At 48.8% G+C, this 142,366-nt stretch overlaps 4 protein-coding genes across 6 annotated transcripts; 2 read left to right on the top strand and 2 right to left on the bottom strand.

Annotated features, from left to right (window-relative positions):
• Positions 1 to 9,764: 9,764 nt before the first annotated feature.
• Positions 9,765 to 29,502, top strand: KDELR1 (KDEL endoplasmic reticulum protein retention receptor 1). Its single transcript, XM_029585340.1, is given in 6 exon segments — positions 9,765 to 10,037; positions 19,086 to 19,217; positions 26,670 to 26,740; positions 26,742 to 26,831; positions 27,286 to 27,538; positions 28,901 to 29,502. Coding segments are annotated over 6 exon segments (672 nt in total). The 5' UTR covers positions 9,765 to 9,946; the 3' UTR covers positions 28,936 to 29,502.
• A 13,213-nt stretch (positions 29,503 to 42,715) lies between these two features.
• SYNGR4 (synaptogyrin 4) lies at positions 42,716 to 91,329 on the bottom strand. 2 transcript variants are annotated; one of them, XM_029584761.1, is made up of 5 exons: positions 91,236 to 91,329; positions 84,801 to 84,930; positions 83,879 to 84,116; positions 77,560 to 77,699; positions 42,716 to 42,970 (listed from the first exon to the last, which is right to left on the bottom strand). In XM_029584761.1, exons 2-5 carry the CDS (start codon positions 84,891 to 84,893, stop codon positions 42,779 to 42,781), a joined length of 663 nt encoding a protein of 220 aa, XP_029440621.1. In that variant the 5' UTR covers positions 84,894 to 84,930; positions 91,236 to 91,329; the 3' UTR covers positions 42,716 to 42,778. The 2 variants fall into 2 exon arrangements, with proteins under 2 accessions (XP_029440621.1, XP_029440622.1); XM_029584762.1 differs by lacking the exon at positions 91,236 to 91,329 and adding an exon at positions 90,427 to 90,513.
• A 113-nt stretch (positions 91,330 to 91,442) lies between these two features.
• Positions 91,443 to 110,357, top strand: TMEM143 (transmembrane protein 143). The gene is made up of 8 exons (XM_029584760.1): positions 91,443 to 91,608; positions 105,083 to 105,304; positions 105,731 to 105,838; positions 106,719 to 106,913; positions 107,216 to 107,352; positions 107,958 to 108,237; positions 108,980 to 109,187; positions 109,378 to 110,357. The coding sequence occupies exons 2-8, from the start codon at positions 105,104 to 105,106 to the stop codon at positions 109,536 to 109,538; spliced, it is 1,290 nt and encodes a 429-aa protein (XP_029440620.1). The 5' UTR covers positions 91,443 to 91,608; positions 105,083 to 105,103; the 3' UTR covers positions 109,539 to 110,357.
• A 372-nt stretch (positions 110,358 to 110,729) lies between these two features.
• On the bottom strand, positions 110,730 to 120,362 carry EMP3 (epithelial membrane protein 3). Of its 2 annotated transcripts, none has more exons than XM_029585410.1 (5): positions 120,242 to 120,362; positions 117,144 to 117,232; positions 116,534 to 116,636; positions 112,253 to 112,393; positions 110,730 to 111,603 (listed from the first exon to the last, which is right to left on the bottom strand). In XM_029585410.1, exons 2-5 carry the CDS (start codon positions 117,219 to 117,221, stop codon positions 111,434 to 111,436), a joined length of 492 nt encoding a protein of 163 aa, XP_029441270.1. In that variant the 5' UTR covers positions 117,222 to 117,232; positions 120,242 to 120,362; the 3' UTR covers positions 110,730 to 111,433. The 2 variants fall into 2 exon arrangements, with proteins under 2 accessions (XP_029441270.1, XP_029441271.1); XM_029585411.1 differs by lacking the exon at positions 120,242 to 120,362 and adding an exon at positions 117,610 to 119,986.
• Between the last annotated feature and the right edge of the window lie 22,004 nt (positions 120,363 to 142,366).

The following is a 142,366-nucleotide window of genomic DNA, read 5'->3' as shown; positions in this document are numbered from 1 at the left end:
ATTACGCTGGCAACTCAGGGACAAAATGTCAAGCTTTGGGAAGTTTCCTGAGGCTGAATTGCACAGAGTTTCACAACCCGGTCTATATATATATATATTTGTATATAAAAAAAAGTGTATAAGCAATCCAATACGGCCGAAGACAGAAAAACCACAACTTGTTAGGTTATTCCTTTCCTGAGGAGGGAATCTTCAGTTCTTTGAGCGAATGGAGTGAGACAAAATTAACAGAGATAGGGAGAAAGAGTCGGTTTTTTTGTTGCGTATTTAGAGTGAAATGGTCACTTGACAGAGAGAACCCACCAGAGGTACTGGGCCCCAAGACTTCATGTCCTTTAAAAAGGGAAACTATGACAGAATGAGGAAATCAGTTAGAAAGAAGCTAAAAGGAGCAGTTGCCAAGGTTAAAAGTTTGCATTGCCGGGCATACTAGCTCACATTGTTTAAAAATACCATCTTGGAAGCCCAGACAAAATGTATTCCATGCATCAAAAAAGGCTGAGGGAAGACCAAATAATTACCAGCATGGTTTAATGGTGGGGTATTACTTTTGGTGGTCCACAGAGTACCACCACGAACTGCTGCTCTTACCTCCGGGGCCAGACCAGCCATGCTGCCTCCAAAATGCAGTGAAACGCTGCCAGTATTCCATGCAGCAGGATACCACCAGCCTCAACATGCCACACCTCCGTCTAGGCGCATGCAGGCACAAAGTCTCCTCTTTTAAAGGGACAATGGTGGGAAAGTCCCTGTGGCTCCTAATGATGACATCCTCAGCACTGCCCAATATAAGGGAAGCTTCCAAAATGCAACTCACCTCAGCAACAGGTTCAGCTACTGCTAAGTAGTGCGTGTTGAGTCCCAGCCTTTCCTGCCTTTGTCTCAGTCTTCATTCCAGCCTGTTTCCAATCTTTGTTCCAGTCTTCATTGCCTACTTGCTCCAGCCCTTGCCTGTCTGCCTCAGGCCTATCTGTCCCTCTTCCTCTCCCTTGGAAGGATACCTTGATACTATGTCCGATCGTATTCAACAAGTCAATATAAACAATCATTCTTCTGAACCATATTCTATTGCATCGGGTGTTCCACAGGGTTCTTCTCTATCCCCTATTCTCTTTAATATCTATCTGTTACCTCTCTGCTGTATCTTAGCCTCACTAAACATACAATTTAAAATCTACGCCGATGACATACAGTTCATGGTACCATACAACACCTCCTGGACTCATACATTATCTTTAGTATCCTTATATCTCACAACTATTGACACATGGCTTTCTCACAACAGACTGAAACTAAATCCAAAAAAACCAGAAATAGTTCACCTCTCATCAATTACAGACTCATCCATAGGTCCCCCCTCCCAACTTGTATTTAACGGAATCACTATCCCCATCTCCAAATCTGCAAAAAACTTAGGTATAACTATCAATTCAGACCTTTCATTAAAACAACACATATCCATAATTACCAGAAACTCATTTTATAAGCTTCAACTTCTAAAACGACTTCATCCACTACTTTTCTTTCACGATTTTCGGACTATACTTCAATCACTCATCTTTTCGGGGCTTGACTACTGTAATTCTCTTTATATAGGTCTCCCAGATAAAACACTTCACTCACTTCAACTGATTCAAAATGCAGCAGCACGTATCCTAACAAACTCATCCATAAAAAATCGTATTACTCCGATACTTCAATCATTACACTGGTTACCAATTAAATACAGAATACAATACAAGATCCTGTCCATTATACACTCCCTCATTTACACCCCTAACTCAGTCACTTTATGCTCCATTCTCCGAATATACAAACCCGCTAGACATCTAAGATCACTGGACAAAAACCGTTTAGATATCCCATCACCACGACAGGCCCGTCTCGACATCACTAGGAAAAGATCATTCTCTGTCATTGGACCAATCTTGTGGAACGCATTACCAGACTCTTTAAGATCCATATCCAACTCCAAACATTTCAAAAAATCCCTATAAACGCACCTATTTCAATCTGCTTTCCACATATCACATTCTAAATAACATAACCTCTTTCTCTCATGCAGGGCATAACATTATTATTTATTGATTTATCTTATGTAAACTAATTATTGTTTTAGATACTTTTTTATTTTTATTGAATATTTTTTGTAATTTTCCCCTTTTATAATTTTATAACTTTATGTTTCTTTTAAGTTTAATTTTATTTATGTTTGTTTTTATTTAGTTATGTAAACCGTTTTGATTAAACACTGTTTGTAAAGACGGTAATCAAACACTTTTAAATACATAAAAATAAATAAATAAATACCTGGGTTGACCTCTGCCTGGACTTCAGATATGCCTGACCGCTGCCTGCCTCTGACTTCTGCCTGGACACGCCTGACCGCCACCTGCTCATGATCCTAGCACGGCTGCAGACCATCTCTGCTGACATCAGCAGAGACCCGCATCTAAGTCCTTCCGACCCCAGCACCCAAAGGCTCAACCCGAGGGGAACGTGGGCTGGTATAGGAGTAGGTCCTGACTGGTCTCTGCTTCGCCTGGGTCCGCCTGCCGATGGTGGGAACTTGCAGGGCTCCTCCCTGCAGGTAGAGTCAATCTTGCCTTGGCTGAAGACACAACATGAGGTCACAGACACAACATGAGGTGAAAGAAGCAGTTAAAATGGCATTGTTCAAAAAATGGAAAACAGACCCAAATGAGGAATGGGCAAGTTAGATGCAAAACAGTAGTGAGACAGCCCAAGAAAGAATCTGAGAAGAAGCTTGCCATAGGAGCAAAAACTAACAATACATTTTTTTTCACGTACATTCAAAGTAATAAGCCTGTGGGGGAGTCAGTTGGGCCACTAAGGAAAGAGCAAAATAACTGAATAAACTCTTTGCCTCAGACATTACTGAGGAGGATGTTGGGAACAGACCCATACCTGAAATATTCCTTAATGGGCATGATTCTGAGCAACTACAGCAAAGCCCTGTGATAATGGAAGATGTAACAGATCAAACTGACAAACTCAAGAGTAACAAATCACCAGGACCAGATGGTATCCACCCCAGAGTTCTGAAAGAACTCAAAGATTAGATTGCCGACCTGTTACTAGTAACCTGTAATTTATCATTTAAAACAGCCATAGTTCCTTTACACTGGAAGGTGGCTAATGTAAGAGATTTTAAAAAGGGCTCCATAGACCAGTAAGCCTGATATTGGTGCCATGCAAAATGGTACAAACTATTCTTAAAAACAAAATCACTAGCCATATAGATAGACGTGCTAAAATCAAGGCCTTATGGGTCGCGCTCGTTCCCCCATCGCTGAAAGTTGTCTAAGCCTTTGTTGCGTTTGTGCCTGCTTTCGCCCTCGCTCCACTCTCTCTACCTGTGTGACGACTCCCTCCCTGCCTGATGGACGGCTTGATGCAGCGGCGTCTCCATGCCTCTTCTCCCCGGCGTCCCCGGGCCGGCTCGACGCTGCGGATCCGCCATGTTCCTGATGACGTAGGCACCAAAGTATGTACCAGCAAGGGCGCGAACCTCAGGGGTGTTCCCCTATATTGACGTCATCCACTTCCAACATAAAAGGTCTTTACTTTTGCTAACAGTTGGAGTTAGCAAGGACTCCGATTGGACTAGTTTCGGCTGTCCAAGACTACTTTGCACCCAAAGGATTGCTTGCGGGATTTCCATCGGACCCGCTTCACTCTTGCAACATTGCCTCTCCGGACCTACCAGAGGTACCCGCTCCTCGGGGGCCTCATTCTCTTTCTCTATTTCAGATTACAGAAAGGAACCGGGACTCGCTCCTCGAGGGCCCATGTTCCTAAACTCTCTGAAGACTCACCATTCCCTGGAAGCGATCGCAAGAGACGGATATTGTGAGTTCTTATTTCAGACTACAGATAGGAACCGGTACTCGCTCCTCAAGGGCCCATGTTCCTAGACCCTCTGAAGACTCTCTATTGCCTGGAAGCGATCGCAAGAGACGGACATTGTGAATTATTATTTCAGACTACAGATAGGAACTGGTACTCGCTCCTCGAGGGCCTATGTTCCTGAATACTCTGAAGATTCTCTACTGCCTGGAAGCTATCGCAGATGTAGACATTTGTGAGTTACCATTGCTCTCTCAGAGCTTTCCCTGGAACCAGGTACTCGCTCCTCGAGGGCCTAACCCTTTCCAGCTACTGAGCCATCTCAAGACCTTATGTGAGTTATCATCTAGTACTGGCTATGTATATCTGCATACCCTGTCTATTCACTATCTACAGTCTCTTTGCAGCTCAGCAACCTTGGAATCGCAGTTCCAGTATCTGAGGGACATACCGGGCATACCAGCTCACTACTGCCACCTCTGGTGGTTATACTACCTATCTAATAAAAGAACTATCTGTGTCTGTCTCCATACTCCAGCCTAGCCGGTGGTCCCTCTCGAGACTCCCTTCTGGGGGCGCTGTCATCTGCCATCGGCCCAAGGATTCAGCTATCTGCTTTCTGTCCAGCTGAGCACCTTCTCTAGTACTCCGCTGGTATAGATTGCCAACTCTGCAGTCTACATCATAACATATTGCCATTCCTTAGCAGACCCCTAGGAGGCAGTACACTACAGATTGCTACTCCTCCCCTTTGGGGAGAGGATTCTATCAGACTGCTGTTCTCATCTGCTAGCTCCTCCTATCCGCATAGCAAATCCCAACAGATTGCTAACCTGCTAGCAGATCCCACAACAGCCTTTTGACAGAAGGAACCTCTCTGTCCTGAGAGACACAGATTAAAACCACGCTGAGGTCTTGACAATCGTCCAGGCCTGCGTACTTATTTCAGTTGATTATTGCAACTCCCTCTATAGAGATCTCCCCAAGAGTCAATTAAAAGCTTTGCAGTTCTTGTAGAATGCTGGTGTTTGTAGGGGGGGGGGGGTCCCCAAAATATCATGGGTCTCCATATTGGAAGGCCTACACTGGCTACCTATTGGGCAACGAGTAAAGTTCAAAGGCCATTATAGATAATGGGCTGCCGTATTTAGCCAGTTTGCTTTTGGAGTACATAACCTACTCGTAGCCCACGGCTAGCAGATGCCTGTTTGCTTACTGTGCTGCCTGTTAAGCAAGCATGTCTCCAAGACACCCATTGGCAAGTCTTTTCTGTGGTGGGACCCACTTTGTGGCATGGCTTACCAGAAGATTGCCAGCTAGTCACTAAACACGGGCCTTTTTTTTGTTTGTGTTTTGTTTTTTCAAACGAAAATGATTATTATTTCACGTAGCATGCCTTCGGGGGGGTAACAGATGTGGTTCTCTTCTGCTGAAGGTGGTGTCACTGTCACAAGGTTTGCTTTAGGCTTGCCGGGATAATCTGCTCGTGTCTGCTGCTGTTTCGTGAACAGAATCTATTGCTTTTATGCTTTTATGTCATCTGCCCGGCCCAGCTGCTCTGATAGAGGCGGAGCGGAATCATTTTAAATACAGAAAATATTACAAAATACAGTGTGTTTGCATTTTCAGATGGCCTATGATAAAAGTCCCCCCCCCCGAGAGACTCCTCAGGAAATGACAAAGCCATGGGATTGGAGGCAGCGTCCTGGTGTGCACTGGTAGCTGGCGAAAAGACAGGAATCAGGGTAGGACTAAGTGGTCAGCTCTCCAAATGGGAGAAAGGTCATTTAGTGGAGGACCACAGGGGGGGGGGCGCGATCCTGGGACCTGTGCTGTTTGACAGATTCACAAACGATCTGGAAAAGGGAGCAAGGAGTGAAGTGATCAGATTTGCAGATGACACCAAATTATTCAAAGTTGTTAAAGCAGCAGTGGATTGTGAAGTACTGCAGAGGGACCTTGGGAGACTGTTTATTTGATTTATATTCTAGCTTTCAGGCACTTCAAAGCAGATTACATTCAGGTACCGTAGGTATTTCCCTGTTCCCAGAGGGCTCACAATCCAAGGGCCTTAATATATTAAGCAGTTTTCCCATAGACACGGAATGGGAGAAAAGCCTTAGTAAATCAGACCCCGTGCTGCGTTTGGCGGTCCGCCCCCCAGTTCTTCCCCGTGAACCGCTGCACTTACCCCCCCCCCCCCCCCACCCCCCATCTCCATCGGGCTCCGACACCGCCAAGCTGCTCCGCTCTCGGACGTGGCGGAACGCTGCACCCCCATATGGCAGGACGCTGCCAATGCTCCTCGCAGCAAGGCCGCCACCTAAGGCGCACACGCCTGACGCCCCCTCCTTTAATGGGCCCATGGCCAGGAAAAGGTCAGCGGCATCCCTTGATGACCTCACACGGCTTGGCCTCTAAAAGGCCCTCTGGAGCACTTCTTTCTTGCCTCAGCAACAGGTTTCCCCCACTGTCTAAGTAGTGGGAGTTGCTTCACCGTCTTCGTTGTCTCTGGTTCCTGGGTCTTCACCTTCGGTCCAACATTCCTCGTCCTTATTTTTCAGTTCCAGGGTTCGTTGTCTCTGTTCTTCAGTTCTTGCAGTCAGTTCTTCAGTGCTCCACGTCTCCTCACCTGCTCCGCCTGTTCTGCTCCTCGCCTTCCTGCCCTGCCTCTCCGTCCCGCCTTCCCTCTGGATGGATGGATACCTGGTATTGACCACAGCCTGCTTATTGGACAATCCTCGAACGTCACCTGCCACTCACCTCAGCCTGCCGGCCCCGGCACCCGAAGGCTCAATCCAAGGGGAACGTGGGCTGATGTAGGCGAAGCTCCAGTTGGGCCTCTGCCTCACCTGGATCTGCCAGCCCACAGTGGGGACCTGCAGGGCTCCTCCCTGCAGTTTGCGTCAACTCCACCTCAGTCCAAGGGTCCACGAATCCAACACCTGAGGCAATGGAGGGTGAAGTGATTTGCCTAAGGTCACAAGGAGCAGCAGTGGGATCTGAGCCCTGTTTTGCAGCCCCTAGGAAGGTTTGGAAAAGAGACGGCTGACAGGGAACATGGTAGAAGTTTATAAAATCATGAGTGGGCTGGAATGGGTTAATAAGGAAAGGTTATTTACCCTCTCAAATAATACTAAAACTAACAACAAACAGATTTAGAACAAATCCTAGAAAGTACTTTTTTCACTCAGTGCACTATCAAGCTGTGGAGGATGTCATAATGCCTCTGTATCGCTCCTTGGTGAGACGGCACCTTGAATACTGTGTACAATTCTGGTCACCGCATCTCAAAAAAGATATAATTACGATGGAGAAGGTACAGAGAAGGGCAACCAAAATGATAAGGGGATGGAACAGCTTCCCTATGAGGAAAGACTAAAGAGGTTAGGGTTGTTCAGCTTGGAGAAGAGTCGGCTGAGGGGGGATAGGATAGAGGTCTATAAAATCATGAGAGAACTTGAATGGATAAATGTCAATCAGTTATTTACTCTTTCAGATAGTACAAGGACAAGTGATATTTCACGAAGTTAGCAAGTAGCACATTTAAAACAAATCGGAGAAAATCGGAGAAAATTCTAGTTAGTGCAGCTGGGTTTAAAGAAGGTTTGGATAAGTTCCAGAAAGAGAAGTCCATAAACTGCTATTAATCAAGTTAACTTAGGGAATAGCCACTGCTATTACTGGCATTAGTAACATGGGATCTAGTTAACGTTTGGGTCCTAGCCAAGTACTTGTAACCTGGACTGAACACTGTTGGAAACGGGATGCTAGGCTTGATGGACTCTCGATATGACCCAGTATGGTAACTTTTTATGTTCTTATGAATATGTTGCCAGAGGAAGTGGTGAAGGCAAGTAGCAAACTGGAGTTTAAAAGAGGTTTGGATAAGTTCCTGAAGAAAAAGTCCATAAACCAGGTAATGTAGGGAAAGCTGCCGCTATCCCTGGGAGTGAGCAGATCTAATTTTGGGATCCATAGACCTGCCAGTTCCAGGAAGAAGTCTTTTCGGTGACTCCTGCTTTAGAATTGACATCCTAATGCATGCTGGTATCTGAAGTCCCTGCCTCTCCCCATTTAAATCAGTGCTGTATGTCCCATGATGCACCAGGATAGGGTTGTTCGACATCTAGGAGTGGCCTAAAATCTCCCTCACCCCCCTGGAACTGAGTAACTTGACAGCTCTGCATCTGCCGGGTATTTGTTACCTCGACTGGCCACTATTGGAGACAGGATGCTGGGCTTAATGGACCTTTGCCCTGACCCAGCATGGCACTTTTTATGATTTTATGAGGTCTGCATAACCCAGGAGTGCATACAAAGAGGCCTGAAACTTGTAAAAATTCACAAAACTCAGAGAAAACCAGTGAAGTGGCTACTCATGTTCTGGAGACTGATAAAGTCTCTATTGTCTAGCACCTGCGCTCTCTGCATTTTGCTGGAGTCTCCTCTGGTATTTCCAGCCCCTGCGCTCTCTGCATTTTGCTGGAGTCTCCTCTGGTATTTCCAGCCCCTGCGCTCTCTGCATTTTGCTGGAGTCTCCCTCTGGTATTTCCAGCCCCTGCACTCTCTGCATTTTGCAGGAGTCTCCTCTGGTGTTTTCAGCTCCTGCGCTCTGTATTTTGCTGGAGTCTCCTCTGGCATTTCCAGCTCCTGCGCTCTCTGCATTTTGCAGGAGTCTCCTCTGGTGTTTTCAGCCCCTGCGCTCTGTATTTTGCTGGAGTCTCCTCTGGCATTTCCAGCTCCTGCGCTCTCTGCATTTTGCAGGAGTCTCCTCTGGTATTTTCAGCCCCTGCGCTCTCTGTATTTTGCTGGAGTCTCCCTCTGGTATTTCCAGCCCCTGCGCTCTCTGCATTTTGCTGGAGTCTCCTCTGGTATTTCCAGCCCCTGCGCTCTCTGCATTTTGCTGGAGTCTCCCTCTGGTATTTCCAGCTCCTGCGCTCTCTGCATTTTGCAGGAGTCTCCTCTGGTATTTTCAGCCCCTGCGCTCTCTGTATTTTGCTGGAGTCTCCCTCTGGTATTTCCAGTCCCTGCGCTCTCTGCATTTTGCTGGAGTCTCCCTCTGGTATTTCCAGTCCCTGCGCTCTCTGCATTTTGCTGGAGTCTCCTCTGGTATTTCCAGCCCCTGCGCTCTCTGCATTTTGCTGGAGTCTCCCTCTGGTATTTCCAGCCCCTGCACTCTCTGCATTTTGCCTGAGTCTCCCTCTGGTATTTCCAGCCCCTGCACTCTCTGTATTTTGCTGGAGTCTCCCTCTGGTATTTTCAGCCCCTGCGCTCTCTGCATTTTGCCTGAGTCTCCCTCTGGTATTTCCAGCCCCTGTACTCTCTGCATTTTGCCTGAGTCTCCCTCTGGTATTTCCAGCCCCTGCACTCTCTGCATGTTGCCTGAGTCTCCCTCTGGTATTTTCAGCCCCTGCGCTCTCTGTATTTTGCTGGAGTCTCCCTCTGGTATTTCCAGCCCCTGCGCTCTCTGCATGTTGCCTGAGTCTCCCTCTGGTATTTCCAGCCCCTGCGCTCTCTGTATTTTGCTGGAGTCTCCCTCTGGTATTTCAGCCCCTGCGCTCTCTGCATTTTGCTGGAGTCTCCCTCTGGTATTTTCAGCCCCTGCGCTCTCTGTATTTTGCTGGAGTCTCCCTCTGGTATTTCCAGCCCCTGCGCTCTCTGCATGTTGCCTGAGTCTCCCTCTGGTATTTCCAGCCCCTGCACTCTCTGCATGTTGCCTGAGTCTCCCCTGCTATTTTCAGACCCTCTGTATCATTTCACACATTAGAGGAATCTCCAGCAAAAAGAATAAAGGATAAAAGTGAATGAAGCACAGTGTCTGCTTATCCACTAATGGATTTCAGATGCGGATGCCGCTTTGGAAATGTGGTTTTATCTTCCTCCTGGAAATCGAGCCTGGATCCAGTAGGGGGAGTCGAGAGAATGTTCTCTTCTGATTTCTCGTCCTGCTTCCTGCTTAGGCCTAGCTCAGCCTTGCACACCGAGAGGCCCCTGCTCCCTTTTTGCACGTCGCACTCCACAATTATTTTCGTTTTGTAATTTTATTTATTTATTTTGCTTTGCAAGCTCCACCATGAATATCTTTCGCTTCTTGGGAGATATTTCTCACCTTCTGGCTATCATCATCCTCCTTTTGAAGATCTGGAAGTCCAGATCCTGTGCCGGTAAGAACAATTTGGAAACAAACAAAAAAAAAAAGACATATATGTTTGTGTACCACTTTGCGGGATTGCAGCAAGCCTTTTACTTTCCAAGAGTAATTTGGATCTTGCATGACAAAATGTTTGCAGACTTGCAAGGAAGCAGATGCAAGGCAGTGAACCCCTGCCTCCTGTATGTTTTATTGTTTTGCTGATCGATTTATTTAAATAAAGCATGCATTACTTTTTTTTTTTTTTTTTGTTTGCAAAGGATTGGATTTGTGCATTGTTTTGGCCTTTTATGTTTTTATTGCTTTTTGACGTTAATCCTGCTTTCAAAATATGTGCATCCTCTTTGCAAGAATAAAAAAGATATAGATATATATATATTTTTTTCTCTGTTTAAAGAAATGGAAATAGAAACCTGTTTAGCTCTGGAGGGAAGTGGTTTCCGAGGTGGAGGTGAGAGAGAGTTTCTGGACCAGGCGGGCCACAGAAAAGTGGAGGGAGGAAAGGAGAAAAGTAGTTTAACTTGCAATGGAAAGGCGGTGACTCCCCTCCCCCTTACTGGGGAGTCTGAAATGAAGAAGTTTAGGGTTTTATTGGGGGTGGCAAAAGTTTGTTTTTAAGAATAGTTAATGATATGGACCAAGGGAAGGAGGGAGGATGCATGCATGCAGATAACCCCGGGCAATGCTAAGCTTACTCCCACCCCTTATCCCAGGAAGTCACAACTGCAGTGGGCATAGGGGGTGTCTTCAGTTCCTTTTTTTCACACTTTAAAGTTCCGTTTTGAAACAAAAATAATAATAAAATTGGGGAAGAGTGTGTGTATGTACTTTTCAGGCCCTAATGTTGATTATAAAGTGTAAATTAGCCTTAATAAAAAACAATAAAATAAAGAAGTGTGAGGAGGCCTGCTGCACCCTTGGGATCTCCCCGAGCTGGAGTGGGAAGGGAATCCCAGGGAGCTGTTGCAGCCCCTTTGCTTGGAGGAGAGGCTAGGCCCAGGATGGGGAGAGATTTCGTAGGCCGCTGTGAAATGGTCCATTCTCCTTACTTCCCACCCCCCCCCCCCCCCACCCCCAAATAAAATAACATTTTGCCACCAGATAGGGAAGAGAGAATACCCCACCAGCATCTCCCAGTTATGTGCCTTGAATATATATCTATATCTATCTGTCTATCTAGATATATATTTATGGAGGTTGTAAATTTCACTGGCCCGTTTCGTGTTCCCAGTTGGATCTGCTTTCCCGCTGACCGCCCCTGGCCACTTTCCTCACCACTGCCCACTGAGAGATCACTCTACTTTCTGGTGGGAATATTTCATGTGAAGCGTTAGCAGTAGGTGCCTTAGGATAGAGGGCTATGGTCCTTCACTCCAGGCATAGGGAGGAAGCGAGGAGTGGGGGGGCAAAGAGATCCAAGCCATCCCAAAAGCTGCTTAAGCCTTCTAGAGCTGCATTCTGCTCTGCGCGCAGTTACATCCTTGGCTGTCATTGCAACTGCTTTTTTTCCCCACTCCTGGCAGGTCCGCGCTGGGCATTCCCTTTCTGATTACTCTGTCTATAATGTTAGAAAGGTTTGCGGGTAAGTCAGAGATGTCTCAGAGACCATTCCCTCCCCACCCCCCAACTCCACACAGCACCAGCCATCAATGTACCTCACTCCTGCCCTGCAGCACCTCCTGCTATTCCAATACTGAGACCCTCACACCCAGCTCTGCCAATGCACCTCACTCCTGCCCTGCAGCACCTCCTGCTATTCCAGCACTGAGACCCTCACACACAGCTCTGCCAATGCACCTCACTCCTGCCCTGCAGCACCCCCTGCTATTCCAGTACTGAGACCCTCACACACAGCTCTGCCAATGCACCTCACTCCTGCCCTGCAGCACCTCCTGCTATTCCAGTACTGAGACCCTCACACACAGCTCTGCCAATGCATCTCACTCCTGCCCTGCAGCACCTCCTGCTATTCCAGTACTGAGACCCTCACACACAGCTCTGCCAATGCACCTCACTCCTGCCCTGCAGCACCCCCTGCTATTCCAGGACTGAGACCCTCACACACAGCTCTGCCAATGCACCTCACTCCTGCCCTGCAGCACCCCCCTGCCATTCCAGTACTGAGACCCTCACACACAGCTCTGCCAATGCACCTCACTCCTGCCCTGCAGCACCCCCTGCTATGCCAGTACTGAGACCCTCACACACAGCACCGCCAATGCACCTCACTCCTGCCCTGCAGTACCCCCTGCTATTTCAGTACTGAGACCCTCACACCCAGCTTTGCCAATGCACCTCACTCCTGCCCTGCAGCACCTCCTGCTATTCCAGTCCTGAGACCCTCACACACAGCTCTGCCAATGCACCTCACTCCTGCCCTGCAGTACCCCCTGCTATTTCAGTACTGAGACCCTCACACCCAGCTTTGCCAATGCACCTCACTCCTGCCCTGCAGCACCTCCTGCTATTCCAGTACTGAGACCCTCACACACAGCTCTGCCAATGCACCTCACTCCTGCCCTGCAGCACCTCCTGCTATTCCTATACTGAGACCCTCACACACAGCTCTGCCAATGCATCTCACTCCTGCCCTACAGCACCTCCTGCTATTCCAGTACTGAGACCCTCACACACAGCTCTGCCAATGCATCTCACTCCTGCCCTGCAGCACCTCCTGCTATTCCAGTACTGAGACCCTCACACACAGCTCTGCCAATGCTCCTCACTCCTGCCCTGCAGCACCTCCTGCTATTCCAGTACTGAGACCCTCACACACAGCTCTGCCAATGCATCTCACTCCTGCCCTGCAGCACCCTCCTGCTATTCCAGTACTGAGACCCTCACACACAGCTCTGCCAATGCACCTCACTCCTGCCCTGCAGCACCCCCTGCTATTCCAGTACTGAGACCCTCACACACAGCTCTGCCAATGCACCTCACTCCTGCCCTGCAGCACCCCCCTGCCATTCCAGTACTGAGACCCTCACAAACAGCTCTGCCAATGCACCTCACTCCTGCCCTGCAGCACCCCCTGCTATTCCAGTACTGAGACCCTCACACACAGCTCTGCCAATGCACCTCACTCCTGCCCTGCAGCACCCCCTGCCATTCCAGTACTGAGACCCTCACACACAGCTCTGCCAATGCACCTCACTCCTGCCCTGCAGTACCCCCTGCTATTTCAGTACTGAGACCCCTCACACCCAGCTTTGCCAATGCACCTCACTCCTGCCCTGCAGCACCTCCTGCTATTCCAGTACTGAGACCCTCACACACACAGCTCTGCCAATGCACCTCACTCCTGCCCTGCAGCACCTCCTGCTATTCCTATACTGAGACCCTCACACACAGCTCTGCCAATGCTCCTCACTCCTGCCCTGCAGCACCTCCTGCTATTCCAGTACTGAGACCCTCACACACAGCTCTGCCAATGCACCTCACTCCTGCCCTGCAGCACCTCCTGCTATTCCAGTACTGAGACCCTCACACACAGCTCTGCCAATGCACCTCACTCCTGCCCTGCAGCACCTCCTGCTATTCCAGTACTGAGACCCCCACACACAGCTCTGCCAATGCACCTCACTCCTGCCCTGCAGCAGCCCCTGCTATTCCAGTACTGAGACCCTCACACACAGATCTGCCAATGCACCTCACTCCTGCCCTGCAGCACCTCCTGCTATTCCAGTACTGAGACCCTCACACACAGCTCTGCCAATGCATCTCACTCCTGCCCTGCAGCACCCCCTGCTATTCCAGTACTGAGACCCTCACACACAGCTCTGCCAATGCACCTCACTCCTGCCCTGCAGCACCCCCCTGCCATTCCAGTACTGAGACCCTCACACACAGCTCTGCCAATGCATCTCACTCCTGCCCTGCAGCACCCCCTGCTATTCCAGTACTGAGACCCCCACACACAGCTCTGCCAATGCTCCTCACTCCTGCCCTGCAGCACCTCCTGCTATTCCAGTACTGAGACCCTCACACACAGCTCTGCCAATGCTCCTCACTCCTGCCCTGCAGCACCTCCTGCTATTCCAGTACTGAGACCCTCACACACAGCTCTGCCAATGCTCCTCACTCCTGCCCTGCAGCACCTCCTGCTATTCCAGTACTGAGACCCTCACACACAGCTCTGCCAATGCATCTCACTCCTGCCCTGCAGCACCTCCTGCTATTCCAGTACTGAGACCCTCACACACAGCTCTGCCAATGCATCTCACTCCTGCCCTGCAGCACCTCCTGCTATTCCAGTACTGAGATCCTCACACACAGCTCTGCCAATGCATCTCACTCCTGCCCTGCAGCACCTCCTGCTATTCCAGTACTGAGACCCTCACACACAGCTCTGCCAATGCACCTCACTCCTGCCCTGCAGCACCTCCTGCTATTCCAGTACTGAGACCCTCACACACAGCTCTGCCAATGCACCTCACTCCTGCCCTGCAGCACCCCCTGCTATTCCAGTACTGAGACCCTCACACACACAGCTCTGCCAATGCACCTCACTCCTGCCCTGCAGCACCCCCTGCCATTCCAGTACTGAGACCCTCACACACAGCTCTGCCAATGCATCTCACTCCTGCCCTGCAGCACCTCCTGCTATTCCAGTACTGAGACCCTCACACACAGCTCTGCCAATGCTCCTCACTCCTGCCCTGCAGCACCTCCTGCTATTCCAGTACTGAGACCCTCACAACACAGCTCTGCCAATGCATCTCACTCCTGCCCTGCAGCACCTCCTGCTATTCCAGTACTGAGACCCTCACACACAGCTCTGCCAATGCATCTCACTCCTGCCCTGCAGCACCTCCTGCTATTCCAGTACTGAGATCCTCACACACAGCTCTGCCAATGCATCTCACTCCTGCCCTGCAGCACCTCCTGCTATTCCAGTACTGAGACCCTCACACACAGCTCTGCCAATGCACCTCACTCCTGCCCTGCAGCACCTCCTGCTATTCCAGTACTGAGACCCTCACACACAGCTCTGCCAATGCACCTCACTCCTGCCCTGCAGCACCCCCTGCTATTCCAGTACTGAGACCCTCACACACACAGCTCTGCCAATGCACCTCACCTCCTGCCCTGCAGCACCCCCTGCCATTCCAGTACTGAGACCCTCACACACAGCTCTGCCAATGCATCTCACTCCTGCCCTGCAGCACCTCCTGCTATTCCAGTACTGAGACCCTCACACACAGCTCTGCCAATGCACCTCACTCCTGCCCTGCAGCACCCCCTGCTATTCCAGTACTGAGACCCTCACACACAGCTCTGCCAATGCACCTCACTCCTGCCCTGCAGCACCTCCTGCTATTCCAGTACTGAGACCCTCACACACAGCTCTGCCAATGCACCTCACTCCTGCCCTGCAGCACCTCCTGCTATTCCAGTACTGAGACCCTCACACACAGCTCTGCCAATGCACCTCACTCCTGCCCTGCAGCACCCCCTGCTATTCCAGTACTAAGACACCCCCTCCCGCCGCCCCGTTACTAGACTTATGAATCTTGAAAGATGATGGGGGTCAGGGGAGGGAGGTGACCTGGAGTCCGAGGATGGGCTGAGGTGACAAGGTAAGCAGGGGGGGGGGGCAGGCAGGCAAGTCCCCATCTGCCGGTGTCTTCTGTGGCACCCTTTTTGGGTCTGCTGGAGTTTTAGACGGAAGCTCTCGGCCCCGCAATGCAGCCTTCACGCAGGATCCCTGCTCGAGACCAGGCAAATCAGCCCTCGTGCTCTGCACTAACCAGATCATCTCCTATGAATCATGGAAAGAGGGCACCCCCTCCCCCCCCCCCAGTATACTTTTTCCATTTCGGGGGTAATATTCAAAGAGTTACACGGCAGTTGCACGCATAAAATCGGCATACGCGCCTGCATGCTGTTTGGAAACGTCGTGCTCATGGACGTACTTGCGGTGTCGTAGATCGCTGTTTCTGGGAGCAAATGAGAGGACATATTAGGAGCGTTCCCGGATGGAGTTCGGACACCTGCAGACAGGTTGCTATTTTGTAAGCCGTTATACACGCATACCTTACCAAACTTATCTGTATGCTTTTACTCCTGTTCACGGAGTCATGGAACCGAAATTGTGTTTGTCTTTTGTCTTCAGTTTTTGAGTGGAAGGCTGGGTTAAGGGGGGGGGGGGGGCAGGAATCAGGGTAAAATGCTAGAGAGAGCGGTGTTAAAGCAGAGTGCCGCAAGGCTCGGCGTTGGGACCGGTTCTGTTCAATATCTTTGTGAGCGGCGTTGCGGACGGGATAGAAGGTAAGGTTTGTCCTTTTGCGGACGATGCTAAGATCTGCAACAAGAGTGGACACGCCGGAAGGAGTGGAGAGAATGAGACGGGATTTAAGGAAGCTGGAAGAGTGGTCGAAGATATGGCAGCTGAGATTCAATGCCAAGAAGTGCAGAGTCATGCATATGGGGAGTGGAAATCCGAATGAACTGTATTCGATGGGGGGAGAAAGGCTGATATGCATGGAGCAGGAGAGACACCTTGGGGTGATAGTGTCTAATGATCTGAAGTCGGCGAAACAATGTGATAAGGCGATAGCTAAAGCCAGAAGAATGCTGGGCTGCATAGAGAGAGGAATATAGAGTAAGAAAAGGGAAGTGATAATCCCCTTGTACAGGTCCTTGGTGAGGCCTCACCTGGAGTACTGTGTTCAGTTATGGAGACCGTATCTCCGAAGGGACAGAGACAAGATGGAGGCGGTCCAGAGAAGGGCGACCAGAAAGGTGGAGGGTCTTCATAGAATGACATATGAGGAGAGATTGAAGAATCTAAATATGTACACCCTGGAGGAAAGGAGGAGCAGGGGTGATATGATTCAAACTTTCAGATACTTGAAAGGTTTTAAGGATCCAAAGACAAACCTTTTCCGTTGGAAAAAAATCAGCAGAACCAGGGGTCATGATGTAAAACTCCAGGGAGGAAGACTCAGAACCAATGTCAGGAAGTATTTCTTCATGGAGAGGGTGGTGGATGCCTGGAATGCCCTTCCAGAGGTAGTGGTGAAGACAAAAATTGTGAAGGATTTTAAAGGGGTGTGGGATAAACACTGTGGATCCATAAAGTCTAGAGGATGTGGATGAAGAGAAGAGGCATGGGGGTGGCTTGCGGGAATGACGGCCGTTGGCTACTACCTGGAGATTAATACCCTTATTCAATAAACATACACACGGTTAATGCGATTCCAACATTGCTCTATGCTTCAACCGGCAAGAGGAAATGTGGAAAAAAGGATCTGCATTCACAAAAAAAGCGGGGGAGTAGCTTGCTTGTTATGGCAGTTACTACCCCAAACCAAACAAGCCTGATACTTCACTTTCAATGCATATCCAGTGTAGCTCTCTGCTTCAAAGGCAGGGGGGAATGAAGAAAAGAGGATTTATATTCGGACAACAACCAACAAGGACTGAATTACATAGTCTGGGTAAACAAATAAGCATGGGTGAAGCTTGCTTATTGTGGCAGTTACTACCCCTAACCAATTAAGCTAGATACTTCACTTAGAAGCAGTCAAGCACTGCTCTCTACATTAATGGCGGGGGTGGAAGGGAACTAGAACCAAAAAGTTACTAATAAAGGCCAAGAGTATCAGATAAGCACGAGAAATGCATGAGATAAATGTGCAGGCCCTGCCCCCCACTGTCTGCCAATCTGTCTCATGCGTATTCATGAAACCAGCCTGTGTGCGGCTCTTGAGGACAGGGGTTGGCCACCCCCTGGGCTGGGCGAACCGGTGGAGGCCATCGGCCAACTGGTGATCCCAAGGGAGTGTTTTCAAGGACACAGGTGACGCATGCTTTATAACGGAGCCACCCTCCCTCATATAACCGAAGGTGGTTATGCGCGCACGTTACAGTAGTTACGCGTGTGTTTTTTTTATAAAATAGGTAAAGTATGCACCTCCTTGCATTGGGGGGGGGGAAAAAAAACCGCACATACTTTTCGAGCAGAGGTTCCCAGCTCCCATCACACAGTTTTATAAAATGCTCCTGTAAATTTAGATGCACTGCCAACACGTGTGTGTGTGTGTGTGTGTGTGTGTGTGTGCGCCCACTTACGGGCACACGACTTGCAAATTACCCACTTTAAGCGAAAGTAATAAGATCCTTTCTTCTCCATGCCCCACAAGCCAGGCCCTTCATCCTTCCCCCTCCCCCCTCCTCTCCCTCCTCTGATGTTGTCGGCGCCGATGGGGGACCTCACGACCACCGCGGCCCTAAGGCGGCGAGCAGGTGTTCTCCAGACCCAGAAGCTTTCCAGGGAATGCGCAGAATAGTAACATGCATATAAATAAATAAATAAACCACTGCCCCCCCCCCCCCCCGATTCCCGGAAGGCGGGAAAACTCCGCTTCTTGGAATAAACTGCTAAGAAGACAGAGAGGGAAGAAAAAAGTCATTCATTTCAGAATTTCCTATGGGCCAGGAAGAAATGTGAAGCCCCATTTCCTTTTTTTTTTTTTATTTTTTATTAACTCCCAGCTCCTTCCTCGCCCCTGGATTATTTGCGGTGGCAGCTGGCCGCCAGCGTAATAATTCAGTCCCTGGAACATGCAGGGAATAAAAGCCGGAGGGGCGTCCTGGGAGCAGTTGCAGGGATGAAGGATGCCGGTAGGGAGGCAGGGCCCAGGAGCTCCCGGCCGCTGTAGCTGGGGAGGGGGGGGAGGCCATTCATTAACCCTGTCCCGCAGCTGGCGGGCCCTGGAGAGAGCTTTCTGGAAATTTGTGGGGCTGGCAGGGGGGGGGAGGGCGTTTTTTCTCCAGTCTACAAACAGAATAATTCTCCTTCATATCAAATGTTCTGTTTGTGTGTGTGTGTGTATATATATTTCTAGATATAATCTTATTTTGGGGCTGAGTCCTTTCCTGAGGTTTTCTGGGTGTTTGCTGTTGTCAGAACGGTTGCTAATTTATTACCGGGAGCCTGTTTCCCTCCCTGTGGTGGGAGGGCCATGGTGGCTGGACAGTCTTCGGCTCGTAGCTTGGGTGAAGGAGACTCCTGGCCTACATGTTGCTCTTGCCAAACCCCCATTGTCTGTTCTAGGCTGGTCACACGTCTTCCCTGCTTCCCTTCCCAGGTATCTCGGCAAGAGCCAAGTGCTGTTCGCAGTGGTCTTCACAACGCGATACTTGGATCTGTTTACCAACTTCATCTCATTCTACAATACCAGCATGAAGTAAGACCATATCGTCCAGCAGGCTGGGAAAAGCTTGGTGCCTGTGTGCCCATCCCCTAGAGGTGACAGGCTCTGTATCCCTGCGCCCATCCCCTGATCCCTCCAGTACTAGATGGTGACAGGCTCTGTATCCCTGCTCCCATCCCCTGATCCCTCCAGTCCTAGAGGTGACAGGCTCTGTATCCCTGCACCCATCCCCTGATCCCTCCGGTCCCTAGAGGTGACAGGCTCTGTATCCCTGCACCCATCCCCTGATCCCTCCGGTCCTAGAGGTGACAGGCTCTGTTATCCCTGCCACACCCTCCCCGATCCCTCCGGGTCCTAGAGGTGACAGGCTCTGTATCCCTGCGCCCATCCCTGATCCCTCCGGTCCTAGAGGTGACAGGCTCTGTATCCCTGCACCCATCCCTGATCCCTCCGGTCCTAGAGGACAGGCTCTGTATCCCTGCGCCCATCCCCTGAGCCCTCCGTCCTAGAGGTGACAGGCTCTGTATCCCTGCACCCATCCCCTGATCCCTCCGGTCCTAGAGGTGACAGGCTCTGTATCCCTGCACCCATCCTCTGATCCCTCCAGTCCTAGAAGTGACAGGCTCTGTATCCCTGCACCCATCCCCTGAGCCCTCCAGTCCTAGAAGTGACAGGCTCTGTATCCCTGCTCCCATCCCCTGAGCCCTCCAGTCCTAGAGGTGACAGGCTCTGTATCCCTGCACTCATCCCCTGAGCCCTCCAGTCCTAGAGGTGACAGGCTCTGTATCCCTGCTCCCATCCCCTGAGCCCTCCAGTCCTAGAGGTGACAGGCTCTGTATCCCTGCACTCATCCCCTGAGCCCTCCAGTCCTAGAGGTGACAGGCTCTGTATCCCTTGCTCCCATCCCCTAAGGTCTCCAGTCCTAGAGGTGACAGGCTCTGTATCCCTGCACCATCTCCTGATCCCTCCAGTCCTAGAGGTGACAGGCTTTGTATCCCTGCACCCATGCCCTGAGCCCTCCAGTCCTAGAGGTGACAGGCTCTGTATCCCTGCCCCCATCCCCCGATCCCCCCCAGTCCTAGAGGTGACAGGCTCTGTACCCTTGCACCGTCCCCTGATCCCTCCAGTCCTAGAGGTGACAGGCTCTGTATCCCTGCACCCGTCCCCTGATCCCTCAGTCCTAGAGGTGACAGGCTCTGTATCCCTGCACCCATCCCCTGAGCCCTCCAGTCCTAGAGGTGACAGGCTCTGTATCCCTGCTCCCATCCCCTGAGCCCTCCAGTCCTAGAGGTGACAGGCTCTGTATGACCACCCTTCCAGCGCAGCCTCTGACCTTCCATGCCAGCTTTGCATGTGATGTTCAAGGTGGGTAAAGAGACACGAAGAGGGGAGATGGAGCAAGCCATCTTGCAGCCCCTCTGCTGCTAGTCCCAAGAGCAGAGAAATGCAAGGACAGAGCCACTTCTCTGCTGCGCCATCAGAAGCCCGGCCTGGGAACATGCACTAAATAAGACAGATGCTTCCTGCCAGAGTCAGAAGCACAGCCTGGCGGTGCACTTTATCCATTTTTTTTTTCCTGTCATTCGCGGTCTGCCGGGTTACCTTCTCATCCTTTTCTGTCCTTGTATCCTCGGGGATAATAAGTATGGCTCCGTTTGGGTGCTTTATTCTCAGCTTTCTGTATTGCTCCAGAGAGCCGTGTGCTGTAGCACATTCTGTTTTCCTCCTTCCCCCTGCTCAGCTGTAAGTTATGAATCCTCCCTCTCTCCCTCTAATCCCCTTTTCCTGTACGTACCCAGATCAGTCCAGACACCTGGGTTATGCCTCCCCTCCAGTAGATGGAGACAGAGAAGTTTTTCAAACAACCCTGCCATATATTCCAAGGGTGCCACCCACAGTCCCTCAATCTTCCTCTGGTCTCCAGCAGATGGCGGAGGTGCAAAACCCACAGTCTCTTCTGATTACCTGATTGCTACAAGTTGGTAGAGTAGGATGGTAGTCAGGTTTGGAGTTGGCAAATTAGGGGGGTTCTGTGCCTTTCATTCTTAACAGTTTAAAAAGAAAAAAAAAAAAAGAGAGATAGCAAGTCCCTCTCCGACTGAGGTTCTGTGAGACTCCCAGGAGGTTGCTAGGTCCTGAGGGGACTGTCCCTGCTGGTCGAGACCGCTGCTTCTAAGGGTCGAGGACCCTGCACTTGGTTATCAGCAGCGTCGGGGCAATACCGGGGAGCCCAGCTCACTCACCCCTACAGGAGCAGGGCCTGCTACAGAACCAGGGATAGCGATTGGGCAAGTTTTTTTTATTTGTCTGTGTAAAAAAGAAAAAGGTTTCTTTTTTAACTTGGTGCGCCGTCTCTCAGGTACTTCCCTTCACTTTCCCGCCTCCCTGCGCTGCTTTTGGGTACTTGCCAGGTTCTTATGGCCTGGATTGGCCACTGTTGGAAACAAGATGCTGGGCTTGATGGACCCTTGGTCTGATCCAGTATGGCATTTTCTTATGTTCTTATGCTTTTTTCAGCTGTTTTTTATTTGCTTTTGCCGCGGCAAGGATGCCTCTGGGATCGGCTTTGCTGCCGCGTGCGGCTCGGTGCGCGCGCGTTTATCGAGGGAGGGTCCTATGTGCTGGCTGTTTACCCGGAGGGGAAGGACCCTCCGTTTTGCCCCGGGGAGGTCTGCATCGAATCCTCAGCAGGATGGGAGCAGAGGGGCCTCAGGCTATGGAAGGCGACGATCCAAAAAGTGGTTCGCCTCTTTAAGAAAGATGAGTTGAATCCGCTTATTCCGGCCATCCTGGGGGAGTTGGGCTTGGACGCTTCACCGGTGGTGTCTCGGTTGGGGGGCTATGGATCCAGTATTGCTGGGTCTCAGGGGACCTGCCGTTTCCTTCCCATTCCATTTCTCGGCAACGAATCTTCTATTTAGAGAATGGGACACTCCTGATTTGGGGTTGAAAGTCAGTAAAGCGATGGACAAGCTATATCCTCTGCCAGAGGAGGCATTAGATCTGCTGAGAGTCCCGAAGGTGGATGCAGCGGTGTCTGCTGTCACCAAGAAGTCCACTATCCCAGTTACGGAAACGACGGCCCTCAAGGACTTGCAGGACCGAAAGTTGGAGTTGCAGCTCAAGAAAGTGTTTGAGGTGTCAGCGCTGGGGGTCCGTGCAGCAATGTGCAGTAGTTTTGCGCTGCGTGCGGGTCTTCGCTGGGCCCAGCAACTCCAAGCCAGTGCCGACCTCTCAGAGGGGAAGGCTATCCAGGCGAACTGGCTGGAGGCGGTCATCCCGTATAGCGCAGATTCTCCCTACAATCTGCTGCGCACGTCGGCCAGATCCATGGTTTCCACGCGCAGGCTCCTTTGGCTCCGGAATTGGGCTGCAGATATTTCGTCCAAGGCCCACCTCGGTTCCCTTCCTTTTAAAGGGAAGTTGTTGTTCGGCAAGGAATTGGAGGACATGATACAATTTCTGGGAGAGAACAAGGTTCATAAACTACCGGGAGGACAGGCCCAGGTCCAGAGGATCGTTTACAGCTCAGGCTTCGGTTCCGGGGTAGTAGGAGAAACCAGACCGGCACGGTCGTCCGGATCGTCCTTTCGCCCAGTTTCAAATAGACATGATCTCAGGCTTTTCGAGACAGACGTTTCAGCAGACCAGGGAACCCTCAGTCGGCAGTGGGGGCTAAGGCCTCACAATGAGATACTGTCGGCCCATTCCTCGGTACCAGTCGTCCCTCCAGTACCAATCGTGGGAGCCAGACTATCGCTCTTCTTCAAGGAATGGACCAAAACTAACGTCAGACCAGTGGGTCCTCACCGTGATAAGTCAAGGTTACGCTTTACATTTTGTACAGCGCCCTTGGGACAAGTTCCTGATGTCTCCATGCGCGTACCGAGAAAAGTGAGAGGCTGTACAGGGCATGCTCCAGCGCCTACTGGACTTGGGGGCGATAACACCGGTTCTGTCCGCGGATCAACACAGAGGCCGCTATTCCATTTACTTCATAGTCCCCAAAAAGGAAGATACTTTCTGACCAATCTTAGATCTCAAGAGTCAAGAGATGTCTTTGGGTACCACGTTTCCGAATGGAGACCCTTCGGTCAGTCATCGCCTCCGTATGACAAGGAGAGTTCCTGGCTTCTCTGGATCTCACCGAAGCGTATCTTCATATCTGCATCCAGTCGTCACACCAGAAGTTCCTCAGGTTCTGCATTCTGGGAAATCACTATCAGTTCCGGGCTCTGCCTTTCGGACTCACCACTGCTCCCAGAATGTTCACCAAGGTGATGGTGGTAGTTGCAGTGCAATTCCGGAAGGAAGGCTTGCTAGTGCATCCCTACCTGGACGATTGGCTGATTCGGGCGAAGTCCGAGGCTCTGTGTCAGACACCTATCCGCCGGGTGCTACAGCTCTTATGATCGCTCGGCTGGGTGGTCAATCTTGCCAAGAGTCATCTGATCCCTTCGCAGTCTCTGGAGTTCTTGGGAGCCCTGTTTGACACGGAGCAGGGGAGAGTATTCCTCACCACAGAACGTATAGTCAAGCTCCAGGGATAGGTGAGGGACCTGGATGCCCAGGATGAGAAAGTCTCGGGATCCATGACGTCCACTCTGGAATTGGTACCCTGGGCCTTTGCTCATATGCGTCCCTTACAATCAGCATTGCTGTCCTGCTGGAATCCGGTGTTAGAACAGTTTTTCACCTACCGCTTCTGCTTACAGACTCTGCGAGAGTCAGTCTCGATTGGTGGCTTGTCTCGGAACATCTGGAGTGTGGAGTTCCCCTGGTAATACCCTACTGGACAGTAGTCACCACGGATGCCAGTCTCTCCGGCTGGGGAGCTGTCTGTCTGGGGAAGTCGGTGCAGGGGCAGTGCTCCAGAGAACAATCTCAGTGGTCAATCAACCGCTTGGAGACCAGGGCGGTGGCTCTGGCATTGCAAGCCTTCCTCCCAATCCTTTGGGGGAGGTCGGTCAGAGTCTTGTCAGACAATGCAACCACAGTGGCCTATATCAATCGCCAAGGAGGAACCAGAGTCGCCCGGTAGCGATGGAGGCACAACAGTTGATGAACTGGGCGGAACGGAATCTCGTCAGCATTGCGGCATCTCACATTGCCGGGGTAGACAACATACAGGCAGACTTCCTCAGTCGTCACCATCTTGATCCCGGGAGAGTGGGAGTTTGCTGATGAGGCATTTCAGTTCATCTGCGATCGGTGGGGCATGCCATGCATGGATCTGATGGCCACATTCAAGAATGCCAAGGCTCCACGGTTCTACAGTCGGCGCAGAGAGACAGGAGCCGAGGGGGTCGATGCCCTGGTCCTTCCCTGGCTGACGAACATCTTGCTGTACATGTTCCTCCCTGGCCGCTAATAGGCAAGGTGATCCGGCGAAACAGAGCTCCATCCGGCAGAGGTGATTCTAGTAGCTCCGGAGTGGCAGAGGCAACTATGGTTTGCGGATCTGCTCAATCTGTCCACCGCGGAACCTCTACGGTTTCGGAAGTCCGCGGCTCTTCTTCATCAAGGCCCCGTCTGTTTGGAGGGGGCGGATCGCGTCTGTCTAGCAGCATGGCTTTTGAGAGGCAGCGGCTGAAGAATAAAGGTTATTCTGACATAGTGGTGGCCATGTTGTTGAGGTCGCGAAAACGGTCTACTTCCCTAGCTTATGTCAGAGTCTGGAAAGTTTTTGAAGCCTGCTGTGCGGATCGTGCAGTGGATCCTACGCGGGCGTCAGTCTAAGACATTCTAGGTTTTCTTCAAGCCGGTCTTTCTAAGGGTCTCTCTTGTAGTTCCCTCCGAGTGCAGGTTGCAGCGCTTGGTTGTCTCCGAGGTAAAGTCCAAGGGGTAGTGTTGGCGTTGCATTCAGATGTGGCGCGTTTTCTTCGAGTGGCAAAGCACTTACGTCCTCCACTTTGCCATCCGTGTCCTTCCTGGAACCTCAATTTGGTACTTTTGTCCTTATGTGCACCGCCTTTTGAGCCTATAAAGTGGACGATGCTGAAGGTGGTATTTTTGGTTGCGATTTCTTCGGCACGTTGGGTGTCTGAATTGCAGGCGTTGTCGTGCAGGGAGCCTTTCTTGCGGATTTCAGATTCAGGTGTGTCCTTGTGGACGGTTCCCTCCTTTCTCCCAAAGGTGGTGTCGTCTTTTCACTTGAATCAGTCGATTGAGCTTCCCTCATTCTCCGAGGTGGACCGATCGGATCCTGTGGCAAAGGATTTACGGAAGCTGGATGTACGCAGGGCTCTGATACGATATCTAGAGATTATGAATCCTTTCCATGTATCAGACCATCTCTTTGTGTTGTGGAGTGGTCCGAAAAGAGGTAGTATGACCTCAAAGACTATGATAGCTTCCTTCAGCCAGCGAGCTATCAGTTCAGCATATTTTACTGCGTGGTAAGACGGTACAGGTGGGACTTCGCGCCCATTCTACGCGGTCACAAGCCGCTTCTTGGGCGGAATGTCATCAAGTCTCGCCCCAGGAAATTTGCAGGGCGGCTACTTGGAAATCTTTGCACACTTTCGCAAGACATTACAGATTGGATGTTCAGGCTTCGGATTCCGGGGGATTTGGAGAAGGAGTGCTCCGAGCGGGCCTCTCTGGCTCCCACCCTCGGTAAGTTAGCTCTGGTACATCCCAGGTGTCTGGACTGATCCGGGTACGTACAGGGAAAGGAAAATTAGTTTCTTACCTGATAATTTTCGTTCCTGTAGTACCACGGATCAGTCCAGAGCCCCGCCCGAGGCTGTGTACACTAAAGTAACGGAGAGTCCTCTCGTATGATATTTTTTCTGGATATTTGTACTACCTTATCGCTTGTTCCTTTGGTTCTGCGAGTTCTGTTCCCAGTTGGGGGTTTGACTAAGCCTTATTATAGAAGGAAAGATAGTTAGTTGTATAGTATTTGGTTTTTGTTCCATTCTGCTTTGACATTACGTAAGACTGAGGGACTGTGGGTGGCATCTTGGTATATATGGCAGGGTTGTTTGGACAAAAGTCTCCATCTACTGGAGGGGAGGCAAAACCCAGGTGTCTGGGACTGATCTGTGGTACTACAGGAACGAATTATCAGGCAAGAAACTAATTTTCCTTTATCTTCTCCGACTCCCTCCTCACTTTCTGACCCTCCCTTCTGAAGTTCTCTTACCCTTACCCTGTTTCACTCTACCTTCCTGCACCATATCCCCTTTTCCCTGCCCTTCTCTCTTCTCCCACCCCTCCATGCTTTCCTTCCTGCAGCCTAGTGCAGAGTCGGCCAGAGACCTGTCCCAAACGTGAGTTATCGAAGGTCTTCAGATCTGGTGCCTGAGGATCTTGAAAGCTCATCTTTGGATAATCTGAGTTTGAGGGGGTTTTATAATATGAAATTGTTACTGTTGTAGTATTAATGAGCTCGTTTTCTGTCCCTTACCCTTTCTGTGTCTCCTTATTTTTTTGTTATCTCATTTCTCTCCCTGGTCTCCTACATCTCGCCTTCCCCCAGGTGGTGTACATTGCGTGCTCCTACGCTACGGTCTGGATGATCTATAGCAAGTTCAAAGCCACCTACGATGGGGAACCACGACACTTTCCGGGTGGAGTTCCTTGTGGTGCCGACCGCCATCCTGGCCTTCCTGGTTAACCATGACTTTACCCCGCTGGAGGTAGGCTGGGCGCCCGCCTGGAATCGGAGCTGTGTGACATGTTAGGAGCTCCTTTTTCCTAACCGCCAAAGCCATAGGTTGCGTGTGTTGAGGGCACAGCCGGTGCAGGTTACCTCTCGGCATTTCGTTAGCTCGCTGGTAAGGGGTGCGGTAGTGCCCATGGAGACGGTCCAAGGGCAGACCTGGGAAATGATATATACAGATCAATCTGGGGATTGTCAACCATGCTGGGCGCTGTAAAGAATCTTGGAAAATATGGATACAAAAAGCAGATATTGTGTCCAGTCCTGGGCATTGTAAATAAACCCATGGAAACGTAGGTAGTGCAGGGGAAATCACATCTAAGGGAAATGGAAACCTGCAGGAAAAGTAGACGGGGATTTATAAACAGTGATGGAAAATGTAAGCAGTTTTGGTAGGATTATAAATTATCTGTTCCCCTGTCCCTGGACAGATCCTCTGGACCTTCTCAATATACCTGGAGTCCGTGGCCATCTTGCCCCAGCTGTTCATGGTCAGCAAAACAGGCGAGGCAGAGACTATCACCAGCCACTACCTCTTCGCGCTGGGTGTTTACCGCACTCTCTACCTCTTCAACTGGATCTGGCGCTACCAGTTTGAGGGTTTCTTTGATCTCATCGCTCTCGTGGCCGGGCTGGTGCAGACGATCCTCTACTGTGACTTTTTCTACTTGTACATTACCAAGGGTAAGCAGCAGTGGAAGGGGCAACCACCACCTCGTCTCTGGTGCTGGGTCCGTGGTCCACCACATAGAGGCTGGTGGCACTTCCTTGCCTGTGCGGTCTCTGCCAGTTTTTTCTTTCTCTTCATCAACAGGACTGTCATGGGGATCTGTTTTGATTTGAAGGCAGCTCTGGGTGGCGTGAATGGGGGAGTAGCCTGGTGGTTAGAGCAGAATGCTGAGGACCAGCAAAGCCAGGGTTCAGATCCCACTGCCCCTCCTTGTGACTGGTAAATCATTTCACCTTCAGTTGCCTCAGATACAATCTTACATTGTACCCCCTCTGGGGTCAGGGGAAATACCTACTGTACCTGAATTTGTAACTCATCGTGGGTTTGGAAAGGTGATTAATTAAAAAAAAAAAAAAAAAAAAAATCTCAGTGGGATGATTTCCAATGCTTGCTTTCAGCACTGGATAATCAGGTGCCACTGCAGGGCACAGCACTGGGAATCCACATTCCTCCTCTGTGACCTATGCTAATCATATTTTCAGTGACACTTCCAGCCCAAGGAATAACGACCTTAGACCAGTGGCGTTCAGCCTGTGGGCCCTACCTTGTGTGGTGGCCATAACCTTGTCAGCAAATGACCTTTTATTTTGTGGTCTTATGGATTAGTATAATAGAAGGATGAGGCTGAAGGTGATCTAAACCATCCCAGACAGGTCTTTGTCTAATCTTCTGTTGTGTTTTTTTTTTTTTGGTTTTTTTAACTTGCATAGATAAAAAAAAAAAGATAATTGCCTACACAGTCTGCCCAGTTGACCCCTGCCTACTGGGCACTACAGACTCTAGTCAACGATTGGTCTTTTATGTTACATTTTATAAATGTATTCATGTACTCTGTTCTGAACTTTGGACTAGGGGCGGGGCTATAAGTCCTTTTTAAATAAGCAAACTGGGAGATTGTAAAAAAAAAAAATAATAATAAACAGTTCTTCTTTCTCCCTACCATCACCGTCTTTATCTTCACCCAGTAGGACTGAATTATGGCTGTTGCCATGTCTGCTGGCTTTCCAGTTTCACAGCATGAGTTCTAGTCATTGAGACTGCTCCCATCTTGTACTGGATTGAAGCCTGTCAGATATCTGAAAGGTCTGTGGCAGCCCCTCCTTTTCCATGGTCTACAGAGCACGTTTATAATTTCTTAAGCCTCCCCCCCCACGTGCAGGCTTGACCCGTTTCTGCTAGCGTTCCCACTCCATCTTCCCAATGTCTTTTTTTTTTTTTTTTGTAAAAAGCCATGGCCTCCAGAATTAGCGGCCTGCTGGGGAGGAGACAGATCAACTGATATGTCTCTTCTTCTTCTTTTTTTTTATCTTCCACAGTCCTAAAGGGAAAGAAACTCAGTTTGCCAGCATAGGGGCAACACGTTGAAGACTCGAGCCTCGACAGATGGGGGCAGAAAGAGGGAGGAAGCACCTTTCGCTCGGAGAAAAAAAAACAACCTACCGCCTCCGTCCGGTTCGATTGCAGCTGGATGAGGGGGTGCTCCGTGCACACAGGGAGACAAGTTATCGCCAAGCGGTGCATTCCAACAGCTTGCAGGCCAAGCTTCGTCTCCCTCTCCCTGCCTTCCTTAATGAAGACCTGCTCTCTTCCGTTTTAGGACATCCACAGTTTGTAAATATTTATTGTCTCTTTTTTTTTTTTTTTTTTTTTTAATCCTCTCCAGTTTTTTTTTGGTTTTTACCTTTTTACTTTTGATTCTCCTTCACAATCCGCACACGTTTCTAGCTTTGTTTCTGTCAGTGGTTTGGGGTGAGGACGTCAAATGGCCAAGAGCTGGGGATAATGTAATCTCCACCACCATAACCAACTCTCTGTTCTGCTCAAAAGAAAGCCGTTCCTCTCTTGTGCGCTCGCAGCACAGAGCAAGACAAAAATCTCACCCTCCTATTGGATTAAAGAGGTCCCGATCTTACAAATCCATCCGATTGAAGACATTTCTTTTTAGTGACTGTTCCAGTGGTATTCTTTATGTACAACGCTGTTGAGCGTGGAAGTCCCCAGCAGGCATTGCATCCCACGCACACTTGTCTAACTAGTCATTTGTGTATGTATATGTGTGGGTGAACGCGCGAGCGAGGTCATTTTAGACCCCTCCAAACATGGCTCCTCCCAGGTGGTAGAATCGCAAGGCAGGCCCTTTAAAAATGAACAACCAGACACCACGTTTGATTCAACGTGGGCCCGGTTCTGCTTCTTGCTGTACTTCTTAGACACAAATTTGGCCTTACAGCAGGGGGAAGCTTTCTTTGAGGATCCCATTTTGTTTTTGTTAAAAGGTCTCGACACTCCCCTACCCCATTGCATTTAGTCACCTTATTCTCAGCTCCGCTGTGGCGGGAGAAAGGGGGGGAAACTGTTCCTGATTTTTTTTTCCCTACTCTTTGAAGGAAAGAAGGCTTATGACATCATTCCGTATGTGTCTGTACGTTCCCTGATAATATTTTTGTTTGGTGTCCTATCCACACCAAATTTTCAGGACATGTCAGGGGATACATGAGGACTCTGACAGGGGGAGGTTCGGTATATGTGGGGCCCGCACACATAGCACATGTTTTAGAAAATAGGTTCTCTCTCTTTTTTTTTTTTTCTGGGTAGAACTTTGTAAGATGAGCAAGGGGACAGAGATAAGGCCTCTACTGTGAGATATAAGATATCTCTACTGTGGGAGGTTGTTTTGTTTCGTTTTCCCTCTACCCTTTGTCATCCCATTCAATGTTCCTATCCTGCTTGGCTCACGCCAGGATGGTGGACATCCCTTGGAACCCAATTAAACGAGCCTGGATGATGCTTGCAGCTTTGCCCATTACACTGTAGCCTAAATATCACTCTCTTACTTTAATGAGTGTTTGGGCTTGGAAAATTGTGCAGATTTGAATCCTTCTGTGGCATGCCTCTCTTCAAACACTCTTGAATATTTGCCAGGGGATTTGTGTGTATGTGTGAGGTTTTTCTACGCCCTTTAAGGAGAAATTACTGCTTACCTGATAATTTCCTTTCCTCTAAGGATAGCAGGCCAATCCCCACCAGTGGGTTATGCACCTCTGCCAGGAGATGGAGTAAACGCTGATGTCACGGCTAAATACCCCTGCCCCGACAATCAGCCCGCCAACGGAAAAGCCAAACTGTGGACAAATTGATTATACTTGAAAATGATTAATAACAATCAACCCACTCATGTTTCCAACCAACAGGGAACACTGAGCTCAGAATGAACAGTTACTAAACTGAGGGGCTGGTTAAGTCACTTACCAGTCCCCCAGTGAGTAGTAGGAAGAACACCCTGCATCGTCCGCACCTAAAAGGGTGAACCAAAAGCAAAAATCAACAGCCAAAGGTGGGTTGGGAATTGGCCTGTCTTCCTTAGAGGAAACAAAATTATCAGGTAAGTAGTAATTTCTCCGTCTGCACTCAGGCCAATCCCCTTACAAGTGGGATGTATTAAAGCTAATCCCGAACAGGGTGGGAGGCTGCCCGTGGTTCTGTCAACACCGACCACGCGAACGCGGTATCCTCCCAAGTCCGAACATCCAAGCGTTAATGCTTGGAAAAGGTGTATAAGGATGACTACGTTGCTGCTCGGCAAATCTCGACAGGAGACAACAATCAAATCTCCGCCCACGATACCACCTGAGTCCTCATGGAATGCGGTCTAATCTGCTACAGGGGGCGAGTCATCCACGTGGGCAGCTGTGATGACTTCCTTAATCCAACAGGCTGTAGTTGCCCGTGGCGCCAGTTGACCTTGTTTATCTTCACCCTGGAGCGTAAACAACTGATCAGACTTAGTAACCTCAAAGTACCGCATCAGATGCTGCTTGACATTCAAGGTACGCAAAAGACGATACAATACTCTTTTATCTCTGTCCCTGTCCAACACTGGGCAGGGAAATAGACTGATTCAAATGAAAGTCCGAAACCACCTTCAGCAAATAAGAAGGCACATTCGGAAGCAGTACCGCTCTCGGAGACACACGCAGAAAAGGCTCACGGCAAGAAAGCCTGCAGCTCAGAAACCCTACAAGTAGAACAGATTGCCACTAGGAAAAAAAAGCAGCTACAAGGAGAGACCACGTAGTGGTCGAAAAGTCAGACCCACCAAGAAATTCAGGACCAGATTCAGGTTCTACAGAGGCACTGACAGTTGCAAGGGAGGACAAAGATGTTTAACTCCCTTCAAAAACGGGGCCACATCCGGATAGGAAGACAAAGGCCCCACTGTTGACTCGCCCCCTGTAACAAGCGAGAGCTGCCACTTGAACCTTCAGGATGTTAAAGGCCAAATCTTTTATGCAATCCGTCTTGTAAAAATTCCAAAGTTAATGGAATTTCCACTTTGAGAGACTGAGAACCTCGCTCCTCACACCGGGCCTCGAAAACTCTCTCCAAATTCTAATGTAAGCCAGAGACGTAGGAAACGTCCTGGCCTGAAGCAAAGTGGAAATCACTGCCACAGAATAACCAGGCTTCAACAACCGAGCTGTTATGATATCGAGGTGTTTGGTGGATTCTCAGGGGCAACAGTGATGGTATCTCCCACAGAGAGGAGCCCTGTAGGGAACTGTAGCATCGGGCTAGACTCCAATGCACAAACACAGAGAATATATCTTTTATTATACAGCTTGTCTGGTTCACCAGAGGTGGCAGTAGAGAGTGGATTAGATAACAACAGTCTGTGATCCTCTGCGTGGGAGACCCGTCCCACAATGGTGGTGTAAGGCACTGTAGGAGAGAGAGACAGACTGGGAGAAGTAGTACTCTGTTATGGCTGCTGGCCGCGGCGGTCCGCGACCGGGGCCGAAGACTTACCCGAGGTGTCGGGTCGCCTCTGAGGATCCTGCTGAAGCAGGCAGGTCCCTTTAAGGTGGTTTTCATGCCGTTCGGACTAACCAATGCTCTTAAGATGGCTTTTAACACCAGAGACGGCCATTATGAATATCTTGTCATGCCGTTCGGACTAACCAATGCTCCTGCCATCTTTCAGCACTTTTTAAATGAAATATTTAGAGACTTGCTCTACGTCTGTGTGGCAGTCTACCTAGACGACATTTTGATTTTTTCCTGTAATTTACAGATGCATCGTCAACATGTTATTCAAGTATTGCAACGTCTGAGAGAGCATCAACTCTATGCCAAATTAGAGAAATGTATTTTTGAAAAAGAATCATTACCTTTTTTGGGATATATCATCTCTAGACAAGGTTTTCAAATGGATCCCACTAAATTGAAATGCATCCAAGAATGGCCTCAGCCTAGTGGTCTACGCACAGTCCAGCGATTCCTTGGATTCGCAAACTACTATCGTAGTTTTATCCAGAACTTTTCCAAGCTGGCTGCACCTCTTACTGCACTCACTCATAAGGGGGCAAACATTAAGGCCTGGCCTTTAGAGGCTGAAGAAGCCTTTTAGGCTCTCAAAGAATCCTTTCTACTACAACCTTGCCTCCGACACCCTGATCCCAGACATCCGTTTTCAGTAGAGGTTGATGTCTCCGCTGAAGGGGCAGAAGCTGTCCTGAACCAGATTGACGCATCAGGGATGTCTCATCCGTGCTCCTACTTCTCTAGAAACTTTTCTTCAGCTGAACGCAACTATTCCATTGGCGACAAGGAACTTCTAGCTATCAAGCTCGCATTTGAGGAGTGGCGACAGTGGTTAGAAGGAGTACAACACCATATCACTGTTTTCACAGACCATAAGAACTTGGTATACCTCCAACAAGCTCAACGCTTGAATCTGCGTCAGGCTCGCTGGGCGCTTTTTTTCACACGTTTTGATTTCGAACTGCGATATCGACCAGCTAACAAGAACATCAAGGCTGATGCGTTGTCTCGATCTTTCTCCAATCAGGACATTGAGGAGCCAATTCAAAACATTATTGACCCAGCTCGCATCATCATCTCTGCAACTTTCACCGTCCCACCTGGCAAGACTGTGGTGCCCAAGAGGCTTCGTAATAAAGTATTAAAATGGGGACACGATTCCCAGTTGGCCAGACATCGGGGACGTATACGGACGCAGGCCCTTCTCCAACAACATTATTGGTGGCCTGAGATGCACAAGGATATTCGTGCTTATGTAGATTCATGTCCGATCTGTGCTCAGCACAAGAGTCGTACAGGGAAGGCTTGGGGGCAATTACAACCACTTCCAACTCCTACGAGACCATGGACTCGCATCTCCACAGATTTTATTGTGGATCTTCCATCTTCTGAAGGACATACTGTGATATGGGTAGTAGTGGACTGATTTTCGAAAATGGTCCACTTTATTCCGCTACCTTCCCTCCCGTCTGCTCCCCGTCTGGCTCATCTATTCATGTTACATATCTTCCGCCTTCACGGAATACCTCAGCACATCACATCTGATCGTGGTTCACAATTCACGGCCTGATATTGGCGGAGCCTCTGTACCAAGTTTCGCATTACTCTGGACTTCACCACAGCGTTCCATCCTCAAGCCAATGGTCAGGCGGAACGTACTAATCGTACTTTGAAACAATTTTTACGCATGTATGTTAATACTCGTCAGGACGACTGGGCAGCATTGCTTTCCTGGGCAGAGTTTTCCCATAATTCTCATGCGTGTACCTCGACCGGGGCGTCACCATTTCAAATTGTTTTCGGGCGACAACCCAGGCCGCCTTTACATTACCTCTGCCTGTTTCGTCCCCGGCTGCCCAGCTTACAGCCCTGCAACTGAAGAAACTTTGGGTTCACACCCAGCAAATGCTACACAAAGCAGCTAATACCGCAAAAAAATTTGCAGGCAGACATCGATGACCGGCTCCACGGTTTCGTCCAGGGGAGAAGGTGTGGCTCAGCACCAAACATATCCGCTTAAGAGTTCCCTCAATGAGATTGGCCCTTTTCCGGTGATACGACAATTAGGTCCCGTGACCTATCAACTATGCTTGCCTGCCACACTGCGAATCCACAGTTCTTTTCATATGTCGCTGTTGAAGCCATTGGTCCTGACTTGGCCCTCTCGGAAGGCTCCAGAAGCTCTACAACTGAGGGCTGAGGAGGAGACTATATACCAGGTTCGTGAGGTTCTTGATGTCCGGAGACGAGGTCGCAAATGGGAGTACCTCCTAGCTTGGGAAGGATTTGGGCCAGAAGAGAATTCCTGGGAACCTGCTACTAACATCCTGGATAAGACTCTTCTCCGTAACTTTCACTCTGAACACCCGGAAAAACCCAGACCTTCTAGGGGGAGACCTAAAGGAGGGGGTACTGTTATGGCTGTTGGCCGTGGCGGGCCGCAACTGGGACCAGGTGTCATGGCCGCCGGCTGCAGCAGTCCGCGACCGGGGCCGAAGACTTACCCGAGGCGTCGGGTCGCCTCTGGGGATCCCGTTGAAGCAGGCAGGTCCCTTTAAGGTGGTTTTTGCTGCCGCTGCTGGGCCAAGCTGCATGGCTCCCTGCTCGGCCGGGCTGACTCCTCCCCCTCTGGCCTTCCTAGAGCCGCGCGTGCGGCAGAGACTGTACATTTAAAGGGGCCATGACAGGAAATTGTCATGACTCCTCCCTGTGGACTCCACCTTCCGGTTTGCTATTTTAGGCAAGGTCTACTCCTCAGACCTTGCCTTGGCTTCTTGGCTCCTAGTTTGGTGTATCCTTGTGCTTCGAGTTCCTGGCTTTTCCGTTCCTGGTTCCGCTTCTCTCCCTGTTGGTTGGATTTCGTCTGGCTTTGACCCTTGGACTGGCTTTCGACCATTCTTCTGACTTTGACCCTTGGACCGGCATCCGACCAGCCTTTGAGCTTCGGCTCCTGGACTGACTTTCGAACTGCTGGAGGCGCCAGATATGTGGACTACACGACCTGCAGGAGGCACCTGCATCCAGATCTCTTCTCTGTCTTCAAGGGTCCACCAGTGTCCAGCCTTGCCTTCCGACGGTAGGGACCCAAGAGAGGTTACCCTCTTAGGTAGTGTCAACTCTACCTCGGACCAAGGATCCATCTTCAGAAGCCTAACATACTCACTCTGTATAGCTGATAGGTAGTGTTTCAGCAGGTTGAAGAATTGGTAGCAAGCACCAGGATAGACACACAGGCCCTCGAGGAGCGAGTATCTGTAATTAGGATAGGCACCTGGAAATAAGCAAAGGGCCCCCGAGGAGCGGGTACCCAGGTTAGTAGAACCCCGGAGGGTGAAGGTAGCTTCCAGCAGTGTAGAAGCGGCAGAGCAGCTTCAGACCGGAGCGAATCCAATCTGTTGCTAACTCGGTGAAAGTCAGCAAATGGGCAACCTTTTGATGAAGGAAGCAGTGACGTCCCTCGAGGGGGACGCCCCCGAGGTTCGCGCCAACACTGCTACAAGACGTGAGGTGTGCGCGCGCCCTAGGAGGCCTCAGGTCAACATGGTGGGACACCGCGCCAGAGCCGCTCCGGGGAATCTGGAGGGTGCGGCAAGGAGACGCTACGGTCGCCATTCTCCCAAGGCTGGTGGAGAAGGCTGAAATAGAGGTGAGGCATGTCGGGCGAAGCCTTCTGAGACCGACTGACACAACACGAGCCCTTTCAAGGGCCAAACCATAAGACAAAATCGACCCGGATCTTCTTGTAGAATGGGTCCTTGTCTCAACTGATCCTTCTGAAGCGGCAATCTGAGGGGACTTCCCACCAACAGTCTCTGCAGATCAGCATATCAAGGCCTCCGGGGCTAATCCAGAGCAACCAAGCATATCGAAAAGAACACTGAGATTCTCCAGCGAGCTGTAAGTTGCTCTTGGCCAAGTTCACCACCCTGCTTAGTTCTTGTAGTAAGAAGACCACCTTGCAAGAAGCCCAGAGGCGCTCCTCCATGCTCTTAGCTATAATCAACCAGTCGCCCAGATATGGGTGAACTAGGATGCTGTCCTTGTGCAAGCTTGCCGCTACCACCACCATGATCTTGGAGAAGGTTCTGGGCGCAGTGGCCAGGCCGGAGGGCAGAGCTTGAAACTGGTAATGACGTCCAAGAATGGCAAACCTCAGGAACCGTTGATGTTCCCGGCAAATGGGAATATGCAGATATGTTTCCGTCGGATCCAAAGACATGAGTATTCCCCTGATTGTACTGCCATTATTACGGAGCACACAGTCTCCATTCGGAAATGAGTTATCCTCAAATGATGATTGACTCCTTTGAGATCCAGGATGGGTCGGAAAACCCCTCCTTGGCTACGACAAAATAGATGGAATAGCGGCCCATATTTTCTTGTGATTCGGGAACAGGAATTACGACCTTCAAGTCCAATAACCGCCTTAAGATAGTCTCCACTGCCACCTTCTTCTGAGGGGAGTTGCATGGAGAAATCCTAGACATCCAGAGGAATGCAAAGGAGTTCTAGAGTATAGCCATCCTGAATCACTTCCAGGACCCATTGGTCTGACGTGATCTGGACCCACCTGTGATAAAAGTGAGATAGGCACCCGCTTAACTCCTGCACCAGCAGGTGAGTCCGCAAACTTTCATTGAGTAGATCGAGAGGCTCTATTCCCAGAGCCCGCATCCTTCCGAGACCTTCTGGGCTGAAAGGATTGAGATCTACCGAAGGGTCAAACTCTTTGAGAGGAAGCGCCTCCCCCCACCCCCCCCATAAGGATGAAATAGCCTGTAGTCTTAAGAGCAGCCACTTGTCCGAAGAGGACGTGAAGCTGGCTTCTTATCTTCTGCAAACAAGGACCTGGGCTTCCCCCCATTTGTTTGCCATCTTCTCCAATTCACTGCCAAACAGAAAGCCCTTAAAGGGCAACTTAGTGAGACTGGACTTAGAAATGGTGTCTGCTGACCAGTTTCATAGCCACAGCTGCTGTCTAGCTGCTATCACTGAAGCAACTCCTCTTGCAGCAGTGTGCACAAGGTCACAGCCCACATCAGCTAAGAAGGCGGCTCCTGGTTCCATTATCTGAAACCGTTCCCTCAGGTTCCTGAGAGAGACGCAGATTAGCTCAAGTCACCAGGGATCAACAAGAAGCAATTTGCAGATTCATCGCCATGGCCTCAAAGCTTGCTTAAGGAAAGCTTCAATCTTTCTATCCTGAGCATCCTTTAGAGCTGCCCCTCCTTCCACTGGCATGGTGGTTCACTTAGTAACAGAACACACCAGCGCATCCAATCGCAACTGCTCTCTTGCCTTCAGATCCAAGGGATACAAACCCGCAAGGTGTGCCACCCTTTGAAGCTTGCCTCTGGCGCACACCATTCAAGGTCAGTCAACTCTTGAATTGCATCCAGGAGGGAAAAGAAACCTGATGCTTTGCGCGGGGTGACCAGTATGGGGTCTTTCTGCTGTGCACTCGTGGAGTCACTCCCAGCCACCCCAAGGGTCTTCAGAGTCTGCAATAACAGACCCAGTAACTCATCTCTATTAAAGAAATGGAGCAGAGTTCTATGTGGCTCTAAATCTGGGGGAATTTCCCCTTCCTCAAGAGGGGAGAAGCCCAAATCATTGTCAGTGTCGCCTTGGTCTACAACCTCCCAAGCACCACTAGGGACCGCTGAACCACGGTGTTTGCCTGTGTGGCGGACGAATGGGGACTCCAAAAAAGCAACCCTGGTTTAGGAGGCATTACTGTCTCTGAAAATTCTATAGTTGGTGGAAAAATTCCACCCAGGAAAAGGAGGGTGGATCCAAACCATGCCCCATAGGGCCAAACCTGACGCCTTCTGAGCGAGTATCTGCTGAAGAGGTCCCTGTCATTGGGTTAACCGAAGAAGGGGACACCTCACTTGTCACCTTCAGTCCCACTCCTCTGTAACTGAGGGGATGGACCAGCATCGGCAAATTATTAGGAGGTAAATCACCTTGAGCATCCAGGCAGCGCTGACACAGACTCGCAGGAAGCCCTGGTTGTATTGCCCTTAGTACAAATCGCTAAGCGCTTAGACTTTTTTGAAACCTGTGCCATGTTGCACCAGCTTGACGCACGCCTCAACAAGATATGATCACTCACCTATGTACACAGTATGTGCTCGGTCACGATCTCAATATCCGCACACAGCAGGCTGCAGAAAGTATGTGCGCAAATAGAGATCGTGAGCTTGTGCGCACAGACGTCATTCCAGCGGCACGCGACATTTAGAAGGCGCACACAAAAGTATGCAAAACTCCTGCCACGGCCTATGACGTGGTGCAAGATACCTAGTCTGGGAGCAGGGCCTAGCCAAAAGGCTGCTCAACCCGCCAAACCTGCGCTGCTTCCACACTCACTAAACTCCCAAGATACGTGAACGGGAAAACACCAAACACCAACGCTGAGGCGGAAGACCCGGTAAGAACGAGATAGGGAAAAGAAAACCTATTTAGCTTTCTTCAACTTCGCCCTTCTTTTGTTTCTTTTTTTTAAACCTGAGCTCAGCCCTCCCTGGCTGAAGGCAGGAATGGGTCTCTAGCTATGGGGTGAGAGGATGAAAATCTTCACCGCAGAGCCTCTCTCGGCCTGCAACCACTTTTTTTTTTTTTTTTTTTTTTTTAATGTCCATGCCTGAAAAATGGCTACCAGACCCAAGGCACTCAACTGAGGGAGGAACCCACCGGTATCAGGAGGCAGTCAGTAATATTTAGCTGCTCGCTTTCTGAATCCGTCCACTTCTTTTTCTTTCTTTTTAGTTTTTTTTACAAGCAGCCCGCAGTAGGGAAATGCATGTCCACCATCTGCTGTAGATGGAGAATACTGGCGGACTGATGTTGGGGCAGGGCTATATAGCTGTGACATCAGCTTTACTCCGTCTCCATTTGCTGGTAGAGGTGCATAACCCACTTGTGGGGCTTGGCCTGCCTGAGTGCGGAGGAAGGTTTTATTTTGGTAAGTCCGTGCCATAGTTTGATGACGTTACAGCTGTGAGCATGACCACGCGTGTATCTGTGGCTGCATATGATGTCTGGGAGTAGACGGAGCAGCATAGTTGGAAAAGAAAAAAATAGCTTCTTACCCCTACGTCTCACAGGGCTTTCCCTTTCCCGATGCCCCTCACTAAAAAAAAAACAAAACCCTAAAATTAAACTGGAAGGAAAAGCTATTTAAATCCAATAAATGCTAACAAAGGCAAATCACCCAACCTTGCATCTTAAAGTGCTGGACACTATCTGGGTTTAATTTTTCTTTTTTTTTTTCGTATGTTGGTATTCCAACCAAAACCACGCTGGAGGTTCTCAAGGATGCAGGACTAGCACAGGCTAAAAAAAGGGGTAGGACAGGACTGCTCCATTACAACCAATTGCTTAATAGTGTACAAGAAGTCCCTGCCCCAGAGACCTTACAGTCTTTTAACGTGGGATATCTGAGGCAGTGGGAGAGGAAGCAAACAACTTGCCCAAGCTGGCAGCTCCAGTCTGCAGGAGAGTGGAGCTGCCATCTTGTGTACTTTATTGTTGTTCCCTGCCTTGAATTTTTGGATAAATGTGGGTTACAAGGCTTTTTAAAAATAAATAAATACATGTGTTCCCTGTCGTCCCCCCTCCCCTCAGCAAGACTGTTTTTCAAGGTATTACTCCAAAAATATTTATGAGATGCAGTAGCGAACATCCAGGCCCTGGACACTGGGAGCTCGATATTCAAAAGCCATTTAGATGGATAAATGAAGAGTGGCCCCTGCCCATTCAGGGGACACTGGAGAACCAAGCCTAAAACAGGAAGGGGGCTATTAGGAAGTTAAAAGAAGCAGCTCAGCTTCCAGGCCATCCTCCTTCCCCACTTTCGACAGAGCTAAGAAGGAGTTCCTTATGTACCTTAACTCGGCAGCTCATTCCACAAAGTTTTAATGCTGGGAATCGCTTTCCCTCATTCCCCCAGATCACCTGAACTCTAGAAATATCCCATCTCTTGGGTATAATTTTTTTTACTGTACATTAAAAAAAATAATCAGGTTTTACTCCTTGTAGGAATAAAATGATTCCGCTGCTCCCTTCCCCTCCAAAATAAGTGCCTTGGCAAAAGCGAAACTGCTGCTTTTTGTATGAAGAGGAATAAATCCGGGAGCGGGTGAGCAAAGGTGAGGTTAAATCAGTTTTAGGGGTTTGGGGGAGAACGGGTTTATCCTTTGCAGTGCAGACAGAAAACGTGGGCCGATAGGATGGACCTTTTCTGCCATGGTCTGCTACAGTGTTGTGCGCTGTTGGGGGAGGGGGTGGGCGCTGGCTTTCCAAATGGCAAAATTCGGCAGGAGAGGAGGAGTGAGAGTTGGTGGGAAACCATCCTGGCACTGTTAAGTTTGATTGCAAGTTCAATGACTAAAGCTTTATCCAGAAATTGAAATTCCACTCTTTTTAGTATAGAAAGTAGGAAGGGAAAGACTTGGGATGGTCGTGGATTTGATGACAGATCAGGCAGAAAACGAAGGCTGGTTTCTATCCTACCTGCGCTTGATTTAATAGGTACAGAGTGCGCTGTAATTGCAGGCTTTACCCTCTGCATCCTAAGGATCCTCGGTGGTATTTATGGTGGGCTTTCTTAAACTCTTGTTACTGTTTGGGCCTCCCCTGGGAGGCAGTAAAAATAAATAAATACATGAAAAAACTTGGTGACATGTGTGATGGCTCCTGGAAAGGGGAAATTGGGGGGTGGAGAATGTGACTTCCTCTTTTTGCAAAGCTTCAGACACGAGCGGAGAGGCTAGAAGCAATTGTGACTTTCGGACACCCAACCTCTTCTCTACCTGATACATTCCCTGTTCCCTCCTTGTCCCCGGTGGGGCTGATTTTTTTTTTTTTTTCTTAAATTGGAAGAAACAGGTACTACCACGCCTATGACATATTAAGGGATGACAGGTGGAAAACCAGGAAAGAGCTTAAAAAGGTTCTTTGCCCAGAAAGTAAGTTTCTTCTGCCGCTCTGTGGCCAGTGCCAAGATAGCTGTACTTGGAAGTACTTCCATGTGCTCCAGATTGTGCGTGTTTGTGTATAAATACATCTAGATATATTTACTATACCTACATCTATGTATTTCTGTAGTACACACGCTCACAAGCAATACGTATATGTCAATTTTCGGTTGCTTGCAGCCCAGTTTACCTAAAGTCTCAGCCAAGCAAAACCAATCGCATTGATCGGTTTAACTCAACTAGGATCTCTTTTCCGCAGAAAAATGTTGGTTGCCCAGCAATGTTTGTTCCTTTCCTGGCGGCATCAGGTCCAGACCCTGGCCAGGTCTACTTGGGTTCCTTTCGGCATTACAGAATTGTATTGTTGAGGGGGGGAGTTGTGTCCTAGCACTGTCAGCATCTTCAGACTGCTTGACCTTTGCATCACTTGAGGATCTCGTTATTTTGCTTCCCGGTCACGGGCATGTTCTGATTTTCCTGCTAAAGGAATGTCAACATTTGACTGAACCCGTGGTACAGAAGTGTAGGGGGTTCTTTTGCTTTCATTTACCTTTAAGGTTGCAATTGGGCTTCTTGGGAAGCAGCACTGGCTTCTTCCTTGTTGTTGGACGACTCTGATACCCCCAACGAGGACTCTTTGTCCTTGGCCGACAGCCTGCAGGAACACCCAGTAGCACTTCTATGGTAGTCTCTTTCAAAATATGGTTCCTAAAACGGCACTAAAATCAGGCAGGGTTGAAATGTCCCATCTGCCTTTGTCATCCCTTTCCTCTTTGCCCCCCCCCTCCCCCCTCCAAAAAAACCCTTTTTATAGCAGAGGCATTTTCTCCACAAAGCCACACCATCGCCCCTGTTTCTAAAAGGAAGAACAAGGGCCCGTCCTGATTCTTGAACTTGCATGCTGGCACTTACAGCCCCACCTTCCGTTTTCACATTGATATCACAAGTCCTGGAATTCAGTGAGGCAGGGCTCCCCCCCAACCCCTCCAAAAAAGAATTAGGCAGAGAAACTCAAGTCACGTGTCAGATCTAGGGTGGTGTGCTCCATTTGAGCAAATTATTTTCCCATCTCAGCCTTTCCTTTAGTGCTAATTACGGTTGCCACTTCGCTCCAGGTCAACCCAAAGAGGCGGATCCAGTCCCTGGGTTTTGCCCCATTGTACACATGGAAATGTTGTTCCTATGGTGCAATTTTAAAGAACCAGTGCTGGCCAAAATTCCTCCTGTAAACTGGGTCACATTACCTCTCTGGTAGATGCAGTCTCCCCATTCACAACTGATTTATACATTTATAAAAAAAAAAAAAAAAAAAGTACTTCACCGATCATTAGGAGTCAACCAAATTTCTTTATTGGAAAAGAGGGGGGCTTGGGGGTTCTTTTTAACTTGTTAATTCCTGGGCAAAGAATTGTTCCTCCCAGGCACTGTTCCCCCATTGGGTGAGGCATGGAAATCCACCGACTCCGTGAAGTAGAGCTGGCCCAGTTCCGTGTTACTGCAGCCCCTATCATCCAGGGAACGGGCGTATAGGAGATCGGGGGAGCTCTGCAGCCTCTGGATGGCCAGGTACACCAGCATACCCTGCGTGGAGAAGAAAGGAGATCATGAGATGGCGGGAGGAAGCAGAATATGCTCAGGGCTCCAGCCTAATGCAATTTCTGGTCCGTTCCCCTCCCCCCCCTCCCCAACACCACCAAGGGTTCAGCATTCACAAGAGATTCTGCATTCTGATGCCCGTGCGTTTTGGAAACTCTGTAGGTCCCTTTTGCAGATGGCCTTGAGAGATATATAATGTTCGGATGAAATTCTGCCCCCAAGTCTTCAGTAAGACATTTGTTATCAGGATAACCAGAGTGCTCCATCCTCTGTTTTTGGGGATGTAGCAGATGGGGGATAGGCAGGAAGTAACTGGTAATGTCACTCTTCAGCCTCCCCTGACTCTGGTTGCTCTCTGCTGCTGACGTCACCTCGTCAGCCTCCTCTTGGCTCTGGCCAAACTCTCTGTGCTGCTGCAGTCACTTTTTCAGCCTCTCCTGATTCTGGATGCTTTCTCTGTGCTGTTGCTGTTTTATTCTTAGGGAAAGCCACTGCTTATCCTTGGTTACAAGCAAAGAGGGTTTGTCTTATTCTTTAGGATCCTTCCAGGTACTTGTGACCTGGATTGACTACTGTCGGAGACAGAATGCTGGACTTGATTAACCTTTGATCTGACCCAGTAGGGCATTTCTTATGTTCCTCATGTCCATCCAGCGCTGAAGAGAATATTTCAACACTCATGAGGTGGCCTCGGCAAGATCCTGCACCATACAGATGCCATCCTCGAGCAATTGGTAGACCAAAAGGTGTTGCATGGTCTGCTTCTCACTATAACTGCAGGTCTTGGCTCTAATAAAGTATCCTCATTTTTCCTTGTCGACTTTTCATCTACTGAGTTCAGTATGGTGGCAATTTAGGGTCTGCCAGATGGTCCATTCCTCTGCCCCTGCAGGAAACTGCTCAGTTGCTCTCACCCATGTTGATCCCAGCAGTAAGATCTCTAAGCTATGCCTGCTACATCTCCTAGTGTGGAGTTAATTTACTTTTGTGGTAAGAAGTTCCCACATGACTGCAGGTATTTTTTGGCCGCAGAGGGGTAGCTAATGTTCTTTGTTTGCCATTCCCTCTGTATGGTTGTCTGTGACTCTTCAGATGTTTTGGCAGCACTATTTTAGCAGCAAGGTCCAGGGTCATTCCAAGGTATACTAGATTTGCGCATTGAAACAAATGGACATCATTCCAGTTGATGTTTAATTCCTTATTTGTATCATGACCGCACAGTTGTTAGAGGCTGACCTGTATCTTGTTTAGATTTGGTCAAAGTTTATTAAAGGTATAGGAGTTAGCTAGTGCAACTGTAAAATGTGCTTGATCTGGGGACACCTCCTGCTTTTGCAAGTCATTGGTATAAATAAAAGCTGCACGTTTGGATAAATTGGTTGATCATTTGTGAAAACATTGAGGATGTGTGGTATTAACACACTTCCTTATGGTAAGCCATTCTACTGTGGATGCCAGTAGCTGCATTTTCCTCCAAGTTCAACATATACAGGTGGTGGTTTCTGGTAAGTATTTGGATCACAGTAAAAACTTTAAAAAATATAGCTGAAGCAGAAAGCCTGTGAGGGACTCGGTTGGACCGTTAGATGATCAAGGGGTTAAAGGGGCACTTAGAGAAGATAAGGCTATCACAGAAATGATTTCTTTGCTTCGGTGTTTACTGAAGAGGATGTTGGGGAGATACCCGTACCGGAGAAGGTTTTCATGGGTAATGATTCAGATGGACTGAACCAAATCACGGTGAACCTAGAAGATGTGGTAGGCCTGATTGACAAACTGAAGAGTAGTAAATCACCTGGACCGGATGGTATACACCCCAGAGTTCTGAAGGAACTAAAAAAATGAAATTTCAGACCTATTAGTAAAAATTTGTAATCTATCATTAAAATCATCCATTGTACATGAAGACTGGAGGATAGCAAATGTAACCCCAATATTTAGAAAGGCTCCCGGGGCTATCCGGGAAACTACAGACGGTTAGCCTGACTTCAGTTCCAGGAAAAATAGTGGAAAGTGTTCTAAATATCAAAATCACAGAACATATAGAAAGACATGGTTTAATGGAACAAAGTTAGCATGGCTTTACCCAAGGCAAGTCTTGCCTCACAAATCTGCTTCACTTTTTTAAAGGAGTTAATAAACATGTAGATAAAGATATAGTGTATTTGGATTGTCTGAAGACAATTGACAAAGTTTCTCATGAGAGGCTTCAAGGAAAAGTAAAAAGTCATGGGATAGGTGGTGATATCCTTTCGTGGATTACAAACTGGCTAAAAGACAGGAAACAGAGAGAAGGATTAAATGGACAATTTTCTCAGTGGAAGGGAGTGGGCAGTGGAGTGCCTCAGGGATCTGTACTGGGACCTGTACATACTTTTCAATATATTTATAAATGATCTGGAAAGAAATACGAGTGAGGTAATCAAATTTGCAGATGATATAAAATTATTCAGCGTAGTTAAATCACAAGCAGATTGTGATAAATTGCAGGAAGACCTTGTGAGACTGGAAAATTGGGCATCCAAATGGCAGATGAAATTTAATGTGCATAAGTGGACTGTGATGTATATAGGGAAAAGTAACCTATGCTATAGTTACACAATGTTAGGTTCCATATTAGGTGCTACCACCCAAGAAAGAGATCTAGGCGGCATAGTGGATAACACATTGAAATCATCGGCTCAGTGTGCTGCGGCAGTCAAAAAAGCAAACAGAATGTTGGGAATTATTAGAAAGGGAATGGTGAATAAAACGGAAAATGTCATAATGCCTCTGTATCGCTCCATGGTGAGACCGCACCTTGAATACTGTGTACAATTCTGGTCGCCGCATCTCAAAAAAGATATAGTTGCGATAGAGAAGGGCAACCAAAATGATAAGGGGAATGGAACAGCTCCCCTATGAGGAAAGGCTGAAGAGGTTAGGACTTTTCAGCTTGGAGAAGAGAAGGCTGAGGGGGGATATGATAGAGGTGTTTAAAATCATGAGAGGTCTAGAACGGGTAAATGTGAATCGGTTATTTACTCTTTTGGATAATAGAAGGACTAGGGGGCATTCCATGGAGTAAGCATGTGGCACATTTAAAACTAATCTGAGAAAGTTCTTTTTCACTCACTGCACAATTAAACTCTGGAATTTGTTGCCAGGGGATGTGGTTCGTGCAGTTAGTATAGCTGTGTTTAAAAAAGGATTGGATAAGTTCTTGGAGGAGAAGTCCATTACCTGCTATTAATTAAGTTGACTTAGAAAATAGCCACTGCTATTACTAGCAGCAGTAACATGGGATAGACTTAGTTTTTGGGAACTTGTCAGCTTCTTATGGCCTGGATTGACCACTGTTGGAGACAGGATGCTGGGCTTGATGGACCCTTGGTCTGACCTTGTATGGCATGTTCTTATATGGATCAACAGTAAATCACATGAAACCCAATTGTAATCAATTTGAGTACTATGGTGAATTACAAGCCTGACAAAACAGAATACCAAAAGTATTATGAAATTATAGAATAGACGCTTATTGTGAATATTGACCAGTCATAATGCCTTTGAGCATAATTGCTAGATGGTTAGCCTTATTTTTAATCATCGGTCAAAGTCCCGAGTAGTGAATCAATTTTTTTAGTATTTTCATTTGCTATGCGTATACTTCGTGCAATTTAGATGACACAACTTGTAAACATCGCTGATGGAATGGAAGCTCAGAAGCCATGAGCTGTCAACACGCCCGACATGGGTCCATGTTTCGAACGCTTGCCGTTCTTTATCAAGGGCTAAGGATCAGCGTTGTATTTGTAGTCCTTCGAGATTATAGAATTCAACAATGGCGTTTCCGCGTTTGTTACTAAAAAAAATTGATTCACTACTCGGGACTTTGACCGATGATTAAAAATAAGGCTAACCATCTAGCAAGTGTGCTCAAAGGATGAAGCCTATTATGACTGGTCAATATTCACAATACGCGTCTATTCTATAATTTCATAGTACTTTTGGTATTCTGTTTTGTCATGTTCTTATATGGACCATCTGCTAGTCCTTTGTCATGTCATATCTTCCAAAGCAACATTTGCGGTTGACAATGTTATCTGCTGCTGAGAGGTCGAAAAAAGTGACATCAGTGATTTGTCAAAACCACCTTCAATATACTGGGTGTTTGATGTCTCATCAGTCTCCAACTGGCTTTGGCTGGTGTCTCTCTGCTGTAGCAGTCACTTTGTCAGCCTCTTCCTACTCTGATTGCGCTCTGTGTGCTGCAGTCACTTCTCCAGCTTCCCCCTGCCCTTTGTGCTCCTGCTGCAATCACCTTTTCAGTTGTCTGTCAGAGTGCAGAAAGATTTTGTCATAGATGGCGGGGAACCTTAGCGTGAAACCAAGATGCTGGGAGTTTCTGGTGCTCATTCTTCCCACTTATGGAATTAATAAATCTGTGAAATATACTGAAGTCCCTCCCCTCCCCTCCCATCCATTCTGCTCCCATTCCATGTTAGCTGCCTGTGCAAAGTGCTAAGTAATGGAAGTATCAATTAATCATTCACTCCGAGGAGGAATCAATCAGCAACCTAATTGGCGGAAGACTGCACTACTCATGGCTCTACGCAGAACTTTGTGCAGGCCTAATGGGGAGCTATCATTGCTGAGGTCATCACAGATCAGACTGAGAGTTACTTAAAGGCAAGGAAGCTCATTACCCAGCACCTCCTGTGTGGGCAATGGAGTGCCAGCAGGAAACTAGGCACCACGCTGCTTTATGAGATGAATTCGGTGTCTGTGCTGACCTCCGCTCTGCCGCAGCTACATAAAGCACAACACAACCACACAGAAAATATCCCAGGCCTCCTTACGGTTGCCCTGGGAAATGCAGTCAAATATGACAGTATCAAGGGGTGGGCCTGGATTTTGTTATTTCCTCCACCACTATCCTGATTTTCCAGATCACTTTTTAATCTGATCTAGGGCCATAGTCCAATATATTTCACCTATAGAAGGGATGTCGGGCCTGTCGCTGGCCAGAGTTCCTTAACTCTCTGTGAGCCACTGACTTCATATCTACATTCTCTTGCTAAGGAAAGCAGGGTGTCTTAGAGGGGTAGGAGCGAGATCTGTCATCTGATGTTACACACCGATTAGGGGATCCATGGCCGCTTTTTCCTATGGGAAAAAGGGACAGCCCCAACCTTTCCCCATAACGGGGCCCATAACACAAGGCCCTTAAGGCAGTATCTAAAAAAAACCGGCAGATAGCTTATTTGGATACATTGGAGGCTGGGGCCATGTATGGAGCAATAAAAGATTATATGGTAAGGATGGCCTACATTTGTCTGTTGCAGGAAAGAGGATCCTAAGAGAAAAATTCAGATCATACATTATCAGGCATTTAAACTAGGAAGCTGGGGTGGCAGGAGGGACCAGTGAAATTGGCATGTCACCCCCAAGCAATGCAGGAAGTAGAAAGAGAAAGTAACAAAATCAATCAGTTCAAAAAAACAAAAAAGGTGACTAGGAAGAGCAGCTGGGAAGCTATGATCACAAATGCTCATAGTTAGAGCAATAAAATCCCACACCTGCAGGCCCTAATGATGGAGGCAGAATTGGACATTGTTGCTGTTACGGAGATATGGTTCACTGAGTTTCATGATTGGGATACTGCCATCCTGGGCTATAACTTGTTAAGGAAGGTCAGAGAGGACAGAAAAGGGGGAAGTGTAGCTTTTTACATCAAAAACAATATCCATGCAACTGAATTGCAAGGGACATGGGGTAAAGAAGAAGCATTATGGACTGTCCTAAATAAAGAAGATGGTGCTTCCATTTTTACTGGTGTGATCTTTAGGCCTCCAACTTAAATGGATTAACTGGACAGAGATCTGATCGAGGGCATCTAAAAGGTGGGAAAGAAGGGAGAAGTGTTGGAGATTTTAATCTACCGGATGTGGACTGGAGCAACCCTTCTGCGGAATCTACAAAAGGTAGAGAGATAGTGGATGCCCTGCCAGGGACTCTGTTCAAACAAATGGTAATGGAACCCACGAGGGAAGATTTGATACTCGATCTAGTGCTCACTAATGGGGATAATGTCTCTGATGTTCAGGTAGGGGCTCACTTGAGCACCAGTGATCATGACGGTATAGTTTGATATCAGGAATAGGATATATTGAAGTCACACAAAGGCCAGAGTTTTGAATTTCATAAATACAGATTTGTCAAAATGGGGACATACCTGGAGGAGGAACTGGAAGACAGAAAATGAGTGAGGTGGAACAGTGGGCCAAATTAAAAGGAGCTATTAGAAAGGCAACAAATCTATATGTTAGGAAAGTAAACAGGACTAAGAGGAAAAAGAAACTGATCTGGTTCTCAAAGGAGGTGGCTGAAAAAATTAAGGCAAAAAAAACCAAACCACAGCATTCAAGAAGTATAAAGGAACATAGGGAAGAATATCTGTTAAGACTGAGGGAGATGAAGAAAGAAATCAGGAAAGCAAAAGGTCAAGAGGAGGAAAGGATTGCCAAAGAGATAAAGTGAGGTGACAAAACATTTTTCAGATATATCAGAGAAAGAAGGGAGGCCAGAAGTGGTATAATGAAATGGATAGGTGATGAGGAGCACTGTGTGGAGAGAGTTGAAGAAATGGTAGAAATATTAAACAAATACTTCAGTTTGGTATTCACTAAAGAAGACCGTGGAGAAGGACCATTACTGGTTGACAAGACCATAGTTGGGGATGGGGGTAAACATAACTGTTTACAGAAGAGAATGAATGAGAAGAGCTAGGAAAACAAAGTGGACAAGGCCATGGGGGCAGATGAGGTTCATCCCAGGATATTGAGGGAACAGAGATGTGCTGGCGGCTCCACTGTGTGACCTGTTCAATAGATCCCTGGAAAAGGGAGCGGTGCTGCGTGATTGGACAAGAGCAGTGGTGGTCCCGCCTCACAAGAGTGGGAGCAGAGAGGAGGCGGGAAACTACAGGCCGGTTAACCTTACCTCGGAGGTGGGAAAATTAATGAAGACACTGCTGAAGGAAAGGTTAGTGAACTATCTACAATCAGGAGCGTTGCTGGACCCAAGGCAATATGATTCACCTGGGGAAGCTCCTGTCTGACAAATCTGATTGAGTTTTTTTGATTAGGTGACTAGAGAATTGAATCGAGGAAGAGTGCTCAATATGATCTATTTGGATTTCAGCAAAGCTTTTCATACAGTCCCACATAAGAGACTTATGAATAAAATGAGAAGCTTGGGAGTGAGCACTAAGGTGGTGGCATGGATTACAGATTGGTTGACGGATAGAAGACAGCATGTAAAGGTAAATGGAACCTACTCTGATGAGATCACACTGTTAAATAGAGTGACACAAGGATCAGCGTTGGGACCAGTTCTTTTCAATATCTTTGTGAGCGACATTGCGGAAGAGATAGAAGATGAAGTCTGTCTGTTTGCAGATGATAGGTCTGCAACAGAGTGGATACACCGGAAGGAATAGAGAGAATGAAACGTGAATTAAGAGTGGTTGAACATATGGCAGCTGGGATTCAATGAGAAGAAGTGCCGAGTCATGCATCTGGGGTGTGGAAATCCAAAAGGGCTGTATGTGATGGGGGTGAAAAGACTGTTGTACAGGGAGCAAGAGAGGGACTTTGGGAGGATAGTGTCTTGCTATCTGAACACAGCAAAGCAATATGACAAGGCGATAACTAAAGCCAGAAGAATGCTGGGCTGCATAGGGAGAGGAATAATCATTAAGAAAAAGGAGATGGTGATCCCCTTGTACAGGTCCTTGATGAGGCTTCGCCTGGAGTACTGTGTTCAGTTCTGGAGTCCGTATCTCAAAAGGGATAGAAACAGGATGGAAGCAGTCCAGAGAAGGGTGACTAAAATGGTGTGGGGTCTCCATCAAATGACTTATAAGGAGAGGCTGACGAACCTAAATATGTAGACCCTGGAGGAGAGGAGGTGCAGGGGAGATGTGATACAGACCTTCAGATAACTGAAAAGCTTTAATGATGCACCAACTTCAAACCTTTTCTGTTGGAAAGGAAACAGTAGAACTACAGGTCACAGAATGAAACTTTAGGGAGGGGAACAACTCGGAACCAATGTCAGGAAATATTTCTTCACAGAAAGGGTGCCTGGAATGCCCTTCCGGAAGAAGTGGTGAAGACAAAAACAGTCAAAGAATTCAAAGGGGCATGGGATAAACATTGTGGATCCCTAAAGGCTTAGAGGACAGAAATGAAGAAAAGAGTGCATGGGAGTAACCTGCTTGGTGCGACAGATACTTCCCTTAGCAGAAGCACGGGGATTACTACTCTCAACCAATAAGCCTTGATTCTTTTGACGCAACTGCAACATTACTCTCCCACTTTGACAGTGGGAGTGAAAAAAGGGAACTTGGATTCAGATGGCAACCAACACGGGCCTCGACTTTTATGGTCTGGGGGTACTGATAGTGCAGATATAAGGGAAAAAGCATAGGACTGCTTCTATTGCCAAGTCCAAAAGCAAAGCAAGTCAGCACCCAGTAAAAATATTACTAGCAGTAATTTTTTATGGGTTTGACAGTTGCTTGTTTTTTTTTATTGCAAATATTACTACCCTTATCATTAGGATTCGGGGTACCTGCACAGATTACCCTTAAGAGAAACCTGGGGGTGACCTATACTGCGTGGTAGATATTACCAAGAAGCTTACTGGGCAGACTGGATGGACCATTTGGTATTTTTCTGCCGTCATTACTATGACAGATCTTGTATCTACGCATTTGACGTCAATAAAAGACCCATCCACAAAAGTTTGCCCAGGGCTACATATGAGGTTAGAGCCAGTTCTAGTGCAGTTATTCCTACTTCTTCCACATTACAGCTTTCTTCTTTGCCCTGCACTCTTATTTCTTTGTCGGTTTTTTTTTAAGGGCTTACAGGTGTTTTGTATGAGGCAAGGAGCTGCTCCTGGAGCAGCCTCTGCTCTTTCTCTGCTCTTGGGCTTTTCAGCCTCTGGAGGCAGGAAGAGGAGCAGGGAGGATGAGGAAAGGAGGCTGGAAGATGATGAATTGTCTGCATCAGAGGATTCCCTTGAAGACATTAATCTCAGACATGTTAAATTACTGGAATGATTGCATAACAGAAAGTTTAGACGCTATTGCACCCTTAGAGTCAGTTAAAAACACCAACAAGAAAACATCCTCATGGTATACCGAATCTCTTAAAATAATAAAACGCAAGTTACGGAACTTGGAACGAAGATGGCGAAAGAATCCTCGACCGGACAGAAAACAGGAATACTTCACATTGCTTCAAAAATATAAAAAAGAAATAATAAAAACTAAAAAATCCTATTACGCATCACAATTGAAAAAAGCATACGGAAACCCAAAAATCTTATTCACCATTATACGAGAATTAACAACTACACCGGAACCACCTGTAATGATAACAAATGAACTTTGCAACAAACTAGCACAATTTTTTACAAAGAAAATTGAGACAATCTCATCAGAATTTAAATACCTCCCACTACCAAAACCATTCTTTTCAATCTGTGACTGTATTTTCTCAGAATTCACAAACATAAATGACACCACAATCATAAATATACTTACCAAATCCAAACCATCAAAAGTCCATTTAATCCGTGCTCAGGATTCCTACTCAAATCAATTAAGGAACACGTTGCCCCTTTCATATCTCAAATAGTAAATGCATCCCTATCTCAAGGAATCTTCCCTGACTCCCTGAAAAATACATCAGTTACCCCTATACCAAAAAAGAAAAATCAAGACCCTCTAGATTTATCAAATTACCGTCCAATTGCCACATTAACTTCCATCGCCAAAATAATTGAATCCGTTGTACTTCATCAAATTTCATCATACATTGAAGAAAATAACACCCTACATCGCAATCAACACGGATTCAGGAAAGGACATAGCACCGAATCTCTTCTCATATCTTCTTTTGATACCATCATCAGAGGATTCGATGCAAATGTAAACTACATATTGGTTATGATAGATATATCGGCTGCCTTTGATACTCTAAACCAGTGGTTCTCAACCTTTTTTCTGTCGGGACACACCTGACAGATGGTTCTCACATGCGTGACACACTGACCCATGATCGTCACAGGGCTAGATGTAAATGTACAGTTTGCATCCACGGGAACCCCCCTGATCCACAATAATGGATGTAAAGCAGAATTATGACATTCCCCGTTCAACTCACTCTACAAAAAAGATATTCTGGTTCTGGTGTCATCTCAGTAACAGCAACTCAAACTCCTTCTACTTTCAGGCTCAATAGCCCTACTTATGAAAAGACAGCAGTTTACCACCAATGCATGTCCTCTTGAGAAAACGCAACAAATAAGACTGATAAAACACTTACATGCTAGTAAAATATCTCGGTAACAGACACAGAACCGACCTAACATACTCCCAGGATCTGTAGTAATGCACATAAACTAATCCACACACAGTTACACCTGTATTATGGAATACACTCAAACAGGAGCAACCCTATCTATGAAAAGGCAACACTACAAATATTAAATCAGGCCCTAAAAACCAATACACCTCTTATTAGGAAAACAGAACTAGCAAGCAGCTATAGATCCCCACACAGAAATAATTGTAAAACTATACTAATAAGCAGAATAAATGTTTCACAACAACTATGAACAGAATAACATCCAACAATTAAAAACTCATAAAAACTATTAAAAATTATCCAAACACCAATAAAATATTTCAAAAAAAGCAGACACATCACATAATATTAAATAATTAAAATAGCAGTCAATCAAGAAAAATAAACTTAAAAAGCCACCTTTACTTACCCCCTCCAGCAGCTTTCCTACTCCTCTTCCATGCAGGCTGTAGCACACACCAGAAGCAGCAGTAGTGGCTAAGCTCTATACTCATGGTCCTCTTCCTTAGGGCCCATGTCTCTCACACACACACACACACCATACCAGTCATGCCCCCATGACCAGTTTCTGTCTCTCACACACCAATCATCTCCCAGTCTTTGACAAACACACCAGTCACCTTCCTGAACAGTTTCTCTCATGCCATACACACACACACAGGCTTCCCACTCCCGTGTTCCACTTACATATATGGGCTTCTCACTCTCATAATCACTTTCTCTTTCTCACATACACTCACCAGTCTCTCACTCCCATGCTTGTTCTCTCCACATGCACAGGCTTCTCATTCCCATAATCACTTTCTTTCTCTCCCACATACACACACACCAGTCACCTGATCTCTCTCATGCATACACACACAGGCTTCCCACTCCCATGTTCTCTTTCAGATATACAGGCTTATCACTCCCATGCTGTATCTCACACACTCCCAGCTTTCTCACTCCCATGCTCACTCTTCACATGTACAGGCTTCTTATTCCCATAATCACTTTCTTTCTCTCTCTCACATACACGCAAACACACACCAGTCACCTGATCTCTCTCATGCATATACACACACACATAGGCTTCCCACTCTCATGTTCTCTTTCAGATATACAGGCTTCTCACTCCCATGCTGTGTCTCACACACACACAGGTTTCTCACTCCCATGCCCACTCTTCACCTGCACAGGCTTCTCATTCCCATAATCACTTTCTCTCTCTCTCTCTCTCTCACACACACACCCGTCACCTGATCTCTCTCATGCATACACACACACACAGGCTTCCCACTTCCATGTTCTGTCTTACATACACAGGCTTCTCCCTCCCATGCTGTGTCTCACACACACCCAGGTTCTCACTCCCATGCTCACTCTCTTCACATGCACAGGCTTCTCATTCCCATAATCACTTTCTCTGTTACACACACACACACCCAGTCTCTCTCTCATTTCCATGCTCGCTCTCCACGTGCACAGGCTTCTCATTCCCTGAATCACATTCTCTCTCTCACATTCACATACACACCAGTCACACCGTCACCTTACCAACCAGTCTCTCTCATATACATGCACACACACAGGCTTCCCACTCCCATGCTCTCTCTCACATAATCAGGCTTCTCACTCCCATGCTTTCTTTCACATACACCCCCACAACACCAGGCTTCTTACTCCCATGCTTTCTCACATACCCAGATTTCTCACTTCCATGCTCTCTCTCTCTCTCTCTCTCTCTCTCTCTCTCACACACACACACACATCCCTGACTGTCTCACACTCTCACATACACATCAGTCATCTCCTTGAGCAGTCACTTTCATTGTCTCTCACATATACACATACATCAGCTCTCTGACCAGTTTCTCTCAATCACACACATACTCTCGATCAAATACATTCTCTCACTTACACACAGGCTCTCGATCACACACATTCTCTCACTTACACACAGGCTGGCTGGCTGCTTCTCTCTCTTTCTGTCACTCACTTCCTCTCCCCCCCCCCCAGCACAAACGGTAGCTGCTCCTCCAGCCCCCGCAAGACAAGAAGGAAGAATTCCATCGATCGCGGGAGGCTCATGCTGCTCTCTCCTTTCCCTTCCGCTTTCTCCCCCAGAGCAGGAAGATCAGCTGCCTCTCCTGCTGCCACCGGACTCCTGCTATCTTCGGGCGTCCGAACTTCCTGTCGGGGGGGGGGGGTAGCGGAAGCGCAGCGCACAACGTCCGCTTCCTCCCTCCCTCCCCCCCCCCAAGCAGGAAGATCGGCGGACCATACGGCCCGACGCCCGAAGATAGCAGGAGGCCGGTGGCAGCAGGAGAGGCAGCTGATCTTCCTGCATTGGGGGGAGGAAGCGGAAGCTGTGCGCGACGCTTCTGCTCCCCCACCCCAAGCAGGAAGATCGACGGACCATACGGCCCGACGCCCGAAGATAGCAGGAGAACGGGTGGCAGCAGGAGAGGCAGCTGATCTTCCTGCATTGGGGGGAGGAAGCGGAAGCTGCATGCGGCGCTTCCGCTCCCCCCCCCCCCCCGAACAGGAAGACCGGTTGGCCATACGGCCGCAGCAGCGCTTCCCCATGTGTGCCGTGATGGCGCGCGAGGCGTGGGTTCTCTTGCGGCACGTTCTTTCTTCTTCCCGCGCACCACTTCCTGTTCCGGGTCCGGGGAGGGGGGGGGTGGGGGAATGCAGGCGCGGGAAGAAGAAAAGGCCAGCCGCGGATGCCACAGCTTTTTTTTTTTTTGCACCGCTGCCGTTCCCGCTGGGCTTGAACGTGCTGATAGCCCGGCGGCAACGGCAGCAGGGAAGAACGAGCAGCGGGAGGGACCGGGAGCCACGCGACACACCTGCCGGTGCTTGGCGACACACTAGTGTGTCGCGATGCACCGGTTGAGAACCGCTGCTCTAAACCATACCATACTCCTGTCTAACCTACAACAAATTGGTATTAGGAATACAGTTTTACAATGGTTCACCTCATTTTTACAAAACCGTCCGCAGAGAATATCTTTAGGCAAATCAAAATCTGACTGGTATACAACTAATACAGGTGTCCCACAAGGTTCATCCTTATCTGCATTACTTTTTAATATCTATCTCTTACCCCTTTGTCGGCTTCTCGATGGCCTAAATTTAAATTTCAAACTTTATGCAGACGATATTCAATTTATCTTACCATTTACTGAATCATGGACCAAAACATTTTCATTACTCCAAATCTATTTAGAAACAATAAAAACCTGGTTAGCCCACAACAGACTCAAACTGAATGCAGCGAAAACAGAACTAGTTTACCTATCTACTGTTCCTGATTCCAGCCAATGCCCTCCAAAAACATTCACTTTTGATGGACAATCTATACTAATAACAAACCATGCTAGAAATCTTGGTATAACAGTAGATTCAAAGTTATCCCTATCAAAACACATATCAGAAACTGTCAAAAAATCATTTTTCAAAATACATATGTTAAAAAAACTAAAACCACTTTTGTTGCCATCAGATTTCAGAACGGTAACACAAGCTTTAATATTATCAAACCTGGACTATTGTAACGCACTATACATTGGACTTCCACTATCATCTTTACATCCACTTCAGCTTATCCAGAATGCTACTGCTAGACTGATATTCAACCTTTCAAAAAGAGAACATATTTCTCCAATACTACAACATTTACATTGGCTTCCCATTACTCACCGTATAAAATACAAGATCTTAACCACTATTCACAACTTACTTTATAACCCCAATTCTGTATGGCTTTGCTCTATGCTACACATATATAAACCAACAAGACAACTTCGATCTACCGATAAATGTTTACTAGAAATACCGTCAGTCAGATCCACCAGCCTAGCCCTAACAAGGAAAAGAGCTTTTTCAGTCTTTGGCCCATCTTTGTGGAACTCAATACCAGACAATATTCGGATGACACCTAACCGAAACGAATTCAAAAAGCTGGTTAAAACTTTTCTATTCAACGACGCATACAATTACAGTACTATCACCTAAATAAATATCCTGAATTATCCATATCCGTTTGACACTTGCTTTGAAAGAATTATTTTATTTTATTTTATTTTCCTTATGTATGTGAATTATGTTTATGTTATATACTTAAATTTGTTTTATTATGTATGTAAACTTGTAAACCGTCAAGACGGACACGTAAGTGACCCCATGTGCGGTATATAAAAAACGTTTAAATAAATAAATAAATTAAAATAATAGGTTGCCTCAGAGAAATAGTAATGAGGACTTGGAAGAGGGTGAGGTTCCTCTTAAGAGTGGAGATGATGCCTCCATGCTGCATCTCTTTCATAAACAGAAGTTGACAACTTTGATTTCTTAGTCTCTGCATCTGTTGCATATTACGGAATTTAAAAAGGAAGAGACTCCCTCTTCCAAGGAAGATCATATTATGGTCAGCCTAATGAAGTCAGGTTCTTTCCTCTTCATCAGGTGGTGTAAGATTTAATTGATTTGGAGTGGATGGTTCCTGAGTCTGTATCCTTTATTTATTTATTTATTTTATTTATTTAAGTTTTTTTATATACCAACATTCAAGACAGTAGTCCCATCATGCTGGTTCACAAGAAACAGGGGTGCAATAAACTTTACAATTTGAACAATGGTGCAGAAAAGCAGTTACATGTAACAGGGAATCAATAACTAGGAGTAAGAAGGAAAATGAAGATTAAATAATTATATATATATATATATATAATAACATTATAAGAGGTGGCTATTAATGCTTTGGACCCTCAGGTCAAGGAGAAATGTCATTTTCCCAGAGTAGATGCTTTGGTTTGCTCAGTAACTAAGAGAATCACTGTTCTGGTTGAGGGTGATGCTGCTCTTAAGGATTCTCAGGACAGGAAGATAGAATCTGTACTTAAGCAGGCCTTTGAGATGTTAACATGGCTCTCCAAATCTCAGCATGCTGTTGCATTTTGGTGAGATCTGGTTTGCGTTTTGCACAGAATGTTCAGGATGAATCAGGGAGGATTCCACTCAGTTGAAACTGGGAGCAGCATATTTGGAAGATGCCTGCTTCAATTTGCTCCGCTCCTCTGCTAGGGGAGTAGCGTACATAGTAGCAGCTAGAAGGCTTTTCTGGATGCACAACTGGTCAGCAGACTCCATCTCTAAGATTAACTTGACAAAGTTGCCCTTCACAGGGAGGCTTTTGTTTGAAGAGGAATTGGAGAAGATGGCAAAGGCCTTGTGGGACTCCAAGGTAACATTGGGGGCATGAAGAAGTAGCCTAGTGGTTAGAGCAGAAGGCTAAGAACCAGAGAAACCAAGGTTCAAATCCCACTGCTGCTACTTGTGACCTTGGGCAAGTCACTTAGTAGATTTTAAAAGGGCTGCACATGTGCCCATAAACGCATGTATCTTGGCACGCACAAAAATACATGCTATAGCCTACGCACATAGGTTATAAAATACTCTTTACGCGCACATATCCTTGTTAGGCACAGGAGTCTGGTGAACATCAGGGGGGAGAGAGAGAGCCGAGGGCACAGTATGATACTCTATATATGGGCCATGGTAAGGAGGCACTTTGATTTGGGGTGAGTTTTCAGGAGGTGGGTTTGGGTTAGAGGTGTGGTGTTACAGACACATTCAGAGGTATCCATTGTAAAATTGACATCATTAAAGAATTTTTGACCTTATAAGTGATGAAAATTCTAAAAAGAGGAGTTGATTTGTACACTGCAGCTAGCAGAGGTTCTCTCTCTCTCTCTCCTGATGTTCACCAGAATCCTCCGCCTAATGAGCAGCTGTAGCAAAGCGGCACGTGTAACATACGCACGCCGGCTAAAGAAAATATGGAGTTACATGCGTCAGTGCTGGCCCTGCCTCTGTAACGCCCATGCCCTGCCCCTTTTCCGCCTACTTTTTCTGGACGAGCGTACCTCAATATATGCGCGCTCTTCCCGGCTATTTAAAATTTGCGTAGCTCCTGCGCAGCCCACCTACGCGCGTATGTGGCCATGTTTGCGCGTGTAAGGCTTTTAAAATCTATTTTTTTGATTGTAAGCCCTCTGGGGATTTTTTATTTCTATTTCTATTTTTTTTATTTCATTTATATACCATCATTCTAAATCATAATCACAGTGGTTTACAAGATAAGCATTCATAATAAAAGTAAAATACATAGATAATTAAAACGGTCAAATAAAGCAAATAACATATATACGTGTTCAATTCGTTTGTTGACTTAGGCAAGAGGATCAAGTTATTCTTATTTTACGACCGGGAAATACTTACAGCACCTGAATGTAATCTGCTTTGAAATGCCAAAAAGAATATAAATCAAGTAAATAAGGTTCCCAGGCTCCTGGTGGACAATGCTAAGGGCTGGGTCCCAAAATGTTTCATCCTGCAATAGATTTCGGGATTCCAGGAGATTCAGACAGGGATGGAGCTCGTCTAGTCAGAGATCTAGGACTTTTTCTAGATACCAGTACTTTCATTCTATGAAAGGAGATAAAGAGGGGTCCTCAGGATCTGGATCCTCCAGAATTACACAATGAGGACTTGGGAACTCTTATCTCTGGTTCCAGAGATAGGCAGCTGTCTTTCCCAGTTTTACTAGAGATGGGCCCAAATTGGTTTGGACCTATGGTTCCTAGATACCATTCAACACGGTTATGCCCTGGAATTCTCTCATCCCATTTCCAATGCTTTTATTGTTTCTCCCTGTCTGTCTGACAGAAAGAGGGAGGCTGTAAGATCAACTCTGGAGAGACTCCTTGACTTAAAGGCGGTGATTCCGGTTTCAAGAATTCTGAAAGGCTTGGCCCACTATTCCATTTATTATGTGGTCCCAAAGCAGGAGGGGGGTCTTTCTGTCCCATTCTGGATCTGAAACGAGTCAACAAATTCTTGAAGTTATTTCAGTTCAGAATGGAGACTTTGAGGTTGATGATTATGGCAGTGCAAAAGGGAGAATTCTTAATCTCCTTGGATTTAAAGGATACTTATCTGCACATCCCAATAAGAAAGGATCATCAGCACTTCCTGCAGTATACAGTGCTGGGTCAGCATTTTCAGTTTCAGGATCTGCTCTTTGGATCTTCTCGAACATAATGATGGTTTTGGCCTCAGCATTATGAAAGGAAGAGATTTTAATCCATCCTTATCTGGACAATTAGTTGATTAGGGTGAAGTTGCCTCAAGAAAGTGTATTGGTCACCTAGATGGTGGTTCAATTTTTACAGGATTTGGGGTGGTTGGTCAATTTCCCCAAAAGCAACCTGAAATTGTCCCAGAGACTGGAATATGCCGGAGCTTGCATTGGTGGTTGGAGCCCAAGCACTTGGAACAAGGAGTGGACCTGGAGGTCCCAGCCTGGATGATAGTGATATCAGATGCCAATCTCACAGGTTGGGAGGGGAACACCGTCTGGAGTATTTGCTTAAGGACAGTGGACTCCTCAGGAGGCAAGTTGGTCTATAAACTGGTTGGAGGTCAGAGCGATCCAATTGATTTTTCTAAAATTTACTCCTTGGTTACTGAGTCAGGCAGTCAGGAAAATGTCTGACAATGCCATATCCATAGCTTACATAAATTATCAGAGAGGCACCAGCAGTCCTCAGGTGTTGTTGGAAATAAACTTACTCCTCACTTGGGTGGAAGGGAATCTGAAGGCTTTGATGGAGTCACACATAGCAAGAGTAGACCATATTCAAGCGGATTATCTGTCGCAATGAGATAATTCCAGGAGAATCGTTTCTGTCTCAAGTGGCTTTCGATCAGATTGTTGCCAGGTGGGGAATTTTGGTACTAGACCTTCTGCAGAATGGCAAAAATGCAAAGGTTCTCAGATTTTTCAGCAGGAAGAGAGACCACTGAAACGGTTTAGGTTTGGACCACAAAAGGGATCCTGTACATGTTTCCTCCTTGGCCATGGTAGACAGAGTGCTTCAAAAGACTGCAGGTAATCCGGGTCTCATGATTCTAGTAGCTCCAGATTGGCAACGTTGTCCTTAGTATGCTGATCTTATTCGTCTAAGGTCAGACAGTCCCTTTACTCCCATTACACAAGGATTTGCTGTTTCAGGGACTGGTTTTTCATGAAGATCCAGATTAATTTTGTTTTGTCTTATGGCTTGGCATTTGAGGGCTAGATTAGTTAAGAAAGGATATTCTCCAGCCGTGGTGACAACTCTCTTGAAAGCTAGAATTTTTGCCACTTTCTTGGCATATGTGCGAGTCTGGAGAGTTTTTGAGGATTGATGCTCAGAACGTCACTGTATTCCAGTGAGGGCTTTATTTCCAAATGATACTAGATTTATTACAGGAAGGTCTTTCTATGGGTTTGGTTCTTAATACTTTGAAGGTACAGGTGGCCGCTCTCACTTGTTATAGGGAATGCACCTAGGATAGAGCATTGTCTTTGCATCCGGATGTGTCCCGTTTATTGAGAGGCATTAATCATATTATACCTCTGAGGATTCCGGTTCCATCTTGGGACCTGAACTTGGTTTTGTGCCTCTCAAAGTTATTTCTCTGAAGCTTGTTACCTTGAAGACTGTCTTCTTGGTGGCTATTTGTTCCACCAGGAGGGTCATGGAATTACAAACACTTTCTTATAGAGAGCCTTTCTTGTTTATTACCAAGGATTCAGTCCAGATTCGTACAGTCCCTTTCTTTTTGCCAAAGGTGGTTTCAGGTTTCCATGTAAATCAGATGATTTCCTTACCTTCGTTTAGCAAGTAGGTGGATTCCAAGGAGTATAAACTTCTTCATGCCTTGGATATTTCATTTATTTATTTATTTATCTGTTTATTTATTTATTTACGATTTTTATATACCGATGTTCATTTCAAAAAGAGATATCACATCGGTTTACAATAAGGTACAATAGGTAATTCACTATCCTCTAAAAGGGCTTACAATCTAAAATTTTTGTACCTGAGGCTAAGAGATTACAAAAATAAAATCATCAAAATCAAAGTTCTTAACAATTAAGATATCAGATATCAGAAGACTTCTTTTAAGGTTACTAATTCGGTCAAGAAGTCAGATCATCTTTTTGTCCTCTACAAAGGAGTACAGAAAGGTGAAGCAGCCAGTAGAGTTACTGTGGCACGTTGGCTTAAGGAGGTGATTATAGCAACCTATTTAGAATCTGAGCAGTTCAGGACCCTACCTATGAGGCCAAACTTTTCTTCCATTTTCTCTGATACTGAAGTTTAAAAAAAAAAAAGGAGGAAGAATAGCAAAGAAGAACAAGGTTAAAACCTTGCATTTCTACACTACTCTCTAGGTGAGTGGTTCCTTATATATATTGTAGAACTTTCTTATCTACTTCCTAGTTCATCTGGAAATCTAAAAAAAAAAAAAATCAGAGTTTTGATTCTGTTGTATTGTTGATTATTTGAAATTGAAGTAGTCCACAGTCAGTTTGTTACAGAAATACTGGCAGGTTGGTGTCATATAAGGAGTGACATCATCAAGCCTTTTGATCTCTGTCTCCATCTGCTGGTCGGTGAGCATAACCCACTGGTATGACTGGACTCAAGGAAACAGGTAAGAAGTAATTTCACCATTCTGAATATTGACCCCCACTTAGCAGCACAAGTCACCACCAACCAATTGGGTGCCTGGAGAGAAACGTTTAGCGACCTATCAAACCACGCCTTTACCCTGTCTGCGCACACAGTGAATTGTGGGATATTTAGTCCTGGCCTTCAGGAAAGCAGATGCTGTACATGTAAGTGGAGGGTGGGGCTATCTTGTTGTAGCAGAATAATTTTTGTCACGTTTTGAGGAGTTTCTTTTTTTGCATTGCTTGTGTCAAGCAGAAAGAAGGTGGAAAAAAAAAGCTGGAGAGACACAGAGGGAGACGTAGAGAGAGAAAAAAAAGAGCATTCAGTTCTAGTTTCCAAATGCCTCTGGGATAAGTATTTCATATTTTTTATTCTTTTGTTCTATTAAAGAGCTCAGATCTGAAGACTGGGACGGAGGGGAGAAGGGAATTCATTGTTCTGTTTGACATTTCAAATGTGAAGATAAATCATCCCAAGCTACATAAGGTAATATTAGGTTCTTTATCTACTAATTTTCTTTCCCCGAGTCCTACTAGACCACTCCAGACACATAGGATTTTCTCCCCTACTAGCAGATGGAGGAAGAAAAAGAAAGCTTTGCTGGAAGCAGGTTTATAAGGGACTGTGCCACCCGCAGCTCATTAGGATTACCTTTCCAAAGTAACCCCTCCCTACAAGCAGGGAAAACCAGGAAAAAAACCCACTCGTTGAACCCTTAAAAAGGATCTAAAAACCTTAGATAATAGTAGAATATGACTGGATATATACATAGCTGAGCAGGACAATGGGTGGATTGGTCTGGTAGGATTCAAGGAAAGAAAATTAGCAGGTAAAGAACATAATTTTACCTTCCTAATCATCCTTTCCAGACCAGTCCAGATGCATGGGATGTACCCAAGCCACCTCTTAACCCTAAAAGTCCTGCTGTCAAAAAGCTCACCCCAAAGGAGGCAGCATCCCAAGCCTGCACATCCAGATGCTAATTCCTGGGAAAACAGTGGAACAAGGACCAAGTTATGATCCCACAAAGCTTTTGCGGCAGCACTTAACCGACACTGCCCACGATGTTGCCTGAGCTCTAGTGAAGTGAGCGTGAAGCCCCATTGGTACCTTCAGCCGCTTACAAATATACGTCTACGCGATGGCTTCCTTAATCCATCTAGCGATAACATCTTAGAGGCTGTCTGATCTTTCTTGTGCCAGCTGAATAGCACAAAGTTACCTTCAAGTAATGCAAGAGTATCCTGTGCACGTGCAGAACGTAGAGCTCTGCTGATCCACTCTCAGGAACAGATCTTCTAAACACTGGAAATTCCACTGACTGTTCCGTGAAAGGTTGAGATCACTTTTGGCCTGAATGAGGGTACCCTACAACCTGAGATACCTTCTGAAGTAATCCTCAAAAAAGGATCCCTGCAAGATAAGGCCTATAACCCCAGTACACATGTAGCGGAACATACTGCCACCAAAAATACTGTTTTCAAAGTCAGATCCTTCAGCAACACCTTCCTAAGGGCCTCAAATGAAGCAGTCCTATGCTTTTTCCCTTATATCTGCACTATCAGTACCCCCAGGCCTCAATCAGTACCCCCAGGCCTCAATTTGCCCGTAAAACCAAATTGAGATTCTAATTAGGATCTCCCCTACCTCACCGGATGCCACAACTGCTTAACCTCTTCCAGGAACCGCACAACACCCGGATGAGCCACCAAGGAACAACCCTGAATTTTATCCCTATAGCAAACTAATGCTACAACATGCACTTTGAGAGAATTCAAGGTCAGTCCTCTCTGCAGACCCCTTTGTAAAAAGGAGAAGGTATTGGCAATGGGCACTTGCAAAAGAAATATCCCAACTTCCTTACACCAAACCTCACACAACCTTCCAGATCCGGACATAAGTGAAGGAAGTAGAAATTTCCTCGCCAGAAGGAACGTGAAAACAACCTCCTCAGAGTAACTTTTACTCATCAATTGTCTCCTCTCAAAGGCCAGGCCACAAGACAGAAGTGAACCTGTTGCTTGCAGTCCACTGGACCCTGATGCAACCTCAAGGGTCCTTGAACCTTCAGTCTGGTCAAGCCTGCAAACCATGGTTTCCTGGGCCATTCTGGCGCCATGACGCCCCAAATCCTTTGAATCCCGCGTCTATCAACAGCCAAGGAGGAAAGACATATAGCAGCCTCCCCTGACACCAGTTCTGAGCCAGGGCATCTATACCTGCAGAACCTGGCTTCCTTCTTTAGCTGAAAAACCGCAAGCTCTAGGTATTTTGCTGCAAAGCCATCAAATCCATCTGAGGCACTCCCCTCTTGTCCCAAATCAAGGCAAATGCTACTTCTGATAATTCCCATCCTCCGAGATCCAAGATATGCCTGCTCATGAATTGTGCAACTTTCACAAACATTTTACTTGTTCTCAAAGCAAGTCTATACTCTATGCCATGAGAAATACCATCCCTTGCAGAACCAGGGCCCCAAATACTCTAAGATTTGAATGAACTGAAGCTTGCTTTGGCAAAATTGATCACCCGTCCTAGGTCCTGCAACAGCTGGATTACACCAGAGGTGATGCAATGACCTTCATCTCCTGACTTCACCTGAATCAACCAATCGCCACGTACAGATGGATCAACACCTGCTCCTTCTGCAGCACCGCTGCTACCACCACAAGCGCCTTGGAAAAGGTTCTTGGGGCTGTAGTAAGTCTGAAAGGTAGGGCCTGAAATTGAAAATGCTGCCCCAGGTCTGCAAACCTTCTTTTAAATTTCTGTCGAATGGGGATGTGAAGATATATTTCAGAGAGATCCAGGAATGTGAGAAACTCCCTTTGGTGAGCAGCTACAATCTCAATGAAGTGTTTCCATGAGAAAATAAAAGACCAAAATTAGGCGGGAATGTGTCTACTTTCTTAGTCACCACCAAATAAATGAAATAGCACTCTTGACCCCATTCCTCTCTTGGCACCTGAACCACCGCTGCCAACTGAAGAAGGTGATTCCGTTTCCTGCACGGCCTCCTCTTCTCTCACCAAATTACAGGGGAAAACTATGAGCGCATTCAATACTGGCCTTGGAAAATCCAATGTGCACCCATCTTTATGAATGACAGAACCCACTGGTCCGTTGAAATGCAGGCCAGCTCTTCTTAAAACTGGGACAACATTCCCTCTGTTCTCAGACATAAAGGACAAGCCCCCTGACTCTCATTGTGAAGACTTTCCTCCTCTCGCTCCACCACCAATGGCCTCACTATTATCCTTTCGGTAGGGGTGAAAGAACTGCTGTTTACTGCTATATTGCTTCTGTGAATAAGAAGAAGAGGAAGTTGCAGATCTGCCAGGACGGAAACATCTGACATCCCTAAACTTCAGTCTACTAGGAATTCCGAGAACCACTAGGCTTATCCTCAAGAAGCTTGAGAGACTTAGCCCTCGCATCTGCCGACCAACCGCAAACAGCCGCCTGGTCAACATAGAAACAACCATACCTCTAGCCAACATTTGAATAAGATTGTAAAGAACATTGGCTAAAAGGCCAAACCAGCTTCCAGTCTCTCTGCTTCCCTGTCCATGAGACTCTCCTCAGAGATACCCACCGGAACTTGCTGCGCCCAGAGTAACCAATCTCTTGCCATACAACAACCCGCAGAGTTAAGGCAGATACCTCAAACACCTGTGTAAGATAGGCCTCTCTCTTCCTATCCTGACCTTCAAAGGGATGGTCCCAGGAAACAACACGGAAGCCGATGCAATGTAGCGAAGTAACAACCAAAAGAAGATGATTGGTAAAAGGGATTCTTTATTAATACAATGTGTGGTAACTGGTAAAGCCCGACTCTGGCCGAGTTTCGCTCACGTGACCGAGCTGCTTAAAGGGGCTACAACAATCATAAAACATATATATTAAAACATAGAAAAACATCATGTCTTTGTAAATTTGAGAATTCATTTATTATTTCTTATGATTTGACATTTACCAGTTACCACACATTGTATTAATAAAGAATCCCTTTGAAGGATGCAACCAAAAGAAGTTGATCAGTAAAAGGTGCACATCCTTCAACCAGCATCAAAATCTTCTTAGTGACTGCAGCCACCAACGCATTCACCTTTGGAAATTTAAGCAGGTCTAGGGCTTCCTCTAGCAAAAGGAAAAATTACTTCTTACCTGATAATTTCCTTTCCTCTAAGGAAGGCAAGCCCATCCACACCTGTGGGTTATGCACTCCTACCAGCAGATGGAGGTGTCGACAACTGATTCGCTGACATCATCAACATAGCCTGCCAGTATCTCTAGAAAAGCAAACTGTGGACAACTGATTATACTTTACACATGACTCTTAACAGTCAACGACTTGTTACCTCCATCTAACTGGGAAGCACCGAGCCCAAGTAAAAGAATAATTGCCACTGATTACATAGGCTGGTTCTCACTTACCAGTCCTTCAACCGTCCCATAACAAGGAACAGCCTGCATCATCCTTGATGGGAAGGACGAACTAAAAACAAAATCACAAGTAGACAGCCCAGGGCAGGTTGTGGATTGGCCTGCCTCCCTCAGAGAAAAGGAAATTATCAGGTAAGAAATAATTTCTCCTTCCTCTTGTTAAAGCTTACTCTGTGCTTATGGCCAGGGACACAAGAACACTTAGACTCAGTAAAAAGTATAATGTATGTTTATTAGTCAATATAAGTGTTCTCGGGAGATGCCTGGTACTGGTTCGTCTTACAATCTGACCAGCATCTCCTTGTATACAGAAAGTGATCCTTGTTTTATAGGTAACATTCAAATACAGGGTAGAAGGTTCTAGACACTTGCATGACTGCCCAAAGGATCATTTACATAAGCTGTGAGGTCAACTGCATGATTAAATCATCGCTAACTATCCCTGATTGGCTTCCCAGGATGTGTAGCCCATTTCCCATGACTTTCTTTGTTCTGGTAAACTCTTACTGGTCAAGACAATCAACACGTCTGTAACTGTGTGGATTACAAACTCCTGAGAATAGTGCCTGAAGCTTCCCTGAGGTGACTCTATGAATAGACATCACCTGTCTGGTGCCAGCTTGCCTCCACAGATATCCAGGGACATTCTGTAAGTCACTCAGAGTCCATTCAGCCCAGGCAGGCCAAAGACACGCAGAGGGTTCTGGGGATTTCCTTCTCCATTTTGGTCTTCTGTGTTCAGGCATACTTCTCACTCTGCACACAGGCAGGCCAATCCACACCAAAGATACTCCCGAAATGGGTGGGAGACTGCCCATGCTCCCATGAACACCACTCTTGTGAAGGCTGCAGCCTCTTGCGCTTTAACATTCAAGCGGTTGCTGTTCAATAATTCTCGGAATAAGTCCACAATTGAGTCTCCACCACCGAGACCACCTAACTTGCCTAGGCAATGGTACCTTTGCACCTATATAGGCTGCAGTAATAACCTCTTTAACCCCATGGACCACTGCAACCCACAACGCCGGTTCTCCATGTTTACCTCCACCATGGAGAACAAGCAATCGAGCTGTCTTTTGCCCATAGCGGGCAACACTCAGGTACAGCAACAATGTCATTTCATATCTAAGGCACATAACTACTTATTCCTGCTCCATTCTGCCCCTGTCCAGCGCCAGCAGGGAAATAGACTAATTCAAGTGAAACTCCGATTCCATGTCCGGAAAACAGTCCTAATCTGCACTGCCCCTGGAGTCAGTCGCAGAAAAGGCTAACTTCAAGATAAAGCCTACAGTCTGGAAAAACACCTTGCTGGATATATAGCGACCAGGAAAATCACCTTCAAGGTAAAAACCATTCAGCTGCTGAGCCGTCCCAAAAACCTCAACACCAGGCCGAGAACCCAAGGTGGCATCGGTAGTGCCAAGATGGATGTAGATGTTGAACTCTCTTCAAAGGAAAAGAAACATCTGAAGGAGAGAATAAGGTCTACCATCAACATGACCTCCATAACATGCCAATACTGCAAACAGAAGTTGCCAGCAGTTTTAAAGCCAAACCCTTACTAATCCTTCTTACAGAAAACCCAGAATTAGCAGTATTTCCACTCTGAGAGGGTGAAAATCTCTGACCCCGCACCAGCTTTCCAACACTGTCCAAACCCTGATACAAGGGGATGCCACTCCCCTAGGGAACCAGGGGGAAAAGAGCGGGAGAAACTGTTATTGACCAGCGCATCGCCTCCTGCTCTCCCTTTTACCAGTCCACCTTGGTCAAGGGGTGCCTTCACAGCAGCTAAATCCTTGTCGGCCAAATCCCCTTGAGCCGCCAACCAAAATTGGACTGGGCGAAGAGAGAGAGACAGCTGTGTTGCCCCTAGTTGGCCAGCTGCAGCATGGATGAGCTCTCAGTCTCTCTAACCGCCAGAGCCATTATCCTTCCCAAAAGGGCTAGCTCCTGAACTGTGGCCTCCTGTATACTGCGAAAACACTGCCAACGATGCACTAAGACGTGTGTGCAGCCGTGCCTGCACACGTGTGCGTAATACCAGTCCGTGATATTGTGCGCATACCCGGGTGTGCGGATCCAGGCTACAGTCTTATGGTGCACAAGTGCGCACGCAGGAAATAAACTCCGGCCGCGGCCTTCCCACTTGTCACAGCAGGCTATCCTTTCCACATGCAGCTGACATACATAAATGGTGCCACAGGAGCCCAGAAGCACGTCTGCCAACCGAGCTAACAGCATCGTCAGTTCGCGACCCCTCTTCATCCCTCGGAGATCGATCTGAGGTACATCGGGGGGCATTAGCGTTAGTGGGCGGGGGAACAGCTTGCTAGGGAAGAGAGAACCCCCTTTCTATCTACCTGATCTCAGATCTCTGTTGAAATCATGATCAGGTCAGTGGCTACGGGTGGGAGAGGGCAGAAGCCTTCACCACTGAGCTCCTTCATTCCTTTTCTTATTTTGAGCCTAAATCTGGCAATAGTACCGAGGCTCAAACGCTCAACTCCACATTGGGTTCACTGCAGGAGTTCAAAATATGTTTCTTTTTTCTTCTACTTCTTTTTCTCCTCTTTTTTTTAATAAGCAATCTCCACTAGGGAGATGCATCTCCACCATCTGCTGGAGACGGGGAATACTGGCAGGAAGATGTCGGGGTAGGGCTATATGTTAATGACGTCAACAAATCAGTGTCTCTGTCTCCATCTGCTGGTAGGAGTGTATAACCTACTGGTGTGAATTGGCTTGCCTAAGTGCAGAGGGAGATAAAGCTTAGCCATATCTCTGCCCATTTTGAGTCCCACTTCTGGAATGTCCCATTCTTCTGAGACTCAGGCCTTTGGCATCCTATGAAAGGGAGAAGCCTTTGCAGGCTCCCTGAACTTCTCAAAAAAAATCCTCATTTGCTTGTGCTGGTTCAGTCCACTGTTCTGTAATACCCAGTTCCGCCAGAACCTGAGTAATCATAGCTGGCATTTCTTCCACTTTAAACAAACATAGCAAGATGAGGATCATCTCCCTCTGCCACAGGGAGCTCCCCTTCCTCCAAAGGGCCCTCCTCCAGAACACTGTCTATCCCCTCACCGGGCACAAAATCCCAGAGGAAACCATTCTCCGAACCCGCTGATCTGGTAACCCATGCTACTGATGCAATTAATAGCAGTGGCTATTCCCTAAGTAAACTTGATTAATAGCAGTTAATGGACTTCTCCTCCAAGAACTTATCCAAACCTTTTTTGAACCCAGCTACACTAACTGCACTAACCACATCCTCTGGCAACAAATTCCAGAGCTTTATTGTGCGTTGAGTGAAAAAGAATTTTCTCCGATTAGTCTTAAATGTGCTACTTGCTAACTTCATGGAATGCCCCCTAGTCCTTCTGTTATTCGAAAGTGTAAATAACCGAGTCACATCTACTCGTTCAAGACCTCTCATGATCTTAAAGACCTCTATCATATCCCCCTCAGCCGTCTCTTCTCCAAGCTGAACAGCCCTAAACTCTTCAGCCTTTCCTCATAGGGGAGCTCTCCCATCCCCTTTATCATTTTGGTTGCCCTTCTCTGTACCTTCTCCATCGCAACTATATCTTTTTTGAGATGCGGCGACCAGAATTGTACACAATATTCAAGGTGCGGTCTCACCATGGAGCGATATAGAGACATTTTGACATTTTCCGTTTTATTAACCATTCCCTTCCTAATAATTCCTAACATTCTGTTTGCTTTTTTGACTGCTGCAGCACACTGAGCTGACGATTTTAAAGTATTATCCACTATGATGCCTAGATCTTTTTCCTGGGTGGTAGCTCCTAATATGAAACCTAACATTGTGTAACTACAGCAAGGGTTATTTTTCCCTATATGCAACACCTTGCACTTGTCCACATTAAATTTCATCTGCCATTTGGATGCCCCATCTTCCAGTCTTGCAAGGTCCTCCTGTAATGTATCACAGTCCGCTTGTGATTTAACTACTCTGAATAATTTTGTATCATCCGCAAATTTGATAACCTTACTCGTCGTATTCCTTTCCAGATCATTTATATATATATTAAAAAGCACCAGTCCAAGTACAGATCCCTGAGGCACTCCACTGCTTACCCTTTTCCACTGAGAAAACTGACCATTTAATCCTACTCTCTGTTTCCTGTCTTTTAACCAGTTTGTAATCCATGAAAGGACATCGCCTCCTATCTCATGACTTTTTAGTTTTCGTAGAAGCCTCTCATGAGGGACTTTGTCAAACGCCTTCTGAAAATCCAAATACACTACATCTACCGGTTCACCTATATCCACATGTTTATTAACCCCTTCAAAAAAATGAAGCAGATTTGTTAGGCAAGTCTTCCCTTGGGTAAATCCATATTGACTGTGTTCCATTAAACCATGTCTTTCTATATGCTCTACGATTTTGATCTTGAGAATAGTTTCCACTATTTTTCCCAGCACTGAAGTCAGGCTCACTGGTCTATAGTTACCCGGATCGCCCCTGGAGCCTTTTTTAAATATTGGGGTTACATTGGCTACCCTCCAGTCTTCAGGTACAATGGATGATTTTAATGTTAGGTTACAAATTTTAACTAATAGATCAGAAATTTCATTTTTTAGTTCCTTCAGTACCCTAGGATGCATACCATCCAGTCCAGGTGATTTGCTACTCTTTAGTTTGCCAATCTGGCCTACTACATCTTCCAGGTTCACAGTGATTTCGTTCAGTTCGTCTGACTCATCACCCCTGAAAACCATCTCCGGATCTGGTATCTCCCCAACATCCTCATTAGTAAACACGGAAGTAAAGAATTCGTTTAGTCTTTCTGCAATAGCCTTATCTTCCCTAAGAGCTCCTTTAACCCCTCGGTCATCTAATGGTCCAACCGACTCCCTCACAGGTTTCTTGCTTCGGATATATTTTAAAAAGTTTTTATTATGAGTTTTTGCCTCTATGGCCCAAGAAGTTGCTTGCACTCTGTGTCCGCAACTCAGCCTCCTTTAACCACGAGCAGTTGTAAACTTAGACGCTTTAGTCCCTTTCTTTGCACCCCTGAACAAGACAAACGGATGATCTGACCACCAGAAACTGTTAATGACCTTAAAATAATGCAGTAGAGTCTGATACACGTCCAATAAGTGAAGCTCCCTCACATGTTCTCTCATCCCAGACAAATTTGAAAAAGCCAGAAGCTCTACTGACTGACTGAGGTGGAAGAAACAACTTTCAGCAAAAAAGAGGGTACCATACGCAAAGACATGCCATCCGCAGAGATCCTTAGAAATTGTTCTCTACAGGATAAAGCCTGAAGCTCTGAAATCCTTCTGGCTGAACAAATCGCCACCAGAAAAAATGCTTTCAGAGTGAGGTCCTTCAATGAATCCTTCCTCAAAGGCTCAAGCAGGTGACCACAAAGACCTCATAATAACAAATTAAAGTTCCAAGACGGACATATGCCTTGGAGGGGAGGTCGCAAATGCTTGGCCCCCTTGAGAAAACGCACAATATCCGGATGAGAGGCCAATGGCTTTCCCAGCAACTTCCCTCGAAGTCCTGGGTCATGTTGGATGACTCTTTGCTAGGTTTACAACCCAGGCCAGAGACTGCAACATCTCTAGGACCCTCTGAACCGACTGACAACATTCTCTCTCCTACTTTCCCCGGATAAGCCAATCGTCCAGATAAAGGTGAACCAGAACCCTTTCTTTCCGCAGCGCAGCCGCCACTACGATGATCACTTTTGTGAAAGTCCGCGGAACTGTCACCAACCCGAAAGGAACAGCCCGAAACTGGAATTGCTGCCCCAGCACCATGAAGTGAAGAAACTTCTGATGGTCCACGCGTATGGGAATGTGCAAATAGGTCTCTGTCAAATCCAACGAGGTCAGAAACTCCCCTTGCTGGACTGCCGCTATCACCATTCGCAACTTCTCCATCCAGAAGAGTGGAAGTCGCAGAGCCGCATTGACCTTCTGAAGATCCAAGATGGGCCGAAAGGTATCCTCCATTTTGGGAACCACAAAATAGATCGAGTACTTCCCTCGATCCCGCTCTCTCACCAGAACTGGGATAACTGCGCCCAGCTCTTGAAGATGCTATAACGTATCCCAAACTGCCTTTTGTTTGCTGTGGGACATGCAGCGAGACACCATGAAGGCCTCTCCGATGAGGCGCAAAAATTCTAACACATAGGCTTCTCTTATCACCCCCAGTACCCATTGGTCCGAGGAGATTCTGGTTCACTCCTTGTAAAAACATGTCAGACTTCCACTGACAGCTTCAGCGCTGGAGTGGACCACCCTAGTTTCATTGAGGACACAGCGCTCACAGCGCCCTGACCGGCGCCATCCCTGGGGGGTCTGTGGGAACCTTGAAAGGACTGCTACCTTCCTGATCCCTGCTTCTGTAGTGTCGTCGCTGAACCCTTGCTGGGGTGAAATCTTTTCGTATGCCGAAACCGGGCGCGAGCAGGGAAAATCTTCCTCACTGTCTTATCTTCTGGTAACTTGTTCCCCATTTGATTCCCCCAAATGCTTCAGCAATTGTTCCAGATCCTCCCCAAATAGGAGTTTTCCCTTAAAGTGAAGATTGCACAGCTGCAACATAGACCACATATCGCCGACCAGTTCCGTAGCCACAGCAGCTGGCATGCTGATGCTTCCAAGACCATACTTGTGGCCAAGGTTTGGACCAAATTATACAGGGCGTCCGCCACATATGCCATCCTGGCTTCTAGCTGGGCTGCCTACGCTCCCTTGGCAGTCACAGCAGACTCCTGCTCCTGAGCCTTCTGGACCCAGAGTAAACAGGCCTTCCGCATAAGGCTAACACAGATCACTGCTCGCAGTCTTAACGCCGAAACTTCAAACAACCTCTTCAACTGGATTTCCAACTTTAGGTCCTGAGCATCCTTAAGCGCAGCAGACCCCGCCACCGGTATGGTTGTCTTCTTGGTGTCCGCTGAGTCCGCAGCGTCATCTTCAGACAATTTTGCCATTGCCCTGGAGACCTTAAGACCTACTGGAGCATTCCACTCCCAGTCGACCAGCTTAATCTTCTTAAGTAAAGGAAGGCCTTAGGCGGACCTCGCAGCCCATCCAGCACCGGGTCTACTCTTTCATTATCAGACTCTTGCTAGAGCACCTTAATACCCAGCTCTTTCAAAACATGGGGAATAAGGGGTCTCAATTCTTCTTTGCAGAACAGACAGACAACCCGTGGGTCATCTCCCTCCGTCACTGGAACCTCCTCCAGATTAGACAAATTCTTAACGCCATCACGGTCTAACCTGGCAATGTCACGCACCAGATTATCCCCAGGGTGATCCTTAAGATTATTCCCTGGATCCCCTGGTCCATCCTGGAAATCATCAGATCCGTCCAACTCCACATCTCCCGCAGAATGGGCAAGGCCCAAACGGTGGAGAAGATCCCCCAAAACCCTGGGCGGGAATCCTTTAGACCATTTTGTACCCCGCTGAGAACTTTTAGGGAGCTGCTTACTCCCTGCTGCTCTCCTGGCCAGATAGGCCTTGTACAGCAGTAAAACGAAATCCATGGAAAAATCTTCCACTTCACTGCCCCTGTCATTTGGCTCTGGCTTCTCAGTTAGCCCACCACCTCCCTTCTCCTTCCCAGGTTGAACCGCAAGAGGAGGGGAGTCACTGGGCCCCAAGGAGCTGCCTACTTCCTTATATGCGAGTGGATCTCCTGTTGTTTGTCGCCCCTTGAAGAGTCCTTCCTCCCCCATAGCACAGTCGCTGCAGAGCGCGGCAGAATTCAGGCATGCACAGCTTGAGCCACAGGCTCGGCAAAATTTCCCACTGTCCCTGGCCAACACCATCTTGGAGCACACGCAACACAAATGCATGGTCGGCCTGCCACAGCGAGAGTCAACCCTGCCTGTGACGCGATTACCTACCAGCAAGACTGCCCCAAACCTCAGTCGCCGGAAGCACTCTCTGCCTCTTCTTCCCCACACAGCCTGCTGTGAAAATGCTCCAGCCGAGGGCCACTTCAGTGGCTGAGGTGTCCCTTTTTTTTTTTTTTTTAAAGGAACAGCCCAGCACACAACAATTCAGAGAAAGAAAGATATACTTCCCTGACTCTGGCTATAGACCCAGTGAAGAAGACCTCAGGTGGACAGAGGGAACCAGGACCCTTGGCTTTCTGACCCTTGGAAGCTGCGGGCTAGAGCCAAACAGGGACTGCCACCTCCTGCTCGCCTGGCTCAACTTAAGGGATGGCCCACGAAGATACCTAATACCTTCCTCTGGGAGCGTCTGTTCTAACCTTCTTGTGTTCCAATTTTTTTTTTTGTCAGACTGCAGGTTTACACATCTACCATCTGCTAGAGACAGAGAAATACTGAGGGGCTGCAGGTGGCACTCTCTGTTAAGTAGCAGTGCCTGAAAAGTGTTTAGTTCTCTGCCTCCATTTGCTGGTAGGGATGCAAAACCCATTGGTCTGGACTGATCTGAGGTATGACCAGGAACCCTTATAAGGCTGCTTCCAGTAAAACGTTTTGCTGGTGGGAGAGGAAAAACCCATGCATCTGGACTAATCTGGTGTGGTCAGGACGATTAAGAAAGGTATGTGTGCCTGCATCCAGTGCTGTCATGCCAGGGGCTAAGGCAGTTTTCCTCAATTATTGATGATGAGGGAAAAGGATGAAGAATCCTAATAGCAGCTCAGAAGGCAAGTAATTTTCCTTCAAAGAGCAACCAAGTCAGTCCCTTTCCTCTCCACCCCAACCAGACTTGCCTCCCATTTCTCCCTATCTCTTTTCTCTTTCTCCCTGACTCTTTATTTTCTCTTTTGCCCTCCCCCTTCTTTTTCTCTTTCCCCATGTGTTTGCTTTCTCCATTTCTTTCTTTTTCATTTTATTTTCTCATTCTCTTCTTTCTCCCTACTTCTTTTTTCATGTTGCATACAGGAAAATTGGTCCTTACCTACTTATTTTCGTTCCTGTAGTACCACGGATCAGTCCAGACTGCTGGGTTTTGCCTCCCTTCCAGCCGATGGAGACAGAGAAAAACTTCGAGAGCGCCCTCTCTTAACCTGGTGTGCCACCTGCTGCTCCTCAGTATTTACTCATACCCAAGCAGAACAATAGTATTCAAATAACCCTGTAATTCAATTAACTGACAAAAATAAACCACTTTTGTTTTTAACTCAGAAACTTTATCAACAGACAAGAGAAGAAAAGGATACTTCCCTGAATTGCTGGCAAAAGCTGAAGGAGGCTGGAGCTGAGGAGAAGGGAGCTGGACCACCAAGCTGTCACCCCGCCAGCCAAGAGCAAATTTAGGGTTCCCAACTCCTGCTTGTCCAATGCCTACAACCGGGGGGGGGGGGACGGTCCCACCAGGACCTCACAACTCCCTGGGAGGCCAAAGCTGAATTCTTTCTTATTCCTCTTTTTTTTTTTTTTAAATCTAGCTTGGATCAGAACCGTAGGTTTTGCACCACCTCCATCTGCACACTAGGTTAAGTTAGGGTGCTCTTGAAGTTTTTCTCTGTCTCCATCTGCTGGAAGGGAGGCAAAACCCAGCTGTCTGGACTGATCTGGGTACATACAGGGAACTTCTATTTTTTTCTCCATCTCTTTTCCTTTTTCTCTTCTTATTCCTTTCTTTGCTGTCTTTCTTCCCTTCATTTTCTTTCTCCCTTTCTCTATTCTGTCTCTTCACTTTTTATCTTTTTTGTTTTGCTTTTTTATCTTTTCTCGTTTCTTTGTGCTGTTCTCTTTCTCTTCCTTTGTTCTCACTTTTTTCTGTCTTCCTATTTGACTTTATTCTCTCTCTTCATATTTTGTTTCTCCATCTTTATCGCTCTGTTTACATTTTTTTTTCTTTTTTGTTCTCTCCCCTTATAGCTTTTATCAAGGCTTTTTTTCACCCTTTCAGCCGGTTTCTTTTTATTTCTATGTATCTCCCTTTCATTTTCTCCCTCCCCTCCTGTTTTCCATAGCCTTGCATGGCACACTGATGTGATTTAACAAAATTACAACATCTCCCAGTCTCAAGAGGAGTGGCTGGAGGATATCAAGCATGCTCAGAGTGCTCCAATCTCTTCTGTCAGTGTCAGATACTCCTACTGGGTGGCAAAAATCTTTTTTTTTTTTTTTTCACAAAAATGCAAAGAGAAATATTTTGGTTACCCAGCAAGGGATGGAGAAGAAGGAGAAGGTAAGACTGATTCGTGCAGCACTGCTCCCAAGGATGTAATGATGGCTGTCAGACAGAACCCATTGATGAGCCAGGAAGCAGAATCCGATAAACCACAGCAAGGAGCACAGGACTGTAAGAGTAGACAAAAACAATTCCATAGCGGGGTAATGCATTAGAAGTCAATGTGAGCCCCTCCCCCCCCCCCAAAAATAAGCCCTTGTAGTTATAGCTCCTCCCTGATCCTCACTTTACCTTAAACCTGATCCAAATATGCAGAAATCTACTAGGGTCAATTTAATTTTCCAGTTTTTCTGTGAGCTGGTTTTTGGTTTTAATTTTCTAAGATATGACTCGGCAAATGGCCAAGTCCTATCCATGGTGACCAGTCCATGGGCTGTGAGCCATGTCTGAGGTGGCATGCAGGTCAACTCTGGGGGGGCTTCTTGCCATGGTGGTGACAGCAGCAGTCTCCGCTCCTTACCTCCCCATGGACCTTGAATGGACCACCTCCACTGTGACCCGGAAAGAAGGGGAGGAAAGATATCGTGAATGGCATCCTTTTAATCCAAACAAATTTTATGAAGCTTTAAAACTTCCTGTGCCCTCAAGAGTCCACTGAAGGGCCACATTAAGGCACCCTTGGAGGCCACAAATCATGTACGTTACTGCTCTGCAAGTGGTCTGCAGGTAGTGCTAACCAACTCTTTTCTTGTGCTTGCTAGCCTGGCAAATATGAAGTATTCAAGAAAGCCTGAGACAAGCCCAGAGAAAGGAAAATTGGTTCTTACCTGCTAATTTTCATTCCTGGAATACCGCAGATGAGTCCAGATAAGTGGGGTTTGCATCCCCACCAGCAGATGGAGGCAGAGAAAAAAACCTTTTCAGGCACTGCTACTGAACAAAGAGTGCAACCTGCAGTCCCATCTTGACTTGTACTGAAGTCAAGATGTTCAATCCAACAAACCCAAATAACTCTGGCCAAGGAGGTTGGAGCCCCTTAAAACTAGGACCCCCTTAGCAACCCTAAGGCATAACCTATGTACAATCTTTGAAGTCAATCTTAGTAAATCTGCATATGATTACAAACTGCTTTAACAATATCCAGAAGCAAGGAAGTCTTTCGAAAAATCAAAAAAGGATGGGTCTCTGGACTGATCTGGGGTATTCCAGGAATGAAAATTAGCAGGTAAGAACTAATTTTCCTTTTGTGTTCATACCCCAGATCAGTCCAGACAAGTAAAAGTGTGAAGTGAAGACCATGTTGCCACTCAACAAATTTCCTGCGGAGAAATCAGTTGACACTTCCCCCAGGAGGTTGCCTGCACCCTAGTAGAATGTGCCCGCAACCCCTCCGGAACCGATCAATCCTTACAGATATAGGCTGAAATTATCGCCTCCTTCAACCATCTCACAATCGTGCTCTTGGAAGCTTTAGTTCCCTTCTTTGCTCCACTGAACAGGACAAAAAGATGATCTGATCTCTGAAAGGCATTTGTCACCTTAAGATATCGCAAGAGAATTTGCTGCACATCCAATGAGTGAAGCTCCTTCACAAGTGGAGTATCAGGCGACAAGTGTGGGAAGGCTGGCAGCTCCACTGTCTGACTGAGATGAAATGAGGAAACAACTTGAGCAAAAAGGAAGGAGCCGTACGTAACAATACACCACCAGCCTCCGAAAAGTGTAGGAAAGGGTCTCTACACAATAACGCTTGAAGCTCTGAAATCCTCCTAGCTGAGAAAATGGCAACTGAGAAAACGGAATTCAAGGTGAAATCCTTCAAAGAAGCCCTTCTAAACCGTTCAAAGGGAGGACCACAAAGAACTCCAAGGACCAGATTAAGGTTCCAGGTCAAACACATCCTCCAGATTGGTGGACGCAGAATCTTCGCCCCCCTTCAGAAACATAGAAATGACAGCAGAAAAGGGCCAAATGGTCCATCCAGTCTGCCCAGTAAGCTTATGGTAATATCTGCTGCGCCTTGCAGGTTACCCCATGCTTATCAGTTTCCCACACCATAAAAGTCATGGCCCTCGTTGGTTGCTGTTTGAATACAATTTCCCTTTTCTCCCTGCCGTTGAAGCAGAGAGCAATGATGGAGTTGCATCAAAAGTATCAAGCTTATTGGTTAAGGGTAGTAACAGCCGCATCAGCAAGTTACCCCCATGCTTATTTCTTTTCTCAGACCTTAAAATTTAATGTCCTTGCTGGTTGCTGTCTGAATCTAATTCCCCTTTTCCTCTTTTCTCCCTGACGTTAAAGCAGAGAGCAATAATGGAGTTGCTTCAACAGTATGAAGGTTTATTGGTTAAGGGTAGTAACCGCCACACCAGCAAGGTACCCCCATGCTCTCTTTTCTTCATTTCCATCTTCTGGTCTTTAGGGATCCAGTGTTTATCCCATGTCCCTTTGAAATCTTTCACCATTTTTGTCTTCACCACCTTCTCCGGAAACGCATTCTAGAGTTCCACCACCCTCTCCGTGAAGAAATATTTCCTGAAGTTGGTTCTGAGTTGTCCTCCCTGGAGTTTCATTACGTGACCTCTAATTCTTCTGATTTCTTTCCAACCGAGAAGATTTGTCAATTGTGCATCATTAAAACCTTTCAGGTATTTGAAGGTCTGTATCATATCCCCTGTGTATCCCCTGCACCTCCTCTCCTCCAGGGTATACATATTTAGGTCCTTCAACTTCTCCTCATAAGTCATTTTGTGGAGACCCCCATCCACCCTTCCCTGGACTGCCTCCATCCTGTCTCTGTCCTTTTTGAGATATGGTCTCCAGAAAAGAACACAATACTCCAGGTGAGGCCTCACCAAGGACCTGTACAAGGGGATTATCACCTCCTTTTTCTTACTAGTTATTCCTCTCTCTATGCAGCCCAGCATTCTTTTGGCTTTAGCAATTGCCTTGTCACATTGTATCGCAGTCTTCAGATCACTAGACACTATCACCCCAAGGTCCCTCTCTTGCTCTGTGCACAACTGCCCTTCACCCACCATCACATACAGCACTTTTGGATAACCACACCCCAGATGTAGGACTCTGCACTTCTTGGCATTGAATCCCAGCTGCCATATCTTTGACCACTGTTCAAGCTTCCTTAAATCACATCTCATTCTCTCTACTCCTTCAGACGTGTCCACTCTGTTGCAGCTCTTAGTATCATCCGCAAATAGACAAACTTTACCTTCTATCCCTTCTGCAATATCGCTCACAAAGATATTGAACAGAACCAGTCCCAGAACCGATCCTTGTGGCACTCCGCTTAACACCATTCTCTCTTCATAACATGCTGTCTTCTATCCGTCAACCAGTTTGTAATCCATGCCACCATCTTGGCGCTCACTCCCAAGCTTCTCATTTTATTCACAAGCCTCCTATGTGGGACCGTATCAAATGCTTTTCTGAAATCCAAGTAGATCACATCAAGTGCTCTTCCTCGATCCAATTTCTTTAGTCACCCAATCAAAAAAATCAATCAGATTTGTCTGACAGGACCTTTCTCTGGTGAATCCATGCTGCCTCAGGTCGAGCAACCCAGTGGATTGTAGATAGTTCACTGACCTTTCCTTCAGCAGATTCTCCATTAATTTTCCCACCACCGAGGTGAGGCTAAACAGCCTGTAGTTTCTCCTTTCTGCTCCCAAGCCTGTGAAACGGGACCACCACCACTCTTCTCAAATCCTGTGACACCACTCCCATTTCCAGGGATATATTGAACAGGTGCTTCAGTAGACCCGCCAGCACATCTCTCATCTCATCTCCTTCAGTATCATGGGACGTACCTCATCCGGCCCCATAGCCTTGTCCACTTTCAGTTTTCCTAACTCTTCCCATACATTCTCTTCTGTAAACAGAGATTCGTCTACTCCACCCCATCTACAGTCTTGTCAACCAATGATGGTCCTTCTCCAGGGTCTTCTTTAGTGAACACCGAACTGAAGTATTTGTTTTTTTGGGGTTTTTTTCTTAAGTATTTTTTTAATATTTCAGCCATTTCTTCGTCACTCTCATCCCATTGATATTTTTCACCTTTCAATTTCACTATACCACTTCGGACCTTTCTCCTTTCTCTGATATATCTGAAAAATGTTTTGTCACCTCGCTTTATCTCTTTGGCAATTCTTTTTTCCGCCTGACTTTTTGCTTTCTTTAAGCCGCAGACGGCTTAAAGCTGAGACCTCAGTCTTTTCAACAGAATTTCCAGCTTCTGATCCTGCATATCCTTCAGAGCGTCCAAACCTGCCACTAGGCTGGTCGTCTTCTTGGTCACTGCTGACCTGCCACATCTACCTTAGGAAGCTTCCAAAACTCCAAGGTCTGTTCTGGCAAGGTATATAACTTAGCCAAAGCCCTGGCTACCTTAAGACCTGCCTCGGGAGATTCCCACTCCTGATCAACCAACTTCTTCACCTTCTTTGCTAAAGGAAAAGCCTTAGGTAGTCCCCTTAGTCCATCGAAGACGGGGTTTACTCCCTCATTGTCAGAATCTTCCTGCGTGTCCTTAATCCCAACTCTTCCAACACCTGGGGAATTAGTGGCCGCAGTTCCTCCTTATAGAACAATCTCAACACCCTAGGATCGGGCTTGATGCATGGTATCAGCTAATGCGCTCACAGGGTCCTTTTCCGGATCACCTCCCGGACCCCCCTGCAGGTCTTATGCAGCTTCTGTTTCATCCAACGTGCCCTCTTCATCACCCGAGGGATGACCCAGACTGAGAAGCCGAAGAATTCCCCCTGACCCTGACTGCTTAGCCGCTTTAGGCCTCTTAGTCGAATGGGTCTTCTGAGGGCAGAGAGCTTATTTCCTGCCTTTTTCTTAGCCAAATAGGCTTGATGGAGGAGAAGGACAAAATCAGCAGGGAAATCCTCCTGCTGATCCTGGTCCACTTCATCCTGCTCTCCCTCCCTTTCCCTGTCCTCAACAGGGTGCTGATCAATTGGAAAGAGCGGGGGAGGGGAATCCTGAGGCTCCCTTGCAGAGACCTGACTTCTGACACATGGAGCCAAGATGGCTGCTGCCTCCTTCGATTCCCCCTGGGGTCTCCTGCATCAGGCCGGATGACCGGGTGGAACAACTGCCAATTGTGATTCCTGGGGAGGTCCCCACCCCTTCAGAGACACAATCGGGGCAAAACGAAGCTGCATCGAGGCGCGATCACCTCAGGCCGCAGCTCCAACAAAGTTTCCTGCGCTGAGTGGGAGGCGCCATGAAGCTGCGGCCATCGGTAAAAATAGCATCCTGCCTGAGGAATCCCTTGTTGGCTTGGCAAAGAGTGGAGGAGTAGCCTAGTGGTTAGAGCAGTGGACTATGAACCAGGAGACCAGCGTTCAAGTCCTGCTGTTGCTCTTTGTGACTTTGGGCAAGTCACTTTACCCTCCATTGCTTCAGGTATGAGCTTAGATTGTGAGCCCTCTGGGGATAGGGAAATACCTACAGTACCTGAATGTAAACAGATGTGATATGTCGGTAAATAAAGAGTTCTGACACCTGGCACAGCAGCTGACTTGCTCCTGTCCCCACTCATCCCACCCAACCCTGCTCCTCCCAGCACACAATCTGTTTAGCCTGCAGCTTTCCTCTATTACTTTTTTTTTTTTTTAAAGGGATAGCGCACACCCAAGGGAAGGCAGAAAACAAAAGGAAACTGAATACTTCCCTGCTTCTGGACACTGGCGGATGAGGGTGAAGGGAACCCATAGGGAGCAAGGAAACCAGAACCCCTGGCTTTCCCTCCCTCTGGAAGACAAGGGCTGAGCTAGATCAGGGATAACCAATCCCCTGCTCACCCTGCTGTACCCGAGGGATGACCCACGAAGGAACCTAACACCTCGAGGAGCCACATTCTTCTTAGAAATTTTCTGTCTTCGAATTTTAAATCTTTTTTATTTATTTCTTTTAAGTTCAAAACTCCAGACTGCAGATTTGCACCTCTACCATCTGCCAGAGACAGAGAAATACTGAGGGACTGCAAGTGGCATTCTCTGTTATGTAGCAGTGCCTGAAAGGTTTTTATTCTCTGCCTCCATCTGCTGGTAGGGATGCAAAACCCACTTATCTGGACTGATCTGGGGTATGAACAGGAATCTTTATTGGCATGGAAATTCAGTCCAGGCCTTTGCAAATCATAAGGAAAACAAGCAAAGACTGGATAAGCTTGGCTATCTTACCCTACCATCAATTATGACTGTTATTATTTTTACAACTTTTGCACTGGGGAGGAAGTCTAAAAATCTGCCCCAGCAGGAATGGACATGAGAGAGCACTGATGCAAAACCTGTTCCAACTTGAGTCTGTGCTTACGGGAGACAACCAGGTCCGTGATGACGATGGCTTTGTAGACTCTGGCCTTGGTGATGTGGGTCTCAGCCACGTCGAATCCCAGGAAGATTGCACAGATCAGGAAACTCAGCAGCCCCAAGCCGATGCCGAAGCCGCAGGCCAGTGGGTTGTTGTTCAGCACGCAGCGCAGGGTGGGTGACCAGGGAGTGTTCTGATAGCCCTCTGACACTAGGGTGCCAGAGACCACCAGGGCAAAGATCTGAGCAGGGACAGAACCACCATGAAAAAAAAGAAAACAGGCATTAAACTTGAGGGCCTGTGTGCTATACAAACACAATTAGAGATTCTTGGGAACATTAACAAGCATCAGGATGCTTATCCCAATATTAGGGCTAAATTCCACTGTAGGTTTTGAAGTCTGCTCCCTGTTGAAAATCTCTCTGTAAAAACAACCCAATTAATTTCAGGAAAGACACTGCCCTTTGGACAGAAGCAATATACAAACGTGCAATTTTTAGCATGTTTCAAAAATGTGAAAAATGCTATTAATTTTAACATGGCCATCTGCCACAGCTGTTCTCCAGCCCACGGTGCCGGACAGCAGTGAAGCACACTTTAGGTAGACCCCTACATGTATTGGTCATTCTTTGGGTTTTTGGCCTCATGACTTTTGTTTCTCCCCCTCGCCCCACATCCCCAGTCTTCCAGTCAAGCCACTGCAGGAGCACACCCTTAAAACAGCCAAGAGGTACCACAATAATTCTGATAATAGAAACACATGATGACCAAAATATAAAGCTGTCACTGTGCCCTGGACCTTCCGCCTTCTTTCTGAACAGGAAAGGAATGGGGAGAGAGTAGTGGGGGGTGCTCTGTAGCTCAGTGTGACATAGAACCTGGCGGATGCAGAAAGCCAGGGTCCTGGGCCTTGCATGCTCCTCACCCAAGCCACTGTCCTTGTGAGGGTGAGTGGTTTCGTCATAAAGAGAAAGACTTTGTTCATCAACAGCCATTGCAAAGGAGAAAAGAAAGCCATCGCTTGTTACCCTTGCCTGTTGTCTTCACGCCACAATCTGTCCAAACAGAGAGAAACAATTTAATGTAAAATTGAATAAAAATCACTAATATATTTTGCCACTTCAGCCCAGGCTATGTTTCAGTACAGTGGTGGCTCTGGAGGACTGTGCTCCCATATTCCTTCTGGGACCTACTGTACTTGAATGTAAAGGAAAATTGGTTCTTACCTGCTAATTTTCGTTCCTGTAGTACCACGGATCAGTCCAGACAGCTGGGTTTTGCCTCCCCTCCAGCAGATGGAGACAGAGAAGTTTTTGACTGACACTGCCTTTAAGTTGAGGTGCCATCTGCAGTCCGTCAGTATTGCACTGTACAGGACTGCAATACTGACGGACTGTGCTCCCCTGCTGATTGATACAAGCCACTGCTGTGGCATTGTCCGATAGGATCCTCACTGGCCTTCCCTCCACCAGCGGGAGGAGAGCCTGGAGATCCAGTCACACAGCCCTGGTCTCCAACCGGTTGATGAACCACAAGGGCTCCGTCGGTGACCAAAGGCCTTGGGCGGAACTGCCCTGACAAACAGCCCCCCAACCGGAGAGGCTGGCATCCGTGGTTACTACTGTCCAAGAGGGGACCTCCAGGTCCACCCCGCGTCGAAGCTTGTCCGGGGCGAGCCACCAGGACCGTGCAGACTCTGTGAGTGGAAGCGGTAGCTGAAACTGCTCGGAGAGCGAATCCCAGCGGGATAGGAAGGCTGATTGCAGAAGTCTCATATGTGCAAAGGCCCATTGGACCAACTCCAAGGTGGAAGCCATGGAACCCAGAACTTGCAGGTAATCCCAGGCCCTGGCCATGCGCATGGCCAGCAGCGAGCGAACTTGAGCTTGCAACTTGTGGATACGCTCCTCGGTTAGGAACACCTTGCCTATGCCCGTGTCGAATAGGGCTCCCAAGAACTCCAGGGTTTGGGAGGGAACCAGATGACTCTTGGCCAAATTGACTATGCAACCCAGGGACTGCAATAGGAACAGGACCTGATCCACCGCTTCGCGACAGAGAGATTCTGACTTCGCTTGAATCAGCCAGTCATCCAAGTAAGGGTGCACCAGGACCCCTTCCTTCCGAAGGGCCGCTGCCACCACCACCATTACCTTGGTAAAGGTCCTGGGCACCATCGCTAGACCAAAAGGCAGGGCACAAAACTGAAAATGCTCCCCTAGGATCATAAAGTGGAGGAATCTTTGGTGGTCAGGACGAATCCCTATGTGCAGGTAAGCCTCCGTCAGGTACAGGGATGCAAGGTACTCTCCCTTGTGGACTGCTGCAATCACCGACCGCAAGGTCTCCATGCGAAAACGCGGCACCCGAAGCTTCCTCTTCACTTTCTTCAAGTCGAGGATGGGTCTGAAGGTGCCGTCCTTCTTAGGTACTACGAAGTAGATGGAATATCTGCCTCTTCTTTGCTCTGCAGGAGGCACCAGCACAATGGCCCCCAGGTCTCGGAGGCGATAGACGATAGCTCGCACTGCCACCTTCTTTTGCTGATAAGAGCATGGTGAGATGAAGAAACGATCCTTGAGAGGCCGAGCAAATTCTAAAGCGTAACCTTGACCGATTACATCTAGAACCCACTGGTCGGAGGTAATTTTGGCCCACTCCCCAACAAAGAGTCAGCTGGCCGCCGATGAACAGCACCGAGGAGTGGACCGACCTCGCTTCATTGAGAAGACTTTGGTCCACCCATGCCCTGGGCGGAACCATCTCTGCTGGGCCAGCGGCCGTGAAAGGGTTGACCCTACGACTGCTGCCTGCTCGGGGGCTGCCGAGCAGAAGAACCGGAGGATCTAGATGCCTGAAATCTGTTTTCCCCGGAATCATGCCCAAGAGGGAAAGGGATTCTTCGCTTTCGGCTTGTCCTCGGGCAATTTGTGAACCTTATTCTCTCCCAAGGACTTGATCAACTCCTCCAGCGCCTTACCAAACAGCAGCTTACCCTTAAAAGGCAAAGAACCCAGCTGTGCCTTGGAAGAGATGTCCGCCGCCCAATTCCTCAACCAGAAGAGCCTGCGAGCGGAAATGGTGGACATCATGGACCTGGCCGAGGTCCACAGCAGATCGTACAATGCATCTGCACTATAGGCGATCACAGCCTCCAGCCGCTCAGCCTGAAGGGCCTCTGCCTCCAAGAGGGACTTATCCATTTGGAGTTGCTGCGCCCAACAAAGACCTGCTTGCAACATGAAACTGCTGCATATAGCAGCCCGAGCCCCCAGGGCGGAGACCTAAAAAATCTTCTTTAGGTGAGCTTCCAGTCCTGAAGATCCTTGAGCGCCTTAGAGCCAGTAACTGGGATAGTCGTCTTCCTGGTTTCAGCGGACACCGCAGCATCCACTTTTGGGATCCTAAGAAGGTCAAGGGCCTCCGGAAGCAGGTATAGCTTGCCCATGGCTCTACTCCCCTTCAACCTGCATCCGGGGTATCCCACTCCCAGAAGAGCAGGGCGGTGACCGACACATGAAAAGGAAAAGCTGTAGTTGGACCCCAGAGGCCCAACATCACTGGATCCACGGCTCCCAAACTGCGCTCTCCTGGGGAGCCTCAATGCCCAGTTCCTCGAGAACTGCGGGAATCAGGGGGGCCAGTTCCTCTCCTTGTAACAAACGCACCACCCTGGGATCATCTCTGGCAAGCAGCGGAGCATCAGACTGGGACTGATCGGGATCCGGGTTCAGCCCATCGGAAGGCCCCTCCGGAGGATCTGAACCCTGTGCAGTAACAGGAGCGGAAGGCAGCCGCAGTCCCATCCAGACTGGGACCCTTGAACCACTTGCCTGCTCTGAAGGAGACATCCTTATGCCCGCGGCGCTTAGCTCCTCCTCGGAAGAGAGGCTCCCCGCCGCTGTGAAGCGGCCCCCCCTGGAGGCCCCTGCTTGTGGCAACAAGGGCAGGAAATCCCCCACCCCCCGGCCGCATGAATGCGGACAAAATGACTGCCATTCCCACTCTAAGCGGGAACGGAATACCCGACGGCTCCTGAGTCGAAGCGAGCCCCCCAGGCTCCCGGTAAACTGACAGCTTCCCCCTCGTAGCGGACTCGGAGGTCCCTCCCCGCCAGGAAGGCACTCCGAGCACAAACCGTCGTGCGAGAGATGCGCCCGTGCGGCACCACAGGCTACACAAGCCGCATCGCACTGCATCGCAGGAGAGTGAGTCGGGGGGTTAAGGAGAAGGAAAAACCCCACGGGAGCCGTCCGAGGCATCAGCCACCGGAGCAGGGACGCCCTGAGCCTACCTGCACTCCGCATCGATCCTGGGTAGTGCTCTATCCTTTTTTGTTTTTTTAAACTTTAACCAAGCTTTTGGCTGCAGGCTCCCAATGTCCCGCCGGCAGAGTGAATGAGCCGAGCATCCCAATATCAACCCTGGGTGCGACTGCCAGAAAACAAATGGGGGTTGGGGGGGGGGGTGTCGAGCTACCTGGTCTCTGACCCTCTGCTTGAACACCTCTAATACCAGAGGGGATGGTCCCACCGGGACCTAGCACCCCCATGGGAGGCAGTAGACTCATCTTCTAACAAAATTCTGTCTTTTTTTTTTACTTCAGACTGCAGGAGTTTGCACCTCCACCATCTGCTGGAGACAGAGAAATACTGACGGACTGCAGGTGGCACCTCAACTTAAGGGCAGTGTCAGTCAAAAACCTCTCTGTCTCCATCTGCTGGAGGGTAGGCAAAACCCAGGAGTATGGACTGATCTGGGTACGTACAGGGAATTTGCTTTGAAGTGCCTGAAAGGCATAATATAAATCAAATACAGAGCAATGATGTCCTTGCAGCAATGCATTTACACATCTGGAGCTGAACATTGTAATGATGTCACATATAGAGAGCTGATGTAATGCCACTGCAGGAATATAATCCCATATATGGAAGTGCAATGAGATCACTGCAGGAATGGCTTCCTATGTGAATGTATGTGTGGGTTGCCGAAATAGTCTACTTGGAGATGTGGAATCAAGGGTCCACAAAAAAGGTTGTAGTGAGACCTTTTAATTGGAATTACTGATGCCAAATTGGCTTCTTGGGGAGGGGGGGGGTCCAAGAGGACTCACCTAATCACCTTCTTGGTTGACATCTATTCCTCATTGACACGTTTTTGCCACATGTCAGGGAGTGCATGGTGGTTATTCTTCAGTGGATACACATATTCCACAAATACACGAACAGTTATGCCATCTAATAGCTTTTTGGTTTTGCATTCAATCCATGCCAAATTCTCAGGAGATATTGGGGGGTGGGGGGCAGTCGGACACGGTTATTTTTTCTTTCTAGGTCCACACAGGTAAATGAACGTGAGTGTGTGTGCATTCTGAAAAGTAATTTCCATCAGTTCTATGTGGAACTTCTAGTTCTGAAAAGGATGTTGTTGTCAAACTCAAAGAAGAAAATTATTCTATATTTATCACTCATGAATATTTAGAAAAATCTGAAAATTGTGTGCGTATAATCTCTACAGAGAAAAATATTAAAAATACGTAGAAATGGATTATTTCTGTATTTATCATTTATGACTATAAAACCATGAATTATTTGGATATTTGTTACAGGAAAAAGAATATATATATATAAACAATAACATTTTAAATATAGATACGTAATAGCTACAGTTATAATTATTGATATTTGTTAACTTGTTCTGGATTATGTCTTTATTTCTATTCCTGGCACAATAACTGGAACAAAACTATGATTATTTCTATATTTATCCTTCATGAATATTTAAAAAGCAAATTATTTCTTTACTTATTCTTCATAAACCGATGTGATGTGCATACGAACGTCGGTATATAAAAACTATAGATAAATAAATAAATAAATAAATAAATGAATGAATAGGAATATTTATTTCTTGATGGGTTTATCATTTAGAACTATAAGAAGACCCCTGAACTATTTGGGTATTGATGTTGTAAGGACACAAACATATTTAAAAAAAATAGAGAGAGAGACGGAGAGACAGATGGGCAAAGTGATGGAGACAGAGGTGGACAGAGAGATGGAGACAGAAGAGAGATGGATGGATAGATGGACAGATATTATGTAGAGATGAGGAGAGAAAACCAACAGAGAGATGGAGAGAAATAGAGAGATGATACAGACAAATGTAAAGAGATGGGGGAGAGAGAGATTGTAGACACATGGATTAATGATGGGGGCGAGAGAAATCATTTTATGAGTATTTGTCCTGTTAGCAATGGGGGGAAATAATTTGGACCAAGTGAACAATCTCCACTTTGCGTTGTAACCTAACAAGGAGCGAGTGACCTGCCTGGCCCTTTTCGAATGCAGCGTTCCAGAGATGTATTATTTATTTACACATTTAATCATATGTAGTGCTTTCATTTAATCGTTTAAGTAGAGTATGTGTGATTTATGTGTCTCCCACCCTCCAGGGCAGACTATGCTGCAAAGGCAGCCTCCGAACAGTAGTGGCCCAGGTCGGAATCCTCTCTTGTGACAGCACATAACGCGTTGAGCGTATTTTCAAACCTCGGACTTCGTTGGCACTCTGCCAAGATGACTGTTTGCTGACCAGGAGTCTTGGTGAAGCAATCTCAAAACCAGGGATTTTTTTTTCTATTTGTATTGGCAAAAAAGAAAAGTTTTAAAAAACAAAACAAAACACTTTTCACTGTAACTGGGACAAGAGCATGAGGTTGGGGGGGGGGGGGGGGGGGGAATGATGGATCAGTCGCACGTCCTGGGCTCTAATGCCCCCTCAGCACCTGCAGCCCTGCTGAAGCCCCCACCAGCTGTCTTTAGAGCTGAGCTGCTTTTTTGAGAGTTTTCTTTAATTTTCCAACTCCTCTTGTGTGTCTGACCAGTCTTGCCAAATTTTATACAGGGGGGGCAGCAGCAAGCAGCGGAGCGTGATCATTTCTCTCCACATCGAGGCATGGGCACTGCTTAAAACATGTTGGTCCTTTGGTTGCAGGGGTGAGGAGTCAGGAAATTAAAAAATAATAATATAGCTATAGATATACCCCCTCCCCTCTCTCACACCACCTTCTGAATTACCTGGCACTTATACTGCAGGGAAGAGAACATATACAAAATATAATAATATAACGTTATTTATCTCTAACAATGTAGGTAATTAGATGACAGAGGAATATAGTACAGAAAATATTTCCATCTTTTCTCTCAAGCACCCCTCCCCTACCCCTTCATCTGCTCCCCACCCTCTCTCCCCGGGGATGGGGGAAAAAAGGAAGACAATGCCCTTCCTCTTTCATCCCTGGGTATGACATCATCATCACTCATTACTGTTATGATATCCTTATTATTAATATTATTACGTGCAAGTCTTTTTATTTTCCCGCCTTTTTCTATGTAGCTTTTTTTTTTCCCGCTCAGCACCTCACACGCTGTCGCCTTCGCTCCACGTCTCCTAGCAACTGTTACGCCCTCCTACCCCACGCCCTATCTCTCGGCGTACGGCGACGCCACGCAAGGCGGTCGCGGATTGGATGGCAGGTATTGTTTTTTTTTGCCGAGTGTGAGTTCTTTGTGGGAGAGAGGGAAAGGAGGAAGGCACACTCGACGAAGATTTTCTCGCTCCCCTCCCCAATACGCACTCCTCGACGCTCCCCTTACGTCACAGCGGGGCGGAAGTAGCTGTAGGGTCCGCACTTGTGCAGACTTGCACAATGTCAATCCTGCCCTTCTAAGGTTAGCCTTTGGGTTTTATTTCCCCTTGAAACTGATCGTTGCGTTGTTTTGGTTTCAATCATTTTTTGTAACGTGCTGCTTTTTCCTCGGTGCAAGGGAGTTCTGCTTGCAGCTCTTGGCTTCTTGATTACATACGTATCCTGCTTGTGGCAGAAGTGGCTGGGAAGGGAGATGCCAAGTAAGGGATCCGGGCTCAGGCTGCTGCTGCTGGCTGCGTGTTTATATAGTGCCTGTGTGTAGTGTTGTCAATTGGCTTCAGATTTTCAGGCCAGGGTGATCTAGTCCTGTTTTTACTCCTTTGCTTGCAGATACTTATAGTCTTGCTTTTGTTAGGGAATACAATAGAGAAATCAGAATAAGAACCAGCATGCAATGGGGTAAAACCAGGACTGGATTGAAATGTCCTGAAAATCTGGAGCCAGTTGGCAACCCTAGGTGACACTGAAGTAGGTGCTTGTGTGATACTTATTTGGCAACTGGGTCTCAAAACTATGCACAAATGGGTTTCTCTATGCTGGATACCAGTGCTACATTAATTGCAAATTCTTATTTGATTGTAAGCTGTTCTAATGCCTCTGTTCATTTAAATTTATTGTGACCTGCCTGCAGACTAGCTTCAGGAAAAGTCAGAATATCAAAACATCATAAATAAATGCACATGTTCATTTTCATCCTGCTAGACCAGTTCAGATGATTGGGTTTATGCCAGCAGATGGAGACAGAGGAACCCCCCCCCCAATTTTCAGTCACATCATCATTGCTATAAGGAGTCCTACAGGTGAGGGCACTTGCCGGTATTATCTGTCTCCCATAGAGGGTGACATGCTGGACTGGTGTGGTAGGATCCTTAGCTCACAGGCAATCAGTTTCTGGGCCTTTTCCCTGGTAGAGCAAGATACTGGTTCTGCTGCCAGGGCATTAGCCTTTGGGCTGCCTTCCCTGATATAGATGGGAGTGAATGAAGTCTGCTTCGAGGAGCCAGCACTGAAAAAACCTGGCACCCCTGTATATGTGTGAAAGCAATGGAGTGGAGGAAGCAATGACCAAAAACTGCTGGTGACCTTTAGATAACGCAACAGAACCCACCGCACATCCAAGAAATGGAGATCTTTTGCCTCTGGCGACTCAGCAGACCAATACAGAAAGGCAGGAGCTCCACCGTCTGATTCAGGTGAAAATGAAGATACCACCTTAGAAAGGAACGAGGGGACCGTGCACAAAGACGGCCCCTCGTCCGAAATCTTCAGAAATGGTTCCCTACAGGACAAAGCCTGTAGCTCAGAGATCCTTCTGGACAAATTGCCATCAAAAATACCACCTTCAGTGTGAGGTCCTTTAATGACACCTTCCACATCGGCTCAAACGGAGTTCCACAAAGCACCCGCAAGACCAAGTTTAAACTCCACGCCGGACACAATCTGCGCACCAGCAGCTGCAGATGCTCGACCCGCTTCAGAAACCTCACAACATCCGGATGTGAGGCCAACAACCTTTTCCCTGGAGTCTACTTCTGAGACACCCCAAGGCTGCCACCTGAACCCAAAAGGAATTGTAAACTAAGCCCTTGGAAAACACTGGCTCAGAGTATCCTTTTTGTTGCAAACACCTGCTCTCAAAAGCCAAGCTGCAAGACAAAAGTGATCCGCCAGACCCGAGAAAACAGGACCTTGCCTTAACAGCCCCTGCAAATGGGACCCATCTATTGCGAGCTGAGCCAGATCCGTGAACCACAGACAACACAGCTACTCTGGTGCCACCAGTACCACCTTGCTCGGATGCCTCTTGAGGTGCCTTAACACTCGACCTATTAACGGCCATGGAGGGAACACGTACAGCAGGATCCCTGTCGGCCATGGAAGAACCAGAGCATCTATACCCTCAGCTCTGACCTATCATCTGCGGCTGAAGAAACTTGCTGCCTTGGCGTTGCTCCTTAATGCCATCAGATCCAGATGGGAACTGCCCCAAAGAGACTGGATAAGGCCGAAGGCCTCCTTTGACAGCTCCAATTCCTCCGGGTCCAACTGTTGCCTGCTGCAATAGCTCACTTGCACATTGTTCACTCCCGCAACATGTGAAGCGGCTATCCCCTGCAAATGTTATTCTACCCAGGCAAAAAAGTCCTGGGCTTCTTGGGCAACTGTACGACTCTTCGTTCCCCCTTCCTGATTGATATAAGCCACCATTGTCCCATAATACTCTGACCCATTGACCTCAGACTTAGGGAAGGAATTCCATCAGCACCCTGCACACTACTCTCGTTTCCAAGCAATTGATAGACCAGGACGCTTTTACTGGTGACCCCATTCCTTCTGCCATCTGTTCTTGACAGACCGCCCCCCAACCCTTGAGGTTGGCATCCATAGTCCCTACAACCCAGTCCGGAACCTCCAGACCCAACTCTTTCTCCAAATTGGGCCGTCACAGCCACCACGAGAGAATGGACCTGGAAGTACCCTGCAGCAGTAAAAGCTGATGAAACTCCGACAATGGATTCCTGTGCTACAGCAATGCCTCCTGTAGAGGGCACATGTGGACAAAGCCTCATGGCACCAAATTCAGTGACAATGCCATTGAACCCAGGACCTGAAGATTATCCCAAGCCCTGGGCACTGGCATCCGCACCAACTGGGATTGTAAATTCCGAATCCTCTCTGATGTGAGAGACACTCTGCCGAGCATCAAACTTCGCCCCCAAGTATTCCAGCGTCTGGGTAGGGCTCAGGTGACTCTGCCAAATTCACCACTCAGCTCAAGGACCGCAACATATCCATCACCGTGCACACAGACCTCCGGACACCTCCTCCAATTTCCCTCGAATAAGCCAGCCCAGAGAAGTATAAACTAGGATCCCCTCCCTACGGAGAGCTGCTGCTACCACCACCATCACCTTTGTGAACATGTGAGGTGCAGTCATCAAACCGAACGGGAAGGCCCGAAACTGGAAATGTTGCCCCAGAACCATACCACAAAGAAACTTTTGATGTTCTTCCCAAATAGGTATGTGCAGATACACTTCCATCAAGTCCAGCGAGGCCAGAAAAACTCCACTTGACGAACTGCCGCTATCACCGTCCGCAACGTTCCCATAAGGAAAAAGGGGAACTCGCCGTGTCACATTCACCTTTTTGCATGACACAGTAAATAGAGTACCTCCCTTGACCGTGCACCCTGGCCGCCACTGGAACTATCATGCCAGCAACTGAAGGCAACATGATGTGTCCCGAATTGCCGCTTGCTTCCCTCTGGCACTGCAATGAGACACCACTAAAGTTTCCATGATGGGGCGAGAAAATTCAAAAGCGTAGCCATCCCTTATTACCTCTAGGACCCATTGGCCAGAGGCAATCCTGGTCCACTCCTTGTAAAACTGTGATAGACAGCTTTCCAACGCCATTTCGAGAGAGTGGACCAGCCTGGCTTCATTGTGAAGCCATATCACCACTGGCCCGGAGCTCTCTCTGGGAAGTCTATGGGCACCTCAAAAGGACTGTTGCCTAGCGGACCCCTGGTTCTGCCCCAAAGACAGTGCAGAACCCTTATTGGGAAGAAAACCGCAGCTCCTCCCAAAACCTAGAGCGAGGCAGAAAAGACTTCTTATCCTCCAGCAGCTTATTCCCTTTAGACCCCTCCAAAACCCTTATCAATTGTTTCAGGCCCTCCCTGAACAACTATTTTCCTTTCAAGGGAAGATTACAGAGCTGAGACTTGGACCACACAGCAGCTGACCAATTCCACAACCACAGCAGATGTCGCACAGAGACCACCGCGACCATATTCCTGGGTAAAGTCTAGCTCATGTCAAAGCGTGTCTGCCTCATATGCAATCCCGGCCTCCACCTGAGTTGCCTGGCTACTAACAACAGCATCTGCTGAAGACTTCCCCCTGAGACTTCTGGACCCAGCGTAAAAACAGACCCTCTGCGTCAGACTTCCACAGATCGCTGCTCACAGGCTCAGCGCCAAGACTTCAAACATCCTGTCCCGATGAATCTCTAACTTACGGTCCTGCAAGTCCTTTAACGCTGCCGAACCCGCAACCAGAATGGTTGTCTTGTTAGAGACCGCCAAGACCGAAGCATCCACCTTCGGCAATACCAGCAGTGGCAGGATATCCTCCGTGAGGGGATACAACTTTGCTGCGGCTCTAACCACCTTGAGGCCTCACCTCTGGGAAGTCCCATTCCCGATTCACCTGCCTCATGATCTTCTTAGGGAGAGGAAAGGCTTTCGGTGGGCCCTGGAATCCAACCAACACTGGATCCACCCCTTTATTATCCGACTCCTCCTGGACCACCTTAATACCCAGTTCATTCCGAACATGGGAAATAAGGGGCCTCAACTCCTCCTTACGGAACAGACGAACCACCCGTGAGTCATCTCCCTCCGTTATCGGGGCCTCTTCCGGATCAGCCATGTCCTTATCCCCGTTCTGATCGACATCCGCCTTGAGATCTGCTGGGTCATCCTGATCCACCCACAGAACAACCCCAAGACCATCTTCCAGGTCATCCGAGCCACCAGGCCCCTCAGGATGGTCCAGGACCAACCAGCGAAGGAGGTCCCCCTGACCCCCGGGCCTCTTTGCAGCAGGGCAAGATGACTGACTGAAATGCCTTTTATATAGCCAGTGCTTTTCCTGGTTAAAAAGGCCTTCTGCATAAGCAAGACAAATTCTGAAGAAAAGACTACGTCATCCTTGCTCCTGTCAGGCCCAGAGCTCACATCTCCTCCCCCCTCCCAGCCCCAACGGGATGACTGGAGACAACGGGAGAGGGGAGTCCCTGGGCTCCCGGGAATCTGTCACCTTTCAAGCCGTAGCCTTTCTCTTGCCTGACAGGCTTTCTAGGCTCCCAGTATTGATCCTGACAGGGCCTTGGGAACATGTGGCTCTCCTACCAGCCTCGTTGCCCCCGGTGGGCTCTCCTCTCCAGAAACGAATCGTGGCATAGCGCCACTGCATTCCGCTGTCCACGAGCCAGGCCGAAGGCCCGACAAGCTTTTCCGCGCTGGGAAACCGCTGTTGGCACCATCTTGTCTCCATGCGGCCGGGCCTGCTGCAGAGGAACAGAAACCGTGTGATCGTGGCACCGGGAGAGAAGAGGAACACGGCCCAACGCAGCCTCCAGCTCTCCGAGCAGCCCGAAGCCATGATCAGAGGAGCTACACTGCTCCCTTCTCCAGCCCGGGCCTGCCCCGATGATCAAACCAGGAACAGTCCAAGCAGTTGTTGCTAAAAGAAAAATGTAAACCCCCCCCCCTTTTTTTATTTTATTTAAAGAAACAGCAGCCACAGCAAAGGAAGAAATTCAAGCAAAAAAAGGAAAACTTCCCTGCTACTGGCATCACCTCTGGGAAGGAGCCTTCAGGGGATAAGAGGGAACCAGGACCCCTGGATCTGCTGTGGGCTAAAGCTGATCAGGGATCTCCAATCCCCCCGCTCTCCCGGCTCAACCTGAGCGATGGCCCACAAAGGAACCTAACACCTCAGGGAGCATTAACTTCTCTTCTTCTGTCCCTTCTTTCTTTCTTTTTTCTTAACAGCAGGTTTGCATCTCTACCATCTGCTGGAGACAGAGAAATACTGAGGGGACTGCAGGTGGGCACTCTTGGTTATGTAGCAGTGCCTCAAAGGTTTTAGTTCTCTGCCTCCATTTGCTGGTAGGGATGCAAAGCCCACTCGTCTGGACTGATCTATGGTACTTCAGGAACAAAAATTAGCAGGTAAGAACCAATTTTCCTATATTCAATCTATTTCGTGGTTCCAAAAAAAAAGGAAGGGATGTTTCAGCCTATATTGGATTTAAAGAAGGTAAATACGGCTCTCAAGGTTCCCTGTTTTCCGCAAGAACACTCTGAGATCCAACGTTGAGGTCCATTATAGCGGCAGTACGCAAGAGAGAGTTCTTGGCATCTCTCAACTTGACAGAGGTGAATCTGCACGTAGCCATCAGGCCGGAGCACCAGAGAACCCTGAGGTTCATGGTCCTAGGGGAACATTTTCAGTTTCGAGCCCTTCCCTTTGGCTGGCGACGGCTTCGCGTACCTTCGCCAAGGTGATGGTGGTGATAATGGCAGCATTGCAAAAGGAGGGTGTGTTGGTGCATCCATGTTTGGATGACTGACTCGTTCGTGCAAAATCAGAGGACCTCTCTTGACAATCAGTACAAAACATACTGATGAGCTTTAAGTCTCTAGGATGGGTGGTGAAACTAACAAAGAGTCATTTAGTCCCCTCTCAAACTCTGTAGTATCTGGGAGCTCAGTGCGACACGCTGGTGGAGAGAGTGTTTCTCACGGAGAGAGAGTGCTGAAATTGCAGAGTCAGATTCGGCATCTGCTAGATCTTTCAGTGCCAGGAATTAATGCATTGGGCGTTCGTGCATATGTGGCCTCTGTAAGGGCCTCTTTTCTCCTGCTGGAATCTGTTATGGGAAGAGTTTCATCTTCCTCTTCCATTATAGGGGGAAGCCAGGGACAGTCTTTCATGGTGGCTTACTCATACCAATCTTGAGCATGGTGTGGAGTTGGAGGTTCCAAACTGGGTAATAGTCACCACCAATGCAAGCCACTCCAGATGGAGGGCAGTGTGTCCTGGTCGAAACAGGAGGTCTCATGGTCTGTTAATCAGAGATGAGAGCGATGCATTTCACGTTGCTTACCTGTCTGCCACGGTTACACTGCCATCCAGTACGGAACCTATCGGACAATGCGATGGTGGTGGCCTACATCACCTGTCAAGGCGGAACCAAGAATCAGGCAGTTGCTTGAGAGGCCCGGGAGTTGATTCTCTGGGTAGAGCAGCACTTAGAGCAGCTGGAGATGTCTCACATTGCCAGGGTGGACAACATTCAGGAAGATTTCCTCAGTCAGAGAAAGCTAGACCCCGGGGAATGGGAGCTGTCAGAGGCAGCGATTATGTCTCTTTCATGGAAGATGGGGGTATCCCCATATGGACTTAATGGTGACCAAAAAGAACACTAAGACACCGTGGTTTTACAGCCGCCAAAGAGAACACTGTATGGAAGGAATCAATGTTCTCATTCTGCAACGGATTCGAGGAATTCTTTGTCTTCCTTCCATGGCTTCTGGTAGACAGGGGATTACTGTAGCTCCAGAGTGGTCACATCTACCATGGTTCCCATAGCTGATCAACATGGCCATAGACTGGCTGCTGAGGTTTGGACATTGGTTGACTCTTCTCCATCAGGGCCCAATATTTTCGGGTCACGTGGCTCACTTCTGTCTCACAGTTTCGCTTCTGAGAGGAGACAACTGAGATGGAGTGAATATTCCGAAGCAGTTATTTTCTACCTTATTGCAGGCTAGATCGGCCTTCTACATCCTTGACAAATGTGCGAATTTGGAGGGTCTTCAAGTCCTGGTCTGTTCTTGACGGAGTGCAGCCTCAACCTGTTCAGGCTACAGTATCGCATATTTTGGCTTTTCTACAGGAAGCTTCTGATCAAGGAACTGGCCTTTAACTCTCTGAGAGTCCAGGTAGCAACATTGGGTTGTCTCTGGGGTAAGGTGCAAGCTTTTCCTCTGCCGCACATACGGATGTTATACGGTTCCTTCAGGGAGCTAAGAACTTGCGTCCTCAGGTGCAGAACATTTGTCCGTCTTGGAATCTGAATCTAGTCCTTAGAGGATTGTGTGAGGCTTGGTTTGAACCACTAAAGAGAGCTATCTTTAAGGAGTTGACTCTTAAAATGGTTTTCCTCGTGGCTATTTGTTCGGCCAGGAGAATTTTGGAGCTCCAGGTGCTGTCATGTTGAGATCCCTTCCTACAAGATATCGGATTCGGGGGAATCTTTATGCCTGGTGCCTTCTTTTCTGCCTGAGGTAGTCCTGGCGTTCCATCTTAGCCAGACAGTGGAGCTTCCAGCTTTTCCAGATTTGGATTCCTTGACGCCTCACATGGGGGAGCTTAGGCTCTTAGATGGGAGGCATGCATTATTGAGGTATCTAAAGGTCACTAATGATTTCCGTATATCGGGTCACCTCTTTGTACTGTGGCGTGGTGCAAAGAAGGGAGGTGAGGCGTCTAAGACTACAATTCCGCGGTGGCTGAAGGACGTGATCGAGTCGACTTACATTTTTAAAGGGTGCCTGGTACCGGGAGATGTAGGGGCGCACTTGACGCTTTCTCAGGCGACTTCCTGGGCTGAGTCACATCAGGTGTCTCCGCATGAAATTTGCTGGGTGGCTACTGGGAAGTCGTTGCACACTTTTGCTAGGCATTATCGCTTGGATGTCGGGGCTCCCGCTTCCATGTGCTTTGAGAGTGTTCTACGAGCGGAACTCTCTATGTCCCACCCGAGTTAAGGGGAGCTTAGGTACATCCCAGGAGTCTGGACTGATCTGGGTATGTTCATGGAAAGGAAAATTGGTTCTTACCTGTTAATTTTCGTTCCTGTAGTACCACAGATCAGTCCACAGACCTGCCCATTTACTAGGGGGGGGGGGGGGGGGGGAGAGGCCGCCGCTCGTACCGTTGCTTTGTATACAGTATGGAGTTGTTGGAGGTTTTCAGTGCTGATCTCTTATGTTAAATTTGGGAAACGAGTTTTCCATTGTCTTTTTGGGTAACTTCACCTTCCTCCGGCTCATTCGAAGGGAGGGAGTTTAATTAGAAATTTATGGTTGTTGCTGTCATCTTGGCTTGGGTGCAGGTCAATACTGCGGGACTGCAGGTGGCTCACTGGGTTATGTACAGTGTCCGTGAAATGTTCTCTGTCTCCATCTGCTGGCAGGGAGGCAAAACCCAGGAGTCTGGACTGATCTGGGATACTACAGAAACGAAAATTAGCAGGTAAGAACCACGTTTCCTTTGGTACAGCTGGGTTTAAAAAAAGGTTTGGATACATTTTTGGAGGAGAAGTCCATAAACTGCTGTTAATCATGTTGACTTGGGAAGACCACTCCTTATTAATTGCATCAGTAGCATGGGATCTTCTTAGTGTTTGGGTACTTGCCAGGTACATATGACCTGGATTGGCCTCTGTTGGACACAGGATGCTGGGCTTGATGGACCCTCGGCCTGACCCAGCAAGGCATCTTCTTCTTACGTTCTTAAAGCACATTCTGGCGCTATTATGGATTGTTCAAGTGACTTAAGTTCCAGTTTCCTTGGTGCTGGACCTTCCCCAGTCCAGGTCCCTATGCCCTCTGATGTCTCCTCAAGGGGCGGGGCTCCATGTCCAAAGCCATGTTTTAGTCTGCCTTTGTTTTAATTGTTCAGCAGACTTTCTGTGCAGAAGGGGTCTCAGAGGGTCTTTGCTCTCTGGCTTTACTCAGACCTCCTCCATGCAAGGGCTCAGTGTCCCAGCCTCCTGGCCTGGCTAGGGAGGTTTTGGACCTCTCAGAGGATCCTCCTTCTCTGGGATCCCCCCTTGGAAATGCGGAGGAGGGCGAGAACTCTTTCCTCAGATTTATGTCTTTGGGTTTGAACACACGAGTCACCCACAGTGGTTTACGGTACATTAGAACAGCAGCATATGACAAAGGCCGTTTGCAGCTTTACAATGCGCGAGTGTATCAGGAGGAACATTGCTCCACTTATCTGGCCCAGGTGGTTGTGTTGCTCCGAACGTCGGATTCAAAGGTCGAGGAGGATCCTGAAGGAGATTCCCCATCCTCCCGAGGTCAGGCGGCTGCCTAAGGCCCTCCCTCCGCCCCTTCCGCATGGTCTTATCAAGCTGTATCCTCTTCCAGCAGAGGACAGGGAACGTGAGCCAGCGAGGAGTGGCACTGAGCTCAAAGATCCTGTAGTACAGGAGCGGAGCTTCTCCGTTGCAGTCCTTGGCTGTTCAGGTCTCTATTTGCGGGGAGGGGGGCTCTTTCTTTATTGAGCTGGGTGCAGCAGCTCCCAGAGACTCTAGGGGTGGTCTGGTTAGAATCCGGGCCCCCTTTTGTTTTGGCTCATGCACTATGACCTTATTAGGATTGCTTCTCGGTTGGTGGCATTTGTTGGTTGCAGTCAGGGCCGGCTCTAGCTTCTGCGTCACCCTGCGCTTAAGAGTCCCCCACCGCCACCGTGCCGCCCCCTCCCCGCAGTGGCGTGGCAGCGCGGCGGCCCTTTGTTTCTCACATCCTCTTCCAGGGGGGCTGAAGAAGGAGAGAGCGTCACCGACCGGCAGGCCCGCCACCTCCCCGGGTGTGCCGCTCCGTGCGATTGCACGGTTTGCACATCCGGTCGCGCCGGGCAGGGTTACAGTGAGGAGGATGTGGGTGCATCATTGGGCACCTAAGGCAAACGTCCCTGTAAAAGAAAGTTATTGTTCGAGGAAGAGCTGGAGACGTTAATTAGGGATCTTGGAGAGGTTAAGCTTCAGAAACTGCCAGAGGATGGACTATGTTTGGCCTCCTGGGCAAGCAGAAGTTGGGGTGGCTTTAGGGAAGGCCAGGAGACCCGGAATGGGGCGCAGTCTTCCCAGGTGAACAGGTATTGAGGGAAGAATCAGCCCTTTCATGGAGGTAGGAAGTTGAGGAGTGACAATGAGACACACAGACACTGGCAAGCGCCTCCTCTGCACCACTCCTTATAGGAGTGACATCACTAAAACAACAAATTTGTAGTCTCTGTCTCCATCTGCTGGCAAGAAGGAATACAGACGCATGTCTGGTCTAGCAGGATTCAAGGAAAGGAAATTAAGTGTTAAGATTGAGTTTCTTCTTACTGCGCACTGATCAAAATGAAAAAAACAAATGTTCATCACTAATTCTGAGATCTCTCACACACACACACACACACTTCTACAATTACACATCACTCCTGCCCTGCAGCACCTCCTGCTATTCCAGTCCTGAGATCCTCACACACAGCTCTGCCAATGCACCTCACTCCTGCCCTGCAGCACCTCCTGCTATTCCAGTCCTGAGATCCTCACACACAGCTCTGCCAATGCACCTCCCTCCTGCCCTGCAGCACCCCCTGCTATTCCAGTACTGAGACCTTCACACACAGCTCTGCCAATGCACCTCCCTCCTGCCCTGCAGCACCCCCTGCTATTCCAGTACTGAGACCCTCACACACACAGCTCTTCCAATGCACCTCACTCCTGCCCTGCAGCACCCCCTGCTATTCCAGTACTGAGACCCTCACACACAGCTCTGCCAGTGCACTTCACTCCTGCCCTGCAGCACCTCCTGCTATTCCAGTACTGAGACCTTCACAAACAGCTCTGCCAATGCACCTCACTCCTGCCCTGTAGCACCCCCTGCTATTCCAGTACTGAGACCCTCACACACAGCTCTGCCAATGCACCTCACTCCTGCCCTGCAGCACCCCCTGCTATTCCAGTACTGAGACCCTCACATACAGCTCTGCCAGTGCACTTCACTCCTGCCCTGCAGCACCTCCTGCTATTCCAGTACTGAGACCTTCACACACAGCTCTGCCAATGCACTTCACTCCTGCCCTGTAGCACCTCCTGCTATTCCAGTACTTAATCTTCCTTCGCTTGCAGCCTTACTCTCCCAATCGAACATTCCAGTTGGACACTATAGTCCAACTACTTAGCTCCGTTGTTTTTACCAGTTATCATCTCATCTGTTTCCGAGATGATTTGAGAGTATTTTTTATATGTTAAGATGAGTTATGACCCGTTTTACTGTTAATTGTGACCACTGTTCTTTGTATCGCGCCCTGAGCGAATGTTGAAGTTGCATTGTAAACCGATGTGATTTGTATATTTTACAGGAATGTCGGTATAGAAGAAAATTAAAAATAAATAAATAAATACTGAGACCCTCACACACAGCTCTGCCGATGCACCTCACTCCTGCCCTACAGCACCCCCTGCTATTCCAGTACTGAGAGCCTCATACACAGCTCTGCCAGTGCACCTCACTCCTGCCCTGCAGCACCCCCTGCTATTCCAATACTGAGACCCTCACACACAGCTCTGCCAATGCACCTCACTCCTGCCCTGCAGCATCCCGTGCTATTCCAGTACTGAGACCCTCACACACAGCTCTGCCAATGCACCTCACTCCTGCCCTGCAGCACCCCCTGCTATTCCAATACTGAGACCCTCACACACAGCTCTGCCAGTGCACCTCACTCCTGCCCTGCAGCACCCCCTGCTATTCCAATACTGAGACCCTCACACACAGCTCTGCCAATGCACCTCACTCCTGCCCTACAGCACCCCCTGCTATTCCAGTACTGAGAGCCTCATACACAGCTCTGCCAGTGCACCTCACTCCTGCCCTGCAGCATCCCGTGCTATTCCAGTACTGAGACCCTCACACACAGCTCTGCCAATGCACCTCACTCCTGCCCTGCAGCACCCCCTGCTATTCCAATACTGAGACCCTCACACACAGCTCTGCCAGTGCACCTCACTCCTGCCCTGCAGCACCCCCTGCTATTCCAATACTGAGACCCTCACACACAGCTCTGCCAATGCACCTCACTCCTGCCCTGCAGCAGCCCCTGCTATTCCAGTACTGAGACCCTCACACACACAGCTCTACCGATGCACCTCACTCCTGCCCTCCAGCACCCCCTGCTATTCCAATACTGAGACCCTCACACACAGCTCTGCCAGTGCACCTCACTCCTGCCCTGCAGCACCTCCTGCTATTCCAGTACTGAGTCCCTCACACACACAGCTCTGCCAATGCATCTCACTCCTGCCCTGCAGCACCTCCTGCTATTCCAGTCCTGAGACCCTCACACACAGCTCTGCCAATGCACCTCACTCCTGCCCTGCAGCACCTCCTGCTATTCCAGTACTGAGACCCTCACACACAGCTCTGCCAGTGCACCTCACTCCTGCCCTGCAGCACCCCCTGCTATTCCATTACTGAGACCCTCACACACAGCTCTGCCAATGCACCTCACTCCTGCCCTGCAGCACCTCCTGCTATTCCAGTACTGAGACCCTCACACACAGCTCTGCCAATGCACCTCACTCCTGCCCTGCAGCACCCCTGTTATTCCAGTACTGAGACCCTCACACACAGCTCTGCCAATGCACCTCACTCCTGCCCTGCAGCACCCCCTGCTATTCCAGTACTGAGACCCTCACACACAGCTCTGCCAATGCACCTCACTCCTGCCCTGCAGCACCTCCTGCTATTCCAGTACTGAGACCCTCACACACAGCTCTGCCAATGCACCTCACTCCTGCCCTGCAGCACCTCCTGCTATTCCAGTACTGAGACCCTCACACACACAGCTCTGCCAATGCACTTCACTCCTGCCCTGCAGCACCTCCTGCTATTCCAGTACTGAGACCCTCACACACACAGCTCTGCCAATGCACCTCACTCCTGCCCTGCAGCACCCCCTGCACATTCCTTGGCACCTCTCTCTTGGCAGATATCAGAACATTGTTTTCATCAGGGTCTAATTAGGCTAGCTCCATCAGGAGAGCCGCCTCCTCCTTCCCCCTTCCCTGTGTTTCTGTTCTGTGCTGCCTTTTGGTAGCCGCCGCAGTAATCTTGCTTCTCTTTCTCGCAGCGCTGGGCTGGGACTTGAAGCATGCTCTGCGGAGCCTCGGCTGCCCTCCGGGCCGGGGCAGGGCTCTCGCGGTCCCCTGCGCGCTCCCTGCGCTCCCTGGCCGGGAAGATCGCGGACTACCGGAAGATGTGGAAACCGACAGAGCCCCGCGACTGGACTGTGCAGTACCAGGAGAGATACATCCCCTTCTCCAAGGACCAGCTCACCAAGGCCCTGTTGCAGGTGCAGTTGGCAGAAGGAGGGGGGGGGGGAGTGGGGGGTGGAGAAAAAGGGCCTGGAGGAGGATAGGTCGGTCTGCCTGCGCTGTAATCCCGAGGGTCTGGGGGAGGAAAGGGGGAGAGAGTGGGAAGGCGAGAGAGCAGACCGGGGTGGGGGGGGGCTGATGGCTTTAATCTGGTTCTGCAGCAGGAATCTGTAAGAGTTCGGATCTCCACCGTCCTGCCCTCTCTCCCGGTGTCATTCGGCTGGGCTCTCTGCGAGTGGTTAGGAAAGGTGTTCTGGGGGGGAGGGGATTTAAGGGACTAAACCGAAAGGGGGAGGTGACATTTTTATAAAGAAAAAAGTTTGGCGTGGGGAATGACCCTCACGCTGGTTTGTCTCTCTTTTTTTTTGTTATTTCCTTCACCGTCACCGGGCCCCCATGGGCAGGACTTCCACTCGTTCGGCGAGGCGGAGCACCAGGCCTTCCTGTCTTTTGCAGAGAGGGTGGACGCCTCCCTCCTGCAGCCCTACCACGCCGCCCTGGAACGCTTGCAGGTGAGCTTAACCCCTGCTGAGGCTGCCTCCTCTCGCTCCTGCTTACTGAGAATTGAACTTCTCCAAAAACCCGCACTTACTCTTATCGTTTTTTTAATCTGAACCGGAGTGATATGTATTGTATACAGGAGCTTCCGGTATATAAAAACCAATAAATAAATAAATAAATATTTTTATTTTATTTGAAATACCAAATTCACCTGTGTACCTCAAACTTTAAAATAGATATTATTTTTTTTTAATTTTCATCTGTACTTTTTTTTTTTTTTTTAAATTTTTGATAGGTGTGTGGTGATGCATCATAAAACTCAAGGAACACCTGCCATTGGTGCCTTGCTCAATTTTTTTTGCTTTAATCATGAGCACCTCCATCCACCTTCTTAATATTTTAATGAATTACTACTTTTTTTGTTATCTGGTTTTTTTGAAAAACTTTTCTTATTTTTTTTTACACAGGTGAATTTGGTATTTCAAATAAAATAAAAAATAGCATTCAGATTAAAAAAAGATAAGAGTAAGTGCGGGTTTTTGGATAAGTTGGACGTTATATATACCCCCACGTTTGTGGATTAACATTGGCATACTGAGAATTTAAGGCATCCCCCCAGATAATCTTCTCACCGGATTTGCTTGAAGGCTGCCATAACCTGGTAATGGACCTGTGGAAGAATCACCCTTTACAATGATGCCTTGTTACCGAGCTTGGCAGCCCACACGTGGCTTGTGCACTAGGTCCCACCGTAAAAATTTTCCTTGCCCTGCGGCGCAGTCTCTCGGAAGTCTGCTCAATCCCGAAAACTCTCTCTCGGGCGAGAGCGCGTCATGGCTGATGCTTCTCCTCGCTAGTGTTGTCTCACCTCTTTCCCCCCCCCCCCCACAGGCGCTCTACGATCCCATTAACCCGGACAGGGACACGCTAGCTGAACAGCCCCTCTCTGATGCCCAGCGGCTGTCCAGCGAAGAAAGCGTCTTGGGCCAGCTGCAGCCTATCCTGGAGCAGGCCAACTTCAACTGCCTGTCGGAGGACGCTCTGGCCTACGCGCTGACCGTGCATCACCCGCAGGATGGCGTCCAGGTGCGGAAAGGTTGTCCCGTCGTGCCGTGCGCCTTCGTCCCCCCCCCCCCCCCCTGGGCTGGACTGCGGTCACCAGGTTCATGCAGCAACCTGGGGGCGCGGGGCGTGCTTGGACAGGGAGGTGGAGTGGAGGAGCGTTGGCGGGGGGGGGGGGGGGGGAGGGGCTGTGTGCTGATGGTTCTGTAGTGTGCATGCTCCCCTCTGACCCAGCACTGACCCCCGGGGTTTCCCAGCAATTTCATTGGCCACGACTGAAGCGTCCGTCACGACCCCTCTAACCCCCGCCCCCTTCTTCTCTCCAGGTGTATGTAAACATAGACCAGTACGAATACATTAGGTTCTGGGCCCTTGGTCAGAGGGTTGGGCCTCTCTCGACGCAGCTCGGCAGCAGGGCCCCAAAGGGGCTTTACAGTCGGACTCCGAAGACCCCTGTGGAAAGGCAAGCTTTACCCCCCTTTTCCTGAAATATCAAGGTAAAAAAACCTAGGGATCTACTCAGTGTCTGCGAGGACGCTGGTTTGTCCTCCAGCCCCCACTGGCCCCATCCCGTATACTAATTACAGATGAGTCCAGTCCCTTGCAAAAAAAAAATAAGGGCTGTGCTAGGTTTGCTGTTTACACCCTTCCCGTTGCATTTTGGGATTTATAGTTCCAACATTCCCTATGGCACCAAGTGGGCAAACACATTCCCAAGACTTGCTCAGCCCTATCCTTTATGCCCCAAAGCCATCTGGTTGCTGTATCTGCCCGCTGCCATAGTCTCCCCATCTGTCCCCTGCTGCCAATCCTCTCTCACTCCCTCATCCGCCCCCCCCACCAGCTTGTTTCACTATTTAATTCAGAATTCTTTACACGTGGTGTCAGAAGTAGGATCTTGATGTTTCATGTGTTGGGTTTGGGGGGGGGGGGGATGGTGGGGGGGGGAGGGGGTGAGGAGACCTAGAGGTGGCCTCCCAAAGCTTGCATGACCACACAATGATTTTCATTTGCTCTTCTTCTTCCTCTCCACTCCTCCCCACCCCGGGCCGTAATCCCTACCCATAGGCGCTACTTCAAGCGAGTGGTTGTGGCGGCCCGGCCCCGGCAGGCCCACATGGTGCTGAAGTGCTTCAAGGACATCCCGCTGGAAGGGCTGGAGCAGTTGCTGCCCATCGTGAAGGTGCGCACCTCGCGCTTTGACCGCACCCTGCTCAACGCCATGCTGCTGGTGAGCGGCGGCGTGATCTTTGTCAACGTGGGCATGGCGGTCCTCACCGACCTGAAGATCGGCACCTCCGTCCTCCTCATCCTCTTCACTGGGTTCATGGCCTTCCGCGCCTGGAAGGTAAGTGGGGGAGGGGGGGGGCGCGGATGGGGGAGGATTTGTGGTGGGTCTGAAAAGGCAGGACAGATGGGGTCATCTGGTGACCCTACTCTGAGCACCATGGCCATGTCTATCCCTAGTGCTGGCGATGGGACAGTGGGGGCCCACACGCTGGGTCCTTCTGGTCCGTCCATTCTCAGAATGGCTCCAGCTTGTGGCTCTGGTGATCCTTTGTATCAGAAAGGGTGGGCTGAGCCGGTCTTGGTCTTATCCCCTTTGGCATACCGGGGGAGAGAGAGAGTTCTGTTGAAGAAAAGCACAGGGACTACATTTCCCAGCATGCAGGGGGGGGGAGACAAGAAGAAAAGACTTCATATTAAAACCTGTTCCTGCAGCCCTAAAACGCTTCGGTCACCCTAATCTTAGCCTCCTACTTCAGTGCAGACATGTTCCTTGAGGGCCACAGACCAGTCTGGTTTTGAGGATTTCCGCATGAGATAGATTTGCTTGCAGTGCCTTTACTGTATGCAAACAGATCTTATGCATATTCATGCTGTAAATCCTCAAAGCCAGCCTGGCTTATGGCCCTCGAGGAACAGCTTTGAGGACCCCCTTCCCCCCCCCCTACCTTGAGCATTTTGAAGATCATCCTTAGCTAAATCAGACCCAATGCCTAATTAGCAACCGAGTTAATTAGCTGCTTCGTAAGGAGGAGGGGGCTGCTGACCTGTCCTCCATTTTTTTTTTTTCTCTCTCTCGCCAGGCGTTTGCCTCGCGGCGGAAGTCTCACTCCCTGGAGCTGGCTCACATGCTGTACTATCGCAGCACCTCCAATAACGCCGAGCTGCTGGGGGCTCTCATCCAGCGGGCGCAGGAGGAGCACGCCAAGGAGATCCTCCTCCTACACAGCTTCCTGACACGGCACAAGCTCACGGCGGCGGGCGTGGCTGGCGCGGACACGTGCCCTGCAGGTAGATTAGTCTGCGACGCTCTAACCGTGCTGGATCGGGGGGGGGGAGAGGGATGGCTGGGACTTGGGAGCACAGAGCGTGGAAATAGCTCTGCTCCCAGCCGGGGCGGGGGGGCAAGAGACGGTGGTCCGCAATCAAAGCCTGTTTTTGGTTTTTTTTTATGTCTCCCTTCTCTGTTTTTATGCCGCAGACCCCGCGAAGCTGGCCCGGTTGCAGGAACAGGTGCAGATCTGGCTGCGCGAGAAATCCAAGCTGAACATTGCTTTCTCCGTGCAGAGAGCGCTCGCCAACCTCCAGAGACTGAACGGTCCAGCGGCCGGGAAGCCACAACCCTTCCACGAGCCGGCCTAGCCCACCCCCGCCTCCCCGGCTGGGCCCCCGCGGTGTCGCCAGACAATCTCTACCCCGCCGAGGGTGAATCCTGACGTAGCTGCGTTTTTTATCTGGACCTTTGAGCAAACCGGGAGGCGGGTGGTGCTGCGGATCCCGCCGTGCTCAGACGCTGGGCCCTGGGAATACCGTGCAGGCCCGGTCCGGGGGGCGGGGAGGGGGCTTGGTCCCTCGGCTTCCTTTTGGACAGCACGGAGAAGTGCACTCTTCCCTTTTTTTTTTTTTTTTTTTTTGGTCTCCACAGAAGCCTTGTCAGGGTTGCTTCAGCCACTTGTTGACTTGTTTTAGTACAAGGCGGAGAGCCAAACCTCCCCTCAGGCTGCCTTCTCCAGGATAGGTTGCAGCCTTTGTGCCGCCAAGGATGCTCCTTAAAGTCCTTTTTTCCTCTCGGGCTCCCAGAGATCTTTTTTGTCGTGAGGACCTAAAGCTCCCCACTCCAGACAAAACGTTTCTGGCCTAGCCGGAGCTGCCTCGGTGTCAGAAGTGGGCGAGGATGGCTTCGTCCCTTCTAACGTAATGTCGCATCGGGCGGGCCCGGGCGGGCAGGGGGCGGCCACCACCTCTGCCAGGCCCGGCCTGCCTGTGTGATTCTTTCAAACCCCAGATTTAGGAAGCCAAATAATTTATTTTCCCCTCCCTCAAAAACTCCTATCCCGCTGGTAATTTATTGAAGGACGTCTGTCCGCACTGCTTCTGGGAGGATGTGTTGTTTTTTTTTAATCTATATATATATTTGTTTTCATGCTGCTGTTGAGTGGAATAAAGGACAGTTGCTGTACAACCTAATCTCGTTCTCCGGTGCAATCACTGCACGCCTCCCCTCGCAGAGGCGGAAGCCCTCTCCTGCTTCAAGGGACAGAAAAAAAAAGAAAGGCCCATCTTTCTCTCCTTTTTATTTAAAGTTTATACAAAATATAAAAGTTCAGGTTTTGTTTTTTTTTCCAACAAAAAAAAAACAAAAAAGAAAAAAAAAAAACATAAGTGACAAAAAAAAATTTGTATTTTAAAAACAGAGTTAATACTGACACCCAAAATGTAAGATTCTCGTTTTTGACGTGCTGTCCTGGCGCCAAGTGCTTTCCGAGGGACATCTCAGAGGCCCGCGCCAGATTCCTGGAACTTCCAGCTCTGCAGTGCATCCTGGGATTTGTCTTTGCCACTTTCCCCCATAGGAAACTGGGCAGGTTGGTGGGGGGGGGGGGAAGAGGATAAGCTAGGGGCTGGGGTGCTGCCTTTCGAAATTCACGTTAAAAGCACCAGTTTCGCTCCAAAAGGAATGTGGGGGAGAGTTCTCTGTCCGCCAAGAGGGATTGGTTGGGGGACCCCTGGCCCCAGACATTCCAGTGGAGGGGGAACGAGGATGGGAGGTAGGGAGGCGACAACGCTCAGGGAGGGAGGTCGTCGCGTACGGAAGGAGGTCTACACTGACATAGTAACCAGGGAAAGGGGGAGGGGGGGGGACAGGGGACGGGACCTTTAAAGGGTATCAGAACTTCCGATCCTATGCCTGATAGGTCCGCTTGAATATGTAGGAATAAGGGCCGCGAGATCTTTTTCTTGGACTAACTCAGTACGTCGGGGACCAGTGTTTGAGGGCTTCTGCTCCCTTCATCCTGATGCCACGGGTGGTTAAAGGGAGCAGAGCTCTTGAAAACTCATCGCAGAAGGGTTGAGTTAGGCCAATTTAAACAGTTCTCACCTGCAACTTGTTGTTTTGACCCTTTTTATAGCTACAAGTCCTATCATAGAATGGGGAGGGAGGGGGAGGGGGTTAATCCAGGACTGGCTCAGCCCGTGCCAGATGACCTGCAGCTGGTAGCCATCCTCGCAGCAGAGGTTGGGGGGGGGGGAATCCTTCATTCTCGCTTCCGCAGGTGAATGTACATGATGCCACTGATCATGCTGAGGGGGAAGGCCACCCAGGCCAGCACAAAGCAGTGGCCGAAGTAGCCCCCGGCCTTCCTGGTGGGGTGAAACTCGTTCACGTGGCTGGCATAGATCACAGCCCCGGTAAAGACGGCCAGACCTGCAAACCAGGAAAAAATGAAATCTGTGATCAAACTGTTTGCAAGGGGGGGGGGGGGGGGAGGGAAAGAGGTCGCTATCGGGGGATGGGCTGAACCAAGCCTCGTTTTACCACCTCCCGGTCCCCACCCCGTCGTATGGTTGGGGTTGGTAGTTGAAGCTTTCTTGAAAGAGCATGGGGTACAATACACCCCACAGATGCCCTGGGGGGGGGGGGGGAGAGAGGGCTGCCAGGAGAATCGCCTGCCATGTTGGGTTGGGACGCACCTGCCAGTACCTTTGCAGTTTGTTTGTTTTTTTTTTTTCCGGTGATTGCTTTCGGAGAGGCTTGGCCGCTGCATTAGCAAATGTCTTCCCTGTCTCCCTCGCCTTTGATTCAAGGATAATTTTAAAAGGAAGTTCCCCCTTGGATAGATGAAAATACCATGCTACAATGTGCGAAATTCAGCACCTTCCTAAGGTAATACCACACTTCAGTGTCTCATCTCTTTAGTGTCGCCAACTGGTGTTCCCAGTTATCGCCTGCAGATCGTTTTTCGAGGGCGGGGCCAAGCCGGTTTTGTGGTGGGGGCAGTGCAGGGCAACAGGATGGAGGGAGTTCAGTCCCGGAGGACACTCGATTGGGGGGGGGAGGGGAAACAGCAACTTACTGGCGAAGATCTGGAAGATGCCGGTGGCGTAGAAGAGCCCGCCTCGCTCTATGGTGTACAGCTGGCACATGAAGAGGACGAAGGAGAAGCTGGAGAAGAGGATGGCCAGGACCATGAGGGCCTGCACGGCGTGGAACCATTCTGCAAAGAAACCGGAACGGGAGAGAGAGATTGTGAGCTGGGGGGGAGGGAGTGCAAACACACGTGCGAGTGAGAGACAAAAGCATTGCTCTTAAAACTTCCCAGCGATGAAGATCCCAATCCCTCCCAGTGAACAGAAAGGTAGGGATCATGATTTGAGCTGGACAGGGCGGAAGATACATGGGAAAACTTCATGATGGAGGCAGTGAAGGCAAACAAATGGTATTCATGAGATCTTGGGGCAGGCACACAGGATCCTCAGGGGTGGGGGGAGGAGGAATACCATCGAGAGGTAAAGCAGGGTGTGTGTGGTACAGCAGTAGGAATTGAGAATTTGCAGACTTGGCTGGAGCTGGAGCCGCTCATCTGCTGTTTTATAGTCTCTCCTCCTGTGCATAACTCCGAGGTGACCAGCAGAGAGCGCCAGATATCCACCTCACTGCCGCAAGTCCTTGCTGTATCAGGAGGTGAAGGGAAGGGAATTCATGTACCACGGGCAGGACCAGAACATGCCCTGCCGAGCCGCTTCCCACAGTCCCACAACTTGCAGGCCCGGCAGGGGGAGAGTTTGGGTTCCGTCAAAGATTAGGATGTGGGACCACCTGTTTCTGTGCTTCCTTCCCTCTGTCTGCACTCCCTGTCTTTTTCTGGCTCTGCTTCTGTCTCCAAATCCCTCGCTTCTCCCCATCCAGGAAGCCTCTGTTGGCAATAGTAATTCTTTAGTTCGGTGTTCACTAAAGAAGACCCTGCAGAAGGACCGTTGCTGGTTGAGAAGACCATAAATGGGAATGGGGTAGACAACTCTGTTTACCGAAGAGAATGTATGGGAAGAGCTGGGAAAACTGAAAGTGGACAAGGCCATGGGGCCTGATGAGGTTCATCCCAGGATACTGAGGGAGCTCAGTTGTGCTGGCGGCTCCACTGTGTGACCTGTTCAATAGATCCCTGGAAACAGGAGTGGTGCCGAATGACTGGAGAAGAGCGGTGGTGGTCCCGCTTCACAAGAGTGGGAGCTGAGAGGAAGCAGGAAACGACAGGCTGGTTAGCCTCAGCTCAGTGGTGGGAAAATTAATGGAAACACCGCTGAATGAAAGGATAGTGAACTATCTACAATCCGGTGGGCTGCTGGACCCAAGACAGCATGTGTTCACCAGGGGAGGGTCCTGTCAGACAAATCTAATTGACTTTTTTTGATTGGGTGACTAGAGAATTGGATCGAGGAAGATCGCTTGATATAATGTACTTGGATTTCAGCAAAGCTTTTGATAAAGTCCTGCATAGGAGGCTTGTGAATAAACTGAGAAGCTTAGGAGTGAGCGCCAATGTGGTGGCCTGGATTGCAAACTGATTCGCGGACAGAAGACAGCGTGTGATGGTGAATGGAACCTGCTCTGAAGAAAGAGCGGTGTTAAGTGGAGGGCCGCAGGGATCGGTTCTGTTCAATATCTTTGTGAGCGATATTGCAGAAGGGATAGAAGGTAAAGTTTGTCTATTTGCGGATGATACCAAGATCTGCAACAGAGTGGACACGCCTGAAGGAGTAGAGAGAATGAGAAGAGATTTAAGGAAGCTTGAACAGTGGTCAAAGATATGGCAGCTGGGATTCAATGCCAAGAAGTGCAGAGTCCTGCATCTGGGGTGTGGTTATCCAAAAGAGCTGTATGTGATGGTGGGTGAAGGGCTGTTGTGCACAGGCCAAGAGAGGGATCTTGGGGTAATAGTGACTGGTGCTCTGAAGATGCCGAAGCAATGTGGCAAGGCAATTTCTAAAGCCAGAAGAATGTTGGGCTGCATAGAGAGAGGAATAACCAGTAAGAAAATGGAGGTGGTGAGGCCCTTGTGCAGGTCCTTGGCGAGGCCTCACCTGGAGTGCTGTGTTCAGTACTGGAGACCGTATCTCAAAGGAGACAGACAGGATGGAGGCGGTCCAGAGAAGGGCAACCAAAATGGTGTATCGGAAGACTTATGAGGAGAGGCTGAAGGACCTGAATATGTATACCCTGGAGGAGAGGGGGTGCAGGGGGATAGGATACAGACCTTCAGATACCTGAAAGGTTTTTATGATACATGAACTTTGAACTTTTTCCATTGGAAAGCAAACAGTAGAACTAGGGGTCACGATATGAAGCTTGAGGGGAGATGAGTCAGAACCAACGTTGGCAAATATTTCTCCACAAGGAGGGTGGTGGATGCCTAGCATGCCCTTCCAGAAGAGGTGGTGAAGACGAAAACAGTCAACGAATTAAAAAAGGCATGGGATAAACACAGTGGATCGCTAAAGGCTAGAGTTGGAAATTTTAAGAAAAGGGTGCATGGGGGTAACCAGCATGGAGCGGCAGCTGCTACCCCTAACAGAAGGCACGGGGATTCCTACCCTTAACCAATTAGCTTGCACGATTTTGACGCAACTGTTGTCCACTTTGGCAGGAGGGGGAAAAGAGGTATTGGATTCAGACGACAGCCAACAATGGGCCCCGATTTTTATGGTCCAGGGTACTGGCTATGCAGACAGGAGGGAACAAGCGCAGGCCTGCTGCTACGGCCGAGTCAAGCAGCGTTCAAGCAGCGGCATTGTTTGAATGATCAGGAAGGCTGCTCAACCCGTTAAAAACGTTGCTGGCGGTAATTTTGTATGGGTTTGACAGCTGCTTGGTTTGGATTGTAAATATTGCTATCCTTAGCATAAGGCTTGGGGGTCACCTGCACGGAGCGGCAGTCACTCCCATAGGAAGCTTGCTGGGCCCTTTGGTCTTTTTGTGTTCCAGGGAGGGCAATCTTCAAAGGGACTTCTGCAGATAAAGCAGTGCTTTACCCGCAGAAACGGGGCGTTTACGAAACTACACCACCGATTCGTGCGTAAAGGTGATGCGTGTACTCGGTGTGTTCCCCTGCTTTTGCGTCGGCATAGGGGAGAGGCATTCCAGGGAGCAGAGGCCGCGACTTTAATTTGAGAAGCACGCACGTAAATTTGGGAAAAGCACCCACACCGCGTAGCCAGTGTAATTGTGCGTCTGTACTTTTGCTGGGATAAGTAGACATGCACACACAAGTCCATGCATGTATTTGCCGGCTAAATTAAATGACCCCCCCCCCCCCACTGTGATGAAAAGAAAATACAGAATTGTAATAATAGGAAGATAAGATTACACAGGGTACAGCGAGGGATCTGAGGACAAGGAGGACAGTTCCCAGCTTCTGGTGCCAGCCCGGATTGTCCCTGCTCAGATCCCGGTTCTGGCCCCACGGATCCTGCGGCTCTGGCTGCTGTTTCTCCTCTTTCCCCCAGGATCAGACGCAGGTTTTCCTGCTCCTTCCTGGGTGGGAAGTCCTGGATTTTCTCTCCCTTTTCTCAGCACAGGAGGAAATGCATTTCTGCTTCTCTTTCTCCGGGGCTGCACTGCAGGCAGAGTTGGGCTTCTGGGGGTTTCCAGCTCAGTTTCTGTCTGCACCTTTCTCATTCTTATTCTGTGTTGGGTGAGGCTCTGTCCCTGTTCTGCGTGTCTCACCAAGGTGAGGGAGGCTGCTAGCGTGGAGTTTCTGTTGCAGTCTAGATGGATTTGTTTCCCCAATAAGAGGTGTATTGGGGTTCTAGGGCCCGGTGCTGCTTTTTCCTAGGGAGGGCTGTTGCTGGGTGAGTGCTGGCCGTTAGTGCGGTTATGGTATGCCAGGTTTGCTCTGCAGATGCTGAGTTGTTTTTTGCAGGGTTTTGTGTTTCACAGAGTGTCTGGTAGTGGAGGGAGATAGTGTTGCTGTTACTGAGGTAACCCCAGAACGTAAATATTTTTTTGTATGAGGAAGTCTATTGTTGGGGGAAGTTTCCATGGATGATTAGTGTCTGTTTACAGTACTGGGGGTGCAGGGAGTCTATTGGGGTGTTCTCCCATTCTGCATAGTTTGGGGAGGGGGGAGGTTAATGATAGAACCCCCCCCCCCCCCCCCAATACCTCAGACCGCACTCCCATATAAGGAGATTGGTTGAATGATGCCCTTTGTATCTCTCTTTCAGTATAACTCCTACCCTGTCATGTTTTGGGCTGCCCTGCCTTTTCTACCCAGCCTCCTCCTTCCATCCCCAACTCCCACTAAGCAACCAAAAAGAGAAGGGTGGGCCCATAGAAGCCCTCTCCCCGGGAAGCTTACCATTGTCGGACACCGAGGAGCACAGCCAGGCCTCAGTATTGTTGTCATAGAGACAGTCGTACCAAAGGTTCACCGTCTCCTCATCCGGAAACACCCACCAGGACTGGAGAGACAGTAATAACAGAGTTAGTGACGGAGCAAAGCGACCCACCCAGTCTGCATGATCTGTTCCCATCCATTAGCTCCAGCCTCCTCTCAGCTCTCTCCCTACCACTGGCCTCTATAGTTGTCCCAAGTTTGTTTGCTTCCAGTGCTGGCCTCTGCAGGGGAGGTAGTAGAGGTCAGCACTATAAGGGGACTAAGAGATGGGTATTGGGTGTGGATGTGAAGTATCTTGCCAGAGTCTTGTGGTATCTAATCTATCGGGGAAGGGTTTGTTTTGCTTTGGTTGGGAAATCTCCCTAACCAGAGTGCTTTTGCGCCTCTGGATTTAGTGCACCCCTTCCAGCCCCCCCCTGGATTTAAGACCTGGAAGGTGGGGGGTCTCCCAATCTCAGGCCTCGAGCGGACGCGGCGTGGGGGAAGGCGAGGAGCTATGCGTTTCCCCGGAGCCGGTATGAATTTTGTCATATTTTTTTATTTTCCTCCGACCAGCGAGCTGTGTATTTACCTTGTCGAGCGTGGCGACGAAGAGAATCACGAGGATGATGATGTGAAAGGCGGTCACGCCAAGGAGCAGGAGACTCATTGTCCGGTCAGCTGGGGAGAGACCACGGCAAGGAGGCAGATCAAAAAAAAATGGAAGTGTTGGATAAGCAACCCACAAAGCGGATCGGCTTCTCAGCCAACCAGTAAACTTTTAACGCCTTGGTTAGAGGGCCCGTCGTCAAAGTGTAAGCACTAGAGCGACTGACCAAACGGTGCTAACCAGTCAACAAATCAATTGTCTGATGGGTCAGTAACACCACCAGCTTGCCATTCGGCCAACTAGTTAGCCAATCGGCCAGCTAACTAGTCAACTGAACAACCAGCTAACGAACTATTAACCATTCAACCAGTGCATCAACCAAATAAGAGTGTGGCAATTCAATAGCCTAGCCTCCTACTCCCCCCATCGTCATCCACGAGCCCACCACCTCCTAAAGCCCCCGTCGGTATCTCCAGCAGGCGAGGAGGTTCTGGGGTTTCCTCGGCTTTCACTGGGTCGCTCTAGCAATCTCTCCTTTCCCTTCATCCATTTCTCTCTCTCTCTCTCACACTCAAGCCTTAAGGGTAGAGTGTTCTTTCTCTCTCTCTTTTTTTTTTAAATCAGACGTCTCATGACAGCGACGCTATTTTGCAATGCCAAAAGCCCCGAAGTCCTGCCAAACATTTTTCTCTCTGGTTTTTTTTCCTCTCTCTTCATCTTTAAACCACAGCCCCATAAATACAGCCTCTACGCAGGCTCCACACAGAAATTCCTGTGTCTCTTTCGATGCGTGTTAATCTAAACCAGATGAAGGGAGGTCATGTGCTCGCTCTTCCCTCTTCTCGCCCACCAGCACTTCCTCTGTCTATCGCCCATACCTCCTCCTCCTCCTCCAAAGCCGTTTCATGGGCAGGCAAATAGAGGGGGGGGGGGGGCATGACGGGCTCTGGTGCTTGGGAAGTCTACCCCACCACCCCAGACCAGCCTGGAAGAAGCCCATCCAAGCTGCCCGCGTCTGAAGCATCGCTGCCCCTTGCCCAGTGTTGGGCCGCGCGACCCACCAGGGTCCTCCCTCCTCCTCGCCACAGTTCTTGGAGCTCGTCTTGGGGAAACAGGGACCACCCACAGCGACTGCAACTCCCCTGGACGCTCTGCAACTCCCCTGGCCATCCCAACCCCCTCCGTCCCTTTGCCTGGTCTCTCTGTCTGGGGCATGGGCCTCTCCTCCACCAACCTTCTCCCTTCAAAGCTGCACGTGTTGTTTGGGTGTGCGATGTGAGGGGGTCGTGTGTCTTTGTCGAGCGGGACCATTGCATGTGTGTCCGTGCCTCTGTGACCGATGGGGGTCCGTCGGACTGTGATGGAGCTTTGTGAATGTGCCGAGTGTTGTGTGCGCCTCTGAGGAGGATGTTGCTCAAATGGGGTGTGTTTGTGATTGATAATATGTCCGTTTATGCCTGTGTGATAGTTGTGTGTGTGTGTGTGTGTGTGTGTCCTGAGTGAGACAGATGGGTGTGAGTGTGTCTCTAGATGTGACAGTGGGGGTGCCTATGTGTTTGTATGTGACCATGATGTGGGTTGTCTGGGTGAGTTGTGTGTCTGTGCATGATCATGATAGGTAGGTGGGTGGATGTGTTTCTGTGTCTAAGTGAGATTGTGATTTTGGTGTGTGGACAGATGGGTGAATGCACCTCTACGTAGCTGCAGGGTTGCCTGTTTTTCTATGAGTCAGTGCGATGGGGGTGTGTATGACCATGGAGGGAGGTGTCTGGGTGCTTTTATGTGTGATATGTGTATCTCTGTCTGTTAGTTTGCGAGGGGGGGGGGGGTCCTATCTCTTTGTGACTGTGATAGGTGTGGGTGTGTATCTGTATGTGACCGGGGGAGTGAATGCTTGTCTGAGATTTGTGACTGACAGATATGTGCATCTGTGTGACAGATGTGTGTGTCTGTCTACACATGACTGGGGGTGCACGTGTGACTGACAGGGCGTGGGTCTGTGGCTGTAATAGGGGCATGTTTGTGAGTGTGACTGATCCACATGTTTTTGCGTCTGTATGTGGCATATTGGTAACTGTATGTGACTTGATGGGGGGGGCGGGGGTGGTGGCAGGGGTGTTTATGTGACTGCGGTGGAGTTAGTGTGTCTGTGATGCATATGTGTTTACTACGAGGATGTGCGAGTCTGACAGTGTGTGTCACTAGGATGTGTTTGTGCGACTGTGATGTCTGTCTGTGTAACAGATGGGCGAATGTGTGTCTTTCTATGACTACGGATGCATGTGTGACTGTGACAGATGTGTGTTACCATGACATTATGTGTGTGTGTGTGGCAGTGTGCATCACTGAAGTGTGTTTATGACTGTGATGTGTGACCCCCATTGGCCGGAGACCTGAGTGTGTGAATGGTGCCCTGTATGTCTGTTTGACTGATGGGGAATCTTTGTGTCTGTGTGACCATAACAGGTGTGTGTGATCTGAAATGGCCGTGTGCGTCTGTGACGGACGTGTGTTACTTACTATGGGGCGTGAGTGTGACTCTGATGGGGTTTGTGGGACTGATGGGCTACTCTGTTGCCACCCTAGGGTGTGGCAGTAGGGTGTGACTACGATGAGGGCATGTCTCTGAGTGACCGACCGATGGGAATTGTCTGGGTGTCTGTCTGTCTGTCTGACTGTGTGTGCACATATATAAGGCTGTGAGGAAGGTGGGACTGTGATGGATGTGTGTGTATCTGTGTTCCTTCCTTAAAAACACACACACTAACTTTCTTCTGGGGTGTGCAGGAAGGGGGGGGGGGAAGGCTGCAGCCCCCTCCCTCCACAACCTTTTACCTTCAGGCAGTAGAACATCAACCCGAACCCCTAACCCGCGATCCCCGCACCGCCTTCCTTCACCCCACTCCTCCCAAACGGCGCCACTGAAAACCCGCAACGAGCATAAAAAAAAAACAACAAACAACTTTGCTGAAGTTTCTGTAAAACTTTGGCTTCCTCTCTACCTGCAGCCTTCCCCCCCCCCCCCTAACTATAAACTGCAGAAAAAGCTGCCGCCCGCCCCCCCCGGATAACGCACTTACGGTCGGGGCTGTAGCACTAGGTCTCCCGGTGCCCCTCTGGCTCTGCGGCTGCGCTGGCTCTAGTTCTGCTTCCAACACGGCTCCCCCCCACCCTGCCCACCTTTTATTCATGGGATGGGAGGGCCCATGGACGGCTGCCCCTCCCCCAACCTCTGGGGGGGGGGGGAGGATTGAATGTCAAGAGCCCAAGACCCAACTGGAAAACTTCTAACCCCACCCTCTCTTCTCTCCATAGATTCTCCTTCCCCTCCCCTCCCCTGCCCTTTCTTGGAAGACAGATGTGCAGTGTTCTGCCCAGCAGTTAGAGGGGTAGGAGGAGCCCGGCTGCTGTTTGCATGAGGAAGGGGAAGGTGGTGGGGGGCGCCCTCCATGCCAGGGAGGGGGGGGGGGGGAGAATGAGTCACGCCTGCCCTCCGCAGTCCCGGGGCAGGCAAGGGCTTGGCAGGGCAGAGGAAGTCAGGTAGGCACAGCCCACGGGACCGGTTTCTGCGGAGTGAGCGAAATACCCTGCAGGGCGTGAGAGATTGGAGAGAGGTGCCAGGTCTGGAAGTGACTCCCAACAGGGGGACCTTCCTCTCAGCAGTGTCCTGTCACAGTGTCAAGGGAGAGGGGGCTGCTATAGCAGTGTGAGCTTCCTCTCAGCAGTGCCCTGTCACAGTTCCCGGGGTGGGGGAGCTGTCACAGTGTGAGCTTCCTTCCAGCAGTGCCCTGTCACAATTCCCGGGGTGGGGGAACTGTCACAGTGTGAGCTTCCTTCCAGCAGTGCCCTGTCACAATTCCCGGGGTGGGGGAGCTGTCACAGTGTGAGCTTCCTTCCAGCAGTGCCCTGTCAGTTCCCGGGGTGGGGGAACTGTCGCAGTGTGACCTTCCTTCCAGCAGTGCCCTGTCAGTTCCCGGGGTGGGGGAGCTGTCGCAGTGTGACCTTCCTTCCAGCAGTGCCCTGTCACAATTCCCGGGGTGGGGGAACTGTCGCAGTGTGAGCTTCCTTCCAGCAGTGCCCTGTCAGTTCCCGGGGTGGGAGAGCTGTCACAGTGTAAGCTTCCTTCCAGCAGTGCCCTGTCACAATTCCCGGGGTGGGGGAACTGTAGCAGTGTGAGCTTCCTTCCAGCAGTGCCCTGTCACAATTCCCGGGGTGGGGGAACTGTCGCAGTGTGAGCTTCCTTCCAGCAGTGCCCTGTCACAATTCCCGGGGTGGGGGAACTGTAGCAGTGTGAGCTTCCTTCCAGCAGTGCCCTGTCACAATTCCCGGGGTAGGGGAACTGTCACAGTGTGAGCTTCCTTCCAGCAGTGCCCTGTCACAATTCCCGGGGTGGGGGAACTGTCGCAGTGTGAGCTTCCTTCCAGCAGTGCCCTGTCACAGTTGCCGGGGTGGGGGAGCTGTCACAGTGTGAGCTTCCTTCCAGCAGTGCCCTGTCACAATTCCCGGGGTGGGGGAACTGTCACAGTGTGAGCTTCCTTCCAGCAGTGCCCTGTCAGTTCCCGGGGTGGGGGAACTGTCACAGTGTGAGCTTCCTTCCAGCAGTGCCCTGTCAGTTCCCGGGGTGGGGGAACTGTCGCAGTGTGAGCTTCCTTCCAGCAGTGCCCTGTCACAATTCCCGGGGTGGGGGAACTGTCGCAGTATGAGCTTCCTTCCAGCAGTGCCCTGTTACAATTCCGGGGGTGGGGGAACTGTAGCAGTGTGAGCTTCCTTCCAGCAGTGCCCTGTCACAATTCCCGGGGTGGGGGAACTGTCGCAGTGTGAGCTTCCTTCCAGCAGTGCCCTGTCACAATTCCCGGGGTGGGGGAACTGTCGCAGTGTGAGCTTCCTTCCAGGAGTGCCCTGTCACAATTCCGGGGGTGGGGGAACTGTAGCAGTGTGAGCTTCCTTCCAGCAGTGCCCTGTCACAATTCCCGGGGTGGGGGAACTGTCGCAGTGTGAGCTTCCTTCCAGCAGTGCCCTGTCACAATTCCCGGGGTGGGGGAACTGTCGCAGTGTGAGCTTCCTTCCAGCAGTGCCCTGTCACAATTCCCGGGGTGGGGGAACTGTCGCAGTGTGAGCTTCCTTCCAGCAGTGCCCTGTCACAATTCCCGGGGTAGGGGAACTGTCGCAGTGTGAGCTTCCTTCCAGCAGTGCCCTGTCACAATTCCCGGGATGGTGGAACTGTCGCAGTGTGAGCTTCCTTCCAGCAGTGCCCTGTCACAATTCCCGGGGTGGGGGAACTGTCGCAGTGTGAGCTTCCTTCCAGCAGTGCCCTGTCACAATTCCCGGGGTGGGGGAACTGTAGCAGTGTGAGCTTCCTTCCAGCAGTGCCCTGTCACAATTCCGGGGGTGGGGGAACTGTAGCAGTGTGAGCTTCCTTCCAGCAGTGCCCTGTCACAATTCCCGGGGTGGGGGAACTGTCGCAGTGTGAGCTTCCTTCCAGCAGTGCCCTGTCACAATTCCCGGGGTGGGGGAACTGTCGCAGTGTGAGCTTCCTTCCAGCAGTGCCCTGTTACAATTCCGGGGGTGGGGGAACTGTAGCAGTGTGAGCTTCCTTCCAGCAGTGCCCTGTCACAATTCCCGGGGTGGGGGAACTGTCGCAGTGTGAGCTTCCTTCCAGCAGTGCCCTGTCACAATTCCCGGGGTGGGGGAACTGTCGCAGTGTGAGCTTCCTTCCAGCAGTGCCCTGTCACAATTCCGGGGGTGGGGGAACTGTAGCAGTGTGAGCTTCCTTCCAGCAGTGCCCTGTCACAATTCCCGAGGTAGGGGAACTGTCACAGTGTGAGCTTCCTTCCAGCAGTGCCCTGTCACAATTCCCGGGGTGGGGGAACTGTCGCAGTGTGAGCTTCCTTCCAGCAGTGCCCTGTCACAATTCCCAGGGTAGGGGAACTGTCGCAGTGTGAGCTTCCTTCCAGCAGTGCCCTGTCACAATTCCCAGGATGGTGGAACTGTCGCAGTGTGAGCTTCCTTCCAGCAGTGCCCTGTCACAATTCCCGGGGTGGGGGAACTGTTGCAGTGTGAGCTTCCTTCCAGCAGTGCCCTGTCACAATTCCCGGGGTGGGGGAACTGTCGCAGTGTGAGCTTCCTTCCAGCAGTGCCCTGTCACAATTCCCGGGGTGGGGGAACTGTAGCAGTGTGAGCTTCCTTCCAGCAGTGCCCTGTCACAATTCCGGGGGTGGGGGAACTGTAGCAGTGTGAGCTTCCTTCCAGCAGTGCCCTGTCACAATTCCCGGGGTGGGGGAACTGTCGCAGTGTGAGCTTCCTTCCAGCAGTGCCCTGTCACAATTCCCGGGGTAGGGGAACTGTCACAGTGTGAGCTTCCTTCCAGCAGTGCCCTGTCACAATTCCCGGGGTGGGGGAACTGTCGCAGTGTGAGCTTCCTTCCAGCAGTGCCCTGTCACAATTCCCGGGGTAGGGGAACTGTCGCAGTGTGAGCTTCCTTCCAGCAGTGCCCTGTCACAATTCCCGGGATGGTGGAACTGTCGCAGTGTGAGCTTCCTTCCAGCAGTGCCCTGTCACAGTTCCCGGGGTGGGGGAACTGTCGCAGTGTGAGCTTTCTTCCAGCAGTGCCCTGTCACAATTCCCGGGATGGTGGAACTGTCGCAGTGTGAGCTTCCTTCCAGCAGTGCCCTGTCACAATTCCCGGGATGGTGGAACTGTAGCAGTGTGAGCTTCCTTCCAGCAGTTCCCTGTCACAATTCCAGGGGTGGGGGAACTGTCGCAGTGTGAGCTTCCTTCCAGCAGTGCCCTGTCACAGTGTCGAGGGAGAGGGGGCTACTACAGCAGTGTGAGCTTCCTTCCAGCAGTGCCCTGTCAAAAGTCCCGGGGTGGGGGAGCTGTCGCAGTGTGAGCTTCCTTCCAGCAGTGCCCTGGCACAGTGTTGAGGGAGAGGGGGCTGCTATAGCAGTGTGAGCTTCCTTCCAGCAGTGCCCTGTTGCAGTGTAGAGGGGGGAGGGGGTTTCTACAGCAGTGTGAGTTTCCAGCAGTGCCCCGTCATGTTTCCAGGGGCGAGGGAACTGTCGCAGTGTGAACTTCCTTCCAGCAGTGCCTTATCACAGTGTGGAGAGGGAAGGGGTTGCTACAGCAGTGTGAGCTTCCTCCCAGCAGTGCCCTATTACAATGCCAGAGAGGGTAGGGGGCTCCAGCTTTGCCCTGTCAGTGCCAGAGTGAGGACAGGGCTGACACTTTTGCCACATTTCTTATTTTTGCAGCAGTAGATCTGCAAGGGCAGTGTCTCATCTCTTCCGGAGAGGAAACTAAACAGGAAGCAGCATTGACATCTCAAGAATACATATCTCCCCCCACCATATATTCAGCTGCTAATGCATTAAAGATGGTATCACACCATCTCAGTCACCACACCAGCTAAGTAAGCAACCCTCAGCACGTGTTCAGCTCATCTCTCTCTTGTCGGTCTCGCTCGTGCAAGGCGTTTTTGTTGCCAGCGTACAGCGACGAGGCCACGGGTGAGCATGAGAACACAATGGGATGCAGCTCTGCTGTTCGCCATCAGCAATTCTTTCCGGCCTTCATTCTTTTGTTTCATGAGGCTACCTGAGTGGCAAGTGTGAGGCCTCCCTCTGACCCCACTCCCCCGCCCCCTGCACTGAGAAAAAAGGTGTGAGCAGCAGGGATGAAACTATTTTTTTTTTTTTATTGGTTTAGAGAGCATGAGGGTTTTCGATTTCGTGTTTTCTTTTGCAAGGAAAAGTTAAAATTGTTTTAGGAGTGTCCTGTCCTGCTGAGAGGAGAGTTAGAGTTTTCCAGGTTGCTTCGGTTCACCAGGGACAAGCCAAGCCAGTCCTAGTTTTGGCCCCACGCTCCAGTTCATCTTTGGATTTCCAGTTTCTTATCTTGCTTGGAGAAAATGGGAACGCCAGAACCAAGAATGTACTGTCACTGAGAGTCAAAACCAGGAGGGGATCCATATGAAAGCTGTTTGGTTGTCCCCTCGGGAACATAGAGGCCATTTTGGAAGCTCCATAAACAATTCTAAAGGAGGCACTGAGGCCCCTATCATATCCTCTGGTTCTCAGGGATCACGACTCTGCAAGCCCAGACCCTATCATGAAGAGTCCAGCCCTTTGCCATATTGTGTTTTTCCACATTTAATCTCTGGACTTGTCGTCATTTTGAAAATATCTCTTCCACATGTCATTTACCCCCATAGACCTCAATGGCATCACCCTCTTAAATATCTCTTCCCCATGTCATTTACCCCCATAGACCTCAATGGCCTCACCCTCTTAAATGTCTCTTCCCCCACGTCATTCACCCCCATAGACCTCAATGGCCTCACCCTCTTAAATATCTCTTCCCCATGTCATTTACCCCCATAGACCTCAATGGCCTCACCCTCTTAAATATCTCTTCCCCATGTCATTCACCCCATAGACCTCAATAGTGTCACCCTCTTAAATCTCTCTTCCCCACATCATTCACTCCCATAGACCTCAATAGTGTCACCCTCTTAAATATCTCTTCCCCATGTCATTCACCCCCATAGACCTCAATTGTGTCACCTTCTTAAATCTCTCTTCCCCACATCATTCACTCCCATAGACCTCAATGGCCTCACCCTCTTAAATATCTCTTCCCCACATCATTCACACCCATAGACCTCAATGGCCTCACCCTCTTAAATCTCTCTTCCCCACATCATTCACACCCATATACCCTTTCTAAATATCTCTTCCCCACATCATTCATTCCCATAGACCTCAATGGCCTCACCCTCTTAAATATCTCTTCCCTATATCATTCACCCCCATAGACCTCAATATTGTTACCCTCTTAAATATCTCTTCCCCACATTATTCACCCCATAGACCTCAATAGTGTTACCCTCTTAAATATCTCTTCCCCACATCATTCACCCCCATGGACCTCAATGGTGTCTCCCTCTTAAATATCTCTTCCCTACATTATTCATTCCCATAGACCTCAATGGCATCACCCTCTTAAATATCTCTTCCCCACATTATTCACTCCCATAGACCTCCATGGTGTCACCGTCTTAAATATCTCTTCCCCACATCATTCACTCCCATAGACCTCAATGGCGTCTCCCTCTTAAATATTTCTTCCCACGTCATTCACCCTCATAGATCTCAATAGTTTCACCCTCTTAAATGTCTCTTCCCCACATCATTCACTCCCATAGACCTCAATGGCATCTCCCTCTTAAATCTCTCTTCCCCACATCATTCACACCCATATACCCTTTCTAAATATCTCTTCCCCACGTTATTCACCCCCATGGACCTCAATAGTTTCACCCTCTTAAATGTCTCTTCCCCACATCATTCACTCCCATAGACCTCAATGGCGTCTCCCTCTTAAATCTCTCTTCCCCACATCATTCACACCCATATACCCTTTCTAAATATCTCTTCCCCACATCATTCATTCCCATAGACCTCAATGGCCTCACCCGCTTAAATATCTCTTCCCTATATCATTCACCCCCATAGACCTCAATATTGTTACCCTCTTAAATATCTCTTCCCCACATTATTCACCCCATAGACCTCAATAGTGTTACCCTCTTAAATATCTCTTCCCCACATCATTCACCCCCATGGACCTCAATGGTGTCTCCCTCTTAAATATCTCTTCCCCATGTCATTCACTCTCATAGACCTCAATGGCGTCACCCTCTTAAATCTCTCTTCCCCGCGGCCTTCACCCCTATAGTTTACATCAGGTGTGAACCTTGTATAAAAATGCCATCTTGGAAGCCTAGACCATTAGAAATGGCAGAAGGAAGGCCAAATGACTGCCAGCATGGCTAAAAGGGGCGGTGACAGAAGCTATTTTAGCTTGTTCTTTTTTTTATTACATTTCTAAGATCTGATGTTAGTGATTTCATTGCTAGGCTGCTGAATGCTTCACTTGCCAAAGGACCACTCCCATCTTTTTTTTATAATCTGCAGTAGTCCATCCTTTACTTAAAAAGAAAAAAAAAAAAAAGGCAAATCTTGGATCCCAGGAATTACAGGCCAATCTGGTCTGTTTGCGTACCTGCCAGGTATTTATGACTTGGATTGGCCACTGTTGGAAACAGGATGCTGGGCTCGATGGACCCTTGTTCTGACCCAGTACGGCATGTTCTTAAGTTCTTATGTACCTTACCGCTACTCTCTTGAGTGATGGAGAATGTAGTGCTTGCTTACTCAATTGCAATTTCAGACTGAGGGAGGCTTAATCATTTTCTTAACAGCTCACAGTTCGGATTCTGGCCTTTATACAATCCAGAAACGTTACTTTTGTGTAGCTTTGACACTATTCATCTGGGTTGTGCTAAGGGGTACACAATGCATATTTATTTATTTATTTATTTAGAGGATTTTATATACCGATGAACGTTGGGAACATCTCATCGGTTTACAAGAAACAACGTGTAGCAAACTGCGCTTTACAGAGAAACTTGAACCAAATATACAATAAAGAACGAGAACACAATATTTCTAACAGATAGAGTCCTCAATGAAATTACAAATGTGCATCAATGTGCATATTAGTTCTACTCAATATATTCTCAGCCTTTTGACTCTCGTAATCATACTATACTTCTCACTCTCTCTCGTCTAGAAGCTCTGGGGATTTCTGCTATGTTTCTTTCGTGGCTTTTACTTCATTCTTCTCTGATCATTCTTTAAGGTCACAATCAGGAGCTCATCCTCTGTTTCAAACTCTTACCACAGGAGTCTCCCCCCAAGGATCTGCAATTTCAGCCACCCTTTTTAATATTTATCTGGCCACCGCCTTGCTCAGTTCTCAAACGCCCTGCCATTTCTTTTAAGTTATATGCAGATGACATAACAATTCTTTTTTCCGATCTCTTCAACTATGAAGCTTGCGTTCCGGAAATTATCCCCGTGTGTGTCTCAAATCATAAAGTGGTTATCAGCTAATAGACTAGCCTTGAATATTGAAACAAAATGATACCATACTGCTCTTCTGTGCCCCTCCAGTTAATAACCCTACAAATTTTATCTTTGACAGTTCTTCTATCCCAATCAAACTTCAAACCCGTGCCCTGGGTGTGCTGGTGAACTCATTGCTCTCATACTGATTCTCTTGTTTAGTCTTCTTATTTCAAATTACGGACGGTGTGCTCTATCAGACCTGTTCTCTGCCACTTGGATTTTCGTTCCGTAACTCAATCTCTTGTGCTGTCTACACTCGACTATTGTAATGCTCTGTTACTTGGTATTCCTCAGTCTGAGGTGAAAGTTTAACAATTGCTCCAAAACTCTGCTGTGCATTTGATCTCTGATTCTCCCCCACAAGATCATATAACTCCAGGAACTGTTAAAACTGCACTAGCTGATGGTGGCAGGGAGAATACAATTTAAAATGATTGTACTTGTTTTCAAGGCCCCTCATAATCTTGTTCCCCCTGGCATTCAGATGTAAAACATTGATAAGTCAGGCAAAAAAAAAACAAATTTGGCCATAGAGGCAAAAACTCGTAATAAAACCTTTTAAAAATATATCCAAAGTAAGAAGCCTGAGCGGGAGTCGCTGTATTGTTAGATGGTAGAGGGGTTAAAGGGGCACTTAGGGAAGATAAGGCCATAGCAGAAAGACTAAATGAATTCTTTGCTTCGGTGTTTACTGAAGAGGATGTTGGGGAGCTACATATGCTGGAAAAGGTATTAAATGGTGATTCTGAAGCACTGAAACAAATCACGGTGAACCTACATGATGTAATAGCGCAGCTTGACAAACTAAAGAGTTGCAAATTGCCTGGACCAGATGGTTTACACCCTAGAGTTTTGAAAGAACTCAAAAATGAAATTGCAGACCTATTGCTAGTAATCTGTAACCTATCATTAAAATCATCCATTGTACCTGAAGACTGAAGGGTGGCCAATGTGAAGCGGATCTTTAAAAAGGGCTCCAGGGGTGATCCGGGAAACTATAGACCAGTGAGCCAGACTTCAGTGCCGGGAAAAATCGTTGAAAGTATTCTAAAGAACAAAATTACAGAAAATATAGAAAGGCATGGTATAAGGGGGTACAGCCAGCATGGATTTACACATTTTTTGAAGGTGTTAATAAACATATGGATAATGGACATCCTTTGGATATATTGTATTTGGATTTTTAAAAGGCATTTCACAGTCCCCATGAGAGACTCCTGAGAAAAATAAAGTCATGGGATAGGAGGCAATATCCTGTTGTGTATTGCAAACTGGTTAAAAGGCAGGAAACGAGTAGGAATAAATTATTGGTTTTCTCAGTGGAGAAAAGTAAACAGTGGAGTGCCTCAAGGATCTGTACTGGGACTGGTGCTTTTTGATATAAATGATCTGGACAAGGGAATGACGAGTGAGGTGATCAGATTTGCAGACAACACAAAATTATTCCAAGTAGTGAAATTACAAGTGCATTGTGATAAATTGCAGGAGGACCTTGGGAGAGTGGAAGATTGGGCATCCAAATGGCAGGTGAAATTTAATGTGGACAAGTGCAAGGTGTTGCGTATAGGGAAAAATAACCCTTGCTGTAGTTACACGATGTTAGGTTCCTTATTAGGAGCTACCACCCAGGAAAAAGATCTAGGCATAATAGTGGATAATACATTGAAATCATCGGCTCAGTGTGCTGCAGCAGTCAAAAAAGCAAACAGAATGTTAGGAATTAGGAAGGGAATGGTTAATAAAATGGAAAATGTCATAATGCCTCTATATTCCTCCATGGTGAGACTGCACCTAGAGTGCTGTGTGCAGTTCTGGTTGTTGCATCTTAAAAAAGATATAGCTGAACTAGAAAAGGTACAGAGAAGGGCCACCAAAATGATAAAGGGGGAGAAAGGCTAAACAGGTTAGGACTGTTCAGCTTGGAAGAGAGATGGCTGAGGGAAGGATTTGATAGAGGCCTATAAAATAATGAATGGAATAGAACAGGTAAATATGAATCAGTTATTTACTCTTTCAAAAAATTAAAAAAAAAGTTAGGGGGGGGGGACACTCCACGAAGTTAGTAAGTAACACATTTAAATAAATTGGAAAATATTCTTTTTCACTCAATGCACAATTTAACCTCTGGAATTCATTGCTGGAGGATATGGTAAAGGCAGTTAGGGTAGCCGAGTTTAAAAAAATGTTTGCACAAGTTCTTGGAGGAGAAGTCTATAAACTGTTATTAACCAGGTAGACTTAGGAAAAGCCACTACGTATTCCTGGACTTTAGCAGCTTGGGATCTTCTTAGTTTTTGGGTACTTGCCAGGTACTTGTGAACTGGATTGGCCACTGTTGGAAACAGGATGCTGGGCTTGATGGACCCTGGGTCTTGTGATCTCAATAGTGTCACCCTCTTAAATATCTCTTCCCCACATCATTCCCTGTACGTACCCGGATCAGTCCAGACTCCTGGATTTTGCCCCTCCCCCCCTCCCCTCTAGCAGATGGAGACAGAAGTTTACCAACAAACTCCGCCTTATCTAGGCTGGTGCTACCTACAGTCGGGCAGTAATGTATTCTTCTGTCTCCAGCAGATGGTGGGGGTGCAAAACCTACAGTCTGTGTTGGGGCCTAAGATAGGTTTTGTCTTTAGTGACAGTGTTAGTTGGTTAGATATTTAAAAAAAAAAAAAAAGGAATTAATAGCAGTGACTGCTGGAGAAGGGTCTCCCGCCTCCCAGGGGGTTGTGAGGTCCTGAGAGGACCATCCTCCCTGGTTGTCAGAGGCAGCTGAGGTACTGGGTGGAAGGCCCCTTTTTCCAGCTCATCGACTACTGGGGCTGATACTGGGGAGCCCGGCTCACTCCCCCCAGTAGGGCCAAGTATTTGTTTGGGAAAAAAAAAAGAAACAGATTGTCATTTTTTCATTGCGGCTTCACTCTCCCTTCCCTTCTGATCCCCGGGGGGATTTAGCGCCGTTTCGCTGCGTTTCGGGGGGGTGAATTTAGATTTTTAATTTTAATTTTGTCCTCAGCATGCCGGGCTTGTGGCGCTGCGCGAGTGCGCCTGTCGTGGGATGGGCTGTGTACTAATTGCCTTTCGGGGGAGAGGGAGCTTCCACGACCCCGTGGAGGGTCGTTGTGAGGGTGCAGACAGTAACAGAAGCGTTCGGGGAGCTTCCCCCATCGATTTCGGGCCTGTTCCCGCAAAACGCGGGAACAGCCGCCATCTTGGATCTGCGGCCTCCGGAGCGGGCGCCATTTTGGGCCCGCTGCTGTCAGCGGCATCGGCAGCGTGTCCAGCACAGGAAGGGGGAGGATCTCCTGCCGAGTGTCTCGCCACAGTGGAGGGTCCCTGAGGGGGACCGGCCCGCAGGTCCTGACAGCCATGGCGCTGGGGACATCCCTGCAGGGAATGAGGATGATGTGTCCTCGGATTCATCATTTTCTTCTGAATTTGTCCTTCTAATGCATAAGGCCTTTAAGGCCTGGAAGGCGGGTAAAAAGAGACCTCTTAGTCTGAATCCCAACCCGGGGCTCCGAAGCGGACCAAGACCGTACAGGGCCCAGGTCGTCCGTTGGGCCAGAGGCCCCTCAACTTGTGAACCCCGTGGCAGATCCGGATACCTCCACGGATTCAGTGGCCCAGGATGACCGGGAGTTACCTTCCCATCCCCCGAGAGGGGTGGAGGGGGAGGTGGAGCAATTTCAGAGTGGTATCCGGGGATCTCATGGGGCAGACGGAGACAACCTGAAGGTGATCTGTCTATTTCGAAAAGATGAACTGGGACCGCTCATTCCAGCTATTTTGGGGGAGTTGGGCATCCCACTTCCCCAGGAAGAGTCTCGTTTGGGGGCTACGGATCCTGTGGTATTGTGCCTACGGGGTCCTCCGTCGTCCTTCCCATTTCATGGCTACGGATTTGCTCTTCAAGGAATGGGACACCCCGGACTTGGGCCTTAAGGTGGCTAAGGCTATGGATAAACTCTGTCCGCTTCCTGAGGAGGCTTTGGAGCTTTTACGAGTTTCTAAGGTGGATGCCGCGATGGCTACGGTCATGAAGAAGACCACTTTTTGGGTCACTGGGGGGACGGCCCTTAAGGATTTGCAGGATCGCAAACTGTAGGTTCAACTCAAGAAGATTTTTGAGGTTTCTGTGCTGGGAATCCGTGTGGCGATGTGTAGCAATTTTTAGTTGAAGGCAGGCCTGCGTTGGGTGCAGCAGCTCCTGGCTAATGAATCACTCTCTCAAGAGGAATCTCTCCAAGAGGGGCGTTTAGAGGTGGTGATAGCCTATAGTGCGGATGCCTTCTACGATTTGCTTCGCACGTCGGCCAGAACCATGGTGTCGGCCGTGTCCGCAAGGCGTCTGCTGTGGTTGCGCATAGCCGGGGTGGAAAACGTCCACGCGGACTTTCTCAATTGACATTCTCTAGATCCCGGAGAGTGGGAGCTCTCGGAGGAAGCCTTTCAGATTCTCTGTGCTCGGTGGGGCACGCCCAGCATGGATCTGATGGCGACGTTCAAGTATTCCAAGGCTCCTCGCTTCTTCGTTTGTCGGTGGGACACAGGAGCAGAGGGCGTGGACGCTCTGGTTCTTCCCTAGCCGACAGATGTTCTGTTGTATGTGTTTCCACCTTGGCCCCTCATAGGTCGGACTCTTCGCCGAATAGAATTACATCCGTCGGAGGTAATTCTTATAGCTCCAGAGTGGCCGAGACGCCCTTGGTTTGCGGATCTGATTAATCTGACCATCGAAGGCCCCTTACGGTTCCCGGACCTGCCGAACCTGCTTCATCAGGGTCCCGATTGTTTCGGCCAGGTCGAGCGCTTTTGTCTAGCGGCATGGCTTTTGAGAGGAAGCAGCTGAAAACCAGAGGGTACTTGGATGCTGTTGTGACTACGTTATTGAGGTCACGTAAGACTTCTACTTCTTTATCTTATGTACGAGTCTGGAAGATCTTTGAGGCATGGTGTCTCGACAGGGGTATCCTACCTATTCATGCGGGGGTACCAGACATTTTGAGTTTCCTTCAGGCTGGTTTGGCGAACGGCTTGTCAAGTAGTTCTTTGAGAGTGCAGGTGGCTGCTCTCGGTTCTTTACGAGGTAATATTCAAGGAGCGTGTTTGGCGGCACATCCCAATGTCGCTCGTTTTCTGCGAGGGGCAAAACATTTGCGTCCTCCGGTGAGGCAGCCGTGTCCATCTTGGAATCTAAATTTAGTTTTTAAAGCCTTGTGTGCGGCACCTTTTGAACCTTTGCATAGAGCGAGCTTGAAGGACCTCACTTTGAAAGTGGTATTCCTGGTAGCGATTGCGTCTGCGCGCCGGCTGTCGGAGATTCAGGCCTTGTCATGTAGAGAGCCCTTTTTGAAAATTTTGGACTCTGGCATTTCTCTGCGTACAGTGCCTTCTTTTCTTCCCAAGGTGGTGTCTTCCTTTCATTTAAATCAGTCGGTGGAGCTTCCATCTTTTTCGGATGTGGATAGGGCGGATCCCTTGTCTAAGGACCTATGGAAGCTGGATGTTCGTAGGGCTTTGATACGCTACCTGGAGATTACCAATGGCTTTCGGGTTTCGGATCACCTCTTTGTGCTCTGGAGTGGGCCAAGGAGGGGCAACATGGCTTCTAAGACTACAATAGCTCGGTGGCTGAAGGAGGCCATAAATTCGGCTTATTTATTGAGCAGTCGGTCCTTGCCCGAGGGTCTTCGGGCTCATTCAACTCGTGCCCAAGCCGCCTCCTGGGCGGAATGTCAATGGATTTCACCTGAGGAAATTTATAGAGCAGCTACTTGGAAGTCATTACATACTTTTGCCAGGCATTATCGGCTTGATGTCCGGGCTTCCGGGGCAGCTGGCTTTGGAGAAGGTGTGCTGAGAGCGGGCCTCTCCGGATCCCATCCCAAGTAAGTAAAAGCTCTGGTACATCCCAGGAGTCTGGACTGATCCGGGTACGTACAGGGAAAAGAAAATTGGTTCTTACCTGATAATTTTCGTTCCTGCCCATTTGACACTTGAAGGTAATGGAGAGTCCACACTGTTTTTCAATCTTTGTTTTCTTGTATCGACAGATCATTCGAGTTTTTTTCCGAATAGCACGGGTTCTGTACCCATGTAGGGGTTAATGAGCCAGTTTAAGGTTGTTAGGTTACTGTACATGGTTAGTTTGGGTTGTTTTGGATCCATTCTGCTTTGACATTAAGTAATACTGCCAAACTGTAGGTGGCACCATCCTAGATAAGGCAGAGTTTGTTGGTAAACTTCTGTCTCCATCTGCTAGGGGGGGGGGGGCAAAACCCAGGAGTCTGGACTGATCCATGGTACTACAGGAACGAAAATTATCAGGTAAGAACCAATTTTCATTTCACCCCCATAGACCTCAATGGCGTCACCTTCTTATATATTTCTTCTCCACATTATTCACCCCCATAGACCTCAATGGTGTCACCCTCTTAAATATCTCTTCCCCATGTCATTTACCCCCATAAACCTCAAAGGCCTCACCTTAAGAACATAAGAAAATGCCATACTGGGTCAGACCAAGGGTCCATCAAGCCCAGCATCCTGTTTCCAACAGTGGCCAATCCAGGCCATAAGAACCTGGCAAGTACCCAAAAACTAAGTCTATTCCATGTTACCATTGCTAATGGCAGTGGCTATTCTCTAAGTGAACTTAATAGCAGGTAATGGACTTCTCCTCCAAGAACTTATCCAATCCTTTTTTAAACCCAGCTACCCTAACTGCACTAACCACATCCTCTGGCAAGAAATTCCAGAGTTTAATTGTGCGTTGAGTAAAAAAGAACTTTCTCCGATTAGTTTTAAATGTGCCCCATGCTAACTTCATGGAGTGCCCCCTAGACTTTCTACTATCCGAAAGAGTAAATAACCGATTCACATCTACCCGTTCTAGACCTCTCATGATTTTAAACACCTCTATCATATCCCCCCTCAGTCGTCTCTTCTCCAAGCTGAAAAGTCCTAACTTCTTTAGTCTTTCCTCATAGGGGAGCTGTTCCATTCCCCTTATCATTTTGGTTGCCCTTCTCCATCGCAACTATATCTTTTTTGAGATGCGGCGACCAGAATTGTACACAGTATTCAAGGTGCGGTCTCACCATGGAGCGATACAGAGGCATTATGACATTTTCTGTTTTATTCATCATTCCTTTTCTAATAATTCCCAACATTCTGTTTGCTTTTTTGACTGCCGCAGCACACTGAGCCGACGAGTTCAATGTGTTATCCACTATGACGCCTAGATCTCTTTCTTGGGTAGTAGCACCTAATATGGAACCCAACATTGTGTAATTATAGCATGGGTTATGTTTCCCTATATGCATCACCTTGCACTTATCCACATTAAATTTCATCTGTCATTTGGATGCCCAATTTTCCAGTCTCACAAGGTCTTCCTGCAATTTATCACAATCTGCTTGTGATTTAACTACTCTGAACAATTTTGTGTCATCTGCAAATTTGATTATCTCACTCGTCATATTTCTTTCCAGATCATTTATAAATATATTGAAAAGTACTGGTCCCAATACAGATCCCTGAGGCACTCCACTGGCCACTCCCTTCCACTGAGAAAATTGTCCATTTAATCCTACTCTCTGTTTCCTGTCTTTTAACCAGTTTGCAATCCACGAAAGGACATCGCCACCTATCCCATGACTTTTTACTTTTCCTAGAAGCCTCTCATGTCGCCCCTGTCCCTAACCACAGAGGTTATGCAGCCTGAAGAACAGCACCATGAAGTCCAATTTCACTGAGTTTCTCCCTCTTCTCCTGTGGTGGGCCCTGAATTCTGTGCAGTGAAATGCAAAAACATCGACTTGCAGCCGATTCTTCTTTCTGTTCTTCTCTATGTTTAGGGATTGCTATTTTTGGAAAGACTATCCACCCCGTTTCCTCCTCTTTTTTTTCTGCCCCTCGGAGCACATCTTCGCTGTGCTATATTTAGTGACTTTGTTTGAAAGGACACAGCCTTGGCCCTCTCCTCAGCCCTTCTGTTATTAAACAAAGAAGGATAAATATGGATTCCGGTGTCCCCCTCCTTAACTTTACTTTCAGCAACAATCACTTTTCAAGGTCAGGAAAGCTGCCAGCAGCAACTATACTATCCTCAGGGCTGGGATCAGTGAGTGTAAAGGAGACCTGCCTGTATCCTCAGGGCTGGGATCAGTGAGTGTAAAGGAGACCTGCCTGTATCCTCAGGGCTGGGATCAGTGTGTGTAAAGGAGACCTGCCTGTATCCTCAGGGCTGGGATCAGTGAGTGTAAAGGAGACCTGCCTGTATCCTCAGGGCTGGGATCAGTGAGTGTGAAGGAGACCTGCCTGTATCCTCAGGGCTGGGATCAGTGAGTGTAAAGGAGACCTGCCTGTATCCTCAGGGCTGGGATCAGTGTGTGTAAAGGAGACCTGCCTGTATCCTCAGGGCTGGGATCAGTGTGTGTAAAGGAGACCTGCCTGTATCCTCAGGGCTGGGATCAGTGTGTGTAAAGGAGACCTGCCTGTATCCTCAGGGCTGGGATCAGTGTGTGTGAGGAGACCTGCCTGTATCCTCAGGGCTGGGATCAGTGTGTGTAAAGGAGACCTGCCTGTATCCTCAGGGCTGGGATCAGTGTGTGTAAAGGAGACCTGCCTGTATCCTCAGGGCTGGGATCAGTGAGTGTAAAGGAGACCTGCCTGTATCCTCAGGGCTGGGATCAGTGAGTGTAAAGGAGACCTGCCTGTATCCTCAGGGCTGGGATCAGTGTGTGTGAGGGAGACCTGCCTGTATCCTCAGGGCTGGGATCAGTGAGTGTAAAGGAGACCTGCCTGTATCCTCAGGGCTGGGATCAGTGTGTGTAAAGGAGACCTGCCTGTATCCTCAGGGCTGGGATCAGTGTGTGTAAAGGAGACCTGCCTGTATCCTCAGGGCTGGGATCAGTGTGTGTAAAGGAGACCTGCCTGTATCCTCAGGGCTGGGATCAGTGTGTGTAAAGGAGACCTGCCTGTATCCTCAGGGCTGGGATCAGTGAGTGTAAAGGAGACCTGCCTGTATCCTCAGGGCTGGGATCAGTGTGTGTAAAGGAGACCTGCCTGTATCCTCAGGGCTGGGATCAGTGTGTGTAAAGGAGACCTGCCTGTATCCTCAGGGCTGGGATCAGTGAGTGTAAAGGAGACCTGCCTGTATCCTCATGGCTGGGATCAGTGTGTGTAAAGGAGACCTGCCTGTATCCTCAGGGCTGGGATCAGTGTAGTGTAAAGGAGACCTGCCTGTATCCTCAGGGCTGGGATCAGTGTGTGTAAAGGAGACCTGCCTGTATCCTCAGGGCTGGGATCAGTGTGTGTAAAGGAGACCTGCCTGTATCCTCAGGGCTGGGATCAGTGAGTGTAAAGGAGACCTGCCTGTATCCTCAGGGCTGGGATCAGTGAGTGTAAAGGAGACCTGCCTGTATCCTCAGGGCTGGGATCAGTGTGTGTAAAGGAGACCTGCCTGTATCCTCAGGGCTGGGATCAGTGTGTGTGAAGGAGACCTGCCTGTATCCTCAGGGCTGGGATCAGTGTGTGTAAAGGAGACCTGCCTGTATCCTCAGGGCTGGGATCAGTGTGTGTAAAGGAGACCTGCCTGTATCCTCAGGGCTGGGATCAGTGAGTGTAAAGGAGACCTGCCTGTATCCTCAGGGCTGGGATCAGTGTGTGTAAAGGAGACCTGCCTGTATCCTCAGGGCTGGGATCAGTGTGTGTAAAGGAGACCTGCCTGTATCCTCAGGGCTGGGATCAGTGTGTGTAAAGGAGACCTGCCTGTATCCTCAGGGCTGGGATCAGTGAGTGTAAAGGAGACCTGCCTGTATCCTCAGGGCTGGGATCAGTGTGTGTAAAGGAGACCTGCCTGTATCCTCAGGGCTGGGATCAGTGTGTGTAAAGGAGACCTGCCTGTATCCTCAGGGCTGGGATCAGTGTGTGTAAAGGAGACCTGCCTGTATCCTCAGGGCTGGGATCAGTGTGTGTAAAGGAGACCTGCCTGTATCCTCAGGGCTGGGATCAGTGAGTGTAAAGGAGACCTGCCTGTATCCTCAGGGCTGGGATCAGTGTGTGTAAAGGAGACCTGCCTGTATCCTCAGGGCTGGGATCAGTGAGTGTAAAGGAGACCTGCCTGTATCCTCAGGGCTGGGATCAGTGTGTGTAAAGGAGACCTGCCTGTATCCTCAGGGCTGGGATCAGTGTGTGTAAAGGAGACCTGCCTGTATCCTCAGGGCTGGGATCAGTGTGTGTAAAGGAGACCTGCCTGTATCCTCAGGGCTGGGATCAGTGAGTGTAAAGGAGACCTGCCTGTATCCTCAGGGCTGGGATCAGTGTGTGTAAAGGAGACCTGCCTGTATCCTCAGGGCTGGGATCAGTGAGTGTAAAGGAGACCTGCCTGTATCCTCAGGGCTGGGATCAGTGAGTGTAAAGGAGACCTGCCTGTATCCTCAGGGCTGGGATCAGTGAGTGTAAAGGAGACCTGCCTGTATCCTCAGGGCTGGGATCAGTGAGTGTAAAGGAGACCTGCCTGTATCCTCAGGGCTGGGATCAGTGAGTGTAAAGGAGACCTGCCTGTATCCTCAGGGCTGGGATCAGTGAGTGTAAAGAAGACCTGCCTGTATCCTCAGGGCTGGGATCAGTGTGTGTGAGGGAGACCTGCCTGTATCCTCAGGGCTGGGATCAGTGTGTGTAAAGGAGACCTGCCTGTATCCTCAGGGCTGGGATCAGTGTGTGTAAAGGAGACCTGCCTGTATCCTCAGGGCTGGGATCAGTGAGTGTAAAAGAGACCTGCCTGTATCCTCAGGGCTGGGATCAGTGAGTGTAAAGGAGACCTGCCTGTATCCTCAGGGCTGGGATCAGTGTGTGTAAAGGAGACCTGCCTGTATCCTCAGGGCTGGGATCAGTGTGTGTAAAGGAGACCTGCCTGTATCCTCAGGGCTGGGATCAGTGTGTGTAAAGGAGACCTGCCTGTATCCTCAGGGCTGGGATCAGTGAGTGTAAAGGAGACCTGCCTGTATCCTCAGGGCTGGGATCAGTGAGTGTAAAGGAGACCTGCCTGTATCCTCAGGGCTGGGATCAGTGTGTGTAAAGGAGACCTGCCTGTATCCTCAGGGCTGGGATCAGTGTGTGTAAAGGAGACCTGCCTGTATCCTCAGGGCTGGGATCAGTGTGTGTAAAGGAGACCTGCCTGTATCCTCAGGGCTGGGATCAGTGTGTGTAAAGGAGACCTGCCTGTATCCTCAGGGCTGGGATCAGTGAGTGTAAAGGAGACCTGCCTGTATCCTCAGGGCTGGGATCAGTGTGTGTAAAGGAGACCTGCCTGTATCCTCAGGGCTGGGATCAGTGTGTGTAAAGGAGACCTGCCTGTATCCTCAGGGCTGGGATCAGTGTGTGTAAAGGAGACCTGCCTGTATCCTCAGGGCTGGGATCAGTGTGTGTAAAGGAGACCTGCCTGTATCCTCAGGGCTGGGATCAGTGAGTGTAAAGGAGACCTGCCTGTATCCTCAGGGCTGGGATCAGTGTGTGTAAAGGAGACCTGCCTGTATCCTCAGGGCTGGGATCAGTGTGTGTAAAGGAGACCTGCCTGTATCCTCAGGGCTGGGATCAGTGAGTGTAAAGGAGACCTGCCTGTATCCTCAGGGCTGGGATCAGTGTGTGTAAAGGAGACCTGCCTGTATCCTCAGGGCTGGGATCAGTGTGTGTAAAGGAGACCTGCCTGTATCCTCAGGGCTGGGATCAGTGTGTGTAAAGGAGACCTGCCTGTATCCTCAGGGCTGGGATCAGTGAGTGTAAAGGAGACCTGCCTGTATCCTCAGGGCTGGGATCAGTGTGTGTAAAGGAGACCTGCCTGTATCCTCAGGGCTGGGATCAGTGAGTGTAAAGGAGACCTGCCTGTATCCTCAGGGCTGGGATCAGTGTGTGTAAAGGAGACCTGCCTGTATCCTCAGGGCTGGGATCAGTGTGTGTAAAGGAGACCTGCCTGTATCCTCAGGGCTGGGATCAGTGTGTGTAAAGGAGACCTGCCTGTATCCTCAGGGCTGGGATCAGTGAGTGTAAAGGAGACCTGCCTGTATCCTCAGGGCTGGGATCAGTGTGTGTAAAGGAGACCTGCCTGTATCCTCAGGGCTGGGATCAGTGAGTGTAAAGGAGACCTGCCTGTATCCTCAGGGCTGGGATCAGTGAGTGTAAAGGAGACCTGCCTGTATCCTCAGGGCTGGGATCAGTGAGTGTAAAGGAGACCTGCCTGTATCCTCAGGGCTGGGATCAGTGAGTGTAAAGGAGACCTGCCTGTATCCTCAGGGCTGGGATCAGTGAGTGTAAAGGAGACCTGCCTGTATCCTCAGGGCTGGGATCAGTGAGTGTAAAGGAGACCTGCCTGTATCCTCAGGGCTGGGATCAGTGTGTGTAAGGAGACCTGCCTGTATCCTCAGGGCTGGGATCAGTGTGTGTAAAGGAGACCTGCCTGTATCCTCAGGGCTGGGATCAGTGTGTGTAAAGGAGACCTGCCTGTATCCTCAGGGCTGGGATCAGTGAGTGTAAAGGAGACCTGCCTGTATCCTCAGGGCTGGGATCAGTGAGTGTAAAGGAGACCTGCCTGTATCCTCAGGGCTGGGATCAGTGTGTGTAAAGGAGACCTGCCTGTATCCTCAGGGCTGGGATCAGTGTGTGTAAAGGAGACCTGCCTGTATCCTCAGGGCTGGGATCAGTGTGTGTAAAGGAGACCTGCCTGTATCCTCAGGGCTGGGATCAGTGAGTGTAAAGGAGACCTGCCTGTATCCTCAGGGCTGGGATCAGTGAGTGTAAAGGAGACCTGCCTGTATCCTCAGGGCTGGGATCAGTGAGTGTAAAGGAGACCTGCCTGTATCCTCAGGGCTGGGATCAGTGTGTGTAAAGGAGACCTGCCTGTATCCTCAGGGCTGGGATCAGTGTGTGTAAAGGAGACCTGCCTGTATCCTCAGGGCTGGGATCAGTGTGTGTAAAGGAGACCTGCCTGTATCCTCAGGGCTGGGATCAGTGAGTGTAAAGGAGACCTGCCTGTATCCTCAGGGCTGGGATCAGTGTGTGTAAAGGAGACCTGCCTGTATCCTCAGGGCTGGGATCAGTGTGTGTAAAGGAGACCTGCCTGTATCCTCAGGGCTGGGATCAGTGTGTGTAAAGGAGACCTGCCTGTATCCTCAGGGCTGGGATCAGTGTGTGTAAAGGAGACCTGCCTGTATCCTCAGGGCTGGGATCAGTGTGTGTAAAGGAGACCTGCCTGTATCCTCAGGGCTGGGATCAGTGAGTGTAAAGGAGACCTGCCTGTATCCTCAGGGCTGGGATCAGTGTGTGTAAAGGAGACCTGCCTGTATCCTCAGGGCTGGGATCAGTGTGTGTAAAGGAGACCTGCCTGTATCCTCAGGGCTGGGATCAGTGAGTGTAAAGGAGACCTGCCTGTATCCTCAGGGCTGGGATCAGTGTGTGTAAAGGAGACCTGCCTGTATCCTCAGGGCTGGGATCAGTGTGTGTAAAGGAGACCTGCCTGTATCCTCAGGGCTGGGATCAGTGTGTGTAAAGGAGACCTGCCTGTATCCTCAGGGCTGGGATCAGTGTGTGTGAAGGAGACCTGCCTGTATCCTCAGGGCTGGGATCAGTGAGTGTAAAGGAGACCTGCCTGTATCCTCAGGGCTGGGATCAGTGTGTGTAAAGGAGACCTGCCTGTATCCTCAGGGCTGGGATCAGTGAGTGTAAAGGAGACCTGCCTGTATCCTCAGGGCTGGGATCAGTGTGTGTAAAGGAGACCTGCCTGTATCCTCAGGGCTGGGATCAGTGTGTGTAAAGGAGACCTGCCTGTATCCTCAGGGCTGGGATCAGTGAGTGTAAAGGAGACCTGCCTGTATCCTCAGGGCTGGGATCAGTGTGTGTAAAGGAGACCTGCCTGTATCCTCAGGGCTGGGATCAGTGAGTGTAAAGGAGACCTGCCTGTATCCTCAGGGCTGGGATCAGTGAGTGTAAAGGAGACCTGCCTGTATCCTCAGGGCTGGGATCAGTGAGTGTAAAGGAGACCTGCCTGTATCCTCAGGGCTGGGATCAGTGAGTGTAAAGGAGACCTGCCTGTATCCTCAGGGCTGGGATCAGTGAGTGTAAAGGAGACCTGCCTGTATCCTCAGGGCTGGGATCAGTGTGTGTAAGGGAGACCTGCCTGTATCCTCAGGGCTGGGATCAGTGTGTGTAAAGGAGACCTGCCTGTATCCTCAGGGC

The sequence above is a fragment of the Rhinatrema bivittatum genome, chromosome 19, assembly GCF_901001135.1.
Source record: "Rhinatrema bivittatum chromosome 19, aRhiBiv1.1, whole genome shotgun sequence".
In the NCBI taxonomy this organism is placed as follows: domain Eukaryota; kingdom Metazoa; phylum Chordata; class Amphibia; order Gymnophiona; family Rhinatrematidae; genus Rhinatrema; species Rhinatrema bivittatum.
The sequence above is the reverse complement of the archived record's forward strand: the minus strand, read 5'-3'. Positions and strand labels throughout refer to the sequence as shown.

What these genes read in the sequence shown, in the direction of transcription:
- SYNGR4 (XM_029584761.1), bottom strand. Translation starts at nt 84,893, where the DNA reads ATGGCTTTCTTTTCTCCTTTGCAATGGCTGTTGATGAACAAAGTCTTT. An exon ending in CACGGACCTGGTTGTCTCCC is followed by an intron (nt 77,700 to 83,878) that starts GTAAGCACAGAC and finishes CTACTCTTACAG; the next exon opens with TCCTGTGCTCCTTGCTGTGG. An exon ending in TCTTCTCCATCCCTTGCTGG is followed by an intron (nt 42,971 to 77,559) that starts GTAACCAAAATA and finishes TTCTCCACGCAG; the next exon opens with GGTATGCTGGTGTACCTGGC.
- TMEM143 (XM_029584760.1), top strand. Translation starts at nt 105,104, where the DNA reads ATGCTCTGCGGAGCCTCGGCTGCCCTCCGGGCCGGGGCAGGGCTCTCG. An exon ending in CCGCCCTGGAACGCTTGCAG is followed by an intron (nt 105,839 to 106,718) that starts GTGAGCTTAACC and finishes CCCCCCCCACAG; the next exon opens with GCGCTCTACGATCCCATTAA. An exon ending in CGCGGACACGTGCCCTGCAG is followed by an intron (nt 109,188 to 109,377) that starts GTAGATTAGTCT and finishes TTTATGCCGCAG; the next exon opens with ACCCCGCGAAGCTGGCCCGG.
- EMP3 (XM_029585410.1), bottom strand. Translation starts at nt 117,221, where the DNA reads ATGAGTCTCCTGCTCCTTGGCGTGACCGCCTTTCACATCATCATCCTC. An exon ending in TCGTCGCCACGCTCGACAAG is followed by an intron (nt 116,637 to 117,143) that starts GTAAATACACAG and finishes CTGTCTCTCCAG; the next exon opens with TCCTGGTGGGTGTTTCCGGA. An exon ending in CATCTTCCAGATCTTCGCCA is followed by an intron (nt 111,604 to 112,252) that starts GTAAGTTGCTGT and finishes CCTGGTTTGCAG; the next exon opens with GTCTGGCCGTCTTTACCGGG.